General features: G+C 40.3%; 4 protein-coding genes and 1 pseudogene across 40 annotated transcripts; 1 reads left to right on the forward strand and 4 right to left on the reverse strand.

The window, feature by feature from the left end:
• Positions 1–11,925: 11,925 nt before the first annotated feature.
• LOC101114743 (platelet-activating factor receptor-like) lies at positions 11,926–16,697 on the reverse strand. The gene is made up of 2 exons (XM_027962424.3): positions 13,471–16,697; positions 11,926–12,937 (listed from the first exon to the last, which is right to left on the reverse strand). The coding sequence occupies exon 2, from the start codon at positions 12,922–12,924 to the stop codon at positions 11,926–11,928; it is 999 nt and encodes a 332-aa protein (XP_027818225.1). The 5' UTR covers positions 12,925–12,937; positions 13,471–16,697.
• A 184-nt stretch (positions 16,698–16,881) lies between these two features.
• TMEM35B (transmembrane protein 35B) lies at positions 16,882–20,321 on the reverse strand. Of its 2 annotated transcripts, XM_015091850.4 has the most exons (3): positions 20,018–20,137; positions 18,387–18,567; positions 16,882–17,434 (listed from the first exon to the last, which is right to left on the reverse strand). In XM_015091850.4, exons 1-3 carry the CDS (start codon positions 20,123–20,125, stop codon positions 17,337–17,339), a joined length of 387 nt encoding a protein of 128 aa, XP_014947336.2. In that variant the 5' UTR covers positions 20,126–20,137; the 3' UTR covers positions 16,882–17,336. The 2 variants fall into 2 exon arrangements, with proteins under 2 accessions (XP_014947336.2, XP_060273080.1); XM_060417097.1 differs by lacking the exon at positions 18,387–18,567 and having other exon boundaries at positions 20,018–20,321.
• A 1,507-nt stretch (positions 20,322–21,828) lies between these two features.
• ZMYM6 (zinc finger MYM-type containing 6) lies at positions 21,829–68,136 on the reverse strand. Of its 12 annotated transcripts, none has more exons than XM_012189978.3 (16): positions 67,991–68,136; positions 66,732–66,893; positions 55,760–55,844; positions 54,694–54,943; positions 50,942–51,116; positions 50,652–50,843; positions 45,331–45,481; positions 44,592–44,707; positions 43,485–43,757; positions 43,169–43,319; positions 42,415–42,587; positions 40,806–40,956; positions 38,135–38,269; positions 37,655–37,695; positions 25,686–25,830; positions 21,829–23,783 (listed from the first exon to the last, which is right to left on the reverse strand). In XM_012189978.3, the coding sequence occupies exons 2-16, from the start codon at positions 66,822–66,824 to the stop codon at positions 21,952–21,954; spliced, it is 3,963 nt and encodes a 1,320-aa protein (XP_012045368.2). In that variant the 5' UTR covers positions 66,825–66,893; positions 67,991–68,136; the 3' UTR covers positions 21,829–21,951. The 12 variants fall into 12 exon arrangements, with proteins under 12 accessions (XP_012045368.2, XP_012045423.2, XP_012045473.2 ...); XM_012190033.5 differs by lacking the exon at positions 67,991–68,136 and adding an exon at positions 67,801–67,933; XM_012190083.5 differs by lacking the exon at positions 67,991–68,136 and adding an exon at positions 67,768–67,933.
• On the reverse strand, positions 56,180–66,824 carry LOC132659943 (ribonuclease P protein subunit p20-like; annotated as a pseudogene).
• A 23,570-nt stretch (positions 68,137–91,706) lies between the features above and the next one.
• ZMYM1 (zinc finger MYM-type containing 1) lies at positions 91,707–119,678 on the forward strand. Of its 25 annotated transcripts, none has more exons than XM_042245216.2 (11): positions 91,707–91,824; positions 101,911–102,047; positions 104,729–104,892; positions 106,263–106,332; positions 106,541–106,790; positions 112,310–112,484; positions 112,576–112,788; positions 114,705–114,858; positions 115,789–115,914; positions 116,083–116,120; positions 116,727–119,678. In XM_042245216.2, exons 2-11 carry the CDS (start codon positions 102,020–102,022, stop codon positions 118,998–119,000), a joined length of 3,492 nt encoding a protein of 1,163 aa, XP_042101150.1. In that variant the 5' UTR covers positions 91,707–91,824; positions 101,911–102,019; the 3' UTR covers positions 119,001–119,678. The 25 variants fall into 25 exon arrangements, with proteins under 25 accessions (XP_042101150.1, XP_060273333.1, XP_042101155.1 ...); XM_060417350.1 differs by having other exon boundaries at positions 112,576–112,602; XM_042245221.2 differs by having other exon boundaries at positions 91,707–91,769.
• Positions 119,679–126,155: the final 6,477 nt, after the last annotated feature.

Raw genomic sequence — 126,155 nt, forward strand, 5'->3', positions numbered from 1 at the left:
GATTCTCTGTTCCATTTGCAATGGAAATATGTGAACACTTCTTTTAGCAGAGGATATAACCTACTATCCCTGTTTGTTTAAGCCTGTCCCACTTCTTAATAACAACAGCCTTTTCAGAGAGGTCACTCACCTGCATCAGCCAGAGGAACCTGTTTTTTTCAGTATATCCTCTTGTTTTAGTTAAAATGCATAATGTAGAAGATCAGTTATAATACAAAATCTCAAACCTCCACTTCTGACATTGTGCTAACAATAAGTTTCTTCTTATTGTCACATTCCAGCTTCTCTGTTTCATGTTGAAAAATATACAGATATAATTCATTTTTACATATCCAAATTTCCTATTCAATATTCAGCTTCCGTGTCTGTCCTGAGTGTGACCAGTGTTTAGATGCTATGTTTTATATTCCATTATATTACACTTGGGCTTCCCTGGTGGCTCAGCTGGTAAAGAATCCGCCTGCAATGTGGGGAGACCTGGGTTCGATCCCTGGGTTGGGAAGATCCCCTGGAGAAGAGAATGGCTACCCCCTCCAATATTCTGGCCTGGAGAATTCTATGGACTGTATAGTCCATGGGGTCTCAAAGAGTCGGACATGACTGAGTGACTTTCACTTTCATATTACACTTTATTCTTACAGCACTATAGAAGCAAATCTATGCAAAGAAGTCCAAATTAAAAACAAAATTTTCAAACTGAGCATTTAATCTTCAACCACTAGTTCATCACAATTGCAAGAATTAGCACCACCATCTTTTGACACCTTTCCATATTCAAGTATTTTTAAATTTTTTATTTACCCATTTATTTGGCTGCCTGAGATCTTAGTTTGCATACAAAGGTCCGTCTAGTCAAGGCTATGGTTTTTCCAGTGGTCACGTATGGATGTGAGAGTTGGACTGTGAAGAAAGCTGAGCACCAAAGAATTTATTCTTTTGAACTGAGGTGGTGCTAGAGAAGACTCTGGAGAGTCCCTTGGACTGCAAGGTGATCCAACCAGTCCATCCTAAAGGAAATCAGTCCTGGGTGTTCTTTGGAAGGACTGATGTTGAAGCTGAAACTCCAATACTTTGGCCACCTCATGCGAACCACTGACTCATTACAAAAGATCTTGATGCTAGGAAAGATTGGAGGCAGGAGGAGAAGGGGACGACAGAATATGAGATGGCTGGATGGCATCACCGACTCAATGGACATGAGTTTGGGTGAACTCCAGGAGTTGGTGTTGGACAGGGAGGCCTGGCGTGCGGCAGCTCATGGGGTAGCAAAGAGTCGGACACCACTGAGCAGCTGAACTGAACTGAGCTGAGGTCTTAGCTGTGTCATGTAGGATCTTTTATTGCAGCACGCAGAATCCCCAGAACACAGGCTTAGCTGTTCTGCAGCATATTGGGTCTTACTTTCCCAATTAGGGATCAAACACTTGTCCTCTGCATTGCAAAGCAGATTTTTAACCACTGGACTACCAGGAAAGTCCAATATCCAAGTATTAGAAGAGACACCTTATGAGTGCTATCTCATCTTTTACATCTGAGTAAAATTGATCATGCAAAGGGGCAGTACTTTGCCAAGGTCCTGTATCTGGAACACGGTAAAGGTGGGATTCTATCCTGCTGCTGCTGCTGCTAAGTTGCTTCAGTTGTGTCCGACTCTGTGCAACCCCATAGACTGCAGCCCACCAGGCTCCCTCATCCCTGGGAGTCTCCAGGCAAGAACACTGGAGTGGGTTGCCATTTCCCTCTCCAGTGCATGAAAGTGAAAAATGAAAGTGAAGTCGCTTCAGTCGTGTCTGACTCTTAGCGACCCCATGGACTGCAGCCTACCAGGCTCCTCCATCCATGGGACTTTCCAGGCAAGAGTACTGGAGTGGGGTGCCATTGCCTTCTCTGGGATTCTATCCTAGGTCTCTCTAACTCCAGATCCCATGCTTTTCCCCCTCTGTATCCCATGTTTCTGTCATGCCTTAATTTACAAGAAAAATTTAACAATCGAAGCAAAATAATTCGAACGTATTGGAATATTAGATTTTGCATTTTCTTCCAAATCATAGTAATATATCATTTTTTTTCCTCAGTTGACACTTTTACAAAGACAGTTTGCTTATATGGCTTAGGCCTTCCCTATGCAAACTGCTGCCAGTTTTGAATTTTCAACCCCAGCTCTGATTATCTCTGATGCTCCAAGACAGAAGCCTTGACAGGCTACAACTAAGAAGGTTATTTGACTCCTCATCGTTTTGTGTGCCAGAGGCCAATAAATTATTTGATGACAGACTTTTCCTATGTTGTTTCCATCCGTGTTGAAATGCTAATGATTCTTTCTTCCCCCCAAAATTACGATGGTAAAAATTTATCATGTAACACTAATTACTCATGTTTATTGATAGATTTGCTTCTAGCAAGAGATTAATTTTTTTAACTTTTATATATAGGTTTTTGACTGGGTGAAATTAGATATGTGAATTCTGCTTGTTAACTGTTATTCTGTTAATAAAAAAATCCCAAGGTTGCCAATATTACCTTCTCTCTATTGTTCTCAAATCAATCATTGGATTCCTTTTTGAGAATTCTAATTCTCCACTGAAAATGTCTATTTTTAATACATTTTGTCCTTCTTTTCCTCTATATTCTTTAATCATTTTAGTTAATTTTAAATATTTAAAGTCTTTGTCTTATACTCCAACACCTAGATCATTTATGGATCCATTTCTATTTTCTGTTTATTCTCTTGATGATCAGTTTCATTTTCCTACCTCTTTGCATGCCTAGTAACTTTACTGCATGCCAGACATTGTCTGTAAAAGACATGTAGAAGCTCTGTATGATATCTCCCATCATAGAAAATTCCATCTTTTATCTCTTAGGCAGACAGAATAAGGGACTAGTCACCTCAGTCCAGTCAGAAGTTAACTAAGACAGAACCGGGTGACAGTTTTAGTATGATTTGGTCCACTTATGATTCATTTCTGCTTTCAGGCTGATGTTTCTCTAGATTTTGACCAAGAGTCCAGAGGCTCTCTGTCTCCTCAACCCTGAAAGACCTGCCGGAGATTCAGCTCTGCCCTTTAATGATTCTGCACCTAGCCCTACTTCCTATTTACCCTCACATCTTCTAAGTCTGGAAACTTTCTTGAGGGGAATATCAGCAATGTTTTTACATCAGGCCTCATTCTTCTAGTTGGACTTTGTGTCCTAAGCATCTCAAGATTATGAGAGACTTCGCTTGGGCTTCTGGAAGCCCTCATCCTAGCTTCCCAGCCTTTCACACTCAAATTCTGAGCTCAGAAAATGTCCTGTAGTTATAACCAGCATGTTTTAGAGATCCGAACTTTTCACAACAGCCCCACTTAACTGCCAAAAGACTTGTGGTTCCTTTTTCTACCAGCAGAAGTTCTCTGCATGAGTCAAGCTCAGTTCATGAATAGAATGAGCAAATGCCCAGGAAAGAAAATATCCAGTGACTATCAACCCAACTTTAAACAAGGAATCCTTGCTATCTGAATTCCCATTCTCCGTCGTTGTTCCTCCCACGGCTCTTCAGTATATTTAACGTATGATTTTTGTAATTTATTTAGCTTTTTCTAGTTATTACAAACAGAGTGGAATATTAGGGTGCTGTATCCTATGCAAATCAGAAGCCCAAAACACAAGTTTGATTTGAATTAAGAGCTAAAGAAAAAAACAGCTTTCAATTTCCAATGCTGACTTAAAAGACTGTCAAAGATAAATCTATGGTCATGATGCTGATGTGATTAATGAAGATAGGTATACAAGGCAAAAGCTGGGCCAAAATCCAGAAATATTCTTTGGCCATGTATTGTACATTGTTTGGATTTACTAAAAGACATAGTTTCCAATTTTCACATTGTTCATGGGGTTCTCAAGGCAAGAATACTGAAGTGGTTTGCCATTTCCTTCTCCAGTGGACCGTGTTTTGTGGGTCATGGCATCCAGTCCCATCATTTCATGGCAAATAGATGGGGAAACGAAGGAAACAGTGACAGACTTTATTTTCTTGGGCTCCAAAATCACTGCAGATGGTGGCTGTGGCCATGAAATTAAAAGATGTTCGCTCCTTGGAAGAAAAGTGATGAAAAATCTAGACAGCATATTAAAAAGCAGAGACATTACTCTGCCGACAAAGGTCTGTACAGATAAAAGCTATGGTTTTTGCAGTAGCCATGTATGGATGTGAGAGTTAGATCATAAAGAGAGCTGAGTGTTGGAGAATTGATGCTTTTGAACTGTGATGTTGAAGAAGACTCTTGAGGGTCCCTTGGACACCTAGGAGATCAAACTAGTCAATCCTAAAGGAAATCAGTCCTGAATATTCATTGGAAGGACTGATGCTGAAGCTCCAATACTTTAGCCACCTGATGCAAAGAACTGCCTCACTGGAAAAGACCCTGATGCTGGGAAAGATTGAGGGCAGGAGGAGAAGGGGGCAACAGAGGATAAAGTGGTTGGATGGCATCACCGACTTGATGGATGTGAGTTTGAGCAAGCTCTGGGAGTTGGTGAAAGACAGGAAAGCCTGGTGTGCTGCAGTCCATGGGGTCACAAAGAGTCAGACACAACTGAATGACTGAAATCAACTGAACTGATAGTTTAGTTCTGTTCTGATAGCAGTGACAGTTTTTGGAGTAATTCAGATTATACACAATACTTTCTGGAAATTCCCAAAGATAGAATACATTGATGAAATACAATAGATATGACCTCAGTGTCACTTTCAGACACATGGTAGAAATCTCAACTAAATGTGATTAAATTAATTATATTTAATTTATTTAAGATATATACACCAGAAAATTAAATGAAACAACTAACATTCTCCAATAAAGAGCAAACCATACTCATTGATGGAAAAATATATTAATTTTAAATAGGTATTACCAAGTTACTTGATTTATACTATTGCTTGTTAATTAAAAATATTAGTAAAAGTTTATAGAAACAGCTGACTAGTTCAGTTTTAAAACTAAAAAATATTTCTATCAGTTCAGTTCAGTTCAGCCACTCAGTCGTGTCTGACTCTTTGCGACCCCATGGACTGCAACACGCCAGGCCTCCCTATCCATCACCAACTCCTAGAGTTGACCCAAACTCATGTCCATTGAGTCAGTGATGCCTTCCAACTACCTCATCCTCTGTTGTCCCCTTCTCCTCCTGCCTTCAATCTTTCCCAGCAATGGGGTCTTTTCAAAATAGTTCTTCGCATGAGGTGGCCAAAGTACTGGAGTTCCAGCTTCAACATCAGTCCTTCCAATGAATATTCAGGACTGATTTCCTTTAAGATGGACTGGTTAGATCTCCTTGCAGTCCAAGGGACTCTCAAGAGTCTTCTCCAGCCCCACAGTTCAAAAGCATCAATTTTTTGGCACTCAGCTTTCTTTATAGTCCAACTCTCCCATCCATACATGACTACTGGAAAAACCATAGCCTAGATTAGACAGACCTTTGTTGGCAAAGTAATGTCTCTGCTTTTTCATATGCTGTCTAGGTTGGTCATAACTTTCCTTCCAAGGAGTAAGAGTCTTTTAATTTCATGGCTGCAGTCACCATCTGCAGTGATTTTGAAGCCCAAAAAAATAAAGTCAGCCACTGTTTCCCCATCTATTTCCCATGAAGTGATGGGACTAAATGCCATGATCTTAGTTTTCTGAATGCTGAGTTTTAAGCCAACTTTTTCACTCTCCTCTTTCACTTTCATCAACAGGCTCTTTACTTCTTTGCTTTCTACCATAAGTGTGGTGTCATCTGCATATCTGAGGTTATTAATATTTCTCCTGGCAATCTTGATTCCAGCTTGTGCTTCATCCAGCCCAGTATTTCTTATGATGTACTCTGCATGTAAGTTAAATAAGCAGGATGACAATATATAGCCTTGACATACTTCTTTTCCTATTTGAAAGCAGTCTGTTGTTCCATGTCCAGTTCTCACTGTTGCTTCCTGACCTGCATACAGATTTTTCAAGAGGCAGGTCAGGTGATTTGGTATTCCCATCTCTTGAAGAATTTTCCACAGTTTAGTGTGATCCACACAGTCAAAGGCTTTGGCATAGTCAATAAAACAGAAATAGATGTGTTTCTGGGATTCTCTTGCTTTTTCGATGATCCAGCAGATGTTGGCAATTTGATCTCTGGTTCCTCTGCTTTTTCTAAACCCAGCTTGGACATCTGGAAGTTCACAGTTCATGTACTGTTGAAGCCTGGCTTGGAGAATTTTGAGCATTATTTTACTAGTGTGTGAGATGAGTGCAATTGTGCGGTAGTTTGAGCATTCTTCGGCATTGCCTTTCTTTGGGATTGGAATGAAAACTGACCTTTTCCAGTCCTGTGGCCACTACTGAGTTTTCCAAATTTGCTGGCATATTGAGTGCAGCACTTTCACAGCATCATCTTTTAGGATTTGAAATAGCTCAACTGGAATTCTATCACCTCCACTAACTTTGTTTGTAGGGATGCTTCTTAAGACCCAGTTGACTTTGCATTCCAGGATGTCTGGCTCTAGGTGAGTGATTACACCATCATGGTTCTCTGGGTCATGAAGATCTTTTTTGTACAGTTCTTCCGTGTATTCTTGCTACCTCTTCTTAATATCTTCTGCTTCTGTTAGTCCATACCATTTCTGTCCTTTATTGTGCCCATCTTTGCATGAAATGTTCCCTTGGTATCTCTAATTTTCTTGAAGAGATCTCTAGTCTTTCCCATTCTATTGTCTTCCTCTATTTCTTTGCACTGATTGCTGAGGAAGGCTTTCTTATCTCTCCTTGCTATTCTTTGGAACTCTGCATCAAATGGGTATATCTTTCCTTTCTCCTTTGCTTTTGCTTCTCTTCTTTTCACAGCTATTTGTATGGCCTCCTCATACAGCCATTTCACGTTTTTGCAAAACTGTATTTCTATTTCTATACATATCAGAAAATGTTTTTTTGAAATAAAAAAACACGGCATGTGAAATACACAACCATAATGAGATCTCACTAAAATATAAGGCAGTAGGAACAATAAAAGGAAAATATTTGTCTGACAATGAATAAGATTCAGACCAATAATCTCAAAACAAATTACTATAGAGACTACTTTGTGGCCACTATAGATTGAGTTATAAGCCTGATTGAAGAGAGAGCTGAAGAAATTTAGCAACAAGGTGTCCTTTTCTGTTATTTTAAAATTAAATTCCATTATTGAAATTTTTGAAAAAAAACTCAAGAATTTCTGTGTGAGAATAGAAATGGCTTGAAGAAATGGTTAAAAAAAATTATAAATTATAGTAACACATATAATGAAATTAAAGTAACATTTTTCTGCAATAATAATTTATTAAATACCACCCAAATATAATATTTAAACATAATATGTAGAATTAAATTCAATCATCTTTGATAATTTGCTGACTTTCAGTCTTGAAAACCACAGCTTTAAACATATTTTTCTAGTCTGTCGTTATAAAGGTATGTTTGTCAAGATAGATGGATGAAACACATTTTATTTAACAATGTGTTTGCTTAATTAATTTGCTTAATTTTGGCTTAGCAGTAATAGAATCCGCCAACAATCAGGAGATGCAGGAGACATGGGTTCAATCCCAGCATCAGGAAGATCCCCTGGAAGAGGAACTGGCAAGCCGCTCCAGTAGCCTTGCCCAGAAAATCCCACGGACAGAGGAGTCTGGCAGGCTACAGTCTGGGGTCACAGAGAGTCAGACAGGAATGAGCACGCACACTTCCACTGCTTGTTTAATTTATAACTTGCAAATATTTAGACATATAATATGTGGGCCTCCATCCATACTTTTGCCCAGGATCCCACAAAGGCTAGGGACGAGCATGCGCCCAGCAGCCCAACCAGTACATTTCAGAACTAGACTGGTGCTCACTAAGAATTAGAGGTGAGGAAGTATGCTTTAATGATCGCATTAGGGGACTTCCCTGGTGGTCCAGTGGTTAAAGAATCCACATGCAAATGCAGAGGACATGGGATCCATCCTGGGTCCAGGAAGATTCCACATGCTGCAGGGCAGCTAAGCCCATGCACAACAAATACCAAAGCCTGCATACTCTAGGGCCTGCAAGCCATAACTAGTGAGCTCCTGTGCCAACAACTACTCAAGCTTGTGCATGCCCTAGAGTAGGTGCTCCACAACAAGAGAAGCCCCCGCAAGAAGAAGCCGTGCATCACAACTAGAGAAGAGCCCCTACTCGCCACAACTAGAGAAAGCCTGCACACAGCAACCAGGGCAACCAAAAAAATATTTTAATGTTAAAAAAAAATGATAGCATTAGGGCCAGATGGTGGACATGTGCCAAACCAGTGGCAGAACAGTCCTGGGAGAATCCTAGGATGACAGTTCTGGGAAGAAGGCCCCAGTCCCTGAAGCTGGAATGTAGTCCATGGAGCTGGTTTCAGGGCCAGTGAAGGACAGCTGCAGCCACAGGGGCACCTAGGGGACCCAAGAGGAAACACTATACTCCCGCTAAGTCTAGAAGAAAGGGAAATAGATGGCAAGGCAAAGAATCAGCTGTAGAGAGCGCACCTGGGGCCAGGACTTGAGGACAAGAGAGAAACCAGCTGAAGTCTGGTTTCCCTACAGAGGTGGAAGGAGCAGGTGGGGCCTGGTCTCCAGGGGAGGACTCAGGAAGAGCAAGCAGGGCCGCAGAGGATGCAGGGCTGGCTGAGGGACTCTAAGCAGGTGTTTGCAGAGCCCAAGGAGTTGGATCCAGAGACCTGGACAGCAACTGAATTGAGGGAAAAAGCGGGAGTCAGTAGAGAAGGGAAACTTTCTTCTTTCTGAGTCAGGAGCAGCTTCTCTGCACCACATGTGCACCCCACAGCCACAGGGTGTAGCCTGGGTGGGCGGGGTAAGAGTTGGGCATTTCTGGTTTCATTAGAGGGACAGGGCCCTAGGGCATACTGAAAACATGCCCTAGACGCCACCAGCTTCTGGAAACAGTTGGCAGATGAGTTTTTCCTGGATCCTAGAGAAAGTGGGTGTCCAGCATCTAATCAAGGACCAATCTGGGCTCCTTCTTTTTCATCCTGGATTGAGAGTGGGTCTTAGGTCAAATTCTTGAAGGTTTAGAATAAATAAGGCAACCAAGAACCCAAAAGGACTGACAGTGCAAAGCTGTCTAGTCTCTCTCATCCCTAGGCTCTTTGCCTCTGGGTTATCTCCCCAGGTTCCCACTCCTCTGAGTCAGCAGGGAGAGAATTCCAACACACAGTAACTCCAGACAGATGCCTTCTTTCCACTGTGCCTGACTCCCAGAGGCAATCGACTCTCAAGTTCTTTTTCCTCAGGTCAGACAAAGAAGACTAAGTTAGACATCTCCCAGAGGAAACTACTTCACTAAGGGAAAAGTCACATCAAAAGCAAGATAGTACAAGACCACAGGGATGGATGATGCCACAGGGAATCATTTTTTATTTGGACAAAATAAAATTCAGCCTCAGGAGATTCAGCTGGCTCTAGTGTGGACACAGGATCATTTCTCAGACTCAGCTTTGCACAGTCCCTGGGGATGAGCAATTCATTCCACCAGAGCAAGTGAATTCATGATGTGGACTCAAGCTGTTTCTGCTGGCCTTGGCTTGAGACGATGGTCGGTGTTGCATGGAATGAGCCAACGTAACTCCCAGGGAAGGAGAGATGACAATTACTGCAGACCTACCAATGGGTATTTGGGCTCTTGCTTAATTCCTCCAGTGAGAAAGGCAGGGTAAAGTTTGGCTAGTGCGAGGTCTCAGGTGATACCCTTTCTCTTCCTACTCCTGCCCCAGACAGGTTTCAAACAAATATGGAGGAGACTGAGAAGCCTTCTAGGAAAAAAAAAAAAAAAAAAATTAACTATGCTCACAGTTGAAATATAGACAGAAGTCCAGAGAGGCAAGTGAAAATATCCATTTCTAATGAGGGTGTGGTAAAACAGGGAGTGTTACAAGCTGTTGATTGGTATGTAATTGGTACCCCAGTTTTGGAGGCAATCTGGTGATGTGATTAAACAATTTAAGTGCACATACATACTCCTTGACACAGCAATATTATTGCCAGGGATTTATTCTATAGATTTACAAGTATGCAAAGATTTGTGGACAGCAACACTCATTGCATCATTATTTATCACAGTAAAACAGTAGAAACAAATGCCCATTAACAGGGGGATCAATTGAGTAAAATAAATACTTTGCATTTATTAAAAAAATGAGGTTGATCAATATGTGCTGATATTAAAAGATGTACAAGATATATTAAATGAGGAAAGCACAGAAAAGCCTTGTACTACTATCCCATTTGTGGATTTTTGGAGGAAATTGACTATAGATACATTTGTACTGAAATAGAAAACCTCTGGAAAGATATACACTACAAGAAACTGTGAATAGTGGTTACCACTGGGAGACCTTTATTTTCTATTTTGCATTTTTCTCTACTTTGTATTTTTATGAACGTGTATTACTTTTAAAATGCAAAAGAAAACATTTAAATAAGGAATAAAGGACCAATGAAAGGTAATTTATCAAAAATAAAAGAAGAAATTTCTCAAACTTACTATTAGAAGGCAAATTCAGTAATAGGACAGAAATAGTAAGACATGGTGGCTGATTGGTGAACTTGTCCTGACCCAGCTGACTTGGTAACGTGAATATGCTGCCCTCACTCATTAAACTAAACTCCTTGAGACCCAAGCAGTCTTGCTATGGAGCCCCCAATAACATGGCTAAAGAGAGGGAGAGGTTCCCTTTCCCACTTGAAGCCAACTGCTAAGTCATCAAGGCACAGGGAGAGAAAGAACCAGAGGCCAGAACCATTGGCAGGGATTTGCACCCAGTGACAGACTCTGCTCAGCTGAAGCTGAAGGCAACAAGTCTGGCCAATCCCTCTCCCAGGTAATAGCAGGATGGATATCCAGCTTGGTTATCACCAAGTCTTGGCCCAGGAATCTTGGCCTATTGGAGGTTATGGACGAGTTGCAGATAACCAGCAACAGCCAAAAGGAAGCAATCTTCGGTACTCAGTCAGGAACGCATCTGGGTAATATAAGCTTAGAGAATCTCAGAAACACTTGAAGAAAATCTGAGACTGGAGTGTCTGAATGAGTCCTTGGGCATTTTAAGCTAATGATATTCACATTTCATGCATTCATCTGACATAGTGAAGTGTTACTACGTGCAAAGAACAGTAGCAAGCAGTAAATAAGGCAAACATGGAATTCATTAAGTCGAATTGGATAAAAATAAAACTGCCACTATTCAACCTTTCTGGGTCTATAAAAATGGCCCTTTCTTATGGATCAACATAAACACATTCTGAAAAGAGAAAGAACTACAGGGAGAAAAACTAAGGAAAAAAAAAAAAGGATAGAACTATCCAGTTAATTTCTTGATTGCAATTATGGAAAGACCTATAAGGGAGCAATCATATCTAATCCAGTCTAGGGTATGGTGTATGTGGTGCTGATCAAGAAAGCTTCCACCTTTGAGGAGGTGACAATGAAAAGGAATTAGTGAAGGAGACCGAGGGACATCATTCCTGGCAATCAATTCCAAAGGCCCTGAAGGGCAGGAAACTGGTCTGTTCCAGGAACTGATAATGTGACTCAACCCATGGAGACGGGCAGACGTGGTAAAGAGGGAAGATGCGGATGAGAGGATGCTGAGAGTGAAGCTGGAGCCAGTCAGACCTTGGAGGACCTTTTAAGGACTTTGGGGTTTATCCCAAGAGATTTTAAAAACAATGGCATACTATGCGTAAACAACGAACGTTTTTTCCCCTTTTGGCAGAGCCTGGAGGTCTACAGTTACAGGCGGCTAGTATGTGGCTGTGTCAGAATTGGAATCCACGTCCTTGCAAAGAGCTTCCTCCACCCAGGACTCGGCTGGGAGGGTGCCAGGGGTGAAGCAGGCAGCGGGCCAGGGACCCTTCTAGGAAGAGGCCAAGGAGGCCGAGTGCGCCCCAGATGCCCCCACCCCCAGACGGCAGCTCAGCGCCCAGCAGTCCTGGCGGAAGCGGCGCACCGAGAAGCAGTAGATGAGAGGGTCCAGGCAGCTGTTGAGACTCAGCAACGCCAGGCTGAGGGTGTGTAGGACGTCGAGCGTGGAGGTGGCCCGGCATCCGCCGCCTTCGCGGCTCGCGGCGACCTCCTGCCCCGTTACCCAGGGCGCCAGCAGCAGATGGTAAGGCGCCAGGCAGAGGGCGAAGACCAGCAGGAGCCCCAACACCATGGTCCTGGCCGCGCGCCGGTGCGGACCGGCGGGGGCTGGGCCTGGGCCCGAGGGCGAGGCGAGCGCCCGCGCCAGGCTCACGTAGGCCGCGAGCACCAGCAGGAAGGCGGCGGTGAAGAAGGCCACGGTGGTGTAGGCCAGGCCGGCGCGCGCCCAGCCGCGCTCCAGGCAGCGAGAGGCGCCGCCCGGCCCGGGGCGCAGCGCGTGCGGGGCGGCCAGCGAGGGTGCGGCGCAGGCCAGGCCTGCCAGCCAGGCGGCGGCGCACGCGGCGCGGGCGGGGCCGCGGCGGCGCAAGGCCGGGCGGGCGGCCGCCTTGGGCCCGGGCCGGTGCACGGAGCTGCAGCGGCACACGCTGATGAGCGCCGCGAAGGCCACGGCCGCGTAGGTGGACACATAGTAGGCGGCCCCGGCTGCGCGGCAGACGGCCTCCGGGAAGGGCCAGTGGGCCGGGCCCAGGTAGTAGGTGAGCCACAGCGGCAGCGTGAGCGTGAAGAGCACGTCGGCCAGGGCCAGGTTGAGCAGGTAGAGACGCAGGGCCTGGCCCAGGCGCCTGCCGCTGCGGACGAACACCGCCAGGGCCGCCACGTTGGCCGGCAGCCCCAGGCCCAGCGCCAAGGCATAGGCCGCGGGCACCACAATGAAGCGAGCAGGGTCGTCCCAGGGGCTGCAGCCGCCAAGGTCCCCCACGCTCCTGTTCATCTCGGACCTTGGACTAGCAAGAGGAAGAGAGGTCACTGTGGAGGCCAGCCGCACAAGAAGCCCTCCACCCCGCCTTTCCTTGCCAGACCCGTCCTCTCTTCCAAAATCCGTGGTGGGAGGAGACTAGAAGCCGGGAAGCCCCTGTGAGGGAATGAGGAATTAGTTCCGCCGGCACCCGCTGGAGGTGGAGCAGGGGGGACGCCAGAGTTAGTAGAATGAGTTTGGTGAAAGATGTGGGAAATGAGGGCGGGTCAGGAATCCCAGACAGCTTGGAAATTTTTCACCTTGGTGACTGGGAAGGTGCAAGTGCCCCCTTATAGGTGGAGTAGGGTTCCACTTTGTGGGGCACTGGCATGTGCATTAAGCCCCAGCAAGGCTGAGCCAACAGGAAGTCATAGAGAAACCAGGGTGGAATACAGACTCCTTCCCCGAAAGCCTCCAGCTCCAGTGCCATCCAGGTCAGTAGGGGAGAGGCATGGATGGAGTTACCGCCGTAGGATGCAGTGACCCAGGAGACAGGCCCCTGCACAGTGACCTTGGACTTACCTTGGTGAATGTCCTCTCTGGGGCTTGCCTGGAGCACCTTGGGCAGGGCTGAAAAGGTTTCACATCTCAGGCTTTCCAGCCTGTTTCCTTCCCCCTCGTCTTTTGACCACAAAGAAGTCCGGGGTCTGATTTGGAACTTTAGACAGCAAAGCAAATGGAGCACAGGCCCAGAAATCAGGCAGATTCTAGATACACACATTTATCTGCCATGTGACCTTGGGCAAATTACTCAGCTTCACGGAGCCTGTCTTCTCTGCTGTAAAACGGAGATTAAAATACCTACCACAGGGTTGTTCGGAGGATTATGAGAAAACATAAGTAAAACTCTGAGCACTGGCTGACACTGGGGAGATACGTCATGACCATTAGCTCCCTTCCCCTCTAGGCAGCACACAGATAAAGGTGTGCACCCACACAGGCACACACAGCGTTAGAGACAGACACCTCAGTCAAACAGCACAAAGACATCTGGGCATACTGCCCCTCTCTCCAAGGGGGGATAAGCACACAAGCCCATGTCCTGTTCCTATGTTTGGCATACAGTCACACTCCTAGGATATCCCAAAACTTGGTTCCTCCAATACCAAAATTTGTACTTCTGCCTTTGAACTTTGCAGGCTCATCCTTTCTGGGATCCTGAATGAGTCTATCCCTTTCTCCCCCTCCCTCCAGGCACTGTCCACCAAGTCTCCGGCCCTCCACTTCCCCACTCTGAACCTCTCTCTGCCATCCCACCAGATCACTCCTACCTCTTGTTGCTCTGGCTGCTACAGCTCTCTGGGGCCCTGGGTCTAAGCAGCTGAGACAAAGCAGAATCCACTCCCACCCACACATCCTAGACCCTCCCATCAACCAACTAATCCTAGACAGGACATGAAGAATGGGAGCAACAGCTGGAGGGGCAGGGGTCCTCCTGTGGCAGCTATGAGTGGGGTTTGTGGGATGCAGCCAGAGCCCCAAAGGAAAGGAGTATCATTGCAAGGCATGGGGGCACAGGGAGGGAGACAGAAATGGATAAGGAAGGCCTTGCTGCTGAATGTCATTCTGCTGACCTGACCAATGCTTAGGCTGTGGTTTGGGGAGGAGGGTGCCATTTCCTAAGGCCTGGCTTCTCTGAGTGAGGCAGCACTGCTAAAGCTGAAGATACTCCTGCTGCTGTCAATCCCAACTACTCCTCCATACCAGCTGGCCAGCCTACTTCTCCAGCACCCTGCCTTTCCTGCAGCTGCTGGTTGGGCCCTAGAGTCAAGCTTGCAGGGCCCTGTAGCTTCTAATCACCTTACAGGCCAGGCCTTCAATCTAATGCCAGCTGTGAGAGATTTTACTCAAAGTCCCGGCTGGAGACAGGCTGGCTGTGGAATCCTGGAAGGGGTGGAGATGGGAAGAGGCCAGGCTCCTAGGATGTCCAGGCTCTACTTTCAAGAGCTTCGAAATATCCATGCAGAGGGGCAATTCTCGGAAGCAATGCAGATTTAATTACGTTGGACTGATCATCCCATTTACCTTCAAGTTGAAGAGCAGGGGTGCCACGCCTGCCCACTTCTGACTTTGGCAGCTGGTGCGGTGGGAAGTGTGGGTTCTGGAGTCAATCAAGCCTTAATTCTAGTCTCAGCACTGACACGTGGGCACTTACGCTTTCTGAATCCACTTTCCCATCTGTAGAACTGCTATTTAATAACAGCATTTACTGAGCACTTATTATGTGCAGGCACTATTGTAGCACTTTAACTCACTAAGTCTTCACAGCAACTCTATGAAAATATTTGCCATTATTACCCATATTTTGCAAGTAAGCAGTAAGAGGCACTACCTACTCTCTCCCTTCTCTTTGCTGACCACTTGACCAGTGTGGGTAAATCTTAACTAGTCTAAGTCCCTCGTGGGAATTCCATTCCCCATGCCAGTGATTGGTGTAAGAATGGAAATGTGATGTAATTCTGTAGAGTGGGATATGAGGGGAAACCTAGGGGTCTTCTAAAAGAGCTTTCCTCTTTCTTTTCATCGTGGTATATTATATGCAAATGTGTTATCTGGAGCTACTGCAGCTATTTTGCAACCCTGATGTCAGTAGTCAATAAACTGAAAGCAGCAGAGGACAAAGTTGAAAGAATATCAGTCTGGTGTCATCGTAAAGCAGCCAAAATATGCACCATTGAAACTGAAGCTATGTTATCTCTGGACCTCTCATGACAGAAAAAGGTTCCTTATTGTTTTGACACTGTATATGTCGTGGGTTTCCCAGATGCTCAGCAGGTGAAGAAACTACCTGCAATGTAGGAGACACAAGTTTGATCCCCACGTTGGGACGATCCACCAGAGAAGGAAATGGCAACCCACTCCAGTATTCTTGCCTGGAGAATTCCATGGACAGAGGAGCCTGGCAGGCTACAGTCCTTGGGGTCACAAAGAGTCAAACACGACTGAGCAGCACCGGCGTATGTAGTATGCATATATATACACATACATACCCACACACACCTACTATAGATAGACTGCATCACTGTGTTTTCAGACACCAAAGAGTGCCAGTTTGCCTGAGATTCCCAGCTTGTCAGTGTCAGAGCAGAAATTAGTGTTCTATAGTGAAGATGAAATGGAGTAATATACACAGATTTCTTTTACTCCTGCGGGCTCCAAAAAGCCACTGACCCTACCCGCAAAAGCAATTTGTAGGCTGGTGGCTAGCGTATTTGTATAAGTAAATGAACGTTTTTTCTTCATTATTTCCCTTGATAGGAAGCACATCATTTCCCTACCTAGGTGAAGACGGTTGGTGATAGGACAGTAGGCACCCTAACATGGTCACTGGCCCTTGAGAACTGTCTCACACACACGCTTCTGACTCCCCAGGGCTTCTGCAGTTCACCCCAGGTTTCCGGCACTGCTTTAACACGCAGCACCTTTTGGAATTGGCTGTCCCCTGCCTCTACATAGATGTCCAAGGAGCACTGCACTGAGTGCCCTGGCGGTTTCAGATCCTGTAAAATGATGACTCAACGCGCATTTTTGTTAGTTTTGTGACTCTAAAGTGCATGAGATAAAAAGGAATGGGAGGGATTATCTCATGTGGCTCAGCAGGCAAAATCAGGTATTTGTAATATTCTGCCATACTCAGTGTGTAAATTCTAAGCTTATAATAAAATCTTAAAAACATGCATGCCTTTTGAATCAGCCCCTCACTTCAAAGGAGAGAAAATAAGTATGTAGAGGTGATTTACTGTGAGGTTTACAATAGCTAAAAACACTGGGAACAATCCAAATGTTCCTAGTGGGGGCTTTTATAAATACATCACACTGCACCCTTACAGTGGACTACTACGCAACCATTAACATCACTGAGATAAAATAGACATGGAATGGTGTTAGTTACAGTGTGTTAGGTTTAGAAAGCAAGCAAAATAAAGTAGTACATACAGTCTCATTTTCATTAAAAACATATCTGAATAAAGACACAGAAGAAAGTTGGGAGGTACAGTTATACAAAGGAATATAAAGTATCAATAGTTATTTGGGGGCATTAAAAGTTCGGGTGATTTAAATTTACTTTCGCATGACATGAGGAATGCTAAGAGTATGTAACATGGACTCTTCAAAAAAAGAGCAGTAAAATGTCTGAGCGAAAGGCAGGGCCAGGCAGACCAGATGTCTACTTGAGAAAGCAGGGCCAGGTAGACCAAATGTCTACTTCAACACTGGCCACCCTTGGGTATACGGGTAACAAGGTGATGCTCTGTGTTCCACCACGTTTCTGCTTTGACAGTGACATGGCCTGAAGGGACAAGACACTCTACTCCCAGGATTCCTTGAATGGACTTGGAGACTTCTTCCTAGTGGGTCTGGACATCTTTTCTGGTTTGGACTTAGAGCTAGCAGATATCCAGCAGCAGCAGGAGCCCCAGGCAGACGATGGCTGGAATGCAGGTGTTCAGTGACTCTTTTAGAGACATCAAAGTGAAGATAGCCCCTAGAATGGAAAATGAGGTTCCTGAGGCTCCCTGGAAATGCCTGGGAGATCCAGGAGATCAAGGCCCTCCAGCCAAGGCTGACCCACTCCAGCCTAAGCCCTCTCTTGAACACCGTCCCCCTCCCCCCACACACACCCCCTAAACTAGCTGCTCTCAACCCTCTGATCCCCCAGAAAAAGCAGAACCAGAAATCAGAAGCTTCTTAAACTAACACAGCCCCTCTCAGATGGCAAGAAAGAAAACAGGAACAATCCAACCAAACAGGGCATGGAGCGAGTAGGTGGGCATTTTCTGAAGGATCAGATTGCCCCTGATCCTTCTCCTTTCTCATCCCCAGGGAAGGGAAGGGAAGGCCCGTGGACTGGTGGTGGACATGGCGGGGAAGAGCTGAAAATGGGGCACGCTGCGGAGATGGAAAGCCAGCCTGGAAGAAGGACAGGAGCACCAGCAGCAAGGGTGACGCAAAGCCAGGGGATACAGAAGAGCCTGAAGAAGTCTGGCCTTTGAAGCAGCAGCTGTCTTTGTACACTGGCAGTTCCTGCGGGGAGAGCCACTAAAAGGGGGCCCTCCAGGAATCATCTGCCTTTCTGTTCAGGGGGCCCATCTTTCTTGCTGTTCCACCTGCCAGACACATGAGTCCAGTAGCAGCTGCTACTCCCTCCCCTCATCTCAGGGCAGGGGGTGAAGAGAAAGGGGTAGGGGCTTTTAGGTTCCAATATATCCTTATGACAGAAATATCATGCAGCCAACAGAACTGCCGACAATTGTTATAGTGTAAGTTTTAAAAGCACCTATCCTAATCTGAAGACCATGGAAACTGCAACTGAGCAGAAAGTGCTTCTGGTTCCAGAGAAAAAAGGGTGGCAACAGTAAAGAGAACAGTCAGATTTTTTCCATCACCCTCCCCCAGAAGTCCCCATTTCACCAGCCCGGTTGCACACCCCCCCTTACCCATCATGAGCAGTGTCAAAATCAAGTTACTCATCTCTTGCAGCATCGGTGGGCCCAGGACCAGCAGCAGCCCAGCCAGCAGTTCCAGCCAGCCCACAGCCACTTGGTAGCTCATGGGATCTGGCTGGTAGCCGAACACCTTCAGCGGAAACACCTCAGCGAACTGCACGAACAGGGCTTTCTAGGGGTGGCAGGGAATGCCTGTCAGCCACAGTCACCAAGGATCCACTGCCCAGATGCTCCACAGGGGCATTCTGCGCCAGCACCCTTAACTTCCCCAGCAAAGGAGCTGGTACATCTAGGCCAGGGCCAGGGCTGACCTCAGCCAGCCTGGAAAGGAGAGGGCCTCCCTGAGGGGCTGAGCTTTGGCATCAGAGAACACTTTATGCTCCAAAAAGGGCTGGATGGTGGTACAGAGATGGACGAACTTTCTCACCAGTTTACAACCCCGCCCCAGATTCCAGGAAGAGGAAGCTAGGCTTGGCCCGTCTCATCCAGCGCCAAGGCTTGGGAACTTCATGACTTCTTTCCTTCTGCCTGGCCTGGCTTCCTTCAGGCTACTATGCAGGAGTATTTGGAGATGAGGAAGGGGATGGAAGGAGAGACTTTTTTGTTCATTAAACAGATTCTACTGAATATCATATGCTGGGACCCAGATCTCACTGCAGCAGACAGAACAGGAAGTGAGGGGTTCAGAGTGAGTGACTCAACTCACTGAGTCAAACTCTGTCCTGAGCCACATGACTTCACCTGGACCCTTAGCGTGGCTACTTTTTCCTGCTCCCCAACCTCAGTTCTACCTCCCCTACTCAGGGCTCTAAGGAAGAAACTTTAAGCCGTCAGGCTCTGAGGATGTTTCCCCAAACAACCCACCCTAAGCCAGGCCAAAAGAGGGCAGGGGCGGGGAGGTGGGGTGTACTTTGTCTAGAAAGTCTGGCTGGTTTAAGGGGCTGGGTGGATTGGTGTGCAGAAGGGCATGTCAGCATTCCCGAGAGTGGAACCAGACAGGGAGCCGAAGGGCGACTTTCTAGGCCTCCCTCTCCGGCTCCGGGAAGGATTCCGGATTCTAAGTTCAGTTCAGTTCAGCTGCTCAGTCGCGTCGACTCTCTGCGACCCCACGGACGGCATCACGCCAGGCTTCCCTAAGGTAGTTGAAGGTCTAAAGTTTGGGTCCTGCTTCCTGACTAGCCGTGTAACATTTAGCAGAAACACTCCACCTTCAGGGCAAGTTTCCTATCCGGCTAAGCGGGGATTAGTTAAACCTCTGCCTCGTGAACTTTCCAAGAACTCAAGCAAACGAAGGAGGGCAGCAAGGGAGCTCGGTCCTACTCCCTCCCGCAAAGGGAGCTTTCCTCTTCCGACTCTAGATTTGCCTTGAAAGGGATACCCGATGGGAAGGGGATGCCAGAGAACTCGGAGGAACTCCCCAGGCCGGTGCCCACGTGTACGCCGCGGGGCAGGCGCTCTCCCCCAGCGCTAGCGCCATCTAGCCCGAAGGCAGGCGGGTCCGCGGGGCGCGGGCAGGAGGGGCGGGCCGGCCGGGCACCTGGGTAACGGCCGGGGTTGCAGCCCCCGCTGCCGCGCGGTCGATCCCCCGCCCGAACGCCCTCCGCCCACACCGCGCCGCTCACCATCTGCTCCGACACCGGAGCCGAGATCTGCTCCGAAAGCTTGGCCGCCCCCGTGAGCGCGAAGAAGCTGCCCAGCAGCACGCGCAGAGCGGTGAGCGGGAGCGCCATGGCCGAGCAAGCATGCGGGCCGCGCCCGCCCCGGGGTAGGCGCCGCCGAAAACCCGCCCCCTGCCGCCCGGGCGTTGCCTCCCTCCCCGGGGGGCCGGAAGACTTCACCTCCCAGCGGGGCTGCCTCCCTCGCTCGGCCCTCCGAGAAGAGACGGCTGCTGAGGCAGGGCATCCCCATCTCACAGCTGGGGACACTGACGCCCGATTGCTTTGACACTAAACGGTCCCTTCTGAATTTAGGGAAAGTTTCCCAGCCAATATGGACACAGCAGAAGAATCAAACATGGGTATCTGGACGTGGCTTGCAAAAGAGCTCCATTTGGGTCAAAAGACGTTGATGGGGTGGGGGGGTCGCTCCCGCCCCTGCCACGCTAGCTTGGCGATCGGAGCTGTCACCTAACTTCAGCAGGCCTCAGTGGTGTCCTCATCTGAAATGTGGATAGCGCCGTATCAATCCTGAGATACAGCACAACGCCTGGCACAAAGAATTATTTGTAAATTATTTGTGAAATTATTAGGAATAAATAATTGCTAGTGATTATAAAATAAGCTGTTTCTTATCTTTGCCTGAAATATATTTTCGCTCTAATATGTCTCAGTTGAAATTACAATGTGAAAGGTGTTTGAAAATTCAGCTATAGGCAGCGGTGGGTAGAGACGTTTTCACTGAACAAAACCCTACAGTCCACTCCTGGCCCATTTTCTTTTACTGAAATCTATCTAAACCTGGATGAGAAAACTGAGACAAATTCAGAAAGTGCTTTTTTTTTTTTTTTAACCAACTCCCCCCCCCTCCGCAGCTAACAATGCTTGTTTACATTTTTTAATGATTTTTTAAAAAAATTTAAGGTAGCTTTCATGACACTTGAAAATATATGAAATTCATATTACAGTGTTCATAAGTAGTTTTATTGAACCAGTTTGTCTGTGTATTGTCTACCACTGCATTTGTGATGCAACAAGAGAATTGAGTAGTTCCCACCGCATTGCCTGCAAAACCTAAAATATTCACTACCTGGCCTCTTATGAGAAAGGTTTGCTAAGCCAGGTCTAGAGACAGAGAGGCCCCTAACAGAGATCTCAAATTCTCCTGCTGCTTCCATTTCCTGTTAGCCACGCTCCTTGGATCTGGTTTTCTATCTACCCATGAGTTTCTAAAGGCCAAGCAGTTTCAACATCCAGGTGTGTTAGCTATTACACTATAAACTGGGCCTTTCACTGAGTTCCTTTGCTGTCCACCTGAATCTCACAACACTGACAACACTGTTAATTGGCTATACCCCAACGAAAAATAAAAAGTTAAAAAAAAAACACCAAAAAAAAAAAAAAAAAACAACCCTCGGCCTTTCATTACCTACATCTTTGTCACTAATCCAAATGACTGATCCATCAATAAAATAGCTAAGTTCTCTACCTTGGACTATTAAAATTATATATAGTTATGAACTTCCCTGGTGGCTCAGATGGTAAAGCGTCTGTCTACAATGCGGGAGACCCGGGTTCGATCCCTGGGTCGGGAAGATCCTCTGGAGAAGGAAACGGCAATCCATTCCAGTACTATTGCCTGGAGAATCCCATGGACAGAGAAGCCTGGTACGCTACAGTCCACGGGGTCCCAAAGGGTTGGACACGACTGAGCGACTTCACTTACTTACTTATGTATAAATGTGTAATTATTAAATTCCTCAACAAAAAGAGAAAAATTATTAAAACACATATTTAATCACCAAGAACATATATCCACATTAGGAAATTATTATTTTCAGATACTCATACAAAATTTAACACAAAATTATAGACTCTGATAATAAGGAATATGCAGATTACTATTCTTTCTCCTTTACCAATTTTTCTATCCTTGGAATTAAAGATGTGACAGCAAGTCGTAGTGCAGGGCCAGAAACCAACAGATTTCTTTGTTTTGACTCAGTCAAAGCTGAAAAGGTAGCATCACATAAATAAATAGTTGAAAAAGGTAATAAGCATTTCATTGCCTTTTCATGAAGTTCTGGGTAACCTGCCTTTGCGTTTATCCAAAACTGAGTTACAGACATTGATTTAAATACTGATTGTAACCTTAAATCTGATGATAATTGTGCCAATTTTTCTTCTTCAAAGTCCGTGAGATTACTATTTTGGTGATTTGTAAAAGGATTAATTATCCACAAATTTCCTGAACGCAAGTCTTCTTCTGGTGGATAATAGTCATTGAGCATTTGAGAAAGTCCTTCCAGGTGCTCTAATATAATGCTTGCCATACCGCTCATATTTAAGCCTGATGAGCTTGAGAATTCAGAAAATGAAGGGAACATATCATAATCATTCTCTTGTGTGCGCTTCAACCACGTTTTTAACTTTTTCTTAAGCATATCCATTTTATTATACAAATTGAAGAGTGTAGTCATAGTTCCTTGGAGACTTAAATTTAACCCATTTATAAGTGAAAAAACATCTGATAAATAGGCCACCTTTGCAACCCATTCCTCATCAAAAAAATACTTGGCCAAATCTGAATGCTTCTGATTTAAAAATATTTCAATTTCATGTCGTAATTCAAATAATCTTGTTAAAATTCTTCCTCTTGATATCCAACGTACTTCAGCATGAAGTGGTAAATTCACGTGCTCAGACCCCATCTCTTCACACAAAATTGTCAACATTCGTGAATTCAATGCATTGCTCTTTATAAAGCTTAAAATTTCTGCTGACTGCAAAAGAATTTCATGTAAGCATGGAGACAACTTTTCTGCTGCTAAATGTTCACGGTGAATAAAACAATGTGTAAATGCCACTGTATTCGTGGCAACTTCTTGAATTTTTGCCCTTAAGCCAGAACACCTACCAGTCATGCTTGCAGCCCCATCTGTACAGAGACCAACACAATGCTTCCAGTTCAGAGATTTACTATCAATATATTTATTTATTAGTTCAAATATTTCAAAACCCGTCATTTGGGAAGGTATTTCAATGCAACATAATAATTCTTCTTTTATATCATTACAACCATAATCAATGAAACGAATATAGCACAAAAGAAGGGTGGTATTTGAGATTTCTGATGATTCATCTATCTGGAGGGCAAACCACTTGGACTCTCTGACTTTTTGAATCAGCTGATCTTCAATGTCTGCAGACAGCTCATCAATCCTGTGTCCAATTGTATTATTAGAAAGAGGCATGGTTTTCATTTTGTCTCCAGCACTGGAACCCAAAACTTCTGAACACATTTCTACTAAATATGGTTTAATTAATTCTTCAGCAATGGAAAATGGCTTTTTGCTGGCAGCAATTTGGAAAGCAATTAAATAAGAAGCTTTCACAAGTGACTTTTCAACTAGTAAACACTTTTTTAAAGCACTGTTTTGACATTCCATTTCAAGAGATTTTTCTTCAAAAAAATCTACTGGTTTGTTTTCTAATTCTGAATGCTTTGTCTTCAAATGATGAGAAAGATTTGCTGGCTTCATGTTTTCACTGGATAAAATTTCTCCACAGATGACACACTGTGGCCTCGGTGAGCTTTCTTTTGATCCCGGACAGATAATAAAACCAACTTTTAAATATTCCGCATCATAAGTCTGGAAAAAACCTATTCTTTTTTTCTTTGCAGGTGGAGAATCAAGTTCCACATCATTTTTCTCATTAGGCATAGATAAATCTGAATGAAATATTTGAATCAGTTATTTTCAAGAATAAGCAATTTATGTTTATCCCCCAAGCATTTAAAATTTATATTTTGTTACTATTTATATTTCTCAAGAGCATATACTAATTAAGGTTTAAACACAAACCATAATACTTCCATGATGCCATTTTTAATTCAGCTTTTAGCTGAATTTCTGTTTGTTCAAAGCTTGGTCACTGACAGTAGTATTAATAAAGCTGTAGGCAGTCATACATGTCCTAGCAATGCCATGTATTTAATACGTTAGTGGAATTAGGGTGATGTCTACAGAATACACCAAGTTAAAAATAAACTATTTTACTTTTTAAAAGATGTGGGGACGGGAGTAAGAGGAGAAAAAAAATGCTGAAAAAAGTTAATATTTAGTGAATCTAGATGAAGGGTATATTCATTGTATATATTCATATACCCATCCATTCATATACTCATTCATTGTGCTGTATTTTCAACCTTTCCAAATTCTGAATTTTTCAAAATTAAAGTTGAGGGGAAAGGGGTTTCATACCCAGTGTCAAAGTGCTGAGAAATGGATGTTCTCAAACATTGCTAGCTGGAGCATAAATTGATATAACTTTTCAGGAGGGTAATTCTGCAGTAACACATTAAAATCTAAGCCTTAACAATCTATGACAGCTTTTGAATCAGTAATCCCACTACTTAGGATTTATCCTAAGGATATAATTATACAAGTGAAGAAAGATCTGTTTATACACCCTTAACTCAATACTGTTTATAACATTAAAAAACAGGCAGCAATCTAAATGTTCAACCTTAGGAAGATGGATATACGTTATATATATATTCATATGTTATATACATTGGAATCTATGCATCCATTAAGAATCTCAGTATATATTTAAATTTATGTTGATATGAAATGTTTTCATGCAATGTCCAGTAAAAAAGTAGTTTACAACAGTATATGGAAAACATCCTAATAGAATCTCGAAATTCAAAAAATGTAATAAGCACACACATACCCACATATGTAGCTGTCCACAGATCCCTTACTACCTTCCATATGTGGATGTGTATTTAATATAAAATATAGGTAAACAAAGAGTGTATCATTTTAACAGGAATATAAAACAAATCAGATTTACTGAGGAAGGAAAACAGAATTCTCCTTGACTCCTACCAAAAGAAAGACATCCTACATAAAAACTCATGGTTAGTTGTTGACAGAGTAAGCTTTTAAATATAGTATATTCTGTGAAGTAAAATTATCATTAAAAAGAAATAGCAAAAAAAGTTTTCGGCAGTATATTTATGGCTGAGTACCTTTGCTGTCCACATGAAATTATCACAATATTGTTAATTGGTTATATACTCCAATATAAAATAATAAGTCAAAGAAAATGTTTCAGGCAGAACAGGCTATAAAAATACTTGAAAATATAAGGGTAGTGGGATTAAAAGCAGTTAACATGGATTGGGGCAAGAGTATACAACATTTTCAAAAAATTTTCCTGATCACCAATACCTCAGACATATAGTTATACTTTTAGTAAATTAATTCAGTGTTTAAAAAAGAACCAAGGTTAATCCACTAAGGCTTTTAACCAAATTTGTATTTAGTAATTATAATAGTCTGTCAGTACATCTCAAGAGCAAGGCACATGTACAGAAGATGCTCGTTCAGAAGATACTGTCCACATAATGCTTTGGTACATATGGATTCAATTTAGTAGTTATTAGTGTTTGTTAATGACCATAAATACAAAAGGAGTAAATTAGATGTTCAAAGTAGGTGATCCAAGAATTAATGATTTTCACATTTAAGAAACTGTCAATGACTCTTCTTTCTTAAAAAATCAGAAACAAGCACACAAAGCAGAGACCAGACTTACTGCACGTGGAGAGCACAACACATACCTGCCTGACATTCCTTGTGTTGTGTATGTGGTTTGCAAGAGGTAGCCTTGGTCTGTGTGACAGGTTTGCACAGTAGCGCTTTGTTCTTTAAAACTTTTGAAGACTGGGAAGACAGAAGTTTCATGGCATCTGTCTGCACACTTCCCTAGTTAAAAACAAATTCAGAAACCAAAGAGAGATTTTTTTTTTTTTTAGTATCTTCTCACTGACTAGAATTGCTATCGATTGAAAGGTGATATATAAAAAGAAATATAATTCTCTGAAAGAGTGGTACAATAAAATAGCTTTGGAAAATATATATTAATTACTAATTCTTCTTCAATCAGTATCAGTACTATTTATTGGTTTTTAAAAGTATTCTGCCTACAGTAAGTTCAACGGAAACAATCTGCAGATTAGGACAACTGGATATTCAGAAAAACTGGATCAAACTTCAGACCACATGCAAAAAAATACTTCATATTGATTAAAGACCTCAACACGAAAAAAACAAAACTTTAAAACTAATGGAGAATTTTCAAATAACCAGAACTCAGAGAAAATACTGTTCATCTAAGAAGGCCTTCTCATCTCTCCTTGCTATTCTTGGGAACTCCGCATTCAGTATATCTTTCCCTTTCTCCCTTGCCTTCTTTCTCCTTTCCCATTCTTCTGTGCCTGGTTCAAAACTGGGAAAGGAGTATGACAAGGCTGAATACTGTTACCCTGCTGATTTAACTTAAAAGCAGAGAACACAGGGCTTCCCAGGTGGCACTAGTAAAGAACCCGCCTGCAAATACAGGAGAAATAAGAGATCCAGGCTCAATCCCTGGGTCAAGAAGATCCCCTGGAGGAGGGCACGGTAACCCACTCCATTACCCTTGCCTGGAGGATCCCATGGACAGGGGAGCCTGGTGGGCTACAGTCCACAGGGTCCAAAAGAGTTGGATATGACTGAAGTGACTTAGCATGCATGCACACAGATTACATCATGCCAAATTCCAGGCTGGATCAATCACAAGCTGGAATCAAGACTGCCTGGAGAAATATCAACAACCTCAGATATGCAGATGATACTAGATGGTAGAAAGTGAAGAGGAACCAAAGAGCCTCTTGATAAGGATGAAAGAGGAAAGTGAAAAAGCTGGCATAAAATTCAACTTTCAGAAAACTAAAGATCATTGCATCTGGTTCCATCACTTCATGGGAAACAGAAGGGGAAAGAGTGGAAACAGTGGCAGATTTTATTTTCATGGGCTCCAGAGTCACTGCAGATGGTGATTGCAGCCATAAAATTAAAAGACACTTGCTCCTTGGAAGAAAAGCTAGGGCAAACCTAGATAGTGTATTAAGAATCAGAGATATCACTTTGCCAACAAAGGTCCATATAGTCAAAGCTATGGTTTTTCCAGTAGTCATGTACAGACGTTAGAGTTGGACCATAAAGAGTGCTGAGCGCCAAAGAATTGATACTTTTGAATTGTGGTGCTGGAAAAGACTCTTGAGAGTCCTTTGGACTGCAAGGAGTTCAAACCAGTCAATCCTAAAGCGCAGTCCTGAACATTCATTGGAAGGACTGATGCTGAAGCTGAAGCTCCAATACTTCCTCCATCTAATAAGAGCAGACTCACCAGAAAAGACCCTGATGCTGGGAAAGACTGAAGGCCAAAGGAGAAGAGAGCAGCAGAGGATGAGACGGTCAGATAGCATCACCGACTCAATGAACATGGATCTGAGCAAACTCCAGGAGATAGTGAAGGACAGCTGAGCCTGGTGTGCTGCAGTCCAAGGGATCGCAGAGTCAGACACGACTTAGTGACGACAACAACAACAACAGAGAAAGAATTCTTAAATAAAACATGAAAGACTACAAGTAGAAAAGGCTGATACAATTGACTGCCTTGAAATTTTAAACTTTTGCAAACAGTGGCCTTTAAAGCTGAAGGACAAACAACAGAATGGGTGAATGTATTTAAAACATGTTCTTTCATTCAGTAAACATTTACTGAATATTTACTACAAGCCAGGCACTGTTCTTAGCCCTGGAAGGTCTTAATTTAAAAACAAAACCCAGAAAATTAGGATTGTATTTTAAGAGTGATGGGGAACCACCAAACGGTACACAGCATTCCCTCGTGTCTGCAGTTTTGCTTTCCTTGGTTTCAGTTACCCATGGTCAACCGCAGTCTGAAAATACAGTACTACTCCAGAAATACACAATTCACAAGTTTACGTTATGGAACTGTGCACCATTCTGAGCAGCACGATAAAATCTCCTGCTGTCCCATTCTGTCCTGAAGAGGAAGTGAACCATTCCTTTGTCTGGCATATCCTGCCCCATTAGTCATTTCGTAGCCCTGGTGGTTCAGACAGTAAAGAATCCGCCTGCAATGCAGGAGACCTGGGTTTGAACCCTGGGTTGGGAAGAGTCCCTGGAGAAGGGAGTGGCTACCCACCTCAGTATTCTTGCCTGGAGAATCCATGGACAGAAGAACCTGGCAGGCTACAGTCCATGGGATCTCATAGTCACACATGACTGAAGCAATTAACACTTCCACTATTTTTTCCACTTTTAGCCATCAAGGATGTCAAATGATTGCTGTGGTATCACAGTGCTTGCGGTCAAGTAACTGTTACTGTATTTAGGCTCCCAGATAGCTCAGTGGGTAAAGAATCTGCCTACAATGCAGGAGACACAAGAGACGCAGGTTCAATCCCTGGGTCGGGAAGATCCTCTGGAGAAGGCCATGGCAACCCACTCCAGTCTTGCCTGGAGAATCCTGTGGACAGAGGAGCCTGGCGGGCTATAGTCCATGGGGTCACAAAGAGTCAGACACAACTGAGTGACTGAGCACAGCACAGCCTAACTCTTACTGTACTTGATAATGGCATCCCAAAACGCAAGAGCAGCAATTCAGATATGCCAAAGAGAAGTCCTAAAGTGCATCCTTCAAGTGCAAAGGGAAAAGCGTAACACTTCATCACGCCTACGTACTTTACCTCACTTAATCATCTCATATCACGACAACAATGGTGATACAGTACAATAAGGTATTTTGAAACAAAGACCACATTCATATAACTTTCATGGTAGTATACTGTTATAACTGTTCTATGTTATTGCTATTGTTGTTAATCTCTGTGCCTAAGTTATAAATTAAACTTTATCAGAGATGTGTAGTACAGGAAAAAAATTAGTGTATATATTGGGTTTGGTACTGTCCAGAGTTTCAGGCACCCACTGAGGGTTTTGCAACATTTTCCCCACAGGTAAGGGGAAGACTGTTATTTAAACTTACTTTTTAAATAGATGTTGAAAGAAAATAAAGTGAAGTTGCTCAGTCATGTTCAACTCTTTGTGACCCCATGGACTGTAACCTACCAGGCTCCACTGTCCATGGGATTTTCCAAGCAAGAGTACTAGAGTGAGTTGCCATTTCCTTCTCCAGGGGATCTTCCCAACCCAGGGATTGAACATGGGTCTCCGGCATTGCAGGCAGGCACTTTACCATCTGAGCCACCAGGGAAAGCCACAATAGATGTTAGATGCAATAATTTCGAATGATGTAGTCATTCATAAAGTATATGCGCGAAAAGTAAGTTTTCTACAACTGTGTGCCATGTGTCCAAACTCAGTCTTGAACACAATGTTCTCAGTCTCTTATATATCCTTCTAGAGATGGGCTATATAATTAAGTTGCTTCTGATTACACATGATGTTGTTGTTCAGTTGCTCAGTCATGTCCAATTCTTTGTGACACCATGAACTGCAGCAAGCCAGGCTCGCATGTCCTTCACTATCTCCTGGAATTTGCTCAACTCATGTCCATTGAGTTGATGATGCCATCCAACATCTCATCCTCTGTTGCCACCTTCTCCTGCCCTGAATTTTTCCCAGCATCAGGGTCTTTTCCAATGAGTAGGCTCTTCACATCAGGTGGCCAAAGTATTGAAGTTTCAGCTTCAACATCAGTCCTTCCAATGAATATTCAGTGTTGATTTCCTTTAGGACTGACTTGCTGTCCAAGGGACACTCAAGAGTCTTCTCCAGCACCACAGTTCAAAAGCATCAATTCTTCAGCACTCAGCCTTTACACATGGTAGCATATTACTAGCAAGGTTCAGCACCTTGCTTTGCCACCTAGCTAACTATCTTGGAGATATTTTCATATAACTTTATACAAAGCTGCCTGTTAACACTTTTATACACTGAATGCACTATATGTAATTTGAAGAGTCCCTGCTGCTGAACATTACAGGTTACAAATCTTTTGGTACTATTAACAAAAAAAATATCCTTACATACAAATTGATTCTGCATGTGCTAGTATATCTATAGACTGAGGTCTCTTCTCTTTTCCTGCAAAGCTTTTACTGTCTCCATTTGGTCCATGGCTTGGGAGAGGGCTCCTGGGTCATTAAAAAGCTGCCTAGTGGCTGCAGGAAGACACTCAGGCAGAAGTCCTGACACCTGGGGGATCCACAGTGGCCCCTCAAAGGCAGATGGGCCAGAGGCTCCAAGCCCTTCTTGAATTGAGGTTGACCCCTCAAAGGGACACTCGCCAGCCCAACGGCAGCCAGTCTGTCAGGTGGATGCCCAACTTCTTGCTGAGTTTCACCTCCTCATCTGTGAAGTGATTCTCTAAGACGTCATAGAGATGGGGGTCTACACAGGCAGAACCATGGTATGAAAATCCAAAAGGGCTTGGTTCAGGTTCTTCTCCACGACCACAGCAGTGTCCATGGTGTCCAGGGTTTTACCTCATTCATCTTGGGACAGCTTCTGCACACCCTGGAAGAGGATACAGCCACTGCACCAGTTTTGTATCTTCAAGAGACCAACTCTCAGAATAAGTGGCCCACATTCTCCAGAGCCACAGTGCCATGGTGGAAATGGATGCTCAGAGAGCAGTACGTGTAGGAGGCCTGCAGATGCAGGTTGACCACACGTTTCATGCTGGCCTCCACCTTGGTGGGATAATTCTGATTAATCTGGGAGTTCTTGGTTGACTGGCAATAAAGACAATGTTGGCTGGTCCTGGAGACAGTGAATAGCTGAGAAGATGGTTCTGAAGGTTAGGACTGGAAAAGAGGTTGGAGGGTGGTCAGAGGCTGGAAGAAGAAGCATCCTTGGGTCTAATCCAGCTAGACCCTACTGAAACAAGAGAGATCCGCAGGACCGCCAGGTGTGCTGACTAGAATAAGGTCGTATAAGTGCTATTTGGTGGGTCAAAGTATATGAAAATCTGTATATTACAATGTATAGGAGTCTGTTTCCCAATACTGTTAAACATCATCAAACGTTTTTTGCTGTTTCTCAGTAAGTGAGAAATTATGTAATAGTAGTATGGTTAGATATTTTTCATGTTTAAGCATTATTTATATTTCCTCTGAACTGTCTACTCATATCCTTTTCCTGGTTTTCCTTTATCTTTTAATTCTATGCATGTTTTTGAATGGGCAGTATAACATGGGACAAATCCAAAAATTCAAATAGCAAATAATGAAAAAAATAATTCTCCCTGTTAAAATTCTCCCCCAGTCTTTCAGTTCTCCTCAGAGGTAATCACTGCTGTCTCTTTATTGGCTGCCTTCCAGAGGTATTCTATACAAACATACAGGCATGAAACATATATAAGACTGCTTTGTGTCTGTACATAAAAGAGCCACCATATTCTTTTTAACTGCGTGATATTCCACTGCACAGGATATGGTATATTTAACTACAGTCTGAACAGAGCAGCTGTGTATGCGTGCAAGGGACTCCACTTGCCACGCCATGTGACTAAGTGTGGGACTGGAGAGGATGCATTTCAGACTCTCTATTTAGGGCTATTTTCTTTTTTTCTAATTTATACAATATCTCAGGATGAACTTACAACAGCCCTGATCACTGATGAAACAACTAGGATGTTTATAGGCTTTTCCTACTACAAACAATACTGCAATTGTTATCCTTGTACATCATTTCATAAATGTGCAGAATATATCTGAAGGGTAAATTCTTAAAATTGGAGCTCCTGAGTAAAAGGGTATTTACATTTTAAATTTTAACAGGTTTTACTAAGTTGCCCTCTGTAGCAGTTTTACCAACTGCTATTGGCATTTTTATCTTTCCCATCTGATAAAACTATAGTTCTAAATGGCATTTCTCTAATCTTGAAGCTGAATTATGTTTGTGTACATTTAAGAACCATTTTTTTTCCAAGTCTATAAAATCATGGATCATACTTTTACCCATGTTCCTCATGGGTGCCGGATCTTCTCAATGACTCACAGAAACTCTTTACATATGGGAAAACACAGCCTTCTACAACATAAATTGCAACTTCTTCATTTTCCTCATGTGTCCTGACTTTGAAATGTAGTTGAATTTTCCTCACAAATCTTTATGGCTTTGGGGTTCTGTGACATATCTAGAAAGACTTTCCCTATTTCTGCATTAAAGTTCTTTCCTATACTTTTTCCTAATACTTTCATTATTTTTTAAACTTGAAACTTTTCTCCATCTGGGCATCATTTTGGCTTAACTTAGGAGGCAGAAATCCTATGGTATTTTCTTCCATATGTCTACTCAGTTGTCACAACACTGTTTATTGAAAAATCGAGATCTCTCCTAATGATGTGAACTGCCACCTTTATTATTTCTAAAACCATGTGTGTGTGTGTGTGTGTGTGTGTATACATACATATATATATTTACATATATATTATATATATATTTATGCATGCATGCACGCATGCTAAGTCACTTCAGTCGTGTCTGACTCTGTGCGACCCTATGGACAGGTTCCTCTGTCCACAGGATTCTCTAGACAAGAATACTGGAGTGGGTTGCTATTTCCTTCTCCAGATTTATATATAATATATACATAATATTTCTATAATATTTATAATTATATATAATTTTGAAATATGTTTTTATTTATTAAATATATAATATATTATACATTTATAAATATATAATATATTTATATATATTTAGGTCTATTTCTGGACTTCTTTTCTATTGAATTGTCTATCCATGGCTTCCTGTTGTTTCAACTATGTAGCTCTATAAAATCTGTTGTATAAATGATTCACTTCACATCTAAAACTACCACAGCATTGTAAACCAACAATATGCTAATAAAATTTTTTAAACTTTTTTTTCAAATGTGTAGTTATAATTTGGGGAACTAGCTCTTCCCCTCCTTTATTCTTCTTTTTCAGAATTTCGTTGAAGGTTTTTAAAGCATCAGAGTGACAATCTGATTTGTGTTTTAAAATGATCATTCTGGCAACACTGTGGAGGAAAAAAAACTGCAAATGGCAAGAATGGAAGGAGAAAGAAAAGTAGGAGGTCACTGCAATAACACAGAAGAAAGATGATGATGGCCCAGACTAAGAAGATGGCACCAGAAGTGATAAGAAGTAAGGAACACTGGAGAGAAAGTAAAAGGACTGGACGAAATAAAAGGACTCTGCTTTACCTGAGATGACTATTCATCATCTAAGAGTAGCTGGATGGATACCTGAACCTAGAGCTCAGAGGTCAAGGCAAGAGAAGTCAGTCTGTAATCAGCCACTATCCAGGCGGTTTAAAACCAGAGGACTGTATGAGTCCCCTATAAAGAAATGTATAGGCTGACAAAAGGGATAAGTATGATGACCTAGAAGTTGAAGGTATTTCAAGGAAGGAGAGAGAGATCAGCTGTATCAAATATTACTGAGAGCATGAGGAGAAGGAGAACTGAAAACTGACCGCTAGATTTGGCAAAATACAGACTGATGGAGGTCTTGACAAGACATATTTCAGCAGAGCGGTACAGACAAAAGCCTGACTAGAGTGAGCTAAGGAAAGAAAGCAGATTAAAAAAAGGATGCAACACGCAGAGGCCACGCTTAGAGGACTTCTTTCCAGAATGGAAAGCAGAAAAATGGCACAGTAACTGAAAGGTCATGGTATTAAATAAGGATTTTTTTCAGGTAGGAAATTATACCACATGTTTTTGTGTTGATAAAAATGATGAGTAGAAAGGAAGACAAATCCAGAATACAGAAAGAAATCTATAAGAAAAAAGACAAATACAAAAATGAAAGAAAACGCAGATGTTCAGAAACAGAAATATAAGCAAACTCACTGGTAATCAGTGACATACAAAATAAAACAATAAGATATTACTGAAGACTGGCAAAAAAAAGTTTAAATCTGAAAACAAAATGACAGTAAGGCTGTAGGAAATGAGTACAAACATAAACTGCCGGTGGAAATAAAAACTGGAACACCCACTCAATAGGGCAATTTGAAAACTAAAAATGTAAATACACTTTGTCCTCAAAATTCCACTCTTCCATGTCTACACTAGACAAACACACCTGCCACGTGCACAAGAAGACATATACGAGATGTTCATTCACTGCAGCAGATATTTTTGATAGCGAAGCAACATATGTTTATCAACAGGGCAATAGATAAATAAAATGTGGTATCTACAGGCAATATAGGAGATCAAACCAGTCAATCCTAAAGGAAATCAACCCTGAATATTCACTGGAAGGAGTTTTGCTGAAGCTGAAGCTCCAGTACTTTCGTCACCTGATGCAAAGAGCCAACTCATTGGAAAAGACACTGATGCTAAGAAAGATTGAAGGCAAAAGGAGAAGGGGGCAGCAGAGGTTAGACAGTATCACTGACCCAATGCACCTGAATTTGAACAAATTCCGGGCGACAGTAGAGGAGAGAGGAGCCTGGCATGCTGCAGTTTATGGGGGTGCAAAGAGTCAGACTACAACCGAGCAACTGAACAACAACAAAAGATACAATATTATACAGTAGTAGTAGAAATGTACCAAATCTATTAAGAATCAGATGGATATTTAAAAAAATAATATTATTTTCGATGGATGTGTATATATGAATGTGAAAGATTAAAAACAGTCTGAAAGGACACACACCAAATTTGTAACAGTAGCTGCATCGAGGGATGTGAAAAAGGACTGGGGGCAGTGATTCATTGTTTAAAAAGGGAGGGTAAGAAAAGAAAAAACTATGAGCAAATAAGCCAAATCTATCAATGGTTAATTATGGATGGAGGGAATATAGTAGAACATGGAGTTGGCAAAGCTTGGTTCATGGGCCCATCATTTGTTTTAAAGTTTTACTAGAACAGAGCCACTTACTTATATATTGTCGACGGCTACTTCTCCACTACAATGGCAGAAGTAAGGAGCTGCAACAGAGACTGCATGGCCTGCAAAGTCTGATTTACTCTCTAGACCTTTACAGAAGAAGTTTGCTGACATCTGCAGTATGTTTTCTTCTTTGCACTTTCCAGTACCTCACCTTTCCCCCAAACTTAAGACCACTTAAATAACCTGAAGGAATCCAGACCAAAGTCCCAGAGAAACAAAGAAAAAGATTCTAAAACAGTCTGGTTTTCTTTTTTAAAAATCATAAAAATACATTATTTATTATTATACTTTTTATAGCCTCAACTGAAAATATTAATCAGAACTATTCTGTAACACAGTTTAAATGACTGGTGAATTACAGAAGTACTCCATATAGGGAAAACATATATAGGGCAGTCACATTTAATATGAGAGATATGCTTCTGAATAATTCAAAAAACCAACATAATTTAAGACTAATTGTCCCATACATATAGAGGAAGAATGCATTATCACAGAATATACACTTATAATATAGAATATTTTTATAATATATAATAGCATAATAAATAATACTTCATAACAATAATATTAATTTAAGGCACAATGCATTAATAATTCATTATATAATTAAGCAGCTAATAAAATTATTAATTCTATAACAGTGATTTATTAATCATGTAATTTTAAAATATAATTTAAAGTACAATACATAATATACATATAAATATGAAATTAACTTAATGACAGTTCATTAACTAATGTGGTATACTGCCTAAAAATAATTAACTAGTGTTATCATTATCCTTTTCCAACCTTAATAATAGAAGAGTTAAGAGATATCAAATTAAGTAGGATAAACTCTCTCTCCACATTATGGTGAAGGCTGGTCTGATTTCCTAGAAGACTTTTGCTAAAGAATGAAGCTAATGAATCTAACATGGTTTGGGTTTTTTCTCTTTTTCTTTCCCACTAAGGATTTCTTCATACGCAAAGACACTTGTCCATCTTTCACCTCACCACCATGGAACTGCAATCCACATACGGATCATCTTCAAAACTAGCAACTGTTGCTGAAATATGGTCAAAAGTCTATGCCAGTCACTTCATTGCTAGTTGATGTGCTGAAGACCCAGGCTAATTGCTGGGGCCCTCTTCCTATTACCTCTGTTTTTCTAATTCTAGCAAGTCCTCCTTTATTAATCCCTGGAAAACAACCCAGGCAAAAATCTCAACATCCCTTTCATCAACCTTGCACAAATTTACCTTCTTTACCATTTTAAAAGCTTCTTTATTAGCAGATGTTATGTTGTCTTCCAAGTTAAAGGCTCTTTAAATTCTGGTAAAGCTGAAATAACCAGTCCACCCTAAAGGAGATCAGTCCTGAATATTCACTGGAAGGACTGACATTGAAGCTGAAACGCCAATACTTTGGCCACCTGATGCAAAGAACTGACTCATTGGAAAAGACCCTGATGCTGGGAAAGATTGAAGGCGGGAGGAGAAGGAGACAACAGAGGGTGAGATGGTTGGATGGCATCACCGACTCAATGGACATGAGTCTGAGTAAACTCCGGAAGTTGGTGATGGACAGGGAGGCCTCGCATGCTGCAGTCCATGGGGTCGCAGAGAGTCGGACACGACTGAGCGACTGGACTGACTGACTTGACTGACTGAAAGCTGAAATGTTTTGATAGCTTCAGCGCTCCAGATATAGCTTGCCTGCTCATTTTTATATTCTTAAAACCTTGGTGGGCTTTAAACTTGAAAAGCCAGCCATGACTTGTAGTAAACCTTTTTGTCTCAGTGTCACCTCCTTTCAAATCATCAAAAATACTTCATGTCTTAGCACAGATGAGAGCTTGGCTTTAGGGGCACATTATGGTAACATTGATCTTACATCTGTGTTGCCAGGATTTTTTCAATTTATTCCATCATCCTTGCCTGGTTACAAGATAATTTTGTGAACTGAAGGGTGTATCTGCTCTAAATCCACTTTGGGGCTTTTTGAACATTATCTCTAATACCCTGCAGGGTGCACTCTCCTAAATTAACAGCATGAGATATCATAGCAATGGTCTAGCCTTCTTCACAGAGTTTTACGACATCTAACTTCTCCAAATCTATTGAATTTGGGGCACACTTTTTAATATAGCACTACCACTTAATGAACCTGAATCACACCATTATATGATATTGTTTTAAATACTTTTAATTGTATCAAGAGCAAATATTAAGAGAGCAACACCGTAATGAAAACATTAACCCAAGACCTGACACATTAGGTTTTGTGTGATACTGATAAAGGACGATGGGGATTTTGTTCTCCTGCTAAAGTGATGCTGACATACGACAATGACAAAGTCTGCAATTCTTTCAGCCTACCAGAAATTATGCATTTCTTTACATTTTTTTTTAAATTTCAGGAAGTTTCACAATAAAAAGAAAAGTTAGATATTATTTTACTTTGCACTATTCTCAGCTTCACGTAATTCAAAGATGCATAAAACAATAATACAGGGAACTTTTTCAGAACCTTCTAGTCGAGAAGAAAAATACTTGAAAGTAGTAAGAGGAAAATAACCACCCAGATGGAATTAACAAGTATTTAAAGAAACTAAGGAACCAGAACACAAATAGTAAAATAAATCAGAAATGCATTATTAATGATCTAACTTTAAAATTCAAAAACAAAAATTAGTGCATAATATATTACTCCACTTTTTAAATCAACTAAGTAGCAAATAGAAATGTACTCAGACATAATTAGAAGCTATATATTAAAATGAAACTAAACCCAAAGAATATTAATCAGGAAGGTAATTAATAAAACTTACATTTTCAATGATCTTTGTTGCCTCTTCAGTAACAACTGCACCTGTTTTAAATTAAAATACATTATTATCCCTAGAATATACACAAGTAAACACTGAAACCAAGAGGTTACTTTCCTCTCTCTAAGGTGGTCTAGAGTCTAGTCCAGAATTTCTCAAAAAATAGTACAAGGAAATTTGGCATCAATATCACCTGGGGTGCTTGGTAAAGGCAAGGGATTCCTGGGTCCCAATCCTAACATACTGTGTTAGAATCTCTGATGTTAAAGGCAGCTATATTAAATCATTTGGGTTCCTTAAAAAATAAATTATATATACCACTTCCTTCTCTATGCACGCCACCCTGCTTGCTACCCACTTCCCTCAGAGACAGAGGGCCATGTTTCTTCATATAAATGTACATGTGAGTCTTACCAGTAAGCGCTATTTACACTAGGAAAAAACCTCTACAGTTTACCCAAATGCCTTTACTTCAAGTCATACCTTTTAAAACACCACTCCCTGTGGGCTGGGCAGGAGATATTTTTGCCAGTGACACCACATTGGTTATAACTGGTGTTGTATTTGTCCTTGCAGCAGGGAGCACCGCTGGAGCAATGTGTGCCTTAGAAATATTTGCTGATTAAAATAAACAAAAAGGTAAGACAAAAGGATCACATGCACGCATTAAAAAAAACTCTAACAACTAAGTTCCAAGGCAATACAAATATATAACTGCATAATGTTGGGTTTCCCAAAGAAAGGCAATGCCAAAGAATGCTCAAACTACCGCGCAACTGCACTCATCTCACACGCTAGTAAAGTAATGCTCAAAATTCTCCAAGCCAGGCTTCAGCAATACGTGAACCATGAACCTCCAGATGTTCAAGCTAGTTTCAGAAAAGGCAGAGGAACCAGAGATCAAAATGCCAACATCCGCTGGATCATGGAAAAAGCAAAAGAGTTCCAGAAAAACATCTATTTCTGCTTTATTGACTATGCCAAAGCCTTTGACTGTGTGGATCACCACAAACTGTGGAAAATTTTTCAAGAGATGGGAATACCAGACCACCTGACTTGCCTCTTGAGAAATCTGTATGCAGGTCAGAAAGCAACAGTTAGAACTGGACATGGAACAACAGACTGGTTCCAAATAAGAAAAGGAGTACATCAAGGCTGTATATTGTCACCCTGCTTATTTAACTTATATGCAGAGTACATCACGCGAAATGCTGGGCTGGAAGAAACACAAGCTGGAATCCAGATTGCCGGGACAAATATTAATAACCTCAGATATGCAGATGACACCACCCTTATGGCAGAAAGCAAAGAAGAACTAAAGAACCTCTTGATGAAAGTGAAAGAGGAGAGTGAAAAAGTTGGCTTAAAGCTCAACTTTCAGAAAAGTAAGATCATGGCATCCGGTCCCATCACTTCATAGCAAATAGATGGGGAGACAGTGTAAACAGTAGCAGATTTTATTTTCTGGGGCTTCAAAATCACTGCAGATGGTGACTGCAGCCATGAAATTAAAAGATGTTTATTCCTTGAAAGAAAAGTTATGACCAACCTAGACAGTATATTGAAAAGCAGAGACGTTACTTTGTCAACAAAGGTCCGTCTAGTCAAGGCTACAGTTTTTCCAGTGGCCACGTATGGATGTGATAGACTATAATGAAAGCTGAGCACCGAAGAATTGATGCTTTTGAACTCTGGTGTTGGAGAAGACTCTTAACAGTCCCTTGGACGGGAAAGAGATCCAACCAGTCCATCCTAAAGGAAATCAGTCCTGAATATTCATTGGAAGGTCTGATGTCGAAACTGAAACTCCAATACTTTGGCCACCTGATGCGAAGAACTGACTCATTTGAAAAGACCCCGATGCTAGGAAAGATTGAAAGCGGGAGGAGAAGGGGACGACAGAGGATGAGATAGTTGGATGGCATCACCGGCTCAATGGACATGAGTCTGAGTAAACTCCAGGTGTTGGTGATGGGCAGGGAGGCCTGGCATGCTGCAGTCCATGGGGTTGCAAAGAGTCAGACACGATTGAGCAACTGAACTGAACTGAACTGAACTGAATGTTGGGTTGGGTGATCCTGTTTAGATTAGTGCTCACTAGGACTTACAGGGTGTTTAATTCTCTAAAATTAGAAACTTCAAATGATACTCAATGTGTAAAAATACAGTTATCGGCTTCAGGATTAACAGGACTTTTCCATTAGCGAATGTTAAAATTTCTACACCTAAAGCTTGATTCAAATAAAAATTTAACCTGATAATTTTTATGAATAAGTTGGTGACGTAGCTCTCCATCCACATAAGAACACTGATTTTGTTAACCCACATTATAGAATGAAAATTCTACCATTACTGGTCTTAGGGAATGGATGATAACACAAAAGATTAGCACAAGGCATATGTGGTTAAGGTGATGATTAATAAGATTGCAAAAGTAGACAAAGGCCACACCATAAAGCCAGAGCATATGAATTCTGTCAATTCAGGAGCACTCCAGGCTTTGATGAGAGAACATAACATCAAATGTTTTTAGCCTAACTCAGAGAAGTGCTGCTTCAGAGAGCTACTTTCAGAACATGCCACGTATCTATTCATCTGGATATTGTGACCACGTTAGCTGTCCTACTTGCAAAATTATTTTATTCTTAGCCAGGAAAAGCTTTGCTACCCATGAAGAACTGGTCTACTTTATTTTTTCTGATATAATTAATGTGTTGTTCTTTTTCCCTTGGCTACAAGCAAGCTCTGAATCAAATCTTACACCAGTAACAGCCACCATATTAATATATCCTCTTCCTTTGTTTGCCCTGATTTTCTATTTTTATTTCTGCTTTATGAACTGAATAGCAATGTATCACTTAGTGTAAGTTATTTATATACAGATAAATTCAATCAAAAGCAAGCAAATCTAATTTTCCTAAAAAATTATTGCTTACATATTTATTGATTCCTTGGTATGTTTGATTTTGAAAACAAAAAGCATCAAGATTAATTTGCCCACTAGGGCAATCTTTAAGGATTCTTAAAGGAAAATTTAAGTAAATTTAGGCTATGTGAATGCAGTGAAATTTTGTTATTACATTATTTACAACTTTGAGTGCTGACAGTAACTTAGCACTGACGGAAAGATCCCATTAGCCAAGTTTAATTTTACCTTTATTTTGTGAAAAAGGGTCATTCATAATTTGCTGACGATGACAAAACTCCAAAACACAAAATAGGTTACAGAAATGTTTGATGTTTCCTCGCCATTTTATGGACTCACTTAGCTTTCCCTGTCGTTTACAACCATCACACTTGGCCATCTGAGAAAGAAATGTGAAACAGGATAGGCTGAAAACTATAAAATAATGAAAACATAACACTAATCATAAAACCAGAAGGAACTATGAAAACAGAATGCGTGAGTCAGTTGAGATCACAAAACTTAAGGTTCCTACCTTAAGATACTGTAGTCAAAACTATACACACTATTCGTTTTATATAGACGCCCTCAATTGAGAGGATATAAAAATTGATCTCCTGTTTTCAAAATTACTGGTGAAGGAATCAAAAGATGGGGTTTGTTTTTTTTTTTAAGGTTAAGAGGCAGCCCACTGCAGTATAAAGAATATGGGCTATGGTCCCTCTGCTGTGCACCTGGACTGATACATCATTCTCAATCAGCTATACTCCAATATAAAATAAGTTAAAAAAAAAAAAAAGAATATGGGCTTTGTAGTCATAAAGACTTTGATTCATTTGACAAATATCTAACTAGGTTTCCTTCGTCTTGAGCATTGAGATAGGTCCTAGTCACATAATTATGAAAATGACATACCTTCTCTCAAAGAAAACTATAGTTTAGGTAGGTAAACACGTAAACAGGTGATTTTACTGGAGTGTTACAGGTGCTCTTCCTCTCCTACCAGATTCTTCATGGGAACATTACATAACCTCCCTGGACCTTATTCTTTTTCCTTATTTATAAACAGGCAATACAAGAACAACCTAACAATAGCAATACTATACCTTATCTCTTAGGACTGTGAAAGTGTTAGTCACTTAGTCGTGTCCAACTCTTTGCAACCTCATGGGCTGTAGCCCACCAGGCTCTTCTGTCCATGGGACTCCCCAGGCAAGAAAACTAGAGTGGGTAGCCATTTCCTTCTCCAGGGATCTTCCCGACCCAGGGATCAAACCTACATCTCCTGCACTGTGGGCACGTTCTTTTACCATCTGAGCCACCAAGGAATGTGGTGAAGATTAAATGAAATAATATTTATGAAGCACCAGACAGGTATTAGTGGTTTAATCAATTGCAGCTTTTGTTGTTGGGCTTTCAAGGAAGTAATTTTTTAAAAAAGAAGGTAGATGAAGGATAGGGAGGTCAGAGTCATTTAACTCATGAAGTGAGAGCAAATGCTCACTTCAAGTTCCTCAGAACTCCTTCTGAATGAGAGAGCCACTTAAGGCAACATAACTGTGTAAAATTCCAACTATAAAGAACTAAAAGTTATAAATAAGATCCATGTGCCTTACAAGAAAGCAAAAATTAAAAGGAACAGTTCCCCAAATAACAATAAAAATCTCCAAAAATCCTATCTTCTTGACCCCAAAGATTTCATATTTGTAGTCAACTGAATTTTGCTTTAGGAGCCCACAGCCCATAATTTATTTACCTAGTTCTAAACAACCAATTTCTCTTCACATAATCTGAATATATTTTAAATAGAAAATAACGGTACCAACTTCAGAAAGTCGAAGAGGCACATCATATTTACCTGATAAAACAGAACCGTAAATTTGGTCATGCAGTCTTCACAACAAAACTCTTCCAACTTGCCCTCCAGTCGATTTTCTACCAAATTAGGGGATGTCTGTGAACAATAACTGCACATCTTACAGTAGTTTCCCCATCGTTCTCCAAAGTCACGGGCAGAGAGGAATCTGCAAACTGAGCACCAGAAGGATAAAACGAAGAGACATCAAGTTTACATTAACCAGAAGGCAGTGAAGTGAATTTCTACAGTCTTCAATAATACCAGCCTTAAGCTAACTTCTAAATCTGAACACAATTATTTGGCTCTAGGTTAAAAGAGAGTCCTATCTGTATTCACAAAACAAACTCATATCACCTTTGAAACATACACTCTAAATATTAGGTTATCTATATTCAGAAACATAAGAGGTATAAAAGTTCCTTAAGCCGAGAAGCAGTAATTGCCCAACTACCCCATTTATGAAAGGGTACAAACAATGATCTTTGAAGTTAAACTTAACAAAGAGATTTTCTATACTCCATAATAATACCATTGCTCTAATTATATTTGGAAAGGTTTTCTTTATTGAGATTATTATAACATTTAAAAGGATAGACTGAGAAGTGAGTTAACTATACACTCAATAAAAAAGCTTCAAATTATACCTCAAAAAAGAAATTTCTTGAAAATTAATTGTGGATTAAGAGCCCAACTCATCACGAGTTACTTCATAACCACCGCATGCTCTATGGCTACAATGAGCTTTTTTTCTTACCTTCACTACAGAATGGCTTATCAACCCCTGAGAATCGTACAGTCTCCTTTATAATTTTTTGTAGTTTACAGTAGTCACACATTGCCATAACTCTGTTTTTCTTTTTGTATTCATCAGAGCAAAGCTTGCCACAAAACAGAAACATCTTCCCCTGCAGAGGAAGAATAGTCATTAATATCTAATTAAAGTGTTGCTTTAAAGAAATCTTTTTCTTTCTCACTTCAAAGCAAAGTGAGTGACTGTCAAAGATGAAAAGACAAAAATGCTTCTATTGGATAAACTCATATATTCAATCCCTTTTATGATCTCTCTTTACCTTGTAGAAAAGAAGTTCTGGTTTTGTTGCAAACAGATAGTTACAGTGCTGACACCTGAGTCTGACAATCCTGTGGGTTAAAGCAACTTGCTGGAACTGAGCAGGAGGCTGGAGACTGGTTGCAACAGAGCCACTGACGGAGCGGGGGGTAAAGGCAGAGGTGTGACCTCTTCCGGCTGACACTGCTGACCCAGAGGGTGGGCTTACAATCACTTGGGTCTGAGATATGGGCACTGCCGAAGAGTTTGCTCCTTTTGGCTTGTTAAATACATTCTGAATAAATACAGATAAGGCAAAGATTGTATCAAGTAAGAAATAAGATAACTTGGTCATTTTCATTTTCTCACTTTAATAAATTAATTTCCCCCAATGTTTCTGCAAAGTTTTCCTAAGGAGTTCACAGGAAGAGTTGAAATGGCATATTCCCAGAATAGGACTGAGGAATGTAACACTAAAAGGTTGCAAAAAAAAAAAAAAGGCTGCAGACTAAAATTCAGGCTTTCCAGACAAAGATCTCTAGTACATGACTCTAATAAGTAAGAGCAGGCCTCTCCTTTCCCTCCACCTGCACACCTATTACCAACCAGAATCTCCTAGCTATTAAGAGCACAGTGGACACTTTGCTTTCTCCCTAGGGCCAAGGATACCACATCAGGGATCTTCCCACCCAGGAGGATCACTAAATTCTACCCTTTCTCTGTGTATTAGAGAGTAAGGAGAGAATGCGACAAGTGGAGGCTTCCAATTCTGTGCTGGGAGTCATGATGTATCTGGCCCAGGATGAGAGGAAGGGACACAGGAACCCATCACCATGCCACCTATCCAAACCACAGCCGACTTCCATTCTTTTGAAAGGGAGACAGCCAGGGGAGAAAGTGGAAGAGAAAGGTAGTTAGGTGAGAAGGCTGAATAAAGAAGGACTAAAGCTCAAACCTTGGGCTCAGACATTCTGCAGAAACGGCCTCCTGGACTGTAACTGAACAGAATCTCTTTCCTTCCTACCCGAAGCTTGATCTTTGATAAGGATGGTCCCTTCAGCAGTTAACATTTTGCCACAGACCACCGCCTAAGAGAACTGCAAGGGTACAGTACTACCTATGGTCGTACCTGGAAAGCCACCACGCAACTGGAGTTGCAGAAGCTATGTATCGTTCCATTGGACATGGCCAGGTGATACTGAGGGACTGCTTTAGTTTTACAGCTATGGCACAAAACCTGGACACCTTGGTAACAAAACACAAAAACCAATGACTAAGTTACACAGATGAACAAATAAACCAAAAATGTATTAGGGGAGTAAAAGTATCAAATATTCAGTAATATGCAGAACAAAAATGAAAGAACTTTATAGTAACATGTACAGCTAACTACAATTAAGTCCCACTTACACAAAAATTAACTTGGAACATACATGTGTTTTTTCTCTCTTTTCACATATGAAATTACAAAATAAATACTTTGATCAAGAAAATCACTGAAAAACTTTGTTGCTTAAAAATCAGCTCTTTGAGGGACTTCCCTGACATCCAAGGGTTAAAACTTTACCTTCCAATGCAGGGGGTGTGGGTTTGATCCCTGCTTGGGGAACTAAGATTCCACATGCTTTGTGGCCAAAACATAATACAGAAAATATTGTAATAAATTCAATGAAATTTTTTTTAATGGTCGCATCAAAAAAATCTTAAAAAAATAAATCAGCTCTTTGAAACTAAAGCAACCTTGGGTCTTTATTTAAACCACACAGATTGCTTTAGTTTTGTAATAAAGTAAAAAAAAAAAAAAAAAAAGCAGTTACATTCCTCTTCAATAGTTACAAAATCTATACATGTATGGAATTAAACATTACCTGAAGAAGTAACTGTCTTAACTCTGTAAGCAGATAAGCAATTAATAGAGCAGAAAAGCTCTGTTTTCCCTGAGTCATTCGTAGTCTCAATCATCTCAGCTGAGGGCCTCAATGATTTCCCCAAGGCATATGGAGGAGTTTGGGCTGAGTTCTATTAAAATAAAATAACATTTAAATACCGAGTACAAGTATACATATATATATATATGCTCTAAGGAAAGAAAAAAGGAAACGCTACCTACAAGCAAAGGCTTTGGCTAAAATATTTGAGCACGATATTTGACAATGATAGCAGCTACACTAGGTATAGGTTTTCCTAAAACTGGGATGTGGGAAAAATAAATTCTTCCGTCTACTAATACAGGCATACTTCATTTCATTGTGCTTCACTTTGTTATGCTTTGCAGACACTGCATTTTTCACAAATGGAAGCTTCGGTGGCAATCCTGCATCAGGCAAGTCTATTGGTGCCATTTTCCCAACAGCCTTTGCTCACTGTGACACATTTTTGGTAGATCTCACAATCTTGCAAACTTTTTCATTATTTTGTTATGGCTGTCTGTAATCAGTGATCTTTAAGGTTACCATTGTACCTACTTTGGGGCTGCCATGAGCCACAGCCATTTAAGACAAGCTTAACTGGGAAACGTTGTATGTGCTCGGACTCCTACACTGACTGCTCGTTTCCCGTCACTCTCCCTCTCCTCAAGCCTCCCTATTCCCTGAGACACAATAATATTTCAATTAGGCTAATTAATACCCTACAATGGTCTTCAGATAGTCAAGTGAAAGGAAGAGTCACATATCTTTCACTTCAAATCAAAAGCTGTAAATGATTAAACTTAGAGAGGAAGACAGAAAAAGCTGACAGAGGCCTAAAGCGAGGCCTCTTGTGCCAGTAAGCCAAGTTCTGAATACAAAGGAGAAGTTCTTTTTTTTTTTTTTTTAAGGAGAAGTTCTTGAACACAATTAAACCTGCTGCTCCAGTGAACACATAGATGTTAAGAAAGCAAAAATGTCTTACTGCTGATATGGAGGAAGTTTTAGCGTCTGAAAAGATCAAAGCAACCACAATCTTCCCTTAAATCAAAGCCTAACCCAAACCAAGGCCCTGCTGCTGCTGCTTAGTCGCTTCAGTTGTGTCCGACTCTGTGCGACCCCATAGACGGCAGCGCACCAGGCTCCCCCGTCCCTGGGATTCTCCAGGCAAGAACACTGGAGTAGGTCGCCATTTCCTTCTCCAATGCATGAAAGTGAAAAGTGAAAGTGAAGTCGCTCAGTCGTGTCCGACTCTTTGCGACCCCATGGACTGCAGCCTACTAGGCTCCTCAGCCCATGGGATTTTCCAGGCAAGAGTACTGGAGAGGGTTGCCACTGCCTTTTCCAAGCAAGGCCCTACCACTCTTCAATTCAACAAAGTGTGAGACAGGTGAGGAAGCTTCAGAAGAAAATTTTGAAGCGGGCAGAGGTTGGTTTATGAGTTTTAAGGAAAGACACCATCTCTAAAACATCCAAGTACAATGGGAAGCACCACGTGGTGATGGAGAAACTACGAGCTATTCAGAAGATCCAGCTAAGACCGTTAACAAAGGTGGCTACATTAAACAACAGATTTTCAACACAGATGAAATAGCCTTCCACTGGAAGAAGATTCCATCTAGGACTTTCACCCTACAGAGAAGCCAATGCGTGGTTTCAAAGCTTCAAGGAAAGGCTGACTCTCCTGTTAGGGGCTAATGCAGCTGGTAACTTGAAGTGGAAGCCAATGTTCACTCATCATTCTAAAAATCCTCAGGCCCTTAAGAATAAGGCTAATTCTACTCTGCCTGTGCTCTGTAAATGGAACAACAAAGCCTAGACGACAGTGTATCTACTGACAACACGGTTTACTGAATATTCGAAGCCCACTGTTGAGACCAACTCCTCAGAAAAAAAGATTCCTTTCAAAATACTACTGTTCAATGACAATGCAACTGGTCACACAAGAGCTCTGACAGAGATGTACAATGAGATTAATGTTGTCTGAAAACATGCCTGCTAACAAAGCATCCATTCTGCAGCCCATGGATCAAATTCAAGTTTCATTATTTAAGAAATACATTTTATAAGGCTATTCCTGCCATAGTGATTCTTCTGACAGATCTGGACAAAGTAAATGAAAAGCCTTCTGGAAAGGATTCACCATTCTAGATAGTGATTCATTGGAAAAGGTCAAAGTATCTACATTAACAGGAGTCTAGAAGAAGTTGACTCCAACTTTCAAGGATGACTTTGAGGGATTTAAGACTTCAGTGAATAAAGTAACTGTGCATGTGAAGTCGCTTCAGTCATGTCCGACTCTTTGGCACCCCATGGACTGTAGCCCACCAGGCTTCACTGTCCATGGGATTCTCCAGGCAAGAATACTGGAGTGGGTTGCCATGCCCTCCTCCAGGGGATCTTCCCAACCCAGGGATTGAGCCTGTGTCTCCTGAGGCTCCTGTACTGCAGGCGATTCTTTACCGCTGAGCCACTGCAGAAGCCCCTGCAGATTGGTAGAAATAACAAGAGAACCAGAATTAGAAGTGGAGCCCAACGATGTGACTCAATTTCTGCTATCTCATCATAAAACTTTAATGCTCACAAAAAAGTGACTCCTTGAGATGAAATCTACTCCTGTAAAGATGCTGCAAAGATCACTGAAATGTCAACAAAGGATTTAGAATATTATGTAAGTTTGGTTTAATAAAGCAGTGACGAGGTTTGACAGGATTGACCCCCATTTTGAAAGTTCTATTTTGGGTCAAACGCTATTGAACAGCATTGTATGGCTAGAGAGAAACTGTTTATGAAAGGAAGAGTCAATCCATGCAGCAGACTTCATTGTTGTCTTATTTTAATAAACGGCCATAGCCACCCCAACCTTTAGTAATCACCACGTTGAGCAGTCAGCGGCCATTAACATCAAGGCAAGACCTTCTTCTAGCAAAGAGATGATGACTCTCTGAAGGCTCAAATGAATGGTTAGCATCTTTAAGCAATAAAGTATGTTTAAATTAAGGTATGCACAGTATTTTTTAAGACATAATTCCACTGCACACAGCATAGTATTTAGACAGTATAATGTAAATAAACTTTTATATGCACTGGGAAACCAAAAATTCTTGTGTCACTTTATTGCAATATTTGCTTTACTGTGGTGGAATGGAACTGAACACATAATATCTCTGAGGTATGCCTATAAACGCTCTCTTTCTAAAGGTGAGGAAAAGACACATTCTGAATAAGTTATCTAGTGAGCTGCTTTCCTAGCTACGGAAACTGGATGAACTCAATTATGCCTCTAAAACTCTTAACTGATGAAAACTCTATAAATACTATCTTGGAATTATTTAAAGATAAGTTGTTCACTTTTTCAAAGGACCCAATGAGACCTGAAACATACCTCTTTAAACCAAATATATATAAATGATATATATGTGTGTATATATATACATTATATTTGTGTGTATATATGTATATAAGAATTGCTAATATACTCTTCCTTTACTGCAGTGGCCTAGAACCAAACTCACAGTATTTCTGAAGTATGTCTGTAAAATAAAAACTGAAAAAAATTAGTAACTATTCAAATATATTAGCAACAACAAAATACATTAAAAATAATGAATTAATTAGTCATAACATACTTTTCTCATCACAAATAATCAGAGACCAAGTAATCCACAAACCTAAGGACCACCCCCAGGAGAGACTTGGACATCAGTCTAACAGAGAGTCTACCACCTTGAAGGTTATTTAACTAGTAAAACTCTTTAGCAGGAGACAAAAAAAGATATTTAATGTATATTAGGAGATTCTGCAGAACTACCTGTTTTTCAAGCTGAGTTTCACAATAAAATTTGCCTGTAAGTTTATTCACGTTTTAAGAAACACAATAATAATGCCCGCCATTTATATAAATTAAAAATATTATTACTTACTGAGTGCTCATCATGAGCCAGGGGCCATACTAAGCAATTTTATTTACACTGTACCAAAAAATCCTTCCAATAACACAGTGAGATACTTTAAAAAATTATATTAACAAACTGTAACTTTAATCAACTTAACCAAAAAAAAACAAAAAACAGAAAAGTAGGAGATTTAACTTACTTCATCTGGATCCAAAGTCCAGGCTCCTAACCACTACCCCATACTATCACTGGCACACTGTAAAATCTTTCACTAATAAATTACACAGGGAAGTAAAAAGTAGGAAAACATAAATTGCAAAGTTTCTTTACATAATCTTCTGGGTAAAAGAGGAACACCACTTACACAGTGGACAGAATACAATACCAGTAACAAAATCAGGAATGGGACTGATTTGGGGACTATATATACGCACACACACACATACATACACATATAACATGGATTCTATTCTTGCAAAAATAGTAAGCAGACTGCCAAAAGTGGCTAAGTTCCTAGAAAAAGGATACTTTATGAAGATGAATGTCCATTACCAACTGCTCAGAGGAATTAAACCAAACTCCCTAACTGAAAAAAAAAAATTTAATTATTATTTATACGTTTTTGAAAATAATAACTTCTTTTTTTCAGGACTTCCCTGGCAGTCCAGTTAGTAAGACTCTGTGCTTCCAATGCAGAGGGCACAGGCTCAATCCTTGGTCAGGGAACTAAGATCCCACATGTCACATGGTATAGCCAAAAAATAAATAAAAATAAAATTTCAGTTTATTTCTTAAATAAATAACTTTTAAAGACCCCAATTTATTCAGCAATGATTAAATTGACAAATTAATACATTTAGTAACAAAACTAATTAAAAATTAGCTAAAGTAAAAAAAAAGGCAGTTGGAAAACATAAAAATGCAAAAAAAAAATATCTGAAGCATCCTAATAAAGCAATGTTACCAAAGTAATGACAAATTAATTCCAAAACACACTTAAAATACATACTTTCTAAAATGAAGAAGATATGTTTTATATTTGCTGATTATATCATTTTTTAACTTTTGGTCATAGTCTATCCACAATAATATGGAGTTTTCTTCACTATCAATAGAGCACAAAATTTCAGACTCATAGCAAACCATGAAATTATGTTTGTGAATTCGTGGCCATGAAGGAAACCCTAAAGAATGATCTAGTTCATCTATATTATCTTACTATCAAAATCAACCCTTACAGTTTCAGAATCTACCCCATTTTTCTGGAGGGGAAATCACACACCAGGGTCAACTGGTGGGAAGAGCTTACTCTCTTCTGCACTTCGTCCCTGTGCCGCCATCTGGAAAGGCGCGAGCCTGCAGAGCACACGAGATGGCTATTCGTACCTGCTTATACGCCGTGATACTTGTGGAACTAAACACCTTCTGGGACTGGCAGGGGCCAGAGCTACTGTAGCAGTAGCTCCCACAGTTCTCACAACAGTTCATGCTGAGGTTGTTGGCAGAATGAAATTTTGAAAAACAGGCATCGCTACAAAGACCATGTACCACATTTTGATATTTAACTTCAAATCGAATCTAGGAAAGAAAAACACACACGGACACAAAGTAAGCAGAGCCAGTAAAAAACCTCTGATCTGTGAACAGAATCTCAACAAAGACGAAACAGAACTTACATCAGCATTCTTCTGACACATACTGCACTTAGTTGAAATGCTACTGGTATATATGGTAACAACAGGTTTTTTCTTTAGCTCATAAGAAGAAAGGCATGATTGGCTGCAGAAATCTTTGCTGGGAGAGGAATTTTCAAATGGGGTTGTGATCACATCCTTTGGATTTAAAATGTCTCTAAAAATAAATAACAAAGGCAAAATGAAATGTGTTCTTCCTAATTGTAATCTCTTCCTCTTTGTGAGCTAAAATAACTACATTTACTAAGGGCAGCTATTGTATAAGTAGAAAATGGCTGGCCCTGGGAAAGGCTTCTGGAAAACTGGGCTCGATGATTAGTTCCATTACTTCTCAGCTGAGGGACAATGAGTGAGGCAGCGGGCAATTACTGGCTCAATTTCCTCATGTATAAAATGGAGTTCATAAAACTTAATTTATAGACGTGTTGAGGGAGAATTACATTTAAAAGATATCCAGCCAGATGCTCATGAAAAAAACATTTGAGGCTTCCAGTTCCAACCAAGTTTCATCTACTAGAGCCAAAAAGAACAAGTGTCCATCCCACAACTCCAGACCACAAAACACTCGTCCTCTTATGAGCCAGTAGCTGCCAAGAGTAGAAACATAAATGAAACAATGAATGAAAAAAAATTTTTATTCAAATGTAAGATTTGAGAAACATAAATTATCAAAGATTTGCACTAAAATTTAGCATGATATAGAAAACTTTATCATAACTAAAGAGATCCAAGAAACAAATGACAAACAAAAGGGTTATTAAGGCTTGGTATCAGAGGACAGATGGAAATAAGAATGAGAAAAAAAGAACAGAAATAACTGAGTTCGTCTATGAGACTCCTAGAGTTATTTTGTGAGAGCTCACTGTTACAATAAGCACTGCCAGTAAAAAGAGGCTAAGTTATTGCCGTTCTTCTGACAAGTATAAAAACTGAAGGAAATAGTCATTAATTAGAAGAAACACTAGTGTAGGCCACATAGTAAAGAATAATAATGGCAATAATATTATGTACTATAATAATGTACTGGATAACTACTATGTGCCAGATATTGCTCTCTTTACTCAAATTATCCAATCTAATGATCATAAAAAACTCTATAAGGTAAGTATTATTGGGAGACCAAATCAGAAAGGTTAAATAGCTTGTCATTCAGCTGAGCAGGCAGTGAAGCCAGAATGTAAATCATGGCAGTCTGATTCTATCATCCACAGTTCACCATTCCACTATTCTACCTTCCATCCTGTACTCATCACACTCAACTATTCTATGGTACACTACAAAAGAATTTCAAAGGCGACAGAGCACTACTTTACTTTTCTATAACTCAGCCTTAATAAAAGTGGATATGCTTACTGCACACGAAATATTAATCCTGAAAAGTGATTCTTCTACTAAAATCAAAGCAATTAAGAATTTCATTTAACAATGAAAACCTACAAGTGCCATGTATACATACATATACCAATGAGAATGACTTTTTAATGAAAACCTGTGCACATGAATATAAATGCATTCTGAACCTTACACATCCAAATGTATATGCTACACCTAAACATTTACCTTAGAAAAACTATACCTCTTCCAACATCAACATGGCTCAAACACTTTTTCTAATTTCTCATTTAGTTTATAAGAACTCTAAGTACAACTTTTTAATTTTATCATCAGATACCATGTTTAACAGTATGACTCAGTTTAATTATCTACAACAGTCAGTTGGTAAGACATCAAGTAACTTTTGGCAACTTGCAAAAATCAAACCCCAGCTGAAAGGATAGATTTATCACCTACCTTAGCCTAAAGGAATGTTTCACAGTCTCTGAAGGCAATGCCAAACAAGGAGACAAAAATTTTTCTCAACAACAGTACCGTGGTAAAAAGCCAGTGACAAGAGTGACTACTTTTAAGATAACAATATGTATTTGGATGTATAAGTCATGTTACAGTCTTTCAAATTTTATTAATTTGGGCTTCCTCGGTCCAGTGGTTAAGACTCCACATTTCCACTGCAGGGGGCATGGGTTCAATCCTTGGGTGGAACTAAGACCCCATGTACCACGTGACTTGGTCAAAAAATAAAATAAAGTAAAATTTAATTAATTTCCTCTTGATATTTGATATATTGAAGCTGAACACCTAAAAATAGAAAACTAAATTTGGTTTTCACTGTAGTCATGTATGGATGTGAGAGTTGGACCATAAAGAAGGCTGAGCACCAAAGAATTCATGCTTTCGAATGGTGGTGCAGAAGACTCTTGAGAGTCCCTTGGACTGCAAGATCAAACCAGTCAATCCTAAAGGAAATCAACCCTGAATATTCATTGGAAGGACCACTGCTGAAGCTAAAGCTCCAATACTTTGGCCACCTGATACAAACAGCCAACTCACTGGAAAAGACCCTGATACTTGGAAAGACTGAGGCAGAAAGAAAAGGGGGCAGCAGAGAATGAAATGGTACGGGATGGTTAGATAGCATCACCAACTCAATAGACACGACCTTGAGCAAACTGGGAGACAGAGGAGAGTTTATTCTTCCAGATCAGTTTCATGAGAATGACATAAAAAGTTAAAATAAGGTATTGGGCATTTTGTAACAAAAGTAAATTTGAATATTTAAGTAAAATATTTTAAAATTTCTCTTTCCTTTTAGTTGGGGATTTCCATTTTAATAGGATCTACTTTTAGATACCTAAGGTCAACACAACCAAGCAGAGACAAAACAGAGGTCACAAATTATATGTTAACTATACATAATATCAAATTTATTATTTAAAATAATAAGATCCCACTTATTAAGCATTTGCTGTGTGCTAGGTCCTGTGCTAACACTTTCTCATTAAAACCTGAGGAAGTAGATACTATTTACTAATGAACAAACTGAGGCTGAGAAAAGTTAAATATCTAGCCCAAGGTCATGCAGCTAGTAAGTGATAGAGCTACTAATACAATCAAAGCCAAGCTCGTTTCTTGCCCCACATTAGTGACTACTCCACAACTCACTACATTCCTAGAATTACACTACCACCCAAATAGGCAAAACACGCCAAATTCTTTAAACTTACTAAGTTTATGATTATTATTAATTTTATTATTTTTTATTTTTCTGGCCACACCATGCCCACCACGCCCATCTTACCCAGTTCCCCAACCAGGGACCAAACACATGCCCCCTGCACTGGAAGTGCAGAGTCCTAACCACTGGACCACCAAGTAATTCCCAAGAAAGACGTTTATAGGGCTCTGTTGCTACTTCTTCCTTTCTCTTCATCTACGCGTTACTATAAGGCAACAGTGATCTTCAAAAAGAGTCACAAGGACTTCTCAGGAATAAATGCATGGTTTTTGTGGCCAATTACCTTCTATAGAATTAAATAACTTTCATACACTATTATAAGGGTGATATTATTTCATTCTATACTTCAGTAACTTTCAAGATAACAAATAATTTTGAATGGTTGTCTACAATTACAACAGACATACAATACGTGCGTGGTCCTGCAATTTCTCACTCCTTTCTAGTAAAATTTAAATTGAAAGACATAGGAAAACTGGTTTAGGCAATCCTTTTTTACATCAAGTCACTAATTTAACTTTATAAACTTTAGAATTTGCAAATTTCTCAATTAGCTAAAAAATATTTCCAAAGAAATGTGCCAAAGAGATTTAAAGTAACAATAGTATGTTTGAACTAAATACACTAAAAAAATAAAAAGATGTAATTAAGAATCTCATACTTTGAGCAGTTTGCACAGGTTTTCTTGGGAGGAGGTAGTAGGCAGACAGATGAAGACTGTCCAATGATGCACCTTGTGGAGCAAAAGAGCTGAGTAGATCCTGTCTTATGAAATGCAGTTTGACCCTTATAGAGCATCTTTTTACAACCAGAGCAAAAAACCTGAAGAGCTACAGCTGGAACTGGAGGAAGCGATACATTTGGGCCAGATGATGCAAGAGAAAGCTGAAAGCCTGGGGTCAACTGTTGGGCTATAAAAACAAAATAAGAAAAAGAAACAAACAGAAAAAAAAAGTTTTCATATCAACATGAACATATATACATTCTCTATATTTTAGGACAAATTCCCTCAGTCTGGAAATGCAATACTGAGACAAGGAACCACTCCAGAACAGGTGATTTCCAATTTATTTAACCATGACACACAGAAAAAACCACACTTCACATCACAACCCAGGAGGCACATACGCAGATTTGTATGTCTGTGAACAGGCATACAAAATTAAATAGCTGAAACAACAGTTTTATGAAGTAATATGTTTCCTTACTATATGCATCACACTCTGATATACAGTTGATCCATGAACAACTCAGGGGCTGGGGTGCCAACCCCCTGCAGTGGAAAATCTGTGTCCTGCTATCTCTGCCTCAAAAACAAAAGAACAGACAAATGACCCATCCAAGGGCAGGCAGATGAAACTGTGGATAGAATCAGGACTCAAACTCTTAATTCCTCTGATTTCACATACTGCTATTTCCAACTGAACATAAAAATTTCCCCATACTTAGTTTACAGATCTATAAAAAGAAAATACTGGTACTATATTTATTGAAAAAAATCACCCAAATAAGTTGACCTGCACCTATTCAAATCCATGTGTTCAAGGATCAACTGTAATTATATCCCACTTTTTAAAATTGTGGTCAAGACCAGCCAGCCAGCCTGAAAAGCACTGCTTTGTCTAAAGGAAGAAAACAGACTTACATGAGGAGGTACTTTCCATCCATTCTACTAGTCAGAATATAACAGAATCGGATCGTAACTAACTTACAGTTCTGCTTCTTACCAAGAGGACTGTCACTGACTGAAAACACAGCACTAATTTTCAGTTCACTTTCCTGAGCTTTTGGCTTTGAAGCATGTATATATTCCTTAAAGAAAAAGAAGAGACAGAGAAACAATATAGTGTTAGTACCTGAGTAAACTAGAAATTCAAACAAAAAAAATAACTGTCATATTTATTTCTTCTACCTTATAATCCTAGTCACCTTCACAAATACCTCAAAAGTCAAAATTTACGAGTTATTAGACTGATTTAATCTTTACAAAAAAAGATTCTGTAACTGGATTCTACAGTTACAGAATCTTTTATGATACTTATGTTTACTTACCACATGTAATCTTGGGAGGGAGGGGACATACATATACCTGTGGCTGATTCATGTTGCTATATGGCAGAAACCAACAAAATATTCTAAGTCAATTGTCCTCCAATTTAAAAAAATGTGTTTAATGTAATCTCGCTATACACAGCTATTTCAATGCTGAGCACTACTTTTTTTTAGGCTGCATTTATAAGGGAGCAATAAATGAAATTAAATCTGAGTGATTTAGAGTTTGGATCAAATTAGTAATTTTATCCAAAAGATTTGCAAGCTGTCGTATCTGTTAATGGCAGAAAAGATATGTGTTTCAATGCAATCTGCTCATTATATGCAAAATCATCACAGCCTAAATCAGATTTATCTTTAATATATTCTTCAAAATGCTTTAAAATAATATATATAATCATGGAAAAAAATTTAAATACACAAATCTCCCTTTAAAAAGACTAACCTTTATTCTGAGATATGAACTATCCTACCTTTGGGGGGAGGGAACGGATGTTAAAATAGCCTTACATATTTCAAAATAAAAAGCTTTTTTAAAAATAGTCTTGCTTTTTTGAAACAATGGTGACAATTAGTAACTATATTTTTAATCTCCCTGTACTTAGCAAAATAACTGATATATCAGTTTCCAAAGTTACTCCAGCATTTCTCTGGAATATTAAATGCCAAAGATTAAAAACCACTGCATCAATTACCACTTTCCATGGCACCAAACAAGCTACTGCCTTTAACGTAAGACCTACTGAACCTTCTCTATGGATGAGAAAAGTGAGCTTTAGAGACGTTCATCAACTTGCACAAGGTCACAAAAATACCAAGCGCACAAATGGGAATCAAACCTAGGTCTGTTTCAAAACCCATGCTCTCTCCCTTATAAATGCACAAATACAATATAACATAATTACAACAATGAATTCAAACCCTGGCCCCCAAGTCAAGTTCCCCTGGTATAGGCTCTCCCATCTCCTTTCACTCACAGCACTTGTCATAATACATCGCTTCACATTTATTTGGGTGATAATCTGTTTGATGTCTAACATCCCTCTTCCTCCCACACCAGACTGAAAGGACCATGTCCACTATAGGCAGGGATCCCGTCTGTTTTTCCACTTCTGTACATTCAACACCCAGCACAGTCAACATAACACAACGGAGAAGACTATGGGCTCTGAGAGCAGACAGAAACAAGTGTAACCCTGGTTCTTTTTTTGCAGTGGGGTGGCCAGGCACCAACACAACTTGAAAGTTTTTATTGTATAGGACAGTGGTTACAGAACACAAAGATTCGGGAAAACCCACTGCCTGGGCCCAACAAAAGCATTTGCCTTCTCGGTTCACAGTTCTCTGGGCCGCACGGGGACAGCTTCTTCCTACATGGCTCTAGTAGAAGGTCCGTGACAGTAATCAATACAAGAAGAGCCACATCTGAGTCCAGCTGTAGGCGGGTGGGTAGTTAAAGTGGGCCAGCCTCATTTCAATTGCTTGAGTGTGACCCTGAAGACACAGATATGGATGGCTGAGTTGTTGCAGATCTGGAGCAGCGGCTCTCCTGTATCCATCCCTGGTTCCCACTCATCCACAAGCTCCACGGCAGAGGTACCGGCAGTCTTATGCAAAGCCCTGAAGCTGCTAGCCTGCAGCTGTAGGGCAATGTGAATGACACCAATGATAGGCAGGCCCAAGTGGTGGATGAAGATCTCAGTGCAGGCATTCTGACTCCCAGCCCTTCGGCCTAGCAAGTTTCCGGCAGCAGGCCAGCTGGACCATAAGGCCAGTCTTCTTGTGGACATAAATGTCACTGGGCCTCCAGGGCAGGCAGTGGGGAAGCCGCTCCCACAGGGTGTACTCCACTGGGTCAGGCTCAGCCTTGACCACCCCAACAGGCTCTCGATTTTCAGCCACGCTGTGTGTCTCTCTCCAGTCCACAGTGCCCTCCATGTGCTCGTGGCCCACTCCCCACTCAAGCAATCGGCTGATACAAGACGCTGTCCACAACCCCCAGGCTCTGAGAAGGGAGAGAAAGAAAGGGTGCACCGCAGGAATGACAGGACACTAGCAATCCCAGTGTCAGGAATAAGTCATTTGATCTTTTTCAGTTCCAATTTCCTTATCTAAAAAGACAGTATTACCTAACCCACTGGACTGAATTTATGGGACATATGATTTAAAACAAATAAAGTACATAGCATGATCCCTTACAATTAGCCAAAAGTTAAATATGACTCATGAACAAAATGCTACCTCTTATTATTATTTTCATAATTATAACACTGAATAAACATTTGTTGAATGAATGAATCCAAATTCATTCAATTCAAAGTGTGTGTGCGTGCTCAGTAACTCAGTCGTGTCCAACTCTTTGCAACCCCATAGGCTGTAGCCACCAGGCTCCTCTGTCCACGGAATTTTCCAGGCAAGAATACTGGAGTGTGTTGCCATTTTGTCCTCTAGGGGATATTCCCAACCGAGGGACTGAACCCACATCTCCGTGATCTCCTGCACTGGCAGGTGGAGTCTTTTACCACTGAACCACCTGGACATTCAAAGTGGACATTCTTAAACAGTATACTTAAATAACAATATTCACTTATTGGCACTTGTAAAAAAGAAGTTAAAAGTACATACATAGACTGCCTTCAACTTAAAAAAAACCCACTTAAGACTCAATAAAAGATTGTCCATCATCAACTCAATCTCTTAATATTTTTCTAATATGCCTGCTACATTTCCCTAGTCAATCTGTCTTACTTCACAAAGTAACTGTTCCACACCTCCATCACTCCTAAGTCCAAACCCCATATATTTCTGACTCAGTAATGTTTCTGTTTCACCAAGAAAATAGAAGCAGTTAAGTAAGAATTCCCTCAGCATCCTGACTGCCTCTTCCACCATGCCTACACATGGACTGGCAAACTGTCCTTGAACCTTACAGGAAAAGGCAACCTTCTCAGCCATAGCTGAAACAATGCCTGTTTTCGGGGTCCCTTTCCCTCCCCCTTTTTACAGCACTTCATACTTTCTTTGTGTATCCTAAGCCTCTCTCCACCTTGTCAAGGAAAGCAGCATGAACTGTAAAGAGGCAAAAAGGTAGTCTATATGGGTTCTTAGGACTGCAATTCAGGGGTCACAGATTCTGGAGGAACCCAGAATAGTGTCCCAGTGGAGGAGAATGCATAGGAGATTTCACGGGGAAAAGGAGGAAGTTCAAGCAGGCTTACACAAGCTGTTGACTAAGAATTTGGACTGGAGGATAAATCTGTTCTGTACATTCAGTTGGGTTATCGAGCACACCTCATCTGTTACTAGAGAAAGGTATGGTTTCCTTAGTCCAGAAGTAGTCCAGTTCTTAGCACTGTTCTTTCCTTTCGGCAACTCAGCAACTATTCAGCAATTCTGCGTTACAGAGTTCACCCAGAGCTCAGCGTGGGTTCCAAACAGGATGACCCTCAAGGGGTCTCAGCCATTCCTGCCTTTGTTCCTTTCACAGCTTCCATGTTGGTCCCTTCCTTTTAGCTTATAAGGAACCTATCCCATAGGGAACTACTGCCCTCTCTGCTCTCTCCCTTCACAACCAAACTTAACAGGAAAAGTATTCCATGCTTTCTCTACTTTTTCACTGTGATTCCCTCCTGAACACAATGCAATCAAGCTGTTGCTTCAACTGAAAGATAACCAATTATCTCAAATTGCATAATTCAATAAACAATTTTAGGTTTTATCTTTCTCGGTCTCTCAAAAACATGTGACATCACCAATAATTCTATTGGTTGTCTTCTGATTATATTATTTCAATTCATCATTACTATTTCTTAGCATCCTTCATTAATCTTATACTCACCCCAAGTAAATGGTGGGCTCCCCAGGTGGTTCAGTGGTAGAGAATCTGCCTGCCAATGCAGGAGACACAGGTTCAATCCCGAGGTCAGGAAGATCCTCTGGAGAAGGAAATGGCAACCCACTCCAGTATTTTTGCTTGGGAAATCCCATGGACACAGAAGTTTGGTGGGCTACAGTCCATGGGGTCACGAAAGAGTTGGACACAACTTAGCAACTAAGCAACAACAAAGTCAATGGTTCCAAATTCAGTGGCATCGGAAACCCTTAAGGTCTTGTTAAGACATAGATTTTTGGGTTTCAGCCTCAAAATTTCTTATTCAGCAGGTCTGGAGCATGAACTAAGAACATACATTTCTAATAGGTTCCCAGGTAATAACAAGGCTGCTGCTTGGGAGATTACTTGAAGCCATTTTGAAGCATTAAATTAATCCAGTTCCTAGCGCTCTATCCTGAGCTCTACTCTTTTCTCTATTTTTGTTCCCTGAACAACGTCATCCACTTTCATGACTTCAACCATCACCTTATATAGGGTGACCAAATATAAATATAGCAAATAAAAATATAAAACAACCACTTAATTTTAAGTTTCAAATAAACAACAGATAATTTTTTAGTATAAGTCCCAAATACTGCATGCAACATGCATGCTAAGTCACTTCAGTCATGTCCAACTCTTTGCAACCCTATGGACTATGGCCCACCAGGCTCTGTCCATGGGGTTTTCCAGGCAAGAATACTGGAGTGGGTTGCCATGCCCTTCTCCAGGGGATCTTCCCAACCCAGGGACCAAACCTACATCTCTTACATCTATGTATATTGGCAAGCAGGTTCTTTACCACTAGCTCCACCAATACTTACCTGAAAAAAATATTCACTGTTCATTTGACAGGCAAATGTAACTGAACATTCTGTTTTTAACTGGCAACACAATACCTACATACAGATAACTCTCTAATCTCTAAATACCTCTCTCTAATCTCTAAATATGTGCAAGTGCCTCCGAGGGCAAAATTATCACTTGAATGCCCCCATGAGCCCCTTGAACACAACAGATCTCCAACTACACTCATTACTTCCTCTTAAATTCTGCTCCTAGCCCCTCAGTAAATAGTATCATCACAAACTGAACTTACTGAAGCCCAGAAACCTCTGAGTTTTCCTGGATCCTCCTTGACCCTCATACCTCATATACTATCTCTAAGTCGGATCTGCTGCTGCTAAGTCACTTCAGTCGTGTCTGACTCTGTGCAACCCCACAGACATCAGCCTACCAGGCTCCCCCGTCCCTGGGATTCTCCAGGCAAGAACACTGGAGCGGGTTTCCATTTCCTTCTCCAATGCATGAAAGTGAAAAGTGAAAGTGGAGTTGCTCAGTCGTGTCCGACTCTTCACGACCCCATGGACTGCAGCCCACCAGGCTCCTCTGCCCATGGGATTTTCCAGGCAAGAGTACTGGAGTGGGGTGCCGTTGCCTTCTCCGCTAAGTCGGATCAATTCTATCTAAATATCTAAAATTTATTCTCTTCTCCCACTTTACTGTTGAAATATCCAACCACTGAATATATCACATTCTCTCACCCCTCAATGAGTTGGCACATGCTCTCTTCTCTGTCTGAAGGTTCTAATCAACTGCTATAAGTCAAGCACTACCCACCCTGTGAAACCCTCCTCTTCTCCCTAGACAGACATAAGGTATCCTTTCCCTATGCTCCCTATGCATCTTACACAATCTTTTAAATTATGGTAATTATATCAGTTCTGATTCTATATCTGTACAGATTATCTGCACAGATTCTGTATCTGTACAGAGGGAGCACAAAGCAACAGAAAGAATACATGTTTGAAGTCAGTCCAAGCTAAGTTCCTACTCTAACTCTGATGCGTCCTTTGAGTTTGGTTAAGTTACCTAGCCTGTCCTTCCTTCAGTTCCCTCCTTTTTAAAACGGGGTGAGGATACTTTCCTCCTATGTTTGTAGAGTTTAAATGAGACTGGGCAAGACACAGTGAGCATACCTTTTGGCAGGGCACAGTCACCCACAAATAGCTACTTCTCCCATTTCCATACCGTTACTCCCCCTCATGCCATCAATTCACTTGAGAGCAGAGGCCCTGTCTTTTCATCTCTGTAGCGCCTCTGAAAACAAAGTGACTAACACAGCTTAGCATCCTGGTTAAGGGTTTGGGCTCTTAAACCAGACCACTTGGGTTCAAATGCTAGCTCATCGATTTACTAGGTTGTGTTACGTTTTATCTGTGTCTCTGTTTCCCTGTGTGTGAAATGGGAATAATAACATACATAACTCACAGGATTTGTGAGTGTCATGTATAAACTGCTTACAACAGTGTTCAACAAGTGCTATAGGTCATATATGCAGGAATAAAAGCTCAGTGAATAACTGAGTGACAATTCATATAGCTTTAGTAGCCAGGCTTCAGCAATATGTGAACCGTGAACTTCCTGATGTTCAAGCTGGTTTTAGAAAAGGCACAGGAACCAGAGATCAAATTGCCAACATCCGCTAGATCATCGAAAAAGCAAGAGAGTTCCAGAAAACATCTATTTCTGCTTTATTGACTATGCCAAAGCCTTTGACTGTGTGGATCACAATCAAACTGTGGAAAATTCTTCAAGAGATGGGAATACCAGACCACCTAACCTGCCTCTTGAGAAATCTGTATGCAGGTCAGGAAGCAACAGTTAGAACTGGACATGGAACAACAGACTGGTTCCAAATAGGAAAAGGAGTACGTCAAGGCTGTATATTGTCACCCTGCTTATTTAACTTCTATGCAGAGGACATCATGAGAAATGCTGGGCTGGAAGAAGCACAAGCTGGAATCAAGATTGCCGGGAGAAATATCAATAACCTCAGATATGCAGATGACACCACTTTTATGGCAGAAAGTGAAGAGGAGCTAAAAGCCTCTTGATGAAAGTGAAAGAGGAGAGTGAAAAAGTTGGCTTAAAGCTCAACATTCAGAAAACGAAGATCATGGCATCTGGTCCCATCACTTCATGGGAAATAGAGGGGGAAACAGTAGAAACAGCGTCAGACTTTATATTTTGGGGGGGCTCCAAAATCACTGCAGATGGTGATTGCAGCCATGAAATTAAAAGACTTTTACTCCTTGGAAGAAAAGTTATGACCAACCTAGATAGCATATTCAAAAGCAGAGACATTACTTTGCCGACTAAGGTCCATCTAGTCAAGGCTATGGTTTTTCCAGTAGTCATGTATGGATGTGAAAGTTGGACTGTGAAGAAGGCTGAGCACCGAAGAATTGATGCTTTTGAACTGTGGTGTTGGAGAAGACTCTTGAGAGTCCCTTGGACTGCAAGGAGATCCAACCAGTCCATTCTGAAGGAGATCAGCCCTGGGATTTCTTTGGAAGGAATGATGCTAAAGCTGAAACTCCAGTACTTTGGCCACCTCATGCGAAGAGTTGACTCATTGGAAAAGACTCTGATGCTGGGAGTGATTGGGGGCAGGAGGAGGAGGGGACGACCGAGGATGAGATGGCTGGATGGCATCATGGACTCGATGGATGTGAGTCTGACTGAACTCCGGGAGTTGGTAATGGACAGGGAGGCCTGGCGTGCTGCGATTCATGGGGTCGCAAAGAGTCAGACACGACTGAGCGACTGAACTTGCACTTGACTTAGTATCCAGAGCAGACCCCTAGTACATGAGAAAACAGTCAACTTTTTCAACTTCTTCTCTACTATTTTCCAATATTCAAATATTTCCAGTATGCAAACATGAAAAGGAGCACACACTATTTGTTCAATCGGCTTTTCCATCATAGCCAACACCCAATCATGAAAAATTATAGCCCATTCACCTTCAAGCATTAATATAAACCAAAGAGAACTGAAGAAGCCCCCATCCACTTAAATTTACATTGCAAGCTGTCAGTGGGATTTTCTTTACCACAATTTTTACATTCAGGAAGAATACTCAATTAATTCATAGTTCAATATTTCTTAAATTTTTAGACTACAGGCAAAGTACAATGAAAGAAATATTGGATCCGGAATCTTTAAAGACTGGTTTCGTATGCCAGCTTTGCCATGAGATCTTGACGAAGTCGCTTACTCCTCCATGCTCAGTTTCCTCATCTGTGAAACACAGGCTCTTTTATTTTAATTACTGAGCATATGCAGTCATTGTGCAGGCAACTGAGGTCACATAAGACCAGACTCTGAAAACAAAATTCACTGACCTGTAGATGCCATAACAAAAGTGAAAGCACTACACACAATTTAAAGAAAAATAGAGAGTGGCTAATTCTAAGTGACAAGACAGTTAAACCATATCTTAAAAGAGGAGAAACTTTCTGCCAAGCTACCTAGTTTAGGATACAAAGGCAGAAGAAATGGCATGTGCAAAGGCAAGGAAACAAAAATTAACATAATATAACTTTTTGTGAAATGCAAATAGTTTGCAGGATCATAGATTAGAAAAGGTGGGGAAGATAGCGAAGAGGGAAACAAAGGTCTAAATATGGATAGTTTGGATAGAACACGAAAAAGTTTGTTTTATCCCACAGGAGGAGACAAGGTCTTTAAAGAGAACAATGTCATCAAATTTGTAAAGAGTACCTTAGAGCTCTTTCCCTGTCACTGTGGAGTCACGGGAGGCAGAGGTTTAGGTGCATTCAAAATTCGGCTCCAACCACCGCCATGGCACCGTGGCTATAGCCCACCGCACCGTGGTGGAGGAAGGCATTTCTGCTGGAGGTGTAATGGACATGAATGCTGCTTTACAAGAGGTGCTAAAGACTACCCTAACCCAGGATAGCCTAGCAAGGGGAATTTCAAAGCTACCAAACCCCATCTTTTTGTGTTTGCATCTAATTCTGATGAGCTTATCTCAAGTTGGTGAAGGCCCTTGTGATGAATGACAAATCAACCTAATTAAGGACAATGATAACAAAAAAACCAGAAGAAAGGGCAGGCCTCTGTAAAACTGACAAGAGAGGGGAAAAACCCTGTAAAACAGATAGTTGCAGTTGTGCGGTGGTTATGGACTATAGCAGAGAGTCTCAAGCAAAGGATGTCATTGAGGGGTACTTCTAATATTAATAGAAGAAATGATTTAATTAAAAACTTGGCTCTTGTTACTCAAAAAAAGAGAGAGAGAGAGTACCATGGTATCACTGTATAGGATTTTCATGAATGTGACTGAAGAGATAATGTTTAATAGGAAACTCAATGTTATAAAAGTCCAGATGAGAAATAATGAAACAGAGAGGAAAAGGAAGAGTGAAAAACTCTTAAAAGGTAGAATCCACAAAACTGGGCAAACAAATGGTTACTTTTGGCAAAGGAAGAATTACTATCTGGAGGGAAAATAAGTGTCCCAGATACCACCATCCCCTACCCCACATCCTGCAGAAACTCCCTCAGAACCCTTCGCAGCACACGCCTTTAGGAAGGTGTGGAGGTGATGAACAGACAAATTATTTGACATCCCTGTCCTGGAATGATACTGCCTTTGAGATAATACGAGAAATAAAATATTATCATTATTATTTATATTTTCAGTATTATTGGTTTGCTTCTGCAATAAAGCCAGTAACTGGAGTATACGGCAAAGGAATTGTCCAAGACGAACAAAAAAATCACTTTTTGCAAAAACAACTAGCTGGTCTCTCCACATCGCTCTCCACAGATTTCTAATCTGGGTCCCTAAAAGGCAGCCATACGATCTTTCCAAACATGTTTATCTTATTCTACCAAGTAATACCCTACAATGGCTTCACAAAGTTCTCATGATAAGACCAACATAAAACCAAAATTTGTAACAAAGTCCTGCATAATCTGGCCTCAAATTACTTACAGTGCCTCAACCTAGAAGCAAGATAGCACAGGCTCTCAAGTCTGACACCTGGATCTGAATTCAGTTTTTGCCATTTAGGAGCTACGATCTGTGGTAAACTGCTGTGTACTTTGGTTTCCTCACCTCAAAAATGAGGATGATGATAAGGCTGTAAGAGTGGTGCTCATCACAGTCTAAGCACATGCAAGTTTTAACAAGTCAGTATTTCTAATGTCATGTTATGATGTACTCTACATATTGATATATCAATACCACTGTCAGTACTGTCATTATGATCACCATTATCATCGTCACCACCATTTTCAGTTTTTATGTTCTAGGCCCACTGGTCTCGCAGTTCTTCAAAAGAACAATGCATCTTTCCAGATCAGAGCTTTCCTATATGCAGATCACTCTGTCTGGAACACTATCCTCCATGCCTCTGCCTAGTCAATTCATTCTGCAAAATTCAGCTTACAAATCCTCCAAGCCCGCACCCGCCAATCAAAACTAGGCCAGATTTCCCATTTTAGGCCTTTTTTCCACAGCATTTGTCATAGTTTGTAATTATATGTATTTATACAATGTGATCAATTACTTGTGTAATGTCCATTTCCTCTACTAACCTGCAAGTTCTATGAGGGAAGAGATTAAACTGACCTTGCTCACTGCTGGATTTCCAAAGCCTGGCATAGAGTAGACCACAAATACTTACAGAATAAAAGAAAACTACTATCAGATACATGAGAACTCTTTGTAAAGGTACCAAATAATGGGAAAAGGGTAATACACATTAGTTTCCTCTCACAAAAAGAAAGAGTTATCAAGATCTTTTTTCATTCAAGGAACATAAGAGGTAATTTACCCATCTAACGGGGGGAAAATCAATTTGGGTTACAAGTCAGAAACTTTACTAAAAATTTGAATTCAACAGATACAAGAAAAGAAATTAAAAAACAATTTTTTTAATTAAAGCGGAAATGCTTACTTGAGCATTGTCAGGTTCTTCTTTCATTTTGTCCAGAAGGGCTTGCTGTGGTGCCAGTGCTTTGCCACATTCACCATCCAAAGGTTCTTTCATCCTAATTTTTTACGTAAAGGGATTCCTCAGTCTAAATAGATTTCTTCTTGGTGGTAGACAGCTGGATTCCTAAAACACAACATAAAAGATTGATAGTCAAGCTTCTTTTTTTTTCTTTTTTTCCTCCTTCATGTGTATCTGTATCAAAAGCTCTGTGTTGAGCACAAGATTTTAGGGCTAAGCATTTGAAAAAACAACTCTTCTGAGGCCATGACTATACTTCCTGACTTCTGTTCCTTCAGTAGCTGCCTTCACACTCAAAAAAAAAAAAGTCTTAGAACAATAGTTCCCACTTCCCTGATATCTTTAAAGACAAACACTCTTGATTTTTTGTACGTTGAAAGTTACTGCGGGATTGAGCCTTGAAGACCAAGACGGGAGAGGAAATTACCAAACTCTTGGAAGAAAGGACCTAGAAATACAGTTTCTGAGACCATGAGAATTAGTACTTGAAGCACACCTCGAGCTTATATGTCTCAAAGTGGGGCACACCAAGCTCCCCAGCCCCACCTCTAACTCAGCCTTCACTGGAAGTCTCCATAGGGGCCCCATCTTTGGCCTTACGACAAGCTCTAAGCTCAAGATGCCACCAAATGAACTGGTATGCCCTTAAAGTGGTCCACCTGCACCTTTCAGGGTCTCATGGGGTCCATGCCCAGGAAGGAGCCCCTCTGAGCCCCACTGCCCAATCGCCTTCTTGTAAACAAGATTAGTCATTCAGACTTCCCTTCCCCTAGGAGACAACATATTAAATTGGACGTAGTACACCTAAAGCAAACGAAAACCCTGCCAAGTTGTCTTGATCCAGTCAAGCCAGGCATGGAAATGGTCAATGCCAGGCTTAAAAGCCAGTGCGAGAGATGAGAACTTATATGCCCACTTGCCACAGTTGTTAATCTATGAGCGCTCATGTCTTATTCGCTTCCCAAATCTTGTCCCCCACCAGTAAGTCCCACGCCTGTCAGTGGGTACAAACACGGCAACGCTGCATCTGATAGAGGTAACGCGACCCGCATATGCGTGTCAGCCCATCTCTGCGGCGAAAACCCCAACGTTTCAGCTACCCAGCTAAACTGCGCTGCTTCCGCCCTGCGCCCGCCTCATCACGTGGCGCGGCCACCGCCCCGCCCCATACGGCCCCTCCCGCTCCAATCGACCGCGCTCACCGTCTGCTGCCCTCGTCGCTCCTGGGAAGCCGTCGTCGCTCCGGGAAGCGGGGATAGAACCTGGGGACCCCACGCCGGGACAATGAATACGTTCTCTTACTGAAATTTTTCTCAACGGTCCATCGCAACGCAACAACCATACAACTGCGCGTGCGCAGCCCCGGTTGCCGCCCCGCCCCCTTCGCCCTTTCCCATCATGCTTCAGATCTGAGCTGAGCTGATTTCCCAGCATCCTCGCTCCTCATATATGGCTGACTTCTTAAAGAGACAGAGATCCAATAGTGAGAAGCTAGAGGAAGGGATTTGGGGGGAGAACCTAAGGGATACTGTAAGTGCTCTGCACCATTCTTATTTCCAGAAAGGTGACCTACTAAGAGAAGTTGAATAAGTGATAGCTAATATTTATTAAGCCAAGTGTTTGGTATGAATCTTTCCACTTATTCCTGACCACAACTCCAGTGGTACAAATGTTTCTCTGGGAGCTGTAAATGAAGAGATTAATGAACTTGTTCAAAGTCAAGATTTGGTACATTTGCATTAAACATTGTTTTGGAGATACAGCTATGATTTGTGAGGCTGTCATTTATTCATTTTGACTGTTATATAATATTCCATTTTATGAATGTGATACAATTTATCTACTAGTGATGGACATTTGAGTTATTTCCAATTTTTGGCTATTAGAAATAATATTGCTGTGAACATTCTTGCCTCTTGTGACACATATGCTAGGTTTATACATAGCAGTGAAATTGCTGGTTTTGTTTATATGAAAGTTAAGCAAATAGTTTCAATTTTTTTTATTTTTATTTTTACTTTATTTTACTTTACAGTACTGTATTGGTTTTGCCATACATTGACATGAATCCACCACGGGTGTACATGTGTTCCCAAACATGAACTCCCCCTCCCACCTCCCTCCGCATAACATCTCCCTGGGTCATCCCCATGCACCAGCCCCAAGCATGCTGTATCCTGCATGGGACATAGACTGGCGATTCGATTCTTACATGATAGTATACATGTTACAATGCCATTCTCCCAAATCATCCCACCCTCTCCCTCTCCCTCTGAGTCCAAAAGTCCGTTATACACCTCTGTGTTAAGATTTAATTTATTTATTCAATTGCCCTAGGTCTTGGTGGGCTGCAGTATGTGAGGTTACGAAGAGTTGGACACACATATTAGTTATACCACATGAAATCTTCCTTAAGATGTGCAAGATCTTCTAAATGGGGCATGAAGCATCTTAAGCTGTGACAGTCAAGATCTACTTTCCATTGAACCAGGACACCCTGCATTGGGAGGTCCTCAAACAACAACTGAGCTGAACAAACAACTTTAGAAAATGGTTGTTTCGATTTGTACTCCCACCAGCCATTTATAAGAATTCCAGTTGCCCCACATCCCTGCAGATAATTACTGTTATTGTTGTAGTTCAGTCACCGAATCATCTCTGACTCTTTGCAACCCCATGGACTGCAGCATGCCAGACTTCCCTGTCCCTACTGTACACCTTTTAAATTTTAAACATTCTGGTGGGGGTATAGTCATATCTTACTGTGATTTTCATTTGGATTTCCCAGGCTTCTAATGAGACTGAACCCATTTTCCTGTTTTTTGATATCTGGATAGCCTCTTTTATGAACTGCCTATTCAAGTGTCTTACTCATTTTTGTATTGGATTGTCTGCTATTTTCTTATGCATATGAGTTCTTTGTTGAATACATGTGTTGCAACTATCTTCTCCCACTCTGTTGCCAGCCTTTCCACTTTATTATTGGTGTCCTTTGATGAACATGGGCTTCCCTTGTGCCTCAGCTTGTAAAGAATCCGCCTGCCAGGTGGGAGACTTGGGTTCAATCCCTGGGTTGGGAAGATCGCCTGGAGAAGGGAAAGGCTACCCACTCCAGTATTCTGGCCTGGAGAATTCCATGGACTGTATAGTCCATGGGGTCACAAAGAGTCAGACGCAACTGAGCGACTTTCACTTCACTTTGATATATATAAAAGACATTTAAGTGTTTCTTGTGTCCTGTCAAAAAAAATTTTTCCTACCAAAGGTTCTGATTAATTTATAGAATTATCATTAATTTGCCTTCCTCATTAGATCTACAGTCCATCTTCAGTTGAGTTTTGTGTATGGGTGTAAGATAAGTCAGGTTTCATTTTTTCGATGTGAATATTAAACTGATTAAGTGCTATTTTTTAAAGGTCTGTCCTTTCCCCCACTGTTCTTTATCATCACCTTTACATATATAAGTTGTCTATAAATGTGTTAGCTTATTTGAAGACTATGTAATCTATTCTTTTTGTCTTTTTTGTAGAAATATGACTCTGTCTTAATTTCTATAATAACTATATAACAAATCTTGATGTATGTGCTCCTTTATGTCCAACTCTTTGCAGCCCCATGAACTATAGCTCACTAGGCTCCTCTGTCCGTGGAATTTTCTAAGGCAAGAATACTGGACTAGGTGGCTATTTCCTACTCCAGGGCATTGTCCCAACCCAGGGATCGAACCCGACTCTCTTGCATCTCCTGCATTGGCAGGCAGATTCTTTACCGCTTGAGCCACCTGGGAAGATCCACTGAATGTTGATATCTAGCAGAAAAGGTCCTTCATCTCATTATGTTTTCAAGAATGTTTTGGCTCTTCTTGGTCCTTTGCATCCCATTATATTCTTCAAGACTGTCTTGACTCTTCTTGTTCCTTTGCATATCTATATGCATTTTAAAATCAGTTAGGATTTTGTTTAGGATTACAGTAAAGCTGTAGGCCTATTTTGGAGAATTGGCATTTGTTATTCACTGTGTTGGATTGTTTCCCCAAAAAAGGTATGTTGAAGTCCTAACCCTCAGATATGACCTTATTTGGAAATAGGGTTATTGCACATATAATTATTTAAGAAGGGTCATATTGGAGTAGAGTTGGCCCTTAATCCAATATAACTATTGTCCTTATATGAAAAGGAGATGTAGAGACAGACACATGGGGGAAGACCACCAGGAGACAACTGAGACAGAGATTAAAGTGCTGTAGCTTCAAGCTGAGGAAAATCAAGGATTGGTGGTAAACACCGGAAGCTGTTAGAGGCAAGGAAAGATTCTCCCATACAGATTTCAGAGAGAGAATGGCTCCACTGATACCTTGATTTTGGATATTAAGCTTCCAGAACTGTGAGACAATAAATTTCTATTGTAGCACTTTATAACAGGAGGACCAGGAGACTAAGATAGCACTACATAGGGTTGACTCTTCCAGTCCATGAAAATGGTATATCTCTCCATTTATTTAAATGTGTATAACTTCAATTAATAATGTTTTATACTTTTTAAGTGTAGCAAGCTCATATCTTTTTAAGATTTTTTTCAGGACTTCCTTGGTGGTCCAGTGGTTAAGACTTCACCTTCCAATGCAAGGGGTGCAGGTTCAATCCCCAGTTGGGGAGCTAGGATCCCACATGCCTCATGGCCAAAAATACAAAGCATAAAACAAAAGCAATATTGTAACAAATTCAATAAAGACTTTAAAAATGGTCCACATTAAAAAGTACTATATTTCTAAAAAAAAAAAAAAGATTTTTTTCTATGTCTTTGATATTTTATTTTAAATGGTAAAATTTCATTTTCTAATAGTTTATTTCTAACAGTATATTTATAAGGAAAGGGAGAGAGATCTCTACAATTGACTTTTGTATGTTGATCTTGAAGCCAGCACCATTGCTAAATTTATTTATTTATTCTAATAGTTTATCTATATATTTAAACTTTTTAAACTCCAACTATGTAGAGAATAGTGAAAAGTTATCTCTTCCTTTTCAAGCATATGATATTTATTTATTTAATTTATTGCCTTATTGCACTGGCGAAAACCTCTAATAATGTGTTAAATAGAAATAGTGACATTGGGCATGTGTATCTTCTTCCTGCTGTGTTGCTTTCAACATAAAATCATTATGTACTATATTTGCTTTAGAATTTTTGCAGTCACTTGTGGGAGATTAAATATGCTAAATTCTTTGCAACTCTTCCCATCAGGAAAAGGATCTGTCTCGCTACCCCTTGTTTCTGAGCTGGGCCTTGTGAATTATACTGAATTGATAGAATATTGCAGGACTGATATTATGTGAATTTCCAAGTGTATGCTTTATAGTCCTTTCAGCTTCTGTTTTACTTTCTCAGAACATTCCCACAATATATCAAAGTTAGATAAGTTAAACTACTGAATGATAAAAAGAAAAAAATCATGCAGAGTGGCCCAAGAGTCAGCACCAATGCCCCATACTTGTGTGTGGAACCATTTTAGATCCTGCACCTTGCTAGATGACTGCTCAGCCTCATAGGTGAGCCCAGACAGCACTGCCCAACTAAGCCAAAACTTGTAGAATCACAAATCAGTAAATGATTCTTGTTTTAAGTAAATAAGTTTTGGGGAGCTTTGTTATCTAGCAATAGATAGCTGTTTCAAAATTAATATCTAAAAATGGAGTACTGCCAAAACTAAAACCTAGAGGCTAAAAAAAGATTAACCCATATCATGTAGTGGCAAAATTTTTGGCAGCACTGCCACTTGTACTAACATAGAAGACAGAAAATGTGCTTAATGAACTTATGGATCTATAAGATTAGGAGATTTCCAGAAAGAATATTAAAGGTGCCTATTGATTTATTTCAACCATCTTTGATAAGGCATTGGAAAAGAGAAATAAGCTAAAGAAAGAGCAATTTTGTTTTCAAGCAGAAATTGCACAGTATATAAAGGATCCAGGACAGTCTCTCCAGCTAGTAAAATATCACCAAAATAAGAAATTGTGGGGCTTCCCTGGTGGCTCAGTGGTACCGAATCCACCTGCAGGGGACATGGGTTCGATCCCTGATCTGGGAAGATCCCACATGGCTTGAAGCAACTACGCCCATGTGCCACAACTATTGAGCTTGTGCTCTAGAGCCCAGGAGCCACAACTACTGAAGTCCGCATGTCTTAGAGCCCATGCTCCACAAGAAGAGAAGCCACTGCACTGAGAAGCCCGCTCACTGCAGCCAGAGAGTAGCCCCTGCTCTCTGTAACTAGAGAAACGCCTGCACAGCAAGGAAGACTCAGCACAGCCAAAAAATAATAAATAAATAATTTTTTTTTTTTTTTAAGAAACAGTCTCAGAAGAAAGACTGAATAAGGACATCACAGGTAGAATGTGTCCTCAAGGTCAAGATCAATTCAAGAATGCAGCTGTAAGAACTCATAAAGGGTTAAATATTATTTCATTGACCCTCTCACTCATTTGACAAAAGAGCTTCTAAGAAGTGTAAGGATGTTGTCTCACGGCACTCTGACACACCAAAGTGTGGTCAAAGCAACTGTCACAGGCCAGCTTTAGGAATGTTCTGCCTCAGAAAGAAGTATGGGTGCGGGGTGGGGATGAGAGGCTCAGTGAACTCAAGCCTGGGGCCGCATGGACACTGTAAGGCTCGGAGAACCGCACTCTGAAAAGGACATTCAGGGACAGCCTCTAGTGGACTGACAAAGTTTATTATCTAATTGCGTAGTTTTATAATTTTCAGGGAATAGAGCATAAGGCAGACTTGCACGTAGCCATTTCAGATAAACATCAAAGCATTTAAGCATAAAATACAGTTCCCACCGCCCAAGCCATAACATAGCTTTGGTGAAACTCTAAAAGGAGTCTTATCATGAAACAACAGTCCTTGCTCTCAGAAACAGGTGATCAGAAGGAAGCCTTTGAACGCCTCAAAGCCGGACGTATAACCCTTGGTTATCCGTTCCCAGCCTCAGGCACTCGGTGAACGCTCATAACCCTTTGCTATGCTCGTTCCAGCTTCCAACCTTCATCATGAGTGGAGCAAACACATTTTCAGCATTTGCTCAAAACCTTCCAGCTCCTCCACAGATACCCTGGCTCTGGGCAGATGGCAATAGCAGAGGCCAGAGGAGCTGCAGGTTCCAGGTGATACAGTCATGGGCAAGCCTGAGCTTCAAGAGAGGGCAGGTTCCTAAGGATGGTGGAAGAAACTGGGCCCAGCCTGGCCGGAGATGCATGGTGGGGGAGTCTGTAGGTGTGTTCACCTTTTTGCTGTGATGTAAAAGATAGACCTGTCCTTAAATATTAGATCCATAAAACAAAGTTCATAAAAGCGGCAATTACATTTCTAAGGAATGAGGGATGTAAATAAAAAGGTACAAATTGATTTAAACTTTTCTTAGCATTCTACCCCGCTGAAAATTAATTTGTTTCCAGTTTCTTATTGGAAATAGAAGTTGAATATACATTTTAAATTCTTTCCAAAAACAAGGTTCAGGGAAGGGAACAGGTCCTGGATGTGGTTAAAATAGAGATTATTTGAGGACATCTTAGAGAAAAGCCCTAACCTCATTCACTGATCCAAATAGGAATCAACATTTTTTTCTTTTCCCTCTTCAAGCTTTTCTTTCATGTTTGCATAAACTTCACATAAACCACGGATTTCAGAAGGAGAGACACAGTATTCACACCATTAATTCAAAGTGAAGGGAGGTTTTAACGTTGCCAGAGTCAGAGTCTCAGTCTCCTGTGTTGGGCAGAAAATTGTAAAATGTGCCTTAGCATCATGATACCGTCATTACTAATTTGAACTTGTTCTGAAAAAACAAGTTAATAGGTTTGAAACCTCTGTAATTCTTGGGTTTTTTTAATATTAAATTTGAACCATTCATGTTGCAATAAAATAGAATTGTGTTTAATACCCACATAGAAGCCGGGAGTGTCTGTGTCTGTATATGTGTATCTGTGTATTTTCCAGATCGCCCCCTAAAGATCTTCGGAGAAACACAGCGCTGCTTTTGATAAGCAAAGTCGTTAAATTACAGAATCTTCACTTGGCACATTGCAGGTGACTGTTTTATAGTGAGAAGCGCTGATTTTGTTTTAAATCAAATCCTAGAACTGTGTTAGTTACCACACATGGGAACCTCTCATTACCTGAAGTCATTAGACAAATATGAAGACAAAGACTGGTGGCAGATCCATCCATGAAGATGCGCATTTCTACTTTTGACCTCTATCTTCAGAAAAATTTCTGCATGTTATGTTACATTTTGTGGTGAACAATGGTGAAATCAAAGATCCAACAACTTGAACACACTATATTTCGGTGGAAATATAGAAATCTGGAAATACAGAAATAGGGGAAACATGCCCTGGATTTCTAATAAATAATATGACTCCCCCCCCCCAAAAAAAAGAAGTATGGAAATGCTTTGAGGGGGTGCATGGAATGAATCCAGTAAAACCTCATAAAGCACCCATAGAGACTTCCCTGGTGGTCCAGTGGCTAAGACTCCATGTCCCAATGAGCCTGGGTTCAATCTAGTTCAGGGAACTAGATCCCACATACTACAGCTAAAAGATTCGATGTGCACAGTGGAGATGGAATATCCCTCGTGCCTTAGCTCCCTGTGCTAAGACCTAGCACAGCCAAATAAATAAACAAATATAAGACTATAAGGGGTAATGACAATTTGAAATGAAAAAGATCTCTGGGCTCCAACTTTCAATGGACAGAGAAGTTGAAAAGTCTATTAACCTGCCAAAATGGACCATTTCTTATGGAAAATGAAATTTTCTCAGGGGGCAAAGCCACAAACCCTGGGAGGAGGAGCAAACACATCTGAAAAATGGATTACGAAGCCAGTCCCAGAAAACAGAATAATCAAAGAACATTCCCTGTCCTTAGAGTAGGAGAATCTAACAACGGGTTCCCAGGTTGTGAATTATTGTGAATCAATGACTGTTACGTGCTTTCTGTTCTTCCTTCTTTTGTACAGGAGTGTTGCTGGAGTCGTTATGTCTCTGTAGCATCTGATGTATTGAGTGTGTAGGGCTAGAAATAGGGGAAACAGACAGCTGGTCGTTTTAGTTCATAGGTCTCTGGGCTGAAAAGGTTGCATATGAGCAGCTGCGCTAAATGAACCACACCAGAGGAGTTTCATCTTCATAGGCTTGATTTATGTAGAAGGTTGTTGGAGGGTGGAGGGAATGAAAAGTACCCCTCGAAGTGAGACGGTATCTTGAGTTATTTTCCTCAAAGATAAAATGATAATTTTTTAATTTTGAACATTTTTATATTTTATTTTTGGCTGTGCTGGGTCTTCATTGCTGGGCAGACTTTTCTCCAGTTGCAGCCAGCAGAGGCTACTCTCTAGCTGTAGTGTGCAGGCTTCCCCTTGCAGGGGCTTCTCTTGTTGCAGGGCATGGCTTGTGGGTTTCAGTAGCTTCAGGGCTCAGAAGTTGGGGCTCCCAGGCTCTAGAGCACAGGCTCCATAGTTGTGGCACACAGGCTTGGTAGCTCCACAGCATGTGGGATCTTTCTAGATCAGGGATAGAGCCCATGTCTCCTGCACTGACAAATGGATTCTTTACCTCTGAGCCACCAGGGAAGCCCAAAGATAAGTTTTTTGACTCTGTGTGTTAAGGACTAAATTTCTACAACAAAGAAACTCTAAAATGTAATTGGTCAAATAAAACTGAAGTTTATCCTTCTCTCATGGCACAGTTCAGTGCATGTGTTCCAGGTCATTAGCAGTAGTGATTCCACACAGTCATTTATAGAAGGAGCATTCCTTCAAATTGTTTCTCCATCATTGAATCTGGGTATAGGTACATCTTCCTAAGAGTGTGGAGTAGGCACATGTGGGTCTTAAGTTGCTGGGCTCAGAAATGGCACGTAACATCTGAGTACATTCCTGCCGTGTAAAGCTGCACTGAGGGTGGAGGGAGGGAATAGTGTCATGTTCCACACTGCAATTAAAATCCCAAAGTAAAGGAGACTGAACTTGATTAGAAGGCTTGCTATCTCCACCGTACCTTGTATAGTATTTCCGAAATGTCATCAATTGGCCTTGATGAATCATGCCTTGACTGTTTCTGACACTCTAGGATTTTAGTTTCTGTCTTAGTAATGCAGATGAGAAGTTCAATGCTAGTCTAATATTTTTATTTTGTAAGTAAATATTTTTTTCATGCCTGGAATTATTTTATTTAGAATTTTTCCCACTTACACCTCCTGCACTATGCTTATGAACTGGGAAGTTGCCTATCAGTTACAACTTTTTTTTAAACATACTTCTACTTCACTAAAGCTGAAATGTAGTCAATAGTATTGAAATTTACATATTTACTATTTATTATAAATTACTCCTTTTTTATTTTTATACCAGGAAGTCCATTTGAAATCTGGGTGACTTTTTTTGAGGTACAGTCTTATATAAGTTTCAGGTGTTCAACATAGTGACTCAAAATTTTAATTTTTTTGGCTGTACCCAGCATCATGTGGAATCTTAGTTCCCCCAACCAGGGATCAGAACCTGCACTCCCCGCAGTGGAAGCTAAGAGTCTTAACCACCCGACTGCCAGGGAAATCCCCTCAATATTTAAAGTTTATATTCGTTTCACAGTTATAATGAAATATTGACTATATTCCCTGTATTGTACAATATATCCTGTAGCATACTTATTTTGCAATTTTTTTAAATTTGGCAGCACCTCATAACCAAATACATTATTACTTTTTCAGTAAAAACTTCATGACTTCATACTAAATAGGATAAATAAAAACTAAAAGGACCTGGTGGCTCAGACAGTAAAGAATCTTCCTGCAATGCAGGAGACCCAGTTTCAATCCCTGGGTCAGGAAGATGCCCTGGAGAAGGGAATGGCAACCCACTCAAGTATTCTTGCCTGAAGAATTCCATGGACAGAAGAACCTGGTGGAGTCGGACATGACTGAGCCACTTTTACTTTCGTAACCAAGTACATTATTATTTTTTGGTAAAAAATAAATGACTTCATACTAAATGGGATAAATAAAAACTAAAATGAGCTTCACATTAGTTCTAGTCAGATTTTGTTGCTAAAAGAGTTCAGGTTAAGTAATTATGCCACTAACTGAATTGTGAAAAAAGTTTCAATTTTTGGAGCCTTTTGTATTTCAGAATTGTAAGTGAAGGATTGTGGACCTTTAGATTTAAACTTTTCTTACTTTCTTGTGAAGTTTTTGTTTGTAATGGTAAGAATCAGGGGCAAGGGTTTTGTTAATATGCAGTCTATATCCCCTCTTTTCTGGAAATTTGGGAACACTGACTTGAATCCGAAAGTGAAAGTGTTAGTCACTCAGTTGTATCTGATTCTATATGACCCCTTGGGCTGTAGGCCACGAGGCTCCTCTGCCATGGGGTTCTCCAGGCAAGAATACTGGAGTGGGTTACCATTTCCTTCTCCAGGGGTATTCCCAACCCAAGGATCGAACACAGGTCTCCTGCATTGTGGGCAGATTCTTCACCATCTGAGCCACCAGGGAAGGCTACAAGTGACTTAAACAAAATGTGAGTTTATTTCTCTCATGTAGACGTTCATAGGATGTTGGCATGGCAGATTGATAGTAATCAGAAATGTCCATGAATCATGAGTTCATTATAATATATAGGTAATATAGATAATCATAAATTATTATAGAGTGAACATAGCTTGCAAACATCAACCAGATCTAGATGTAGGACATTAGTAGTCCCTTGGTATCACCACTTCTAGGGAAATAAACTTCAGCATCCCCTCTTCTGTGAGCACTGCATTTTAAATTGGGAAGATAAATTGTCTTTTGGCAGCCAGATGAGGGAGTGGACTTGAGGGGAAAATTGAGGAGATAGTGGTGCCAACACAGAAGTCACATGGTTCATAGCAAGAGACCAGACTGATAGGAGCCCAGCTTTGCATCTTGATAAAACCATCTCCAGCTCCAACACCAAACTCCGGGTTTAAGACAGAAAAACAGGTCTTTACAAGGGCTGTATTCAGAGACATCTCAAGAAGAGTAATACAGTAAATGTGTCACACCCCAAAATACTTGCTACACCTGCTGGGTAGCCGCCCTCTGACCTGTGTTGGGCTCCTCTGACCTCCTGCAATGTCAGCAATGCTCAATCACTGTCCTCACCTACGAACACTCCGGTCATGCACTAAGGCTGTGGAGCCAGAGCTGGTTCAGGGTTTAATCCAGAAACTTCAGGATCCTAGAAATGGCAACCCACTCCAGTACTCTTGCCTGGAAAATCCCATGGACGGAGGAGCATGGTAGGCTACACTCCATGGCGACGCAAAGAGTCGGACACGACTGAGCAACTTCCTTTCCTTTGTAGCGACAATAGAGATAGTCCCCCTCTCTCACTCTCTCTCAGGCTCAACCTTAGGTCTTCCACCGATGACCAGGTCTGGCCCAGGTCCCCAGCTGTGCACACACCAGCCTTGCAGCCTTTCTCTCTCTGCCTGCTCTTGCCAGGATCTCCACCCTCACCTCCGGCTGTGCCCCCACTTGGCTCCACAGGCGTCAGAGTGAAGTCTCTTTCATTTCTCCCCCTTGATTTTAGACCTCAAAGCACTTTCCTTGCAGGTACTTCTCTGCCCTTGGCATCTTCTTTTTTGGTACCAGGAAGAAGAGGCAATTTTCCCTATGGGTCCTAGAGACCCTTTGTGGCATTAAGTTGAGCTTATCTTGACTCAGAAGCCATTAGACTGCTTGTTATCTGACCTCTAGGAACACAGCTTCTTTTCTGTAACTAGCGGCCGGAAGGGATGGCTTAAGATTCCTTCTGGGATTTCCTTTTCTTCTGGGATTCTCTAGACCTTTTTCTCTCCTCTAGAGTGAGCATATCCTGTAAGTAGCTCTCACAGAATGGCTTTCTTTTAAAAATTCTTAGTAATTTTATTGAGATATAATTCACATACCATACAATATACCCATTTAAAGTATACAATTCGATGGATTTTGTGTATACACAGAATTGCGCAACCATTACAACATTATCAGAAGATTTTCACCACCCCAAAAAGAAACCCTGTATCTATTAGCCATCACTCCATACTTCCTCCCAACTCCTAAGCAACTACTTTATTTCTCTACAGATATGCACATTCTAAACATTTTTTTATAGCTAGAATCATACAATAAGTGGTCCTTTGTGACTGGCTTCTTTCATTTAGCATGTTTTCAAGGTTCATCTGTGTTATAACATGTAACAGTATTTTATTACTGTCTTTTATTACAAATAATATGGTGGACAGATTACCATATTTTATTTATCCATTTATCACTTGAGGTATTTTCGATTATAACAAAATAATGCTGCTATGGACAGTCAGATACAGGTTCTTTTGTGAATATAGGTTTTTATTTCTCTTGGGTATATACCTAAGACTTACATTGCTAAATTATATGAAAGGTCTATGTTTAACAACTTGAGATTGTCTTCCAAAGCAGTGGTATCATTTTTATATTCCCTCTAGCAGTGTATGAAAGTTTCATATTCTTCTCATCCATCCTTTATACATTTATTATTATCTCTCTTTTTAATGATAGCTGTCTTAGTGAGTGTGGAATTGTATCTCATTGTGGTTTTAATGTGCATTTTCCTGATGACTAATGATGTTGAGCATATTTTCATGTGCTCATTGGTTAACTGTTTATTTTCTTTGGCGAACTGTCCATTCAGATCAATTGTCCATTAACTGGCTTGTCTTTTTGTTATTGTGATGTAAAAATTATTTATATATTCTAGTTACAAGTGCCCCTATCAGATACATGATTTGTAAGAGTTTGAATCCATTCTATGGATTGCATTTTTACATTCTTGATGGAATTTTTAACTTTGCTGATATCAGATTTCTTTTGTTGCTTATGCGTTTTATCTAAGAAACCATTCCCTAGTCCAGTGTAATAAAGATTTATGGCTATGTTTTCTTCAAGGATTTTATAGTTTTAGTTCTTACTTGTAGGTGCTTGATCTATTTTGAGTTAATTTTGTATATAAAGTGAAGTGGGGAGAGGGGCGTCCAACTTCATTGTTTTGTATGTGGATACCAGTTGTCCCATTGCCATTTACTGAAAAGACTATCCTTTCTCTCCATTGAATTGTCTTGGCATCTTTGTCAAAATGAATATACTGTAAACGTGAAGGTTTACTTCTGGACTTACAATTTGTTTTCGGTTGATCTATATGTCAATACTTATGCCAGTACCATGTTGTATTGATTGCTACATATTTGTGCTAAATTTTGAAATCAGATAGTATGAGTCCTCCAATTTCATTTTTACTTTTGATATGGTTTCAACTGTTCTGAGTCCCTTGCGTTTCCATATGAATTTTAGGGTCAACTTTCCCATCTCTGCAAAGAAGCTTGCCAAAGTTTTGATTAGGGTCTATTTCTTCTTAATATAGCCTTCCTCATTTCTCAGGGAGAAGGTTCAGCTGCTGTGATATAACTTTTTATCCTACTTTCATAGTTGCTTCCTAAACTTTCTTTTCTGTTGAATTTCTAATATTAGCTATTATGATTTTTTTTTTAATTTCTGAGTTCCTTCTTGTTCAATTTCTTCAAAGCATTGTGGTCTTGTTTTGCAAATGTAAAAATTTTCTTAACTATCAGTTCAGTTCAGTTCAGTCATTCTGTCGTGTCTGACTCTTTGTGACCCCACGGACTGCAGCACACCAGGTTTCCCTGCCCATCATCAACTCCCAGAGCTTGCTCAAACTCATGTCCATCAAGTCGGTGATGCCATCCAACCGTCTCATCCTCTGTCATCCCCTTCTCTTCCTACCCTCAATCTTACCCAGCATCAGGGTCTTCTTCCAATGAGTCAGTTCTTCACAACAGGTGGCCAGAGTATTGGAGTTTCAGCTTCAACATCAGTCCTTCCAATGAATATTCAGGACTGATTTCCTTTAGGATGAACTGGTTTGATCTCCTTGCAGTTCAAGGGACTCTCAAGAGTCTTCTCCAACACCACAGTTTAAAAGCATCAGTTCTTCGGTGCTCAGCTTTCTTTATAGTCCAACTCTCACATCCATACATGACTACTGGAAAAACCATAGCTCTGACTAGATGGACCTTTGTCGGCAAAGTAATGTCTCTGCTTTTTAATATGCTGTCTAAGTTGGTCATAACTTTTCTTTCAAGGAGCAAGCATCTTTTAATTTAATGGCTGTAGTCACTATCTGCAGTGATTTTGGAGCCCCAAAAAATAAAGTCTGAACTGTTTCCCCATCTATTTCCCATGAAGTGATAGGACCATATGCCATGATCTTCGTTTTCTGAATGCTAAGTTTTAAGCCAACTTTTTCACTCTCTTCTTTCACTTTCATCAAGAGGCCCTCTTGTTCTTCTTCACTTTCTGCCATAAGGGTGGTGTCATCTGCATATCTGAGGTTATTGATATTCTCCCAGCAATCCTGATTCCAGCTTGTGCTTCATCCAGTCCAGCATTTCTTATGATGTACTCTGCATAGAAGTTAAATGAGCAGGGTGACAATATACAGCCTTGATGTACTCCTTTCCCAATTGGAACCAGTCCATTGTTCCATGTCTAGTTCTAACTGTTGCTTCTTGACCTGCATACAGATTTCTCAGGAGGCAGGTCAGGTCTGGTATTCCCATTTCTTTGAGAATTTCCCACAGTTTGTTGTGATCCACACAGTCAAAGGCTTTGGCATAGTCAATAAAGCAGAAATAGATGTTTCTCTGGAACTCTCTTGATTTTTGATGATCCAACAGATGTTGGCAATTTAATCTCTGGTTCCTCTGCCTTTTCTAAAACCAGCTTGAACATCAGGGAGTTCACGGTTCACGTATTGCTGAAGCCTGGCTTGGAGAATTTTGAGCATTACTTTACTAGCATGTGAGATGAGTGCAATTGTGCAGTAATTTGAGCATTCTTTGGCATTGCCTTTCTTTGGGATTGGAATGAAAACTGACCTTTTCCAGTGCTGTGGCCACTGCTGAGCTTTCCAAATTTGCTGGCATATTGAGTGTAGCACTTCCACAGCATCATCTTTCAGGATTTGAAATAGCTCAACTGGAATTCCATCACCTCCACTAGCTTTGTTTGTAGTGATGCTTCCTAAGGCCCAGTTGACTTCACATTCCAGGATGTCTGGCTCTAAGTCAGTGATCACACCATTGTGGTTATCTGGGTCATGAGGATCTTTTTGTATAGTTCTTCTGTGTATTCTTGCCCCCTCTTCTTAATCTCTTCTGCTTCTGTAAGGTCCGTACCATTTCTGCCCTTTATTGTGCCCATCTTTGCATGAAATGTTCCCTTGGTATCTCTAATTTCCTTGAAGAAATCTCTAGTCTTTCTCATTCTATTGTTTTCTTCTATTTCTTTGCATTGATTGCTGAGGAAGGCTTTCTTATCTCTCCTTGCTATTCTTTGGCACTCTGCATTCAAATGGGTACATCTTTCCTTTTCTCCTCTGCCTTCCAAGTCTTTTCTTTCTCAGTTAGGCCTCCTTGGACAACCATTTTGCCTTTTTGCACTTCTTTTTCTTGCAGATGGTCTTGATCACTGCCTCCTGTACAATGTCATGAACCTCTGTCCATAGTTCTTCAGGCACTCTGTTTATCAGATCTAATCCCTTGAATCTATTTGTCACTTCCACTGTATAATCCTAAGGGATTTGATTTAGGTCATACCTGAATGGTATTGTGGTTTTCTCTACTTTCTTCAATTTAAATTTGAATTTAGGAATAAGGAGTTCATGATCTGAGCCACAGTCAGCCCTAGGTCATAACTCTCTGGGGATATTAATTAAAGTTGATGAATTTTTAAGTCATTTTCTTCTGTTTCCTATATTATATCTATTTATTCCAGGTTTCTTTTTCCTACTTCTTAGTTTTTGGTTTCTCCTTTTTACATTAAAACTTTCCTCATGTGTCTGCTGACCCTTGCTGCTCTATTAATTTTTTAGTGAAGCTCATGGAGGAGTAGATTTCACTGGATTTTTCACTGGGAGATCTCCAAATGGCTCATCTAAATATTTCTCAAGGGTTCTGTTTCTCTGGGGAAGAATTCTTCAGTTCTTCAAGTTCTCACCTGATGATCAATGTGACCTGGGCACAACATGGGGGGAAAAGACTTCAAGTCTCATCCTTCTGTTTGCAGACTTTCATTGTTTTCATACCCTATTTTAATCTCCACTCAGCATCCCACCCTCCATTGTAACTGATGTCTCCAACCCTAAAGGCTCTCTGATTCAATTTCTACAAAAAGGAGTTGGGAGTGGGTAATTGCCTGGCTGTAATAGATGCTGGTGAGAGTGCTGAGGGATCTAAATGTTTTAAGTTTAGAGTGTCTATCAATTCCTACTTTTCCTCCTTATGCCAACACTCACCATATGCGATGCCTGGTACTTCTGTGTGTGCATGCTAAGTTATTTTAGTCATGTCCAACTTTGTGCCACCCTAGGGATCATAGCCCACCAGGCTCCTCTGTCCAAGGGATTCTCCAGGCAAGAATACTGCAGTGGGTTGCCATGCCCTCCTCCAAGGGATCTTCCCAACCTAGGGATCAAACCCACTTCTCTTAAGTCTCCTGCCCTAGCAGGTGGGTTCTTTACCACTAGCGCCACCTGGGAAGCCCCGGTGCTTCTGTGTCCTGAGCCTTTGTGGGCTTCTGTGGAGGGGATTGACTTCCTTCTAGAGATACTTCGCCTCTGCAGCTATACAGGTTTGCTTGTGTAAGTTTTGCCACTCTACCACAAGCTTTCAGTCTTCCAAACTGTGTTGAACTCTTCTGTTCTTTAGTATCTCCTTTCCCATATTTTTTGCCCTTTTAAAGTATGGATCTTTTCTGTATTCCTTTTAATGTCAGTTTAGTTGAATTGCAGGAAGAAGCATTTTTAACTAGAATTTAGTCCAGTCAATTCTACTCCCAAATATTTTTCACTGTTTTACTTTCTGAGGGAAGCAAAGAAACCTAGGTAAAGGTTTGTCTCCTGCCATTCTACCCCATGCCAGGAAATGGGCCTGCCATGCGTGGGAAGTCATGGCGATGGCTTGACTAACTCAGTGAAGTAATGAGCCATGCCATGCAAGGCCACCCACGACGGATGGGTCATAGTGAAAAGTTCTGACAAAACATGGTTCGCTGGAGGAAGAAATGGCAAATACCTCCAGTATTCTTGCTGAGAGAACCCCATCAACAGTATGAAAAGGCAAAAAGATATGATACTGGAATATGAGTTCCCCAGGTTGGAAAGTGTCCAATATGCTACTGGGAAAAAGCAGACGGCAATTAATAATAGCTCCAGAAAGAGTGAAGCAAATGCACCAAAGCAGAAATGACGCTAGTTGTAGATACGTCTCGTGGTGAAAGTAAAGTCTGACGCTGTGAAGAACAAAACTGCACAGGAACCTGGGATGTTAGTTCCATGAATCAAGGTAAATTAGACATTGTCAAGCAGAAAATGGCAAGAATGAATATCAGCATCTTAGGAATCAGTGAACTAAAATGGACAGGAATGGGTGAATTTAATTCAGGTAACCATTACATCTACAGTTGTGAGCGAGAATCCCTCAGAAGAAAGGGAGTGGCCCTCATAGCCAACAAAGAGTCCAAAATATAGTACTGGCATGTGTAAGGAATACGCTGTGCACAGGCTTGTACTATAATTAGCAGGGCTTCTTTCAAAAATAAGAATGACTTTCTCATCACTCCCCAGGTGAAGGGCTGGGAGCAGGAGAAAGTACATCGTGGAGAAACATGTTGAAAACAAGATGTTGAAGTACTGATGTGACTGATGGAAAACCATTAGAGACTGTTCTCGAAACCAGAGCCTTGAGGGAGTTGCTGAGAAAGGTCATCCCTAGCTGAAGGGCTAAACAGAGTCATGAAAGGCCTGAAGGTTTGACATTGAGGACTGTGCATTGTACAACTTTATCCCCGATCTGAGATTGTAAACAACAGATATCTCTAGAGCATGTACAAGGAAGTAGATGTTAGCAATAAAAAGCATGCAAGGATTAGGATCTGGGCTTTTGCCTGTGAGCAGCATCAGCCCTCTGATCCCCACCTTATTTCTGAGTCTTATTTTTCCTTATTCTTCTGTGGCACCGCTCCCTCAGGTCAGTTCACTGTTGGGCTGGTCCCAACAGAGTGCAATCTCAAAACAGCAGAATGACCTCAATTTGTTTCCAAGATAAACCATTCACTATCCCAGTAACCCAAGTCTATGCCCCAGCCACTAATGCCAAAGAAGTCGAAGTTGACCAGTTCAATGAAGACCTACAAACAATCTAGAACTAACACACGCACACACACACACACACACACACACAAAGATGTCATTTTCATCATAGGGGACTGGAATGCAAAAGTAGGACATCAAGAGATACATGGAGTAACAGGCAAGTTTGGCTTTGGAATACAAAATGAAGCAGGGCAAAGGTTAACAAAGTTTTGTGAAGAAAACACACTGGTCATAGTAAACACCTTCTTCCAACTACACAAGACGACTCTACACATGAATATCACCAGATGGTCAACACTGAAATCAGTTTGACTATACTCTTTGCAGCTACTGATGGAAAGGCTCTATACAGTCAACAAAAATAAGACCTGGAGCTGACTGTGGTTCAGATCATGAGCTCCTTATTGAAAAATTCAGGCTTAAACTGAAGAAAGTAGGGAAAACCACTAGGCCATTCAGATATGAACTAAATCAAATCCCTTATGATTATTCAGTGGGGGTGATGAATAGATTCAAAGAATTAAATCTGGTAGGTAGAGTGCCTGAAGAACTATGGAAAGTTCTTCTATGGAACTATAAGAAAATTCTTATAGACATGAGAATATCAGACCACCTTACCTGTTTCCTGAGAAAGCTGCATATGCGTCAAGAAGCAACAGTTAGAACTGAACATGGAACAAACGACTGGTTCAAAATTGGGAAAGGAGTATGACACAGATGTATATTGTTACCTTGCTTAACAGGCTAACTGTTTATGCAGAGTACATCAAATGCCAGGCTGGATGAATCCCAAACTGGAATCAAGCTTGCTGGGAGAAATATCAACAACCTCAGAAAGAGGAACTAAAGAGCCTTTTGATAAGGGTGAAAGAGAAGAGTGAAAAAGTTGGCTTAAAACTCAACATTCAGAAAACTAAGATCATGGCATCCAGTCCCATCACTTCATGACAAATCGAAGAGAACAAGTGGAAGCAGTGACAGATTTTATTTTCCTGGGCTCCAAAATCACTGCAGATGGTGACTGCAGCCATGAAAGTAAAAGACACTTGCTCCTTGGAAGGAAAGCTATGACAAACCTAGATAGCATGTTAAAAAGCAGAGATCACTTTGCCAACAAAGGTCCATCTATTCAAAGCTATGGTTTTTCTGGTAGTCATGTATGGATGTGAGAGTTGGACCATAAAAAAAGCTGAGTGCTGAAGAATTGATGCTTTCAATTTGTGGTGCTGGAGAAGACTCTTGAGAGTCCCCTGTCTAGCAAGGAGATCAAACCAGACAATCCTAAAGGAAATCAACCCTGACTGAAACTGAAGCTCCAATATATTGGCCACCTGTTGTGAAGAGCTGACTCATTAGAAAAGACTCTGATGCTGGAAAAGATTGAAGGCAGGAAGAGAAGATGGTGATAGAGGATGAGATGGTTAGATAGCAAACTCTGGAAAATAGTGAAGGATGGGGGAGCCTGGTGTACTGTAGTCCATGGGGTTGCTACTAGTTGGACGTGCTCTGTCCATGCCTCCCTTCACAAGCACCCCACCCCTGCCGCTGCTAAGTCAACTTCAGTCATGTCCGCCTCTGTGCAACCCCATAGATGGCAGCCTACCAGGCTCCCCCGTCCCTGGGATTCTCCAGGCAAGAACACTGGAGTGGGTTGCCATTGCCTTCTCTAGTAAATAAGAGAACCAGAATTTACACATAGGCTGTCTGACCCCAAAGATAGTATTGCAATAAAGTGACTCCTTGCCTACTCTTATGTTAAGTACTAGGACATGAGCTGTAAGAGCAAAGATACCCAGTTTCAGAAACAGAGAAAGTAGATGTCAGGCAGAGATGCAGAGCAAGAGTTACAGAGCGAGTTTCATTTGAGTTTGTGTGATAACCAGCAAAGAAAATCCAATATATCTTTCAAACAGTTCCCCTGAGACACATAGTTAGGGTGCTTTTATTTTAATTATTTATTTATTTTTGGTTGTGCTGGGCTTTCGCTGTATGCACTGGCTTTCTCTAGTTGCAGGGAGCAGGGGTGACTCTTCGTGACAGCGCACAGGCTCCTCACTGCACTCGCTTCTCTTGCTGTGGAGCACAAGCTCTAGCTAGACACGTAGGCTTCAGTAGGTGTGGCTCACAATCTTGATTGTTCTAGGGCATGTGGGATCTTCCCAAAGCAGGGCTTGAACCCATGTCCCCTGCATTTGCAAGTGGACCCCTATCCACTGTACCACCAGTGGTACAGTGGATAAAAATGCTCTTTTTTAGTATAAAGAACACTGAGGAGGGAGAAGGGCTCTTTAAGGAGACAAACAGAATTACGACTCATTCTTACTCTCCCTGGGGCACATTGTTCCACTTATCGCCTGATAGCTGGCTACGAACAAGCTGTTGAAATCTCACACTACTATTTGCATCATTCTTTGACTCTTGATTTTTTTTCCCCAACAAATTTATGAGACTTTTCCCCCATTATAAAAGTGATACAAGGTTATATTTGGAGAGGTAGGGAGGTAAATCGGAGAAGGCAATGGCACCCCACTCCAGTACTCTTGCCTGGAAAATCCCATGGATGGAGGAGCCTGGTGGGCTGCAGTCCATGGAGTCGCGAAGAGTTGGACACGACTGAGAGACTTCACTTTCACTTTTCACTTTCATGCATTGGAGAAGGAAATGGCAACCCACTCCAGTGTTCTTGCCTGGAGAATCCCAGGGACGGGTAGCCTGGTGGGCTGCCGTCTATGGGGTCACACAGAGTCGGACATGACTGAAGTGACTTAGCAGCAGCAGCAGCAGGGAGGTAAATAAGTAAACAAACAAATATTTTAAGCTGGAAGGCAAAAAGAAATCAACCCTCAGTCTCATTGTCTCAAAGGGAACTATTCTTCACATTTAGCATATTTTTCTGTATCTTCTGTGAGTTATTTTTTCAAATGTATTTGAAATCGTACTACATATGCAATCCTCCCCACTGTGCGGTAGCCAAGTGATTTGAATGGGACTGATACTACCTCCCAAGTCCAAGAGTGGTCCCTGATTGGTATAATTTAATAGTATCCTAGACTCCTTACCCGGAGAAGGCAATGGCACCCCACTCCAGTACTCTTGCCTGGAAAATCCCATGGATGGAGGAGCCTCATAGGCTGCAGTCCATGGGGTTGCTAAGAGTCGCACACGACTGAGCGACTTCACTTTCACTTTTCACTTTCATGCATTGGAGAAGGAAATGGCAACCCACTCCAGTGTTCTTGCCTGGAGAATCGCAGGGACGGGGGAGCCTGGTGGGCTGCCGTCTATGGGGTCGCACAGAGTCGGACACGACTGAAGTGACTTAGCAGCAGACGCCTTACCACAGTAATTGGCTTCAGAAGCATCACAAGATCCCAGATAGGCCTGCTGATGTGAATGAGGAAGTAGATTCTGTGGTGATGACCTTGCTACCATGAAGGAGACCACCTTGAAAATAAAGTCAATCGAAGAGGGCAGAGCTTCATTATGTAATACACCTGAAACTAGCATACTGTTGTAAGTCAACTATATTTCAACTTAGAAACAAAAGAGGAGAACGGAGAACGGAGAGAATTATACAGCCTAGTCCAGACAAGTATCGAACTTATCCCCTTTCCATCAGAAGCAGAAGCGTGCATTCACTGCTCCAGTTCTCTTAAAGTTGTTACACAAAAGGTAAGGCTTGTCTCACAGATTCTGATATTTTTCACTTCTAAGAGTCATTCATTAGAAACAGGAGCCTACACATCTTATATTTTATCAAGACAAACTTTATTAACCTAGAAACTAAAACACATTTATTGTTAGGAATTGCTCGTGAGTTCTCCAGGGGATCTTCCCAACCCAAGGATCAAACCCGGGTCTCCCGCATTGTAGACAGATGCTTTACCATCTGAGCCACCAGGGAAGTCCTCACATTTACGAAAAGATAAGACTTTGGGCTGCAAGTGACAGAAAACCAGAGCAACGTAGGTTAAGTACAAAAGAAAACCGATTGGCTCACATAATTTGAAAGTTCAAGAGTTGGATATCACAAATGGGGATGACTGGGGAGAGAAGGTGTCAAAACTGTCATTTTATGACCTAGACTGGAATCTGAGTACTCAGTCTCCTGGGCACTGTGATTAGGTCAGTGATGTTCATTTGATGGAATCAGCACTTTGCCAGGATTTTTTTTCCTAACTTATCAAGAAATATACTTCCATATCCAGTGAAAAATACCCTTCAGGCATGGGTGTAAAATAAAGACATTATTAGAAAAGGAAAACCAAAAGAATTTGTTACCAACAGACCTGCTAAAGGAAGTTCATCAGATAGAAGGAAGCTGGAATATCCAAGAATGCAGAACAGAAATGGTAAATATTTGGGTAAACTTAATAGACTATTCTTCTCCTTTTGAGTTCTTTAAAAATAGCTGATATTCGACAGAGAAATTTTAACACTATCTGATGGGGTTTATAATTCTAATACATGAAACAACTATAACATAAGTAGTGGGAAGGCGACAAAGGGATTTATATGGTAATAATATTTCTACATTCCACTTGAAGTGGTAAAACATTGATTCTAAGTAGGCTATGAAAAGTTACTTATGTTTACTGTAAACACAAAGTGATCTTTGAAGAGATACGTAAAAGAGATGTCATAAATGCAATTGATAAATTAAAATGCAATACTAAAAAAATGTTTGAATTAGTCAAAAAAGGCAGGAAAGGGGAACAAAGGGAACAGAGTAAGTAATAAAGTGGTATACCTGATTACTATGTAACTGCATTAGGAAGGCAAGAATAACTGTTGGAGAAACTTTAGTTACCAGTCTAGTATTCTAGTGAGTGTAACTGTAGAGTATATATTTATGGACCAAAGAAGCAGAGGAGTCCCTTTTGACCTGGACGTCACTTTTGCAAAGGGCCTCATATTTAGCCGTTTGATACCATCTCAGGAAGTATGTTCAAAGACAGAATTGTAGTAAATTCACCATGGAACTTTATAAATCTTGTATAATCCTATTATGACTTGAGGAATAGCACAAATGTTTGATTCTATTTTAGTGTTGAAATTTAATTTTTTAAGTAGCATTTAAAATAGCCATGATTTTTGCCACACCGTTTTGAGATTATTTTAATGCTAACATAGTATTGGCTCCTCAAAACGGGAGAAACCTGAACACCTTCTCTTACTTCTGGGGCTAATTCCTTTTACCGGGAATTTACTCTGTACCTGGTATTTTTACTAAGTACCACTGCCTTGCTAATCTTCACAGGTTTACGATGCAAACACTAAAGTTTTCCCCGCTTCTAGGACGAAAGTGAAAGTCGCGTCCGACTCTTTGCGACCATGGAATTCTCTAGGCCAGAATACTGGAGTTGGTATCCTTTCCCTTCGCCAGGGGATCTTCCCGACCCAAGAATCGAACCGGGGTCTCCTGCATTGCAAGCAGATGTCTAGGACGAAGACACTGGGATTTACACAAATTGCCTATAGAGCCATCACTCAAACTCACGGAACCTAAACGCCCCGCCTGCCGCTCCCACTCCCACCCACTTTCCAATCCCAAGGTCGCCTTTTCAAGGGGGTGAGCCTGGCCGGATGCACTGCGCAAGCTCGGCCGCAGCGCACGACGGGAAAGGGGCGGGGGCCTACGCGACCGTTTTGCGTCGAAACTGCTTTTAGAAACATCGCGCGGCGGGCGTTCCTGAAAGAAGTTAGTAAGTCTGCTTAAGCGGTTGTGGCGTCGATCTTTATTCCTGTGCTTTACCAGAGGTGAGCGGAGAGTTTCACCAGTCAGAGGGAGGGCGAAGTGTTTTGCAGAGCCGGAGTTCTAGGAGCCCAGCCTTGCCTGTGGATGCCGCCCGGTGGGCGTCGAGAATTCAGGGTCAGTCCCCCCGCTAGTGTTTGTCGTCGTCTTTAACTTTGTCCTCAGAGTCGGGGCGTCTCAGCCCCCACTTTCCGCGTTTCTCTCCGCCTTCTACCCCTGCGCCGTAACTGCTTCTCAGCCTTGGATGTCTCTCTGCGGCCTCCGTTTCTGAAACATTTCATTGGATCACACCTGTGGCTCTGCCTCGTTAAGGCAGTTTATTTTTTTAAACTTAAAAAATCTGGACACTCCTTTTGCAAATAGAATTGTACACGGGATGTTTGCTAAGAGAGATTTTCAAATTATAAGAATTTCGTCATTAATTCGGATTTGAAATTGGAATTAGATGAAGGTGCAGTCTTCATCATTTTATTTCAGTATTTTGCTCTAGTGTACAGATTGAAAGTAACTTGGTTTCATGGATGGTTACGTTTTGAACTTTCTCAGGTTTCAGCCTGATACTTTTCAATTAAACTGAACCAAAAGCTCAAAAGTAGCTAAGTGGAGAGTTCTCGAAGGGTTGAATCATTAATAACATCTGACGATAGCTTGTATTTCTCATCACAAATATATGACAAGACGCCCCCAAAATATATAACACGAGTTATATTACAGTTAGTCCTGATGGAATCAGGACTCACCACTTTGCCCATCTAAAATCTTAGTCTTAAATCAAGAGTATTACTCAGAGGAGTAGATTCCTTTGCTAAATAGTGAATTTACTTCTAGGATTTTCTGTAAGTGGACATATACTGTTCAGAACCCAAAAAGGATAGGTCCAAAGCTGTAATCTTCCTTACTAGTGATAACATCAACTGTATTCACCTGGATGGAAAAGTTATTTTCTATGGGTCTCTGTAATTTAGCAAATTAATGCTTTGGGAGGTCTCCAAAATACCTAACATTTGATGTGTAACACAGCTGAGTGTCTCTTAGGATTTTATTAGGTTTTTGGGTTTTTTTAAGTAAATCTTTACTTAAGAAAAGAACTATGAATGGAATGGTTGCTGAACCCCAGAAGCTTTAAGTGCAAGGTTTTTATATTCAAAGTACTTTCCTGATATGACTCCCATCTGCTCTTCTATCCTTCCTCTAGCACTCTTGCATTTTATCTCCAACAATATCTTCTTATAGCATAGTGAGTTAAGAAGACAGGAATTTTGGGTTGCCTAAGTAGTTGAAACTCAAGTGGTACAATCTTGGAGGAAAGAACCTCTGAGACCTAAGCCCCCCAGATTTGCAGACAAATATTCCCCTCCTCCACTCTGTGGGCTTCCCTGGTGGCTCAGATGGTAAAGAATCTGCCTGCAGTGCCGGAGACATGGGTTCAGTCCCTGAGTCAGGAAGATCCCCTGGAGAAACGAATGGCTACCCACTCCACTACTCTTGCCTGGAGAATTCCATGGACAGAGCATGGGGTCGCAAAGAGTTGGACAGGACTGAGCAACTAACACTTTGACTTTGCACTTTTTAGCTAACTCCTGAACTGCTCATCTACAAAGCAAGACTCAAAAAAACCTAGCAGAAAACAGCAGTTGGGAGGATAAACACCTTAAAATAGATTATAGTAGCTTCGCAAAGTTAGGGGCAGTTGAAATTTAAGCCCAGCTAAGGTAGAGGGGACTTGGTAAACATGTAGACTTTCAGTTGAGATTCCCCGGGCGGGGGGAGGGTGGGTGGGATGCAAACCTAGAAGTAAAGGTCACAGTTCCTAAGAGATAAGACTGCTTTATCCTGGAAAGTGTCCTCAGGGGTAGTCTTAATTTTATAATTATTGCCAGTGGCTGGGTTTTAGCATGCTAGAAGCTATTCTGATAGGCCTCGATTTATCTTGTCTAGGCATATCTTATTTTTAGTTCTCTCCAATAATGGCACCCCACTCCAGTACTCTTACCTGACAAATCCCATGGACGGAGGAGCCTGGTAGGCTGCAGTCCGTGGGGGCGCTAGGAGTCAGACACAACTGAACAACTTCACTTTCACTTTTCTCTTTTATGCACTGGAGAAGGAAATGGCAACCCACTCCAGTGTTCTTGCCTGGGGAATCCCAGGGGTGGCGGAGCCTGGTGGGCTGCCGTCTGTGGGGTCGCACAGAGTTGGACATGACTGAATCGACTTAGCAGCAGCAGTAGCAGCAGAGCTGAGTGGGTTTAGAAGCTGAGTGGAATTTGAATAGGCAAAAATGACTTTGCAAGGAGAAGAGTAAGAGCAGAAGTATAGTGGGGAGGAATGAAAAGATTAAAGTGACTCAGTTTGAAGCATCAGGTTTTATGAAGTTTATATCTTAAGGAAAGAAAAATTTAAGCATAGAATTATCTTCTGTGTCCCTTTGGGCCTCCTCTCTCCCCCTTTAGTGTGTAGTGTTCATCTGCATTATACATTAACCAGACCTCCCCCAAAATGGGAATGCCTTCTGGCATTTATTATTATAATGCCAATGTATATAATGGCCAATAGTATTATTATGCCAATTATTTTTCCTCCCTCTAGCAATGGAGTTTCCTAAAAGATTAGCATTCTTTCCAAGCTCAGTGAGGAGTCATGGTGACTTACTGCTCACTTTCTACATGCTTATCTAGACTTTGTATCTTTGATGACCTTTATGTAAATTATCAGTGTGTTATTTTTTTTTAAACAAACGTAAAGACAGCTTTTATTTTTTTAATTTTTATTTTTACTTTATTTTACTTTACAATACTGTATTCAGTGTGTTATTTTGACATATGATCCTTTGTCTTGAAAATGAATGTGATAGTCCCTTCATCTCCTAACAGATGAAACAGTCCTCGGCACTTTCTGAAAGTCTTTGCACTTTATAATCCTCAGGTTGGCTCAAATAAAATCCTCTCTTTTAGACTGACAGTTGTTCAATTTTTAATCAACAGGTTTTATATATGCAGTATTGTCATTTGCAGGAGGGAAGTGTATACATTCCCTCAGGAGGTCTGTTTATCTATCTGGAAGTAACTTCTAATAGCTTGCAAATTCTTTGCAGTCTCATGGGTTTTTGTTTGTTTCATTGAAGTTGACACAGTATTGGTTAATTTCAGGTGTATACCAGAGTGATTCAGTTATATATTTATTATATATATATATATATATATATACACACACACACATATATATTTCCATGCTGCTGCTGCTACTAAGTCGCTTCAGTTGTGTCCGACTCTGTGCGACCCCAGAGACTCCAGCCCACTAGGATCCCCCATCCCTGGGATTCTCCAGGCAAGAACACTAGAGTGGGTTGCCATTTCCTTCTCCATATATTTCCATAACTTATATATTTTCCATTATAGATTATTATATTGGCTGTATGTATTATTACTGTGCTATATATAAAGTAAATCCTTGTTTTATGTATGAAAGAAAGTGTTAGTCACTCAGTTGTGTCCAGCTCTTTGTAACCCCATGGACTGTAACCTGCCAGGCTCCTCTGTTCATGGGATTCTCCAGGCAAGAATACTGGAGTGGATTGCCATTTCCTTTTCCAGGGGATCTTCCCAGCCCATGAATCAAACCCAGGTCTCCTGCACTGCAGGCAGATTATTTACTATTCTAGCCACCAGGGAAGTCTGTTTTATGTATAGCGGTTTGTATTTGTTAATCTTATCCTCTTAATGTATCCCTCCTTCCCCGCTTTCCTTTTTAGGAACCTGTTAAGCTTATTTTCTGTGTCTGTGAGTTTCTTTCTGTTTTGTGTCTAGACTATTTGTATTATTTCTTAGATTCCACTTTAAGTAATATATTTGTCTTTGTCTAACTAGATCACACCATCGTGATTATCTTGGTCATGAAGATCTTTTTGTACAGTTCTTCTGTGCATTCTTGCCACCTCTTAATATCTTCTGCTTCTGTTAGGTCCATACCATTTCTGTCCTTTATTGACTCCATCTTTGCATGAAATGTTCCCTTAGTATCTCTAATTTTCTGGAAGAGATCTCTAGTCTTTCCTATTCTGTTGTTTTCCTCTGTTTCTTTGCATTGATCGCTGAAGAAGGCTTTCTTATCTCTTCTTGTTATTCTCTGGAACTCAGCAGTCAGATGCTTATGTCTTTCCTTTTCTCCTTTGTGTTTCACTTCTCTTCTTTTCACAGCTATTAGCAAGGCCTCCCCAGACAGCCATTTTGCTTTTTTGCATTTCTTTTCCATGGGGATGGTCTTGATCCCTGTCTCCTGTACAATGTCACGAACCTCTGTCCATAGTTCATCAGGCACTCTTATCTATCAGATCTAGTCTCTTAAATCTATTTCTCACTTCCACTGTATAATCATCAGGGATTTGATTTAGGTCATACATGAGTGGTGTGGTGGTTTCCCCCACTTTCTTCAATTTAAGTCTGAATTTGGCAATAAGAAGTTCATGATCTGAGCCACAGTCAGCTCCTAGTCTTGTTTTTGCTGATTTATAGAGCTTCTCCATCTTTGGCTGCAAAGAATATAATCAGTGTTGACCATCTGGTGATGTCCTTGTGTAGAGTTTTCCTTTGTGTTGTTGGAAGAGTGTGTTTGCTATGACCAGTGCGTTCTCTTGGCAAAACTCTATTAGCCTTTGTCCTGCTTCATTCCGTATTCCAAGGCCAAATTTGCCTGTTACCCCAGGTGTTTCTTGACTTCCTACTTTTGCATTCCAGTCCCCTATAATGAAAAGGACATCTTTTTTGGGTGTTAATTCTAAAAGGTCTTGTAGGTCTTCATCGAGCTATTTCAAATCCTGAAAGATGATGCTGTGAAAGTGCTGCACTCAATATGCCAGCAAATTTGGAAAACTCAGCTGAGGCCACAGGACTGGAAAAGGTCAGTTTTCATTCCAATCCCAAAGAAAGGCAATGCCAAAGAATGCTCAAACTGCCGCACAGTTGCACTCATCTCACACACTAGTAAAGTAATGCTCAAGATTCTCCAAGCCAGACTTCAACAATACGTGAACCATGAACTTCCAGATGTTCAAGCTGGTTTTAGAAAAGGCAGAGGAACCAGAGATCAAATTGCCAACATCCGCTGGATCATGGAAAAAACAAGAGAGTTCCAGAAAAACACCTATTTCTGCTTTATTGACTATGCCAAAGCCTTTGACTGTGTGGATCACAAGAAACTGTGGAAAATTCTGAAAGATGGGAATACCAGACCACCTGACCTGCCTCTTGAGAAATCTGTATGCAGGTCAGGAAGTAACAGTTAGAACTGGATATGGAACAACAGACTGGTTCCAAATAGGAAAAAGAGTACGTCAAGGCTGTATGTTGTCACCCTGCTTATTTAACTTCTATGCAGAGTACATCATGAGAAACGCTGGGCTGGAAGAAGCACAAGCTGGAATCAAGATAGCTGGGAGAAATATCAATAACCTCAGATATGCAGATGACACCACCCTTATGGCAGAAAGTGAAGAAGATCTAAAAAGCCTCTTGATGAAAGTGAAAGAGCAGAGTGAAAAAGTCGGCTTAAAGCTCAACATTCAGAAAAGGAAGATCATGGCATCTGGTCCCATCACTTCATGGGAAATAGATGGGGAAACAGTGGAAACAGTGTCAGACTTTATTTTGGGGGGCTCCAAAATCACAGATGGTGATTGCAGCCATGAAATTAAAAGACACTTACTCCTTGGAAGGAAAGTTATGACCAACCTAGATAGCATATTAAAAAGCAGAGATATTACTTTGCCAACAAAGGTCCACCTAGTCAAGGCTATAGGTTTTCCAGTGGTCATGTATGGATGTGAGAGTTGGACTCTGAAAAAGGTTGAACGCCAAAGAATTGATGCTTTTGAGCTGTGATGTTGGAGAAGACTCTTGAGAGTCCCTTGAACTGCAAGGAGATCCAACCAGTCCATCCTAAAGGAGATCAGTCCTGGGTGTTTTTTGGAAGGAATGATGCTAAAGCTGAAACTCCAGTACTTTGGCCACCTCGTGAAAAGTTGACTTATTGGAAAGGACTCTGATGCTGGGAGGGATCGGGGGCAGGAGGAGAAGGGGACGACCGAGGATGAGATGGCTGGATGGCATCACCGACTCAATGGACGTGAGTTTGGATAAACTCCGGGAATTGGTGATGGACAGGGAGGCCTGGCATGCTGCGATTAATGGGATCGCAAAGAGTCAGACACGACTGAGCGACCGAACTGAACTGAATTAACATTAAGCATTAACTGAATTAACATTAAGCATCTTTTCATGTGCCTACAGACCACCTGACCTGCCTCTTGAGAAACCTATATGCAGGTGGACATGGAACAACAGACTGGCTCCAAATAGGAAAAGGAGTATGTCAAGGCTGTATATTGTCATCCTACCTATTTAACTTATATGCAGAGTACATCATGAGAAACGCTGGGCTGGAAGAAGCACAAGCTGGTCAAGATTGCCAGGAGAAATATCAATAACGTCAGATATGCAGATGACGGCACCCTTATGGCAGAAAGTGAAGAAAAACTAAAAAGCTACTTGATGAAAGTGAAAGAGGAGAGTGAAAAAGTTGGCTTAAAGCTCAACATTTAGAAAACAAAGATCATGGCATCTGATCCCATCACTTCATGGGAAATAGGTGGGGAAATACTGGAAGCAGTGTCAGAGTTTATTTTGGAGGGCTCCAAAATCACTGCGGATGATGATTGCAGCCATGAAATTAAAAGACCCTTACTCCTTGGAAGGAAAATTATGACCAACCTAAATAGCATATTAAAAAGCAGAGACACTATTTTGCCGACAAAGGTCCGTCTAGTCAAGGCTATGGTTTTTCCAGTATTCATGTATGGATGTGAGAGTGGGACTGTGAAGAAAGCTGAGCGCTGAAGAATTGATGCTTTTGAACTGTGGTGTTGGAGAAGACTCTTGAGAGTCCCTTGGAGTGCAAGGAGATCCAATCAGTCCATTTTAAAGGAGATCAGTCCTGGGTGTTCTTTGGAAGAAATGATGCTAAAGCCGAAACTTCAGTACCTTGGCCACTTCATGTGAAGAGTTGACTCATTGGAAAAGACTCTGATGCTGGGAGTGATTGAGGGCAGGAGGAGAAGGGGATGACAGAGGATGAGATGGCTGGATGGCATTGCTGACTCAACGGACGTGAGTTTGAGTGAACTCCGAGAGTTGGTGATGGACAGGGAGGCCTGGCGTGCTGCAATTCATGGGGTCGCAAAGAGTCGGACACAACTAAGTGACTGACTTGACCTGATTGCCCATCTGTGTGACTTCTTCAGAGAAATGGCTGTGTTCTGCCCATTTTTTAATTGGGTTATTTGGTGTTTTTTGATAGTGAATTGTATGAGCTGTTTGTATATTTCGGAAATTAAGCCATCATTTGCAAATATTTGCTGTCATTCTGTATGTTGGTTTTTGTTTTATTGATTATTCCCTCTGCTGTTCAAAAATTCTTTAGTTTGATAAGGTCTCATTTGTTTATTTTTGCTTTTTTTTGGCCTTGGGAGACTGATCTAAGAAAATATTGCTATGATTTATGTCCAAGATGTTTTGCTTGTGTTCCCTTCTAGGAGTTTTATGGCATCTTATAATTGGGTCTTTAAACCATTTTGAGTTTACTTTTGTACATGGAGTGAGGGAGTGTTCTAATTTCACTTATTAACATATAGCCGTCTAGCTTTCCTAACACCACTCGCTGAAAAGGCTGTCTTTCTCCACTGTGTTTTCCCACCTCCTTTGTCATAGATTAGTTGACCATATGTGAGTGGGGTTATTCTGTTCCACTGAGCTATGTGTATGTTTTTTGTGCCAGTACCATGCTGTTTTGATCTCTGTAGCTTTGTAATGTAGTCCAAAGTCTGGAAGTATTACGATTCCAACGTTGTTCTTTGTGTTTATGGTTCTGTATAAATTTTAAGATTATTTGTTCTAGTTCTGTGAAAATTGTCATGGGTATTTTCATAAGAATTACATTAAATTTTTAGTTTGCTTTAGGTAGTATGGACAGTGTAACAGTATTCTTCAAATCTAAGGTCATGAGATATCCTTCCATTTCTTTGAATCATATTTTGTTTCTTTTATCAATGTTATGTAGTTTTCAGTGTATAGGTCTTTCACTTCCTTGGTTAAATTTATTTCTTAGAGTTTTGTGAAGGGGTTGCCATCATATCAAATGGGATTTTTTTTAATGTAATTTTATTTATTTATTTTTAACTTTGGGCATCACTGAGTTTGGTTGCTTCACCCAGAGTTTCTCTGGTTGTGGTGAGTGGGGTCTGCTCTTTTGTTGTGGTGCGCAGCCTTCTCTTGCAGTGGCTTCTCCTTTTGCAGCACACAGGCACAGTAGCTGCAGCTCATGTGCCCCATTGCTCCTTGGCATGTGGGATCTTCCCATACCAGGAATTGAACCCATGTCCCCTGCATTGGCAGGCGGATTCTTATCTGTTACACCATCAGGGAAGTCCTGTTTACTCTCTTTCTGATACTCATGTTTTCTTTTAAAAATAATGTGAGTTTTCTGCTTCATAATCTATCCCTCTTTGGTTTAAATTAAAATTTGTTTAATTAACTAGCAAGAAGATGTTCCACATTTATTCTGTGACTACTAATAGTCTCCAGTGTATATGTGGTTTAGCTCCAGTTTGGGAAGATGGATGGGATGTGTTAAAAAGAGGTCTCTAGGGCTTGTTACTCCTTTGTTCATCTTATTGAGAAAGGAGGTAATGAATTTGTTGTTCATATGTCTTCTGCTCTTTTTGTTTTTTGTAGTAGGTAAAGAAGTGTTATGTACCATTTTCTTCTGTCTCAAATATATTAGATTAGTTACATTTTCAAGGTACTTTCTATTCTTTGCCTGTATAATGACTGACATGTTTGAAGGAATCCCTCAATATTCTATTTTTAATTGATCTTTAAAGTTAATATAGCACATTTACTTTCAAGTGAAGGGGGATCTACAATCTAGTAGTTAGTTTCCAGCGAGTTTTACTCTGCTGATTGTATATAATGCTCAAATGGACTGAGCAGAGGCTGTATGAGTTTTTATTGCACTTCACCATGAGGCCTTATTTAATTTTCTGCCTAGAGATAGGAGATTACAGTAAAAGCTGAGTTGAAGATCAGGGTGAGGTTGGTGGTTGGGTTCCAACCTCAAAAATAAAAGACAGTGTCAGAACTTGGGAATTTTCAACATACTAACTCAGTATAAAACCATAGACCTGGAATTATTCCAGGAGGAACTTTGACTTAACCTTATCTGTTTTACTTTTCTCTTGCTCTCCATAATCATTATTTGTAAAGCAAAGAGTTTCGTTTTGTCATGGAGGTGGTATAAGAAAAGGAATCCAGGAGACTTGTTCTCTGCAGTGAAGATTAGGAAGGGAAAGAGTTCCAGAGGAGTTAGAATTGGAGGTGGCAGCTGCAAGAAAAATGAAAAATAGGCCAAGAACCGCCTGCCAACACAGGAGATGTAGGAGATGCAGGTTCAAAAAGAGAGAGACACAGATTTGATGCCTGGGTCAGGAAGATTCCCTGGCAGAGGGCCTGGCTACCCACTCCAGTATTCTTGCCTGGAGAATCCCATGGACAGGGGGGCCTGGCAGGCTACAGTCTATAGAGCGGCAAAGAGTTGGACATGACTGAAGCTACTTAGCATACAAGGAAACAAGGAGAATGCAAGGAATCAGTCTGTCCTTGAAAATAGAGGCCTTGGGACTGAACAATTGTTGCCTGAGAACTGGGTTTACGTCTTCGTGGTTGTCAAGCCAATAAACACAATCATGGCAAATACTGGGAGAAGGAAATATTTGTTATTACTTACTTCCCTGGTGGCTCAGTGGTAAAGAATCCACCTGCTAGGGCAGGAGATGGAAGTTTGATCCCTGGGTTGGGAAGATCCCCTGGAGAAGGAAATGGCAACCCACTCCAGTATTCTTGCCTGGGAAACCCCATGGACAGAAAAGCCCAGCGGGCTACAGTCCACGGGATAGCAAAGAATCGGATGAGACTGAGCACATATACACGCAGCAAGTAAGGAGAACACTGGGGAGCTCACCCAAAGCATTGTCTCCCCAACAGCAAAACTGGGAAAGTGTTAAGCTAAAGTGGAAGAAAGAAAGCGAAGTCACTCAGTCATGACCGACTCTTTGCAACCCCATGGACTGTAGCCTACCAGCCGCCTCCATCCATGGAATTTTCCAGGCAAGAATACCGAAGTAGGTTGCCATTTCCTTCTTCTTTAAACTAAGGGTACTTGCATATTCACGAAGGGGCTTGAACAGAGAAGAATTCAGCATAGAACTGGAACAAGAACTGGAACAAAGGTCGACAGAGCCCAAGGTTTAGTTGATTGAAGTCTGGAGGGTCAACATCATCTTCCCACCCTCCAGCTGGAAGGGAGCCTTAGTTCCTGTGGACCTCAAAGGTATTATTCCCTTGAGGAACCAGGACCCTGACCCCACGGCGGCAGTGTTGTTTTCTTGACTGCTCCTCCCTTGTTTCAGCATTGCCTCACGTGGCACTTGTGGTAAAGAACCCGCCTGCCAGTGCAGGAGACATGAGAGATGTGGGTTTGATCCTTGGGTTGGGAAGATCCCCTGGAGAAGGGCATGGCAACCCACTCCAGTATCCTTTCCTGGGAAATCCCATGGACAGAGAAGCCTGCCAGGATACAGTCCATAGGGTCACAGAGTAATACACAACTGAAGTGACTTAGCACACACGCACTGGTGTTAGATTATCTAGTTCAACTCATTAATTTTGGACTTCCCTGGTGGCTCAAACGGTAAAGAATCTGGGGACCTGGGTTCAATCCCTGGGTCGGGAAGCTACCCTGAAGGAGGGAATGGGTACCACTCCAGTGTTCTTCCCTAGAGAATTCCACAGACAGAGGAGCCTGGCAAGCCACAGTCCGTGGAGTTGCAGAGAGTCAGACATGACTGAGCAGCTGCCACCACCATGAGCAAGATCATTAATTACTAAGACCTGCTGAAGGGCAAGCATTGAAGCCAGGCTTAGATCACAAATGGTTTAGGCCAAAATGGTTCTCTTACATCAAGAAAGCCATATGTGGTTCTCTTTCTCCAGGGACTCTAATCTGTCTGCTTTGCACGATCAAAAGGCTCCTCAAAAGTTATAAAATGGGAGTTCTTTTTTAAGCTAAATGCACACAGTCTTTTATATTTTGATTTTGGATATTAGCTACTGTTAAAAAAAAATTCAACCCAATAAATTTGAAGATCTAATTAGTTTCATTCAGAAATCTGTCAATATGCCATCTAGTGAGTAGCAGGATATGCCATCTAGTGAATAGCAGGATATTCAAGGAGCTGTACAAGATGGAAGGTTTTATAGGCAGAAAGAAGGTAGGATAAGGAAGCTAAGAGAGTAGACTATTTCAGACAATGTTTTGGGCAGATTACCTCATTAGTGCTGACCAAGAAATTAACTGACTGGCTTAAAATTTCACTGTTTGGAGAGTCTGAAACTGCAGTTCAGTTAGGTATTAAGTCTTGATGGGACTTAGCACAAATAAGTCCATCTTGGGCTTGTTGTTTCTTCTTAATACTATTTACCAAAAAGGAATTGATGGGAGGTGGAGGAGGCATTAAGTATAATGAGAAAATAGATTCAAGACAATCATTTGATCCAATTTGGTGATTAGTTGTGAGACTTTGGGAGAGGAGGAATTTATGGCTCTACCTAGATTTCTGGCCTGGAAAATTGGGTATATACCATAAAGCCATTTCCCAAGAAAGACGACATATATAAAGCAGGCTTATGGGGATAATACGAGAATTAAGTTTTTTGGTTTTTTTTGGCTGCGGTGGGTCTTCATTGCTTCATGCAGGCTTTCTCCAGTAGAGAAGAAGGGGCGCTACTCTTTGTTGTGCGTGCAAGGGCTTCTGATTTCATTTCGGTGGCTGCTCCTGTTGCAGCATGCCGGCTTCCATAGTTGCTGCTCATGGGCTTAGTAGTTGTGGCTCACAGCAGACTGAGTTGCTTCTTAGCATGTGGAATCTTCCTGGACCAGGGATCAAACTGGTGTCCCTTGCATTGCAAGGCACATTTCTTAACCACTGATCCACCAGGGAAGCCCAGGAATATAGTTTTAAGTCTCTTGAATTTGAGGAATGCCTGGAACATTGAAGTGGAGATATTTAATAGGTAGTTGGTTACCTGGGCTAGAGCTGAGGTATATAGGGGGAAAAGAGCATATAGATGATACTTGAATCCCAGATTGTGCCCATGAGCAAGTGAAAAGAGTCCTGAGGAATTGTGCTTAGAGGAACACATATTTAGAAGGAGATGACGTAAATGAGAAAAAGACTGGCAAAGAGGTTGGAGGAGAAATAGGTCTTGGACTTATGAGTCAAGGAGGGACAGAATTTCAAAGACAAGAGAAGAGTTGGTTAGAGGGAAGGCAGTAGCTTTAGAAATTGGATTTTTGTTTGTTTGTTTTTAATGTATTTAAATGCTTCTGTGAAAGGAACCGGGAGACGCAGGTTTGATCCCTAGGTCGGGGAGATCCCCTGGAGGAGGAAATGGCAACCCACTCCAGTATTCTTGCCTGGGAAATACTATGGACAGAGGAGCCTAGTGGGCTGCAGTCCACGGGGTCACAAAAAGTCGGACATGACTGAGTGACTGAGCATGAGAGGAACCAATAATCAGGGGAAGGGGCGCTTGAGGGAATAGCAGTAGAGAAGGCTAGTCTTTATGCCAGAAGAAGGCATAGAAGTTTATTTACTGGAGAAGTGTAAAAAGCAAAGCTATATTGCAGAGTAATGGATGAAGGAAGGGTACTGTGAAAGAACCTTTTGTGCCTCCAGAAAATTACTATATTTGAGGGAACTTTTAAAAATCAGACTCTTCATCAGTTCCTAATTTATTTTAGGAAACTGTTTCCCAAGGAAAAAACCCATTAGTTTGGAACTAGAGGATTTCTTTGCATCAGATACTGAGATGAAAGAATCACCAACAAATGGTGAATGTGACAAGGCAGTGGCAACACAAGTGAAGAGGCTAGATGAAGTTAAGGTAGAACCCGACAATACTCAGGTAAATATTTCACCTTATTTTCTATTTTCCAGGGTAGCATTTAATTAAAATTTTAGTTATGCAGATGCTAGTTTATTGGTTGAAAATCTTAATTTCTTCCCCAAAGCAGTTGACCAAGTAACAGAGAATGTGTGGTTAAGTGCCAGAATAAGCATGTGCAGGAATGAGAGAGATGGACTGTTTGGATGTGGGTATTGGGTTTAATAAAAAAAAGATTGCTTAAGGTATTATGGGTCTGTCTGAGGTTAGCACATATTTGTTTTCATTTTTCTTAACTTGAAACAATATAAATAACTAGTTATATATGCTTTGTGCTACTATCTCTATTAAGTAATAGAATTATTTAGTACATTTTAAGTACTTAGAATTTTTCTTTGTTTATCCAAATTAGATTCATTTTTATCCTTAAACTTTTTTAGACTTATCAAATGCTAAAGAACCTATAAAGGATAAATTAGATCAAGCTATAACCAGGGCTAAATTTCCTTAGATTGTCTGTATATGAACCTGTTGAAATTTACAATGAAAAGCAATTTCATTTTAAATTTACTTCTAGTATTCTGTTTGCTACTGCTAAGTCACTTCAGTCGTGTCCGACTCTGTGCAACCCCATAGACAGCAGCCCACCAGGCTCCCCTGTCCCTGGGACTCTCCAGGCAAGAACACGAGTGGGTTGCCATTTCCCTCTCCAGTGCGTGAAAGTGAAGTCGCTCAGTCATATCCGACTCTCAGCGACCCCATGGACTGCAGCCTTCCAGCCTCCTCTATCCGTGGGATTTTCCAGGCAAGAGTACTGGAGTGGGGTGCCATTGCCTTCTCCGAGTATTCTGTTTAGAAATAACATAAAGTAAATTAGTACCAAGTAAAGGGTATGACTCCCGTTGGATGACAATGGGCAGTAATATTGTCCATCTAGGAAATACCTGTTACTTCTTCAATTCTTGAACATTCAAAGACATAGAGCAAGTTTAGGTTGATTGCCTGATGCTCTGAAAAAAGTCCTGCTTTGTAAGACTCATTCAGCCCAGTCTAAGAATTTTTGTGTTTAAGGTCCTTATGAAGACAATTAGCTGTTAGTGATCAGAACAACAAGGGGAAATAAGTACCATTATTGAGTATGTCTACCCTCTTTTTGTAGTAGCTGCTGAGGGACTATGTTAACAAAAATTTATAAAGTTGTATCTAGGTACAGTAGAAAATACTGTAATAATTAGTGGGTGTTACCAGCCAGAAGTCACCAGAAAGGGAATATTTACTTAGATACCATGGTTCAATGCAATAATACAATTCACTGAACAGACTTCAGTGTAATATATAATTTTCTATTGATTGATTGATGGTTTTCATTATTTTCAACTTTTTTTTTTTAGGAGTACTGTCAAGCCCAGCAGCCCAAAACTCAGGAGAATGACCTGAAAGTCAACTCTGCGTTTTCAGACGGTAGTACTAGAATTACTTAAGTTAATCATATTTATTCTGACGAATATGATGGCCAGTTTATTCTACATTTTTAGAATCCCCTTGAATAGTGCATTGATTGTTTTGGGTTTCAAGTCCAGAAGAAGTAACCTCTAAAAGATAGTGAAAGAATACATACTTAATTTTATATAAATACTAATTTTTTTTCCTTCCTGTTTTGTATTTATAGCTCCTCAGATCACTACAGGCATTCAGCTTTCTCTGGCATCATCTGGCATGAATAAGATGCTTCCTTCAATTTCAACCACAGCTGTTCAGGTTTCCTGTTCTGGTTGTAAAAAAGTTTTTCAAAAGGGACAAACTGCTTATCAGAGGAAAGGTTCTACTGAGCTTTTCTGCTCCACACCATGCATCACTGAATACATTTCATCTGTCAGTTCACCAGCTCTTCCGAAGAGAACTTGTTCAAACTGCTCAAAGTATATAATTCTAAATTATGCCCTCTTTTACTTCCCTACATAGATCTTGATCAGAATGTTGGTTGTAATTTTCTTTGTTTTTTCCTGAAGTAATCACCTTGGTTTAGGGTAAAGAAGTTGCTTCCGCTTTTGGTTCCTGTAATAGATTGTTCAGAAGTAGTGTTTGTGTGTGTGTTTATTAAGAGAATTGCAGAAATTAAAACGATAGGAATTGTGTTTCTCTTTACCTTTAAATAATGTGACTTCCAAAACTTATTTTCCTCTTCTTTACATTGGAAATTCTCTACAATTGGGGTTACTGTGTGCCCATTCTGTTTTATCATTTAACTGTATAGAGAGTAACTTACTAAAAAATTAATCATAATAAGTTACTTTTTGACCTTCCAAGGAGTAAAGTTTTATAATGCTTCTCTTGTAGTGGCAAGTGAAGTTGTTTCATAATTTTCCTTTAAAAAATTTAATGGCCTTCAGTAAACATAGGTGTATGTATGTAGTCTTAAGGTTTCTGTGAACTATTATTGGGGTCTCTTTTGCTAACTTTTTACTTATGTGAGACAATTTAGGTAAGGAGAAAAGAAGTAATAGTGATTCATAACATCCAGAATTTTGAACTCTACACTGAGAGATATAAAGGTTCAGTGCTTTGAGAGTCATATGGTATTATAAATCTGGTTTGTTATTTCTCATTAAATGCTAGTGGTAAACATTTTAAATGTTCTTTGTTTCAGAACAAGAGAATATATGAGCCACCAGTTTTGCCACCAAATATGACTAAATGCCTTTCAAATAGTACCTTGTTTTGGAATCAAATTGCCATGATCTGAATCTTGCTTCCTTAGTTCACATTTTGATACTATATGTGGTCCCTGAGTGGCTTTATCAACATCATCTGGGAGCCTGTTAGAAATGTAGAGTCTCAGGTTTCCCCAGGCCTATTAATCAGAACTGCGTTTATCCCCAAGTGATTCATATACATGCCAAAGTTCAAACAACATTGAGAACTTCTTTGTATTCCCATCTGTCTTGTTAAATGTACATAAGAATTATGATCATTCAGTAATGTATTTAAGCAGTCAGAACAATACTGGCATGTAATAAGAACCCAGGAAATGTTGACTATGGGTGGTATTTTCTGAACAAACTCAAACTCTTCACATTGGTTGCTTTAGCTCCTCATTTGGCTGCTGCTTCAGAAGTTAGCCCTGGCTTCATCTTCCTCCCCAGAATTCTACTACGTTTTCTCTTGTGCTTTGTAAACCTTTTAACGCTGTACTTTGTTCTTTCTCTTTTTTGCTGTGGGCTGTATGGCATTCTCTTCAGCATGCTTTCTTTCTCTGCAGAATCATAAAACTGGAAGGGACTTTAGAGATCATCCTGTTCAAACATTTTCTTTTGGTTTTGAGGAAACTGAGGCCCTAAGAAGTTAAGGTATCATGTTCCTGTGTTTGGAGTTTATCCGTTACACATCTTCAGCAGAGCTCCCAGGCAGATTGAAAAGGCTGAAGCAGGAAAGATTTAGTGTGTAAGTTGTTCTTTAAGGCAAAGAAATCCACTATGAACAAAAAAACAAGTTTTAACTTTATTTGGAGTAAAAATGTTTTGATACAAAATACTTAATAGGTTTGGTGGAAAGGTAGTGATGCTTAGACTAGGAGAGGCCAATCCATTGTTCAGAATAACATGTACTTTTTTCAGAACTTTTTATTCTGCATTCATCTGTGTTCATTATTATCTTATATTGATATGTACTTCTCAGAATTTTTAGCTGATTACCAGTTACCAATGAGGTTTTTTTAATAGCAGTGATTTAAAATCTATTTTGAGTCAGTGTAGGGTTTCTTTTGTTTTTTGAAGATCAGTTGATTTACAATGTTGTGTTAGAGTCAATGTAGTTTTTATTCTGTTTCATGAGCCAATTGAAAGATAGCTTTGAAAATGACATTTTAAATCATGTTAGAAAGATAAGACCCTTTATTTATTTGGCCATACCTAAGGATCACAAGAAACTGTGGAAAATTCTGAAAGAGATGGGAATACCAGACCACCGGACCTGCCTCTTGAAAAACCTACATGCAGGTCAGGAAGCAACAGTTAGAACTGGACATGGAACAACAGACTGGTTCCAAATAGGAAAAGGATACATCAAGGCTGTATATTGTCACCCTGCTTATTTAACTTCTATGCAGAGTACATCATGAGAAACTCTGGGCTGGAAGAAGCACAAGCTGGAATCAAGATTGCCGGGAGAAATATCAATAATGTCAGATATGCAGATGACAGCACCCTTATGGCAGAAAGTAAAGAGGAACTAAGGAGCCTCTTGATGAAAGTACAAGAGGAGAGTGAAAAAGTTGGCTTAAAGCTCAACTTTCAGAAAAGTAAGATCATGGCATCCGGTCCCATCACTTCATGGGAAATAGATGGAGAAACAGTGTCAGACTTTATATTTTGGGGGCTCCAAAATCACTGCAGATGGTGATTGCAGCCATGAAATTAAGGGACGCTTACTCCTTGGAAGAAAAGTTATGACCAACCTAGATAGCATGTTGAAAAGCAGAGACATTACTTTGCCGACTAAGGTCCATCTAGTCAGAGCTATGGTTTTTCCAGTACTCATGTATGGATGTGAGAGTTGGACTGTGAAGAAGGCTGAGTGCCGAAGAATTGATGCTTTTGAACTGTGGTGTTGAAGAAGACTCTTGAGAGTCCCTTGGACTGCAAGGACATCCAACCAGTCCATTCTGAAGGAGATCAGCCCTGGGATTTCTTTGGAAGGAATGATGCTAAAGCTGAAACTCCAGTACTTTGGCCACCTGATGCGAAGAGTTGACTCATTGGAAAGACTCTGATGCTGGGAGGGATTGTGGACAGGAGAAGGGGACGACAGAGGATGAGATGGCTGGATGGCATCACTGACTTGATGGATGTGAGTCTGAGTGAACTCCGAGAGTTGTTGATGGACAGGGAGGCCTGGCGTGCTGTGATTCATGGGATCGCAAAGAGTCGGACACGACTGAGCGACTGAACTGAACTGAAAGGAGATAAGTCCTAGGTGTTCATTGAGAGGACTGATGTTGAAGCTGAAACTCCAGTACTTAAGTCACCTGATGCGAGGAGCTGACTCATTTGAGAAGACCCTGATGCTGGGAAAGATTGAGGGCAGGAGGGAAGGGGAGGGCAGGATAAGGTGGTTGGATGGCATCACCAACTCAATGGACATGAGTTTGGGTAAACTCCAGGAGTTGGTGATGGGCAGGGAGGCTGGCGTGCTGCAGTTCATGGGGTCGCAAAGAGTTGGACATGACTGAGCAACTGAACTGAACCACATGTCTTGCAGGATCTTAGTTTCCTGACCAAGGATTGAACTGTCACCCTTGGCAGTGAAATCACAGAGTCCTAACCACTGGACTGCCAGGAAATTCCCATTTTTTTTTTTAATAAGGCCGTAGTATATTAGAAGCCATCAGTCTAGTATGCCATTAGCAGAAAAAGCCAGTCAGCATTGTGGACTTCCATGCTTCTGCCAGTGTGGTTTCTTCTGCCTTCTTTCCCCTCTGGCTAATCTCTTACTCTCTGAAAAATCTTCCTCAGATATCTGTACCCTTGATCTGTTCCCATACCACTCCTTCCTCTCCTCTCTCCCACCTGCCACCCAAATAATTGTTCCATGGTCTGTGTCTTCCTAGTGTCCGTAACTCCCAAAACATTTTTCATAAAATAATGTTCTTAAAGAATTGATATTGCTCCAGTTAGACTATGAACCTCTGGACATTAGGGACTAGATTATATTCATCTTTGTATTCCCAAATCCTAAACACTGTTAGGAACACAGTGAATCCTAGAAAAAAATTTTGTCACAACTCAGATACTGCATTTAGAGCTACAGCTTAAACCAGTAAAATGACTGGTGTTAGGATAATGAAAACTGACGTATTATTTTGGTGCTGTTTAAGGAGGCAGAAAGCTTATAGTACAGATAGTCCCCAACTTCCAGTGGTTCTCCATGATGATTTTTTGACTTTACAGTGGTGCTAAAGTAATACACATTCAGCAGAAACTTACTTCAAATTTTGAATTTTGATCTTTCCCTGGGCTAGTACAATAATATGCAGTATGATATTCTCACAATGGGAGGCAGCGGCAGTGGGCCCCAGCTCCCAATCAGTCACATGATCACAAGGATAAACAACTCATAAACTTAAAATCATTATGTACCCCTACAGCCATTCTTTCACGTTTGGTACCATGTTCATTAAGTTATATGATATATTCATCACTTTATAATACTTTTTGTAGGATGATTTTACCCATCAGTAGGTTGTTAAGGTAAGTGTTCTAAACACATTTAAAGTAGACTAGGCTAAGCTATGATGTTCTATAGGTTAGATGTACATTTTCAACTCATGATATTTTCAGTTTAAAATGGGTTTATCTGGACATAACCCCGTCATAAGATTTGTACCTAAAAATTTGTTAATATTGGGGTATTAAAGTAGTGTTGATTTCAGGAGTATTATTTCATTTGGAAAACTGTTATCTTGAAAGATTGATATCCTGAAGGATCTAGGTAGCCAGATATTTTGTTTTTTCCTGTAGTAGCAGTTCTCAGATTTTCTGGTTTCTGGATCCCTTTACACGCAACAAATTTTGAAGACCCAAAGATCTTTATTTTATGTAGATTACATCTAGCTATATATATATTGTGTTAGAAATGTAAACTGAAGAATTTTTAACTAGTTATTAACTCAATAAATAGTGCATGTTGATATAAGTATTTTTTATGAAAACAGCTTTTTAAAAACTTTAGTGAGCATTGTTTTATTAGTATTGCTAACTGCTTTACTGTCTGGCTGGGTTTTCATATCTGCTTCTGCATTCAGTTTGTTACAAAATGTTGTTTTGGTTGAAGTCTAAAGAAAATCTGACCTTACAAATAAATATTTGAAAGAGAGAGGAGTGTTTAGCGTTTGAGATAGTTGTAAATTTTTTTTGATACTACTTGAATGGTAGTTTGTTAAATGTTAGTTGTAATGTGGAATCTGAAACCGCATCAGTGAATTTTTTGTACTGTCACCTGAAAATTTAGTGGTCTGTTTGTACTTAGAATGGTTCTTTTACCCGCCAATGATTTTTTCTGCATATTATCATCATTTGGAAAATACTGATTCCCTGAGGTATGCAGACTTCCAGATGTTGTCATTTCATTATGCAGTATTTTTAAATCACATTTGCTTTTGTTTTTTTGTAATTTATTTAGTTCTTACTCCTTTTTTTTATTCTATTTTGACTTTTTTTTTTTTTTGGCCCTGCCCTGTGGCATGTGGGATCTTATTAGTTCCCCAACCAGGGATCAAACCAAATTCAGATTTTCTTATTTCAAGGTTTATGTTTCTACTGTTTCACAGTTCTTCAGGTATATGAAACAAGAGGAGAGAGTTATTTAAGGGAGTGGTTTAGGTTATGAAGAGAAAAAATAATTGTGGTAAAGTTTAATGGTGCCCTTGTTGTTTATTTTTTAGAGACATTTTAAATCTAAAGGATGTGATCAGTATTCAGCTGGAAGATACTACCAATAGCAAAACTTTTTGCAGTCAGTCTTGTCTTTCATCATATGAAGAAAAAAGAAAGCCAGTTGTTACCATATGTACTAATAGTGTTCCAGCCAAGTGCAGCGTGTGTCAGAAGACTACTGCTGTAAGTTGCAATATTTCTCAACCTTTAGGGATTCTGAATATTCTGCTTAAATATCAGAGTTTTTACTGGATCTTTTTTTTTTTAATCCTAGATTCAGTACGAAGTGAAATACCAGAGTGTGAGTCATAGTCTTTGCTGTAATGCCTGTTTTTCAAAATTTCACTCCGCTAACAACCTCATCATGAACTGTTGTGAGAATTGTGGAGCTTACTGTTCCACTAGCTCTAGTATGTTTCATATACTTCAAATGGAAGGACAGTCTCATTACTTTAATAGTTCAAAGAGTATTACAGCACATAAGCAGGTATGAATAAAGATCACTTCATTTTGAATTTGATTGTACAAGACTCAAGTGAGAAATGGGACAGTTGACTCCCATTAGTTGGCTTGTGACTGTTTCCACCTTAGGAAACTGGGGGTATAGATTTTAGTACCATTGTACTTATTTTTAGTTGGTAAGATAATGAAAGAGGTGAAAGAATAGTCCTTTTTTACACAATAATTCATTATAAAAGATGCATGGAGATTTTCCTGAAGAATCTCAGGGTGATCACCTTACCTTGAAGAAAAGGCAAGCAGAAGGAAGCTTATTTATAAACTAGATAGCAACAATAACAATAGCCTATTGGTCAGTAGGACTCAACCACAAAAATGTTTTTTACTTTTAATTCCATATATTTAATTCTTACACCTCATAAAGCAAGGCTGAAAGATGACTCAAGAATGTCACATGCTTTTCTGAAGGAATCCTAGTAGGCAGTAAACCAATGAGAAATAATCCTCTACTTCTGATAGGAGAGCCTTGGATGTGTGGCTCTGAGAGCAGAGAAGCTGGCCCTGCTCTACTGGCTTGAGATAACACAGTTAGTGTTCTGAGTGCCTTTCATGAGGTGGACTGTCACACGTCTTGCATATTCAGATACTGTTTTGAAATACAACTCTATCCCTGTAAGTGCTTCCTTAAAAACAAGCAATTGAAGATGGGAGTCTCAACAAGCCACAATTCAAATAGGTCATTTGGGAGCCACAGCTTTTCTGTGGCAGAATTCCCACACCATGAAAGTATCCTACCTTGGGACCAGAAATGGGAGAACAAAGGGCATAGAACTCTTTGTCTGAAAGCAGTTAATGCCATTCCTTCTTTTCTTTCTTTACCCCTCACAGTCAGTAAATAGACCTCCCATTTTAAGAACCTGTATTTGAGTATTCAGTTATTCAGCATGTGTGATAGGGTACAACCGGTTTGGCTAGATGAGTTAAAAGGCATGTCCGACACAATGCCATGCTCCATTTAAGGTATTGTATGATTTTGATACTGGAGAAAACCCATACTGTTAGTGAACTGTAGTCAGGAATTAGATTAAGTCTTGGCTTTCCCACATGAGTAATATGTTAATTATATCACTATTTGTTGGTTAATATTAAATATTGGTAAGTTGTTACATTTCTCAAAATATGAAAACTCATACAATAAGGGACAAAAATAGTAATTTTCAAAATTACACTGTTTTTTTGTTACATTGTTCATTTGCCAACATTCTTTCACAGAAAATCTATTATTTGTATTTGTCTTTGCATTTTGTATGCCTAAAAGCTGTTTGATTTCATTACTGTTAGTGTTAACTAACCATTTCACCAGAAAGAGTAGGTGGTGAACCTCTCAATTTCTATCCTTTTCCTTTGCACACTTAACTGCTTACAGAAGGCGCTATGTTCTGTACCTCTCACTGCTTGCATGTAACTTTCTTAGAATATGCTTGCAATTTTTACCGTGAAGTTACGCTAGAAAACAGTGATTCCCATGGCATTTTGTAATGTGTGTTAGGCACTTTTTTCTGACTCCTCCTTAGCACCAGTGGAAGGCTTTCCTTGGTTGATGCCCAAGTTGGCATTGGGGAAGGATCTGTAATTATTAAGACTTGTGTTCATTTATGAAGTTGGTTTTGATTTCTTGGAATGAAGAACATCTTTCATGACCACTTCATTGCTTGCATATGTGTTGTTATTGCTATTAATATGCCTAACAAATAATACAAATAATTATCTAATAGATTAATCCGTTTCCTTTCATTTTAGTCATTTCAACCTATAAGGGCCTTTTTTCTGGTTTTTAAGAAAGTGCAAAAATGTGACTTTGTTGTTATTATATTTCAATTAAGCAATGGTAGTGGGTATATGTCATAGAGCAGGAATCTGAACGTTATTTTACTCTCTTAACAGAAACCAGCCAAATCACTTCCATCTGTTCTTTGCAAATCATTAAAGCCCACAGATGAAATGATTGAGACTACCAATGACTTGGGGAAGACAGAGCTTTTCTGCTCTATTAATTGTTTCTCAGCTTATAGTAAAGCTAAGATGGAATCTTCTACAGGTATTATTTGCTTAATAGTTATCAGAAATTTAGTAACTGTTGAGCAATATTACTGCTTTCCCTTAATTTATAACTTTAATTCATTGCCAAATTAAGCTGACTTAAAACAGGTAGTGGCTGGAGTTGAGGCCTGGGTGGGTGGGGAAGAAGCAGGGGGGAAAAAAAATCTCAAACTTATTTCAAAGAAAGATTTTCCAATGTTTTTGCATGAAAGGAAGGCCACTTCATCACAAGATTTAATATTTACTTGTAAAGATTGTTGTATTAGAATACAGAATCTTCTACTTAGCCCTGCTTTATAAAAACAAGACTCTGAGTTACATTTTTCACATGAAGCAGAGCTAGTTGAAAATACTTTGATGTTCACTGATAGAAAGGGATAGATAATCCAGAGCCAACTATGCATTCTACCAAAGAGTCTCATATGGGACCAGTAGTGTTAATTTCATAGACAGTGGAATGAATAATTCCCCTGGGGCTTATGCATCATGCAGGTGGACTTATAGAAATTTCTGCAATACTTAAGATACCAACCTAGCTCCTTCATATTGAAGTTGATGCATCCTGGAATGGTTAGAAATGATACCGTTAGGAGATCCTATAGGAATCTTTTTTGTGTTCTTCATGGGTAATTTCACAGTACAGATTTACTTGAAACTCCAAGCAAATAATACAAAAGGACTAAGAAACTGCAAACGTAAAAGATACGAAAAATGTAAATTATCAGTTTAATGTTGGTATTAATGTTATCCTAAAGAACCTGGCTATCCGTAAGCCCTAATAAAAAGTACTCCAATATTCATCAATACTTAAAGCTATTAGATACTTACGTTATTCATTGAGATAGTTGTTATTAAACAGTGCTTTCTGATTGGTTGATTCTGCCTGGTTTATAAGAAATCTTTTCATTTTTATCAATAAATGTTTCAGTGGTATACGATACTTCAACGAATCTCCCTTCTCCAAAGAAAGATGCAACTCCAGTTATAAGCAATATAGTGTCATTGGCAGATACTCATGATGCCCTGCCCATTGTGAACTCTGATGTATTACAAGGTAAAAATCGATGTGAAGATATTTGACATATACACTCTTTTGCCATACTTGATTATAGAATCTGTCTTTTAAGTTTCCTTTCAGTTGTCTTATATGAAATAAGTAATTGTAGTTAATGATACTATTTTATAGATTATGGTGTAAGATCTTGAATTTATGCTTTAACAGGTACAGTTTCTTCAGTAACAGCAAATGTCATTGAGGATGTAAGTTTTATTTTTAATTGTTTTTGCTGCTGCCTTTTTTTTTAATTGCTTATTTTTGGCTGCGCTGGGTCTTTGTTGCATGGGCTCTTCTCTAGTTGCTGTGAGTGGGGGCTGCTCTCTAGTTGCAGTGTGTGGGCCTTTCACTGTGATGCCTTCTCTTGTTGAGCACAGGCTCTAAGCACGTGCGGTTCAGTAGTTGTGGTTCCCAGGCCCTAGAGCTCCGGCTCAGTAGTTGTGGCACACAGGCTTAATTGCTCTGCAGCCTGTGGGATCGTCCTGGACCAGGGATTGAACCTATGTCTCCTACATTGGCAAGCAGATTTTTCACCACTGAGCTACCTGGGAAGCCTACTAACTGCCTTCTTTTTTAAGCTTTCCTTTTTTAAACATATTATATGTGTATTTGAACATATTCATTCCTGTTTTGATCCTGGAGCTCAAAAACAGAGCAATAAACACCGTTTGGTATTCACATTCAGGTTCTTAGATCTCAAGTCTGACTTGAAATTATTAATAAGAATACTGAGTTATAATAATTGTTAATGTTTCCCTCTTTAATTAACTGTTTGAAAACTGTTCAAACAAATGTTGTCTTTTTCTCCCAAGGTTTCACCCAGTGAATCAAGTAATAGTGTGCAACAGCCAAGCCTCTCACCACCGTCATCTGTAGTCAGTCAGCATACGGTTGCCTTAAATACAGAAGAACAAAAAGATCATATGTTAAACCAAGATGCTACAAACAATATGAAATCCATGAAAAAAAGTGACAGGCTACGCCACCCAAAATTTACATCCAAAATACAAAAAGTTAAAGGTAAATCACGAAGTATTAAAAAATCTTATTTTCAACGATTAGAAAACAGTATTAAAAAGGATGTAATGTTCTGTTACTCATGCCAGTTGTTCTGCCAGAAAAAATTTAACTATGGAAGAGAGTCACTTAGAGCGCAAGGAATTTCCCATTGGAAAAAAACTCTGGAAAAATTCAGAAAGCATGAAAAAAGTGAAATGCATTTGAAGTCATTGCAGTTTTGGAGAGAATACCAATTTTGTGATGAAGCTGTTAATGACAGTTTATCTAGTCATTCAAAGCAGATTGAAGGAAATAAAAAGTACCTAAAGCTTATAATTGAAAATATTTTATTTCTTGGAAAGCAATGTTTATTCTTAAGAGGAAATGACCAGTCTATTTCATCTGTGAATAAAGGCAATTTTTTAGAATTGTTAGAAATCCGAGCAAAGGATAAAGGAGAAGAAATATTTCAACTTATGAATTCACAAGTTGACTTCTACAATAGTACACAGATTCAAAATGATATTATTGAAATAATAAAGACTGAAATATTGCAAGATATTGTAAATGAGATCAATGTCTCCTCAGCTTTTTCAGTAATATGTGATGAGACAACTGATGGTGCCACTAAAGGACAGTTCTCAGTCTGTGTAAGATACCCACAGAAAACATCAAAGGCTGTATTAATTAAAGAAAGATTTTTGGGTTTCGTAGATGTTGAAGAGATGACTGGGACCAACTTACACAGGAATATCAAAGCTTACCTGCAGCAGATTGGAGTTGATTTGAGTAAACTACGAGGCCAGGCCTATGATAGCACCAGTAATTGGAAGGGAAAATTTAAAAAAATTGCAGCAGAATTTAAGAAGGAAGAGCCAAGAGCTTTATACCTGCATTGTTACACACATTGTTTGGATTTAGCAGTGATTAGATTTTGTAAAGAAGTAAAAGAGCTCCGAAGTGCTCTAAATACTCTCAGTTCTTTGTTCAACACTATTCATGGAGAAATGTCAGTAAATTTTCAAAACATTTATAAGCTGAGTCAAAGCAAAACATGCAAGAAACACACATCACAACCATGTTGGACAGTCCGTGATAATACATTGCTCTCTCTGATTGAGGGTCTTCCAGAAATCATTGAAACGCTAGAAGTTCTGTCAAACCATTCTTCAAACACGAGTTTAGCTGATGAATTGAGTGATTTGTTGGCATTGGTTTCTAAATTTGAATTTATCTTTTGTTTGAAATTTCTTTATCGAATACTAAGTGTTATAGGAATTCTTTCCAAAGAGTTTCAAAGTGAAACAATAGACATTTTTTCTTTGTCTTCAAAAATAGAAGCAATTTTGGAGTGTTTATCATCTGAAAGAAATGATACTTATTTCAAAACTATCTGGGATGGAGCAGAGGAAATATGTCAAAAAATAACCTGTAAAGGTTTTGAAGTTGAAAGACCTTCATTTCAAAAGAGAAGAAAAATTCAGAAAACTATAGATCCTGGCAATTCAGACAGTATGTTTTTTCCTACCTCCGCAGAAGAACAATACAAAGTTAATATTTATTACCAAGGCTTGGATACTGTATTGCAAAATTTAAAATTATGTTTTTTAGAGTTTGATTATTGTAAAATGAAGCAAATTTCAGAACTGTTACTTAAATGGAATGAACCCTTAAATGAAGCAACAGCCAAAGAGGTCCAAGAATTTTATAAATTTGATGCAGACATCATCCCAGAACTTAGATTTTATCGGCACTATGCAAAGCTCAACTTTGTCCTGGAATATGATTTTATCAACTTCAGCAATCTTGGCCATTTATTTATTCAGCATGGTCTTCACAATAATATTCCTTGCATATCAAAGCTATTATATGTTGCTTTGTCTTGGCCAGTTACTTCAGCAAGTGTTGAAAACTCATTTTCTACACTGTCGCGTCTTAAAACATATTTATGTCGTACCAAGGGACAAGAAAAGCTTAGTGGCTTAGCCCTAATGGCTGTTGAGCAGGAATTGGTAGATAAACTGTTGGAACCTGAAAGGCTCAATGGAATTGTGGAAAAGTTTATCCTTCAGGTGAAAGAAATATAGTACTTGCTAGCTTGAATTCACCTGAAAGAATTTTTTTTTCTGTTGTATATTACAGTTTTTATTTCAAATGTTTGTCTTTTTAAGAAAAAAGGTTTTTCATCAGAACATTTACTTGGTTTAAAATTCATGACATCGAATGCTACATAGTGAAAAGGCTCCATCCCTTTTTAAATACTCTTTTCCCCCTCCCACAAGTATTCTCTGTTTCTCTTAAATATCCTTCTGGAAATACTTAGTCATAAATGTACTGTGCAATACACAGTGTTCTTCAGCTTGCCTTTTTCATTTAATATGACATTTTTGTCATGTTCCATGTATCAGTACATAGAGTTTCTGAGTCTTTGTTTAATAACCACGTAAGATTTAATTGTATGGAGGTACCATAATATATTGGAGCAGTCCCTACTGATAAACATTTTCTTTCCAGTCTATGTCAATTGCAGATATTGCTGCATTTAATAACCTTGTACATAGGTCATGTTGCACATGAGTTGCTATAAAATAAAATTTTAAACTGAAACTATTAGGTCAGAAGATTTACACATTTTTATTTTTCATATATATTGGCAAATTGCTTTCTGTAAGGATTGTATCATTTTATAGTCCCACCAACAATGTGAGAGTGCCTATTTCCTCAAATCTTTATTAACTATTAATAAACATTTTGATCGTTGCAAAGTGTTATTTGAATAATGATATATTGACCACCTGTTGCAAAGAACTAACTTTGGAAAAGACCATGATGCTGGCAAAGACTGAAGGCAGGAGAAGGGGACGACAGAGAATGAGGTGGTTGGGTGGCATCACCGACTCAATGGACATGAGTTTGAGTAAACTCTGCACGTTGGTGATGAACAGGGAAGCCTGGTGTGCTGTAGTCCATGGAGTCACAAAGAATCAGACACGACTGAACTAAACTGACTGATACTAATCTCTGGAGATGAAATCTCAGTGGAGTTTTTTGTTTTCACTTAAAAGAGTTTTATAGTTTCTGGTCTGACATTTATGTCTTTAATCCATTTTGAGTTTATCATTGTGTGTGGTGTTAGGAAGTGTTCTGATTTCATTCTTTTACACATACCTGTTCAGCTTTCCCAGACCATTTATTGACGAGGCGAAGAGGCTGTCTTTGCCCCATTGTGTATTCTTGCCTTCTTTGTCAAAAATAAGGTACCCATAGGTGCATGGGTTTATTTCTGGACTTTCTATCTTGTTGCATTGGTCTATCTTTCTGTTTTTGTGCCAGTACCATAATGTTTTGATGACTGTAGCTTTATAGTATAATCTGAAGTCAGGAAGGTTGATTCCTCCAGCTCCACTCTTCTTTCTCAAGACTGCTTTGGCTATTCAAGGTCTTTTGTGTTTCCAAATGAACTGTGAAATTTTTTGTTCTAGTTCTGTGAAAATGCTATTGGTAATTTGATAGGGATCATATTAAATCTCATTTGAATTTCCTTTTCTGTGAAATCTCACATTTAAACATTAAAACTAAATTTTGTTGTGGTTTTGGTTGACACATAGCTGGAGGACACTAGGAATTCCTTATCTACTTTATAAGAATGTGACTATTTTTTGGAATAATTCTGATAGAACTCTTTTTCTCTCTTTACACTTGGTGTGCATCATCCCATGCATATATAATTTTATACTTAATACATAGCCTTGTTCCACCTGATTGTAAACGTTATATAAAACTTTAAGTTACATTCTACTTATCTTTCTGGAGTTTGCCTTTTTCACTTTGAGATTTATACGTGGATTTCTAGTTGATACATTCTAACTGCTGAATTTGGTTTTGTCTAGTGGCTCAGTCCTGTCCGACTGCAGTCCATGCACTGCAGCAGGCCAGGTTTCCGTGTCCTTCACCATCTCCTAGAGTTTGCTCAAACTCATGTCCATGGAAATTTGATGCCATCAAACCAATGGATGATGCCAATCTCATCCTCTGTTGTCCCCTTCCCCATTCGATTATATGAATATACATGTTCATCCTTTATTTAAATAGGCATTTTATATCATCTGATTCTGTATTTTTATAATGCTGCAATGATCCTTTGTGTATGTCGTATACACTTGTACATCCAGCAAATATTTTTTCAGCATATATGATACACCAGACACTATTCTAGGCGGCAGAGATCCAGCAGAGAATAAAATAAGGCCTTGACTCCCATGAAACTTAGATGTTAGAGGAGGTTGCTTAGCAACTCATATAGATAGATAATAATACAGAAAAGAATATTTTTATGCGCATAAGATAAAAGATGAGGCTTTGAAAGAGCTGAGGCCACTTAGGTTGTTCAGTTGCCAAGTCGTGTCTGCATCTTCAGTGAGTCAGCTGTTCGCATCAGGTGGCCAAAGTGTTGGAGCTTCAGCATCAGTCTTTCCAGTGAGTATTCAGGGCTGATTTCCTGTAAGATTGACTAGGTTTGATCTCCTTGCTGTCCAAGAGATTCTCAAGAGTCTTCTCCAGCACCATAGTTCTAAAGCATCAATTCTTGGGCACTCTGCCTTTGTGGTCCAGCTCTCTCTTCAGTGGCCCACAAGTTGGGAAGGTCTGTTCTAAGGTACTTAACTTTGAAGTGGACTTGATGGGTCAAGACTGTGCATTAGACTCCTAGTTGAACCATTTTTCTGCTCCGTAATATCTTTATCTGTTCCACATCCTTGCCAACATTTAATATTGTCACTTTACTCTTAAAAAAAAAAAAAAATCCATTGATTTCTACTTTAAAAGAAGGGAGTTAGTCTTTAGTATTCCGTGCTTATTGCATACATTTTCATTTCTTTCTGTTTTTTATAAATGTGCTTAACTGACCTTTCCTCTGAAGTCTCCTTTGCCTACCATGCGTTTGTCTCATTTTCATTATTTTCTAACAGTTTGCGTTTGTGATTTCAAGAGCTTGGGTGTTTTTTTCCAAATGTTATATTACTTTTTAGTAGTGTAAAGTCAGTAATACAAAATTTAGAACTAAAAAAGAGGAAAATGAGAACTACAGTAATTAAAATGGGATTCTTGGTAATTCCCTGGTGGTTCAGTAGTTAGCACTATGCACTTTTGCTGCTGCGGGTCCAGGTTCAATCCCTGGTTGGGTAACTAAAATCCCATAGTCTGTAGTGCAGCCAAGGCAAAAAAAAAAAACCAAGCACTTTCTTTGTTGAATATTTATTATATAACCTTAGTACTCTTCTCAGTGCTTATTGTTATTTCACTTTTCACAACCAGTCGTTTTATGGAAGAAACTTAACTCATAGAAGTTAATGATCACATAATTAGTAAATGTTGGGTGAATCTAGGATTTGTACCAAGACAATGTGACTCCAAAACTCATGTTTCTAATCCCTGTGTTTACTACCTTTTATATAAGTTATTATCACAGATGTTCTAAATAAAAAGTTCACTACCCGGAGTACATTGAAGAATAGAAGATGGCAGAAATAGCTGCATACTCTTAATCTCCCAGATTCCTTCATAAAAGCAAAAATCTATGTATGGCATCTGTAGCAAGTCTTGGTGACACGGTATCCCCACAATCCCAAAATAAGAGCAGATAGTGACAAACTCAAAAGCAGCTGTAAAACCTGAGTAGTGCCAGCTATCTGTGTGGAAGGTCATGGACAAAAAGCAATGGGACATCTGATGGCCTTGAGAAAAGGGGATCTCCCAAAACATTGCCGCAGGAAAGTGTGGCAGGCCAGTGTCAGTGTGCAGCCGCACAAAGTGAAGGTTCCTGCAGCGGCTAAAATGCAGGTGTTTAAGAGAATTGCTAAACTCCAAACTTGTGTTGAAACTAACATATGTAAGTTTTCTTCCAAAACAACCTTTTCAAGGAGAAACTGCCGGCTCTAGACACCGGTTTCAGCAGGAATGGACAATAGGGGCAAAGGAAAGAACAGAGTGAAGTGGGGGAGAAACGAAGCAGCTGTCAGAACTAGGACATTTATTTTAGTCACTTTGAGAAAATAATATATTTCATGAACCTCAAGGATAGGAAAGTTATTCTGTCCCTTTTAAAAAAGTATTTAAAACTGATCAGTAGAATTGTGGAATATGATAGAAAATTATAAGAATATAAAACTAAATCCTTACAAAACAACCTACTGTTTCAAACAAAGGTTAAGTGGTAAAATTGTAAAAGAACAATGTAAACCAGAATTAGAAATGCTCGGATGAGTGGATAAAAGGTATAAAAACAAATGCAAAGAATTCAGGAAAGTATTAGAAGTTGAGTAAAAAAGTGAAAATGAGAAGGAACTCAAAAGTGAATAAGCAATTGATAATTCCTAAGAGAAATAGATGAAAAGAAGGAAAATGTTTTAAATCGAGAAGAGTGATACCTCATTGAAAACCTGATATCCATTAAAAAATAAGTCTGCGAAGAAATCCAAAGCAATGGACAAGAGCAGATCCTAAAACCTTGGTGCAGGTTGTTATGCTGTTGTCTATACAGCCACCCTTCTATCTTCAGTCTTGTGGTGACGAAGCTAGAACACTGCCCGTCTCTGCTCTAAGTAAGCGCATGCTCAGTCATTTCAGTCGTATCCGAAATAAGGGACTCTCTAACCCCATTTCTGTTCTAGCTGTATTAGCCTCTGCCAGTAGGGGGTCACTAGAGGGAGAATGCAGGTCTGAAGGAAACAGCATTATGTTCCATCCTGTCTGCTTTCTGTGGGCTTTATATCTGCTTGTGATTCTTGTGAGCATTATTCCAGCCAGTGCTGTTACATCCAGCACTTCCTTCCCTAGCCTCAGCTGAATCAGGTTGCAGTTTTTATAGCACTTGAAGCACTTTCATCATGCCTACTGTCAGAGATACAAGCGGCCCCTTTTCAGGGATCTTGATCTTAGGTCCAAGCTCAGAGACCAGCACAAGCATCATCCCTCCTCATTGTCTTAACTTTCAGCTCCACGAGGCTCTTCTAATTCTTCTCATTTCTTTATTCTCTCATTTCAGCATATTAGCTGCTCTCTCCTTGGGTTTCCCTGGTAGCTCAGTGGTAAAGAATCTGCCTGCCAAGCAGGGGACACAGATTTGGTCCTTGTGTTGGGAAAATCCCCTGGAAAAGGAAATGGCAACCCACTCCAGTATTCTTACCTGGAGAATTCCATGGACAGAGGAGCCTGGTGGGCTACAGTCCACAGGGTTGCAAAAGAATCAGACACAACTTAGCTACTAAAACACCACCACCATGACATCTTGATGTTCTCTTTTTATCCCTTCAGTAACCTATTTATACTTAGTATGTTTTTATATTCTGTTCAGATAACTAGTATGGCTTCTGTTCTGAATGAACTCTGGCTGATACACTGAATCAAGAGAACTTGCTTGAAATTAGAAATACTTTATATATTGGAAAGACACACTGTACACCTAGGAACATTGACCCAGAATAGCCAGTACTGAGTCATGGCCTAAAAAAAAGAATGAAACAACTTTGAAAGGGTTTTTTTAAAAGAAAAAGTCCCTGGGAGCCTGGGCCCTCAAACAAAAGCAAGAGGAGGTCACTTATAGGGAAGATAAATCTGATCATTTTCATACTTTTTGATAGTGACACTGTTAAAAGATGATGAAGTAACATGAACTTAGGATTTTTCTCTTTTTGCGGGGGGTGGGGTCACACCATGCGAGATCTTCGTTTCCTGACGAGGGATCAGCCACGTACCACATTAGAAGCACAGAATCTTAACCACGGGACAACCAGGAAGTCCCCAAACAGGATTTTACATCCAACCAAATGGACTTTCAAGCATAGAAAGCCACAGACTACCATCAATAGTTAGAACAATAGCATTCTAACTCATAGAACATTATTTCCATGAATCCTACATGAGGACTCTATTAGAATAAGGTTCAGATAACCGGATTAATAGAGGCATTAAAGTAAGGGGTGATAAAGCTTTGCGAGTATTGAATGAGTAAGAATACTACCTTAATGATTATGCTAATATCAGTATTACAGTCAGACATTGTGTACTTCCTAATATTAGCACTAGCTAAGAAAGGCATCCTCAGATATCTGAATTTCCGTTCTATAGGACTCTATCAGGCTGCTAAGTATTAATTTCAACTCTTCTTTTTTTTTTTCCTCTCCCAGTCCTAGCAGCCTGTAATACCTCCTTGGTGCTCTTGAGCCTTTCTAGTCCTATAGTTCAGATAACTCATGTGGTTCCAGTCTCCTGACTGGATACAACACTCGCTATGAATCTTGCCAAATAATTCAATCTGGAGTCTTTTGTCAAAACCCTAGATCTAGCTGCTTGTTCACTGGAAATGTAGGGGGTCAGAGGAACTTACTAACATCCATGGGATTAACCAGCAAAGTCCAAATCCTGGGAAACTGCACAGGATAAACACTTCTAACAAAAACTAACATGGAAAAAATGGCAGAGGATCCTCTAAAAGAGCAATAGGATGATACATGTATAAGTATACCTGAAAAAAAAATTTATTACAGTCCTGGGGGTAATGTCACTGATTGGTACACTTTAAAATGAGGGAATTTAGGGACTTCCCTGGTGGTCCAGTGGTTAAAAAGGGGACAAAATTAAATTTCTGGCCTGGGAAGATCCCACATGCTGTGGGGCAACTAAGCCCAAGCACCGCAACTACTGAGCCTGCACTCCAGAGCCCATGAGCCACAACTGCTAAAGCCATGCGCCTCTGCAACAAGAGAAGCCACCACAGTTAAGAAGCCCACACCCACTGCAACTGGAGAAAGCCCAAGTGCAGCAACGAAGACCTAGTGTGGCCAAAGAGAAAATAGTTTTTCAAAAGAGAATTTTATGATACATGAATTATATTTCAATAAAGCTGTTATTTTAGAAGTAGGAGTCATATAGCAACAAATCGTGTAGACCATGTTTAGACCTTTAAGCAACTGGGGAAAAAATGGATATTTGTAATGACGTCGTGGTTATCTGTTTTTTAAAAAGTCACTTTTAGAGAAAAGCTTAGTGACTACTTAAGCTGTTAGTCATGAAATTACCAACATGTAATCTGGGGCTTCAAAATAATCATAGAAGAGAGGGAATATGTGAGGATCAAGATGAAAAATTTGCCATGATTTATAGTTGTTGAGTCTAGGTGATGGGTACTTTAGGGATTCATTGTATTGTTAACTCAGTTTTTACATGTGACATTTTCTATTGTAAGA

Source organism: Ovis aries, chromosome 1 (genome assembly GCF_016772045.2).
Source record: "Ovis aries strain OAR_USU_Benz2616 breed Rambouillet chromosome 1, ARS-UI_Ramb_v3.0, whole genome shotgun sequence".
NCBI classification, from domain to species: Eukaryota; Metazoa; Chordata; class Mammalia; order Artiodactyla; family Bovidae; genus Ovis; species Ovis aries.

What these genes read in the sequence shown, in the direction of transcription:
- ZMYM6 (XM_012189978.3), bottom strand. Translation starts at nt 66,824, where the DNA reads ATGAAAGAACCTTTGGATGGTGAATGTGGCAAAGCACTGGCACCACAG. An exon ending in ACCTGTGCAAACTGCTCAAA is followed by an intron (nt 51,117 to 54,693) that starts GTATGAGATTCT and finishes ATTTATTTTTAG; the next exon opens with AGACATTTTAAATCCAAAGG. An exon ending in TAAGACAGTTACTTCTTCAG is followed by an intron (nt 44,708 to 45,330) that starts GTAATGTTTAAT and finishes TTTGTTACCAAG; the next exon opens with GTGTCCAGGTTTTGTGCCAT.
- ZMYM1 (XM_042245216.2), top strand. Translation starts at nt 102,020, where the DNA reads ATGGAATTTTCCAGGCAAGAATACCGAA. An exon ending in TTCCAGGCAAGAATACCGAA is followed by an intron (nt 102,048 to 104,728) that starts GTAGGTTGCCAT and finishes AATTTATTTTAG; the next exon opens with GAAACTGTTTCCCAAGGAAA. An exon ending in TAAGATGGAATCTTCTACAG is followed by an intron (nt 114,859 to 115,788) that starts GTATTATTTGCT and finishes TAAATGTTTCAG; the next exon opens with TGGTATACGATACTTCAACG.
- LOC101114743 (XM_027962424.3), bottom strand. Translation starts at nt 12,924, where the DNA reads ATGAACAGGAGCGTGGGGGACCTTGGCGGCTGCAGCCCCTGGGACGAC.
- TMEM35B (XM_015091850.4), bottom strand. Translation starts at nt 20,125, where the DNA reads ATGGCGCTCCCGCTCACCGCTCTGCGCGTGCTGCTGGGCAGCTTCTTC. An exon ending in CTCCGGTGTCGGAGCAGATG is followed by an intron (nt 18,568 to 20,017) that starts GTGAGCGGCGCG and finishes TGCCACCCCTAG; the next exon opens with AAAGCCCTGTTCGTGCAGTT. An exon ending in TTTGACACTGCTCATGATGG is followed by an intron (nt 17,435 to 18,386) that starts GTAAGGGGGGGT and finishes TTTCCATTCTAG; the next exon opens with GGGCTATCTTCACTTTGATG.